General features: G+C 42.3%; 3 protein-coding genes across 7 annotated transcripts; 2 read left to right on the top strand and 1 right to left on the bottom strand.

Moving 5' to 3' along the window:
* Positions 1-2,613: 2,613 nt before the first annotated feature.
* adgra2 (adhesion G protein-coupled receptor A2) lies at positions 2,614-60,326 on the top strand. 3 transcript variants are annotated; one of them, XM_014160104.2, is made up of 20 exons: positions 2,614-2,667; positions 3,346-3,652; positions 25,973-26,044; positions 38,178-38,249; positions 41,154-41,225; positions 41,332-41,403; positions 41,712-41,878; positions 42,397-42,610; positions 42,898-43,062; positions 43,170-43,368; positions 43,551-43,700; positions 43,923-44,084; positions 44,177-44,377; positions 44,733-44,922; positions 45,065-45,276; positions 55,033-55,160; positions 55,275-55,398; positions 55,487-55,635; positions 56,538-56,627; positions 56,792-60,326. In XM_014160104.2, the coding sequence occupies exons 2-20, from the start codon at positions 3,408-3,410 to the stop codon at positions 58,209-58,211; spliced, it is 4,104 nt and encodes a 1,367-aa protein (XP_014015579.2). In that variant the 5' UTR covers positions 2,614-2,667; positions 3,346-3,407; the 3' UTR covers positions 58,212-60,326. The 3 variants fall into 3 exon arrangements, with proteins under 3 accessions (XP_014015579.2, XP_014015578.2, XP_014015577.2); XM_014160103.2 differs by lacking the exon at positions 2,614-2,667 and adding an exon at positions 2,688-3,006; XM_014160102.2 differs by lacking the exon at positions 2,614-2,667 and adding an exon at positions 2,688-3,249.
* Positions 60,327-60,929: 603 nt separating this feature from the next.
* On the top strand, positions 60,930-76,885 carry rab11fip1a (RAB11 family interacting protein 1 (class I) a). 3 transcript variants are annotated; one of them, XM_014160107.2, is made up of 5 exons: positions 60,930-61,897; positions 66,320-66,759; positions 66,876-67,809; positions 74,817-74,922; positions 75,040-76,885. In XM_014160107.2, the coding sequence occupies exons 1-5, from the start codon at positions 61,542-61,544 to the stop codon at positions 75,244-75,246; spliced, it is 2,043 nt and encodes a 680-aa protein (XP_014015582.1). In that variant the 5' UTR covers positions 60,930-61,541; the 3' UTR covers positions 75,247-76,885. The 3 variants fall into 3 exon arrangements, with proteins under 3 accessions (XP_014015582.1, XP_014015581.2, XP_014015580.2); XM_014160106.2 differs by lacking the exons at positions 60,930-61,897; positions 66,320-66,759; positions 66,876-67,809 and adding exons at positions 67,817-69,004; positions 72,251-74,194; XM_014160105.2 differs by lacking the exons at positions 60,930-61,897; positions 66,320-66,759; positions 66,876-67,809 and adding an exon at positions 71,581-74,194.
* Positions 76,886-83,331: 6,446 nt separating this feature from the next.
* On the bottom strand, positions 83,332-84,975 carry LOC106580212 (prolactin-releasing peptide receptor-like). The gene is made up of 2 exons (XM_014161040.2): positions 84,483-84,975; positions 83,332-84,019 (listed from the first exon to the last, which is right to left on the bottom strand). Exons 1-2 carry the CDS (start codon positions 84,947-84,949, stop codon positions 83,332-83,334), a joined length of 1,155 nt encoding a protein of 384 aa, XP_014016515.1. The 5' UTR covers positions 84,950-84,975.
* Positions 84,976-107,561: the final 22,586 nt, after the last annotated feature.

Genomic DNA, 107,561 nt, shown 5'->3' with positions numbered 1-107,561 from the left:
GGGTGGGTCAGAGCACACTGCACCATTGTATGATGGGACATGCTAGCATGACTTGAGGTGCCTGCGTTTTGGATATGTCTGTGAGTACATGTCACCCCCAATTGCACCAAGACCCATTTCAAATACTCTTCTGGTTCACCTTTTCGTATTTCAAAATGCACTCCAGATTTGAAACGCTAAGGTTTCATTCCTCCACTGCCTCTCATATATCAAAAAGTATTTTTAAACAGAAATCTGTAGAGTGCAGCACTATTGGGATTATTTCATAGACGAAGACAGACTTGTTGAAATGGAGGCCTGTACTGTAGGGATTTTACAGTCAAATGTATTTTTTGGAGTGTTCAAAATTGTTTTAGGATACAAAAGTCTTACCAGGCGGTATCTAATTTTATTCTTTCTTTCAGGAAAAACTAACATTTTCGAGTAGGCGGAATTGTAATGACATTGCCATGGAATGTTGATGTCAACACATGAGGATCAATAAGCACCACTGCACAGATTGATAGTCAACCTTGAAAGCAACAGGAAAAAATGTATTATCGGTATTTAGCTGTACTTAACTGTACTTCTTCCACCTGCATCAGAGTGATGCATCTGTCTTTAGATAAGCGATTGCTATAGTTGTGTTTACACTGATTTGGATAATGAGCTAAAGCAGGCACTTTCATTGATAATGGGCACAAGCATTACTTGGGGCTGTAATGTTATGAAAACCGTGCCATGAACTAAATCACAACTACTCACTGAAAGTAAAAGTGTCCATCTATTGCAATGACCAGTGGTGTAGTAAGTATTACTGCTTGTTCGTTGCCTTTCTTTCTTTTTGGTTGTTTACAGCATACAGTGGACAGTGGATAAGGACCCATAATACTGCTTGCTATAGCAACAGGCAATTGGCGGTAGTAGTACAGTCATTAACATGTAGCTTCCTCGTTAAAACTCTCTAAACTCGTTGCTAAACTATTCATTTAGAGGATATGTGAACAACAGTTTGCCATAAAAGCAATGTTCACTCAACAAGTTATTTCAGTTGCAAAAATGCAGTCATGTATAGACCTCTGAATCAAATTAGACAGTGACCCTGGCCCCTGCACTAAACAGGCCAGGGTCCTGGTGCAGCAGTGACCATACTGAGCTGACTTATCTAGACAGGCTGATCTACTCCTCAGGCCCTGACCTCAGCTTCTGACATGATAGCTTCATCATGGTTCTCTCATAACATTATGGCCTCACTACATTCTTCCTAAAGCTGGGAGAAGTTGATTTATGTGAATCTGATCTCTCATGATGGGTAAATAGTTCAGTAAATCCTCTTGTGATGTTAGAAACAAATAATCTGTCAACAAGAAACTCTCAAAGGTTCACTGACTTTCTTTGCTCTCACAACTGATGTGCTCATTGAAGCCAATACCTTTTCCAGTCTATAACCTGCTTGCATGCAAGATCTTTGGTGGATTGAAGTCAACAGCAAACTTGCCAATGTTTTCTAGTTCCCAAAGTGTGGTCAGTGGAAGATATGAATGGTCAACTTCTTCTAACAGCATGTGTTGAAATCCAGCAGCAAGGCAAATCCCTGCATGTTGGCCTCAGTGTGGTCAGTGGAAGATACACTGAGTGTACAAAACATCTTAATATTGAGTTGCACCCCCTTTTGCCCTCAGAACAGCCTCAATTTGTCAGAGCATGGACTCTACAAGGTATCAAAAGCGTTCTACAGGGATACTGGCCCATGTTGACGCCAATGCTTCCAACATTTGTGTGGTTGGCTGGATGTCCTTTGGGTGGTGGACATTCTTCATACACACGGGAAACTGTTGAGTGTGAAAAACCCAGCAGCGTTGCAGTTCTTGACACACTCAAGCCGGTGCGCCTGGCACCTACTACTATACCCCGTTCAAAGGCACTCAAATATTTTGTCTCAATTGTCTCAGGGCTTAAAAATCATTTAACCTGTCTCCTCCCCTTCATCTACATTGATTGAAGTGGATTTAACAAGTTACATCAATAAAGCATCATAGCTTCACCTGGATTCACCAGATCAGTCTATGTCAGGTGTTTCTAATGTTTTGTGCACTCAGTGTAGATATGAGTCCTACTGGCAAGAATATGCCAGCAACAGGGGATCATGCATAATCAAATTCATTTTCATCAAAATGCTCTGGTCAGTCAAAGAGCCACTTGTAAGTTTATGTCATTTGCAAGTTTCTGTTATCGATTCATCCTCTGATGATCTTGATAGACATACCAACACCGTACATTTAAAGACAAAATATTGCATTTAAGCTGTACTTTAGAGTAGGAAACACTGCAGGATATTAATTAGCTATTTGATGTAACCTAAAAGTGATGTGTGAATACTGTATTAATTCAAATGAAAATATAAATTGTAATTGTTAAATAAATAAACAAAGGCTTGTCTATGACTATTGATATCATATTGATATTTCAGTTATCATTTAAATCTTAGGACCTTATTTCTTTACAAATGGCCAGTTTTGGCACCCGAAAATATCCTTCAATTGCAGATCAACTTTCAGACCGACAGCTGGCTGACTGCCTGTTATTCTAAAAATTGATAGCAACCTAGTGAAACTGCCAAAGTCAAAGCTGCGCTAGGACCCCGAGGATCATCGCATAGCCGGCGACGGAATGGCCGCCCTTGGTGTAGTAAGTACATTTGTGTGTGACAGAGTGGCAAGCAAAACCGCTACATTTTGGGAATTACCAAGGAGCCGACCAGGACGCGCTTTATCGTTTTCCAAATTAACTCATTTACTTTCAGATAAAGTTTAATTTAAATTGACACCTGGAGAACTTAAATCTTGAAGATCCCGAATGGCAAACTTTGTTGAATGCCTTGAGAACATCGTGCCAAACGAATTTCTAAATCTATGAATTAAACTAAAGCTGTGGAGGGCAGCAGATTTTATTCAACTGAGTTAAGGATTTGATCAAAACCACTGGAATAACGGAGTTTGGATATAGCCTAGGTTTGCACATATAAAGGTAGGCTAATCAAATTCTAATTGTGACAATCCAACCCAGCGTTGGAGTAATGCATCAGGGAGGTACAAATTTACGGACAATTGGACAAATAGGTAGTTTTTTATCGCGAAACATCAACTTTCAAGTAGAGTTTTAGTTCGGGACAACTCGAATACAGTGAGTTTTACCGTGATTTCTCAAGCCACATCTACAGTAGGACTGTGAATATTGGAAGTGCAAAATACTGGGAATGCCTTTTTACCAGTAAGTTTCGAGCATCTTTTAATAGGAACTAAACGGATATTAGCAACTTGTCACACATTTGTAAAAATAAGTTTGTTCTTCCTGTCATCGCCCCAGGAACCTTCGTGGTGGAGAAATGGGATGACAAGGGGACAGCTGAGGTGAGACTGATAAGGACAATGGTTGTGCCCGGCGTTGGCATCCCGCTCCTGGGGCGTCTGTTGCTGATGCTGGTCCTGTTGTCTGCCTCTGAGTCGAGGCTCACTCAAGCTTGTTCTGGGCTCATCATTAACGGCTGCAGCTGTACAGATGAACGCTCCAAAGCCCACGCCACTACGCCGTACCGGAAAAGAGTCAGCTGCGACAGCGAAGAACTTTCTGAAACTCCAGATCCGGTCCTGCTCCCGAACCGGACCGTTACTTTGTAAGTCATAATTATTATTTTTTACCGATTAAAACTTTAGGTTTAAAATACAGTAGGCCAGTGGGCAATACACATTTAGTTAATCAAAACTGTGACCGAGGAGATAGGGACTGGGCCTCATGATTGTCCAAACACTGTAGACAGATCATGATGAAAATATCAAACAATGTTGATATTCTGCATGTTCATTGAGAAACTATTTTGTTTTTTATTAGATCCCAGAACTGACTAAGAGAAAAACACATAAATGGACACACTTCTCTCAATATGAGGAAATCATTCTAGAGGATGACAGAAGGGTAAAGTGCAAATATTTAAATGGGTTATGGGAAAATCTCTACCTTGGGCGTGGGGTATTGTTTAAATTGTGGCACCCAATACATCTTAACAGTTCTATACACTGACTATAATTGAATATAGGAGGTGGGTAGCCTAGCAGTTAAGAGCATTGGGCCAGTAACCAAAAGGTTGCTGGTTCGAATCCCAGAGGCAACTATGTGGGGAAAAAACTGTTGATGTGCCTTTGAGCAAGGCACTTAACCCTGAATTCCTCCTGTAAGTTGCTCTGGATAAGAATGTCTGCTAAATGACTAACATTTAAATATACACATTGAGAAAATACATTATACCCTTCACATGCTATGGAATTATCCACTGTTAGTAGCTGGACCCTTGACTTGAACACTTTGTGTTGTATGCTGATAAACCCTCCAAAACTGACCTTGTATTCTAGTTTTTCTGGTATTTAATGACTGGTTGAGGTAATGGACATGTTTTTGGCCCAGGAACGCCAGAAGTTTATACACATGCATAGTAACAGACTACTACGTGAGCTGAAAGCTCAAACCCAGAGTCAGATGTGTCTCTGAAAAGCTCAGTACAGGGAGTCTGGACTGGTGTCAATCCTGACGGCAGACTTTGTCAAGTAAAGCTGTCATCTGCCCCTATGACACAACTCTGTCGCTTTAAATCTGATTCTGACCCAAGGAAACACACTGGGTTTCAGTGTCCTCCTCCCTCCTCGCTCCCCACACCCACCCCACAATCCAGCTGACTTTGCCTTGCTAAACTAGGATAAACACAAACACATTTCTACTCTTTTTATCCTCCCTCTCTGTGCTTTAATGGCAGCTTGGCTCCTACCTTTAATACCATAACATTCCAGCAATCTCAGGCAGCCACCTCACTTCTCTTCAGGAAGGAAGGCTGACCGACTGACCGACCGCTGTCCAGCTAATGGTGAGACCTAGCACTGTTGTCTGACACTTCCAACATCCTGTAGCACTGTTAGTCTGATAGACTATTCATGTGTGGCTGACAATCTGAATTCATATGATTGATGTGTTTATTCACCAATAAATCAAGGGAAATATAGTCATGGCTTACACTACCTCACTCCATTCCAGAGAAGAATGGCTCTTAATAGGAGGTAAAGAGATTGTAGTTGCTGTAAGATAAGATACACCTACACAGTCTTCTGAGCTGCTGTATATATGCGCATGTGAAGCTGCTACCAAAAACCCCAGCCCTTCACAGAACACTCAAAGGTTCAAGCTGATTTAACCATTTTCCAGGGTACCCTGATTCTCCACAATCCCACAATGCTCCTCCTCTCTGACCCAGTGGGAGCAGCACTCGCCTGCACATGGGCGCAGTAAAACCCCAAACTGGCCCATCGGCGCAATGCAAAGGAGGCACAGCCCGAGGGAGCCCAAGGCGGCCCGCCGTCCATTTATAGGCCTTGTGTTTCTGCTTAATAAAGGCAGCATAAACATCTGGGGAACACATTTCTCAGAACCAGAAGAGAGGAAAGAATAACAAAAATAGCCTGGGTGGCAGCGGTGGAGGTGATTGAAGATAATCTCACATCCCTGTACCTACCGTACTTATTTCACTTTATTTGTTTTCCTACATATGTTTAGCATACTGTGACACTTTTATGAGGCTGTGTACTAGGAGCAAACAATTCCGTCCCAATCCCCTGTGAAAAACTGTCAAAAGCCATCCTTACCATTTCTGTACTGAAATACGATGTGACTGGTAAGGTCATTTGCCAGAGAGCTTTCAATGAATTGCTCCATACGCTCATACTCTCATCGTCGCTCATGACATTAGCTCCAGATGTGGAATGTGAGAAGTTGTGTTGATGTTCCTGTTATTCCTGGCATTCCGAAGTCTGTACAAACTGTATCCCAGGTACAGTAGGGGGGCTCAACTTCAGCTCAGCTTGCTCTGCATCATCCCCTCCCCAGATCGGGTGCCCTGTCACCCAGTCCTGCTGCCCCACTTACTTACTTACTGACTTACTTTCTTACTTTATTGTCCCCATGGGGAAATTTTGTTGCAGTGTCATGTACACGTTTAAAGTGGGGTTTAAATACAAAACAAATTGACAATACAACTTTCAGAACAGTTACATACCAATAAAACATTTGGGGAAAAAAGACTAGCCTGCTGGCCTTACTGAGTCGATAGGAACATTAGCCCGAGCTATTTAGGAGGGATATCACACCTGGCACAAATGATTGTCTAGTTCTGTTTTTCCTGCTGATGGGTGCCCTATACCTGCGCCCAGAGGGGAGTAGTTCAAAGTCTGGGTACAAGGAGTGGCTTGGGTCTAAAATGATTTTGTGAGCCTTGCAGAGGGCCCTGACCTTAAAGATCTCATCCAGGCCTGTCTTTTTTTTTTTATTGATTTATTTTTTTTACCCATTTTTTCTCCCCAATTTCGTGGTATCCATTTGGTAGTAGTTACAGTTACAGTTATAGTCTCATTTCTGCAACTCCCATATGGACTCGGGAGAGGCGAAGGTCGAGAGCCATGCGTCCTCCCAAACACAACCCAACCAAGCTTCTTGACACAATGCACATCCAACCCGGAAGCCAGCCGCACCAACGTGTCGGAGGAAACACCATACACCTGGTGACTGTCAGCGTGCACTGCGCTCGACCCGCCACAGGAGTCGCTAGTGCGCGATGAGACAAGGATATTCCTGCCGGCCAGACCCTCCCTAACCCGGACGACGCTGGGCCAATTGTGCACCGCCCCATGGGCCTCCCGGTCGCGGCCGGCTGCGACCAGGCCTGTCTCTTTGACTTCAAGTACCTTGCTTGCTGTGGTGATAATCCTTCTCAGCATATTTCTCTGGCTGACAGTGGCATTGCCAAACCAACAAACAATACAAAAAGTTAAAATACTGTCAATGAAAGATTTGTAAAATAGAGTCAGTATAGTACAGTCTACATTAAAAGATCCCAGCTTTTTGAGAAAGTACAGTCTCTGTTTGCTCTTTTTGTAGATCAGGTCTGTACATTTACTCCACTGAAGCTTATTGTCCAAGAGGACACCCAGGTATTTGTATTCCTCTACAATCTCTATATTCTGACCTCTGATAGATGTTGCAGAGGTAGGTGTTGTACACTTCCTGAAGTCTATGCACGTCTCTTTGGTCTTGTTGGTATTGAGGACCAAGTGTGATTCGTCACACCACTCTACAAAGTCATCTAGGACCGGGCCATGATGTTCCTCGTCATCATGCAACAGGCTGATCAAGGCAGTGTCATCAGCGAACTTAACGAGGTGTCTGTCAGGATGGGAACTAGTACAACTATGAGTGTACAAGATGTACAGGAGTGGGGACAAAACACATCCCTGAGGAGAGCCTGTGTTGGTATTGCATATGTCCGACACGTGGGGACCTATTTTTGACTCGCTGTGAGCGTTGGCTCAGGAAGTCCAACAGCCACAAAACCAGCCCCCATCTAAGGAGAAGTCCAGAATGAGTCTCTGTGCCAGAATGTAGGGCTGGATTGTGTTGAAGGCAGAAGAAAAGTCAACAAACAGAACCCTGACATGGGATTTGGCACCCTCTAGATGTCTATAGACCATGTTAAGGAGGGTAATAATGGCATTATCAACTCCTCTGCTAGGCTGATAGGCAAACTGAAATGGGTCAAGAAGCTTCTGGGTGATGCTGAGAATATGACTTTTCACAAGTTTCTCAAGGCATTTCATTGCTAAGGATGTCAAGGCGACATCAGACCCTCCCCTGGGTCAGGTTAGATTCATGTTCTCCTCCATGGCTCCATGCAGCCAGTTGTGGGCAGGGCTATGGGTCTTGGGGACACCAGGCCTGGCTGCTACGTGTAATACACAACAGCTGGCCCCCATGAACATTCCAGCTGAGGCCCCTCAGCCCATGGGAAATCCCAACAGGGGTTTGTTTATTAAAAGTATTAGTTGGATGTTTGTTGTTCCTGTGGACCATAAAGGAACAAACAGTTAGCCTAATACTGCCACCTCTTCCTCTGACTCACCATACCTTGTGGGCTTTGGATTGGTTTAATAATGTGTAGGCAATTGAGACCAATTTGATTAAAGTATATCAGATAGTATTGGATATCCTCCATTATGTTAAAAGATTTTAGAAGGCTGCACTTTGGTAGATGTTTTGGTGACTTTCAACTTGTCAGCAGTGCACAGTTACACAATTCTGTTCGAAGGCTTTCTCCATGAGTTAGTCACCTTTCCCCCTTTTCCCTCATTCTATCTATCTATCCCTCCCTCCACACCCCTCTATCTTGAGTTCATCCACACGCAGTAACTCTCAACATAAATATTTATCTGTATTGATAGGAAACTGCCATGTCTAAAATCCTTCCAGATGTGGGCCTGCGCAGGGCTGTGTTTATGGCTAATTACGCATGGCTGATAGCAGGGTGAGAGAGAGGGAAAGGGAGAGAAGAGGTAGAGCAGAGAGAGAGAGAGAAGAGGTAGGACAAAGGGAGAAAATAGAGGGAGAGGCTGAGTCTACAGGCTTGGCAGGCTGTTCAGAGGGATGTGGCCCAGGAGGCTGACTGCTCCCCAGTCTCTTTTTCTCTCTCTGCCTACCAGACCTCAGGCACTGTGGGAAGAGCCAGGGAAGAGACTGAATCTATAGTATAGTTTTGATACAGTAGCATTTCATTAAAGGTACTTTGATGTTAACCATCCTCCCCTACACTGTAATAATATTTAAATTCTGGTATTTATTTTTTTATTTTGCTAAATAGTAGGACTAAATGTTGAATACATTTTTTTGTGTGTCTGGGCGTGTGTGTGTCTGTGCGTGTGTGTGTATGTGCGTGTGTGTGTGTGTGTGTGTGTGTGTTAGTAATGTTTTGTAGTTTAGTACTTTGTAAAGGATTGTGAGAAGCTGAGGTTACACATCCCATTTCCTTTAGTAAGGTCTGGAGAACCACGAAGCATCTGTCTCTAATGGTTAACAACAATGTAGCACTGAGGTGGGGAAAACACTTCTTCAGTGGGAGGGAGTGTGCTGTCTATAAGTCTGGGTGGTTAGAATTTATGCTTTCATAAAAGTCAAAACCTCTCCCCTCTTTTGCCATTTGTTTTCACTGTTGCCTGTTACTGATGACCTTGGTCCAGCAATTGCCAACCCAAAGGAGTGGGCGCAGATGCGAGGGGTGGCAGGCTGGGCGGCACCAGTGCCTGTCCTTGGCCGTCAGCAGGCACTGAGAGGAATGTGAAGCAGCAGGACAACCCCTCAGACAGCTGCAGAGTGGCTGCTCTCTGCCTGCGTGGGCGCAGTAGGGCCTGGGTCCTGTCCATACACCACTGTCTATATGGATTCTTATGGGAGTGTTAGAGTGTCTCCCATCCATTCATCAGACAAAGGCTCTGTGGCCTCATTAGCAAAAAGCCCTAGCACAAACGGACAGGTGACCAGTTGGTATATCTTGGATGGCATACTCAACCAATCGTCTTGATGGATCACTGAGAACTCAGATGTATAAGTAAATAAATACTGAATGATAAACTATCTAGACAAGAGTTTTGTTTCATTCATCTGGCTATGAAGCGGAGACCTTTATTTGACTTTGTCACAGCAGGCCTATATATAGCAATACGATATGCCTGTCTTTTATAGCTTATAGCCATCTTGTCCTCTCCCACATTGGGATCTTGGGAGAGGGGTGGGCCGTGTGTGGTTATCAAAAGGGCTAACAGATGTGCCATTGGTTTGTGTTGGGTCTGTGAGTCAGTGTGTTGAGATGGGAGTATGTCGATGAAACGTCCCAACAGCCATCTTATCAGCAGTGAGAATTCCAATAACTTGGAGTTGTGGAGCGCTCGGAGCACACAGGCATTCCTGCTGGGAGAGGGTTTATTTATGTGGGGAAGGTGTTGAAAGGAGGGGGAGTGGGCTCTCTTCTGTTCGCAGATGTTAGGTGGGGCACTGGTCAGCAATGAGTAAAAAACAAAAACAAAGGCCTGACACTGGATACCCAGGGCACTATGAACAGCCTCAGCACCTGTCAATGCCACACATACCCAGGACCCCCTGCCTGCCTGGGAGGTCAAGGTAAAAGTCACAGATGAAAAAAATATTATTTGATATCTAATGTGTGTCCATTCAACTTTGGTTTTAGAAGTGGGGGGGGCATAACCTGGCAGGGGGGTCCTCCCTCAGATTTTTTTGGGGCATCTAAGCTCATTTCCTGCATTTCTACTAGGGCTGTTCCCGACTAAAACAAATCTTGGTCCACCAAGAATAGTCTTTTCTTTCGACCAATCAAATTTTAAAATGTGTATTTTTCCATATATAGACCCTATGTGTTTTAATAAAATCAACTATATGTACTGAACTTTTCTGATGCTTTAAGCACCCTGTTTGATTAAATAAATAATGAAGACACACAACGGACTCAAGATTGGGCCTGAGATCAAGATAGCCTAACCAGAAGAAAAAACCAAGTTTCCAACCCTCCTTCTCCCGCTGCTGCTGGCTTTTGCAGATTCTGCCATTATGCTCCTGAAGTTGCCGGTAATAGGCAACACCAGCGGTCGGCCACCTTTTCCATTTGGAGTGCCAATTTGTCTTACCATTTCTACCCTTACAAAAATGTACCATGGTACTACAATGGTACTTTCATTCATACCATGGTGCCACTATGGTACTTTCACTTATACCATGGTACCATGGTATAGTCTGAATCATGGAAATGTACCATGGTTTAGCTTTGAAGTATGATGGTACTACCATGGTACTGCCATTGTACCTAAATATTACCATGGTATTGCATTATTTATACCATGGCATACATCTGAATCATGGACATGTACCATGGTTTTAGCTTTGAAATATGATGGTACTGCCATGCACCTAAATAATACCATGGTATTGCATCATTTATACCATGGTAGATGTGGATCGTGGAAATACCATGGTTTTAACCTGCACTATACATTCTACCATGGTAACGCAAAATTATGATAAATGGTACCAAAAATGATCATATGGTACCATCTTTATTAATTGTGTGTTACCATAGCACAATGGCAGTATAATGATTTAAGTAAATAACCCCCCCTCCCCAAGATGGAGCCTAGGTAGCCTAGTGGTTAGAGTGTTGGGCTAGTAATCAAAAGGTTGCTAGATCAAATCCCTGACCGACAAGGTAAAAAAGAAAGAAGGTAATTCTGCCCCTGTTCCTACACCATCATTGTAAATAAGAATTTGTTCTTAACTGACTTGCCTAATTAGATAAAGTACAAAAAAAAAAGAGGTTGGTTGGTATTATATTTATTAATTTATATACCGGTATGGGCAAGTTTCTGATAAAGTCAGAGGCAGGCTACTATTGTTGGTCCTAGTTTGTCTATGACATCAAAGAAAAAGGGAAATAGTTGCTGTGAAAAATGGGTAATACTTTCTGTATTAATTGTACCGTTGTTTTGCTCATGTTTGGGTTCCCTGTGTTGTCAATCTGAAATGTAGGAGAATGTAAAATATATGGCAGCCTAACCTTTGGAATTTTGTAATCGTTTAGAATATTTATAGTCAATTGGTGTTGCGCTTGTTTTGGCCCCGCAAGGGAGCCGCTCGCTCTATTGGTTGCTTCACTCACTAACCTGCATAGTAAGTGAGTCAGTTGAATGAGAGAGCCAACAGAAGACAGAAGCACCAGATAAACAAAATATTTGTAATGTTATCACGGTGAGTGAGTTATCAAGTATAAGATATGAAACACCAAGTTCAGCGGAGTGTAATGATATAATTGTTGTTATTTTTTATGATGTTTTGATAGTTTGTATGCTTCATAAATTAATTAAACTAACGTCGGCTACAGTCAGCTCCAGTTGTGGTCATGGCGACAGGACCAACTAACATTCACACAGAATATAAACAAAGGGAAACAATGTAACATTCTGTTTTTAGGGATATGTTGAGAATTACATGATGAAAATGTATCTATGAGATAAGATGATAATTAATACCTTTTTACAAATTGATTTTTAATATGTTGGCTACGTCAGTTGAATGAGCGAGAGACAACTAAAAACTGTTTTGAATAGAGAAGCACCAGATAAACTTACTATTTTAAATCTTAAGGTTTCAGAATTCCTTCATTCTTCTCGCCGTAGCCTATCCAGGTCCCAAGGTTTAATAAGGGGGTACACTACACTACTAGACCATGTGTGTTGTGGTTTTTAACTGCTGTATACCCGTAATCTTGTAATAAATCAAATCTAGTGATACATAACTTGACATTTGTGCCATTCATTGTGACATTGTGGGAGGATAACCAACCTTCCAGTTAATGGCAATGCATTTCTTACCCACTATAAATGCTACTGTAGGTTACACAGTTTCTTCTGATAATAGTCTCCAGTATAAACATTTCTAAGCAAACAGGGAGAATCTGTAGAAATGCTGAGTTAAAAGAACATACTCTTTGCCAGAATTCAGCCAGCCTTCACAAGATCATAACATATGCAAATATGTCCCTTTCTTGTTTTACACTTCCAGCAGAGGAATTGCATTTCTGAGTGCATGATATTCAGTTCCACTGGCGTATAGGATGTTCTAAGGATGGTCTTAAACTGCAGTAATTATGTCTGATATTATAGTGTAACGACCCTGGGTTTATAAGCGTGGAGATCAACTCTGCCGCTTGAGCATGCTTTTGGGGCACAGTCGATAGCACGCTGGACTTCGGGCTTGATATCCGCGCTTATAAACCCAGGGTCGTTACACTATGTAAATGACTGGGCATTCAAACACATCTGTATCCATTCATAATCATCAATATTATGTTGTGCACTGACTGTGCACCATGCCAGTGTAGTCTGTAGAGCTGTTTATACCATATCAGTGTGAAAAGTAGGGAATTAGCTAGGGAAACTGAGAGATCAATAACATTACATTGCTGTACTGACTCTAATAAAAACTAACATTGCGGCGTCAAAAAACATCAGAATATCGGTCTTCAATCATTTGGCTACTGGTTTCATAATTTGATTCAGGTCTAGTGTGATTGAGGTAAAAAATTACACCAAAAGTTAGTGAGCTTGCTAGCTAACGTTGATGGTACATCTAATGGTACATCAACTGGCGAAAACTAGTCAATCTACTTCTGTTGAAATGGGACAAAACATTCCCATACACACAAAAGCTGTTAGATACTGCTATCTAACATATAGTAGCTAGAGGCTAGAGCTGGACTGGCTGTGGTAGCTATAGCTAGCTAGTTCATTCTCTTCAGACAGAACTTCAGCGAGAGGGGATGAAACAGCTTACATTACATGTCAGTTACACTACTAGCTCAGCACTGGGAATATATATATTTTTCTGTTAAGTTAAACAACAGTTACCTTGCCAGCTACATCAGTCAAATAAAGAGTAGCCAGTTTCTGCTCTGCTTGCTTTTACAAATCTGAGAAAAAGCGCAACACACAGAGACAGCAGCACCGTGCTGGTCAGAAGCTTTGCCTTCACACAGCCTGTCTGCACGCTCTGTGGTGTCCGTGGTCCTAAATCCAGCTGGCTGAAACCGCCAAACAGCCTACCCGACCACTCTGAGGCGTCCGCATGGTCCTAAAGCACACCGATGCTGCTTTTTTTGTATCACAGTGCAATGATAAAACTGGTGAATACATAGTCCATTTATCATTTTAGATTGTTGCTCAAAAGGCCATGACCTTTAAATTTGGCAAAAGCAGAGAAATATGTTGTCATAGCAACATTATACCCCTGAGTGAATTTTTTCATATTATAGTTTTTCATTTCATACAGCTCCTTCTAATCTTACTCCAAAAGATTCATGACTTTCTGGTTATTCTTCTCCAGATATTCCCCCCACCCCTCTGTCTCTCTTCCCCTTCCCCTCTATCTTCCCCGTGCTGAACCACATAAATGGCCCCCAGAGTTTCTGCTTTGGGAGCAGACTGCAGACCCACAGAGGGCGGCGGTGTGTCTGTGGTGAGAATGCTTTTGGTCAGAAGTTTGTGTGTGTGTCTAATTCTGTGTTTGTGTGATACCGAGTATTGATATCTGAAGATAGATAGTAAGAGTAAATCTACTGTATGTTTAGTGTTGAACATATTTCAGATAGATCTACTTTATCAAATGTCTATAATGTTGCAAAATGGACACTTGGCAGTGCTGATATACTGGTTGAAATTAATCATTGAATTACTGAAGAAAATTATTATTTTGCCTACTTTGTAACTAAAACATAATTATGTTTGATAAATGGGTTAAATGTGTCAAACGGATTTTCGACTATAATTATTCAAACTGAGTTGTCATCACTGTAAAAGCTTGTGGTTCTATCTTAGTTTAAATGTGTCACTCTAAATGAGATGTAATTTACACTAGATAAATCTTTCTGGTGAAGTGTATGAGAACCATTTGCATGGTGTGAAGAAACAATCCCACTGGGCAAAAACTGTTTGAATCAATGTTGTTTCCACGTCATTTCAACCCAAAAAATCCAATGTGATGATGTTGAATCAATGTGGAAAACTGTTTGGATTTACAAAAAGTCATCAACGTATTTTTTCCACAGACATTTTAACCTAAATCCAATGACATGGTTACATTTTATGTTGATTTCACATTGAATTCACGTTAGTTGAAAACTCTAAACTAAATGTTGAACTGACCTCTGTGTCCAATGGGATGGCTTTACATTTGCTAGTTACCCACTAATTGGAGTGGAGTTGTTGATTCGATTCCATTTCACTGAGCATTACAAAGCCACTCAATAACACAACGCACATTTCTACAGTACATACATTTGAAGTAGGACATTTACATACACCTCAGCCAAATACATTTAAACTCAGTTTTTCACAATTCCTGACATTTAATCCTAGTTAAAATTGTCTTAGGTCAGTTAGGATCACCACTTTATTTTAAGAATGTGAAATGTCAGAATAATAGTAGAGAGAATTATTTTTTTCATCTTTAATTTCTTTCATCACATTCCCAGTGGGTCAGAAGTTTACATACACTCAATTAGTATTTGGTAGCATTGCCTTTATATTGTTTAGCTTGGGTCAAACATTTCGGGTAGCCTTCCACAAGCTTCCCACAACAAGTTGGGTGAATTTTGGCCCATTCCTCCTGACAGAGCTGGTGTAACTGAGTCAGGTTTGTAGGCCTCCTTGCTCACACACACTTTTTCAGTTCTGCCCACAAATTGTCTATAGGATTGAGGTCAGGGATTTGTGACGGCCACTCCAATACCTTGACTTTGTTGTCCTTAAGCCATTTTGCCACAACTTTGGAAGTATGCTTGGGGTCATTGTCCATTTGGAAGACCCATTTGCGACCAAGCTTTAACTTCCTGACTGATGTCTTGAGATGTTTCTTCAATATATCCACATAATTTTCCATCCTCATGATGCCATCTATTTTGTGAAGTGCACCAGTCCCTCCTGCAGCAAAGCACCCCCACAACATGATGCTGTCACCCCCGTGCTTCATGGTTGGGATGGTGTTCTTCGGCTTGCAAGCCTCCCCCTTTTTCCTCCAAACATAACGATGGTCATTATGGCCAAACAGTTCTATTTGTGTTTCATCAGACCAGAGGACATTTCTCCAAAAAGTACGATCTTTGTCCCCATGTGCAGTTGCAAACCGTAGTCTGGCTTTTTTATGGTGGTTTTGGAGCAGTGGCTTCTTCCTTGCTGAGCGGCCTTTCAGGTTATGCTGATATAGGACTGGTTTTACTGTGGATATAGATATTTTTGTACCTGTTTCCTCCAGCATCTTCACATTGTCCTTTGCTGTTGTTCTGGGATTGATTTGCACTTTCGCACCAAAGTACGTTCATCTCTAGGAGACAGAACGGGTCTTCTTCCTGAGCGTGGTCCCATGGTGTTTATACTTGCGTACTATTGTTTGTACAGATGAACGTGGTACCTTCAGGCGTTTGGAAATTGCTCCCAAGGATGAACCAGACTTGTGGAGGTCTACAATGTATTTTTCTGAGGTCTTGGCTGATTTCTTTTGATTTTCCCATGATGTCAAGCAAAGATGCACTGAGTTTGAAGGTAGACCTTGATATACATCCACAGGTACACCTCCGATTGACTCAAATGATGTCATTTAGCCAATCAGAAGCTTCTAAAGCCATGACATCATTTTCTGGAATTTTCCAAGCTGTTTAAAGGCACAGTCAACTTAGTGTATGTAAACGTCTGACCCACTGGAATTGTGATACAGTGAATTATAAGTGAAATAATCTGTCTGTGAACAATTGTTGGAAAAAATGACTTGTCATGCACAAAGTATATGTCCTAACCGACTTGCCAAAACTATTGTTTGTTAACAAGAAATTTGTGGAGTGGTTGAAAAACGAGTTTTAATGACTCCAACCTAAGTGTATGTGAACTTCCGACTTCAACTGTATGTATTGCAATAAACTAACAACATCAAACTTTCTACCTAGTCAAACAGCGTTGTTAAAGATTGAGTCCACAGTAGTGGAAACACCGCTACTATCCGCCCCACGGCTGCTGTTATTGTTTTTGTTTTGTTGACAAAGCGGAGGTGAGGAGCATCCTGCAACGTGGTCAAAAAATTCTGCTTTTCTATCACGTGTGCAATGATATCCGAGGGAGATAGTAGTGTTTGTTGTTTTAAGTAACTTCTTTCTTGTTTTAATATCGCAAATGGACGTGGCAGTTTCGCCAATTAAGAATTCCAGCTTTAAGTTATTTGGGTCAGAATGATTTTGTCCCTATCCTTTGTAAAAGCAAACCAATTTCCCAGCAGTCTTTGCATTGGAGCAGAAAACAGAGCTTAGTTATGAGACAGAACAATGAGACAATGTTAGTCAGGCATGGACCACATTCCACTTGATTGAAAAGCCTAGATTCACTAAATTGCCTCATTAAAATAACAAACTTTAGACAGTGATGGAGTTGCTGACTATGTTGGACTGCTGTTTTTAACCTTCTCTTGTGTTGGTTGGTAAGGATGTTGACAGTGAACTATGGGAATCTTAGTTGTACTTTTAACATTTACTTGCCGTGTTTTACTTTGGTTGTTAGGATTCTAGGCAGCCACTTGCTTACATCTTTCATTCTTTGTTGGTTGCCCAGGTTTAGGAAATTGTGTTGCACAACTAAAAGGAAATCCTGAATAAAAGAAAAGTAGAATGAATAACCCACATGTCATGGAAGTTGCTTTCTCATGAATTCAATTGTCCTGAGACCGTTTCCATCTCTGCACACAGGAGTGCTGTGTGTGTGTGTGTGTGTGCACAAATGTGCATGTGCGTGTGTGTGCACACATGTGGGAAGGGCGTGCACGGCCACTGAGCCTAAAATAGGATTCCATCCTCCCCTCTCTAATTAGAGACTGTTTATAAAACCCAGATTTAAATTTTAGACTAAGGAATCACTGAAGGACTGCTTGCCATTTTACACTCAAACATATGCATGTGCTGGTGCATATGGATAAATCTGAATGTCACACACACACACACACGGACACACACACACACGCAACCACAAACCACATAGACTTACTCACTAGCCCAGCCTGGTTACCCAAGCACAATGCAGTATACTCTATAATAAGCAGTTCTATGTATCAGATGCAAGAGCTCACTCCCACATCCATCTTCAGCTTCAGGGCAGGACACATTGCACTCAACTGCCAAATGATAGTTTCAATTTGATATTCATCTTATGTAGTTCTTATTTTGAGTTGACCTTCCTTTAGTTTGGTAAATAAATATTGTCCATAGGATCTTACACTCTTTGGAAGTACACTGTATGACTTTCTGGTTTTCACAGCCTTTAACTGCACAGTAAGAATGACCCCTCACAGCTCTGAGAACAAGCAAACTCGCCAAGGAGATTCTGCTCGCTTTTCGATAATGCTCGAATAACTCAGTGCTTGTGATATGATTTTACAAAACCATTTGATGTGCAATTACATGGATACTCCTTTACATGACGGGAGATAAATAGGACTTGTATTACATGACGGGAGATAAATAGGACTTGTAGTTTGGCACGGCTCCTTATTCCCTGCTGGAAGCACACTGGTGGCTCAGGGACAATGGACACATTCATGTCTCGAGACACATTTACTGCTTAAGTGCTCGTTGTGCTCAAGGGCGTTCAGTGGCCGCTGTATTCACTGTGGTGACCCAAGCCTCTGAGGACAGAGCCAGTGCTCCTGGGCCACACAGAACTGCTGCCTGTCAGCGGTGGCTAACTACCACTGAGTGGCTGTGGAGGCTCCCAGGTCCACCTGATTCCACCTGTTATGGGTCTGGGACGTGACCAGGGCACTGAATGGTGAGTAAAGGCCCCTCAACTGGCCATCAGGACAGAGCCACCAGTCCAGTGCAGAGGCACTGTAAGACCTGCCCTTTATTATAAATCAGGTCTACCATAAACACACATTCTCTCGCTCTTTCTCCCTCTCTCTTTCTCCCTCTTTTTCTGTCTCTCTCTTACCCTCTCTCACACACGCCTGCACGCACGCACGCATGCAAGCACACACACACACACACACACGCATGCTCCTGCTGAGATGGGGCTCCTGTGGCTTGCAGCAGTAATTGGTCTGGGCCTTCATTAGTAGCAGGACTGAGGGCTGTGACATGTCACAATGAAAGTGTGTGTGTGCAAGTGACTAGACTCCCTCCCTCAGTAGCCAGCTAACAAGTGAACACACCCCTTAACCCTATATTAACCAGCTCCATGTGTCTGTGAAGCAGACCTGCTCCTCGTCCATGACTTGTTTACCAGCAGCGATATCACAGGATTGTCAATGAAAACCAGGCGCTAAGCTGGTCAAATGCTCACCAGCATTTCAAAAAGTTACACTCACATCCAAAGGCTTCATCACTGTACCGCCCTGTGATCAAACGTTATGTTGTGTAGTCTGTGAACGGCACCGTACTACTATGGCTGACCCTGTAAAACGACACATTTCACTGCACCTATCCAGTGTATGTGACAATAAAACATATATTTAAAAAAGAATTATACTCACACACACCTTGCAGTAGTTTTTGTTGAAGTAGTGGAGTGGAGCGGACAGCCTTTAGCTAACTGGCTAACTTTTTGGCTGGGGCTAGTCTGTTAGAGGCCAGCTCTAGTCCATTCCATGTGTATGAGGTGAGTGTGAGGAAGGTGCTATGTAATGTGCTGTAGTTTGGAAATTGCTTTTGATGAATTAGACGTGGCACTTCGAAAGACTAAGAGGCCTTGAGAAGCTTGTTAACAGCCAAGTGAAGTAATGGAGCTTTTAATATAACTGTGGGTTCACCCGCAATATTCACAGACCCAATCTGTCTGTCTGTCCTCTTCAGTCCAATTTCCAACCTCGTCATGCCTTTATTGAAAAAGAGTCTGCCATGTCGCTGCAACACAGTAACTGCTCTCCTACGCACTGCCAGGGCACTGAGTTCTAAAGCTGTAAATAAAAATTGCCCAAACTCAAGGAGATTGTTTTGAATAACTTTAAGCTATGTATGGGATTCTAGTGGAAGTATCCAGACTGAGAAGGTATACAAAGGTGCATTTTGTCTGCTTTAGCATTAAGAGACATGAAGTCACTTCTTCCATGTTTAAAAGCCTCATTCAAGTTCCTCTATAAATCACTTTCAATGGGTTATTGGATTTTAATGGCTACATTTTGCTGTGAAATAATCCAATCCTTTCAGTATAAAATCACCGTACAGATTAAACTGGATTGAATTGTGATGCACAAACTCTCCTTGAAAAGCTTTCTTATTGACGGCTCCTATTAGTCTTTTAATCTCTGAGCCAGGGCTTTATGTCGTGTGCTGAGTTTGTGGCACGTTACCAAACTCTTTCAAGGGTTCTTGTCTTTCACCTTGTGTGTGGTCCTATAGCAAAGAGGTCTCTCCAAAGTTAAATGATGTTTACACAGTGGCACATTAGTTGTTTTGACTCTTTATTACATTGAACCTGTACCTCTCTTTGTTTGCTTTGGGGACAGGGCCCATGGTCAGGGCTCATGTTGTTCCATTTGATTGTGTTTCCAGGGTGTTTAGTAGGACGGGCCACAGCCATGGCTGATCTTTGAACCCCAATCCCCTCTCCTCCGTCTCCTGCAGCCTTGGGTGTTTGTTTCTGGACGACTCTGTAGATGATCCGTGTTATGATAGAGAGGGAGATTGTTGTTGATGTTGTTGTAATGAGATGCTCGGTTGCCAGGTTAAAGATGGTTAATGAGCGTGTAGAGCTTAGCCTGCAGAGGGATTCTTATTAAATAGAAATCCCTCCTTAAGACTGTTATCCTGCTTGTGGTCGGCTATAGAAGCCTGGAGCTAAAGTCCCCTCTGCAGTGGAGACAGGGAGACAGAGGCTCCAAGAAGCCAGGGCATTTGGGAAAGCAGCAGAGATCAGGAAAATGGTAACATGGGACTCTTCATTCATACAGTCATCTAACTATCATCTAGTTAGTCTTTATTATGTTTTGTCTGTTTGTTTGTAACAACACTTATTTTCTTTACTTTTGATTTGATTGCAAGTCATAATGATCAAATGTAAGACTGTTAGCACAGGTATTTCATTTATTTATTTATTTTATTTAACATTTATTTAACTAGGCAAGTCAGTTAAGAACAAATTCTTATTTACAATGACGGCCTACCAAAAGGCAAATTAATGAGAGAGAAGGGCTAGAAACAAGGACATGATTATAAAGGGAATGAGACTGTGCTAGAGACATTGTGGAGCAGAATTAAAGTTTATTTTTACAACAATGTTTATTGGGAACAGATATGTGCGATTTGAAAGAGAGGATATCCTGTCTTGTTTGAGAAGAATTTTATAAAGTGGAGATTTGTCCTAAACCTGTTTTTTTCCCCTCAGCTGTCATTTGAATAGCTGTACATACTGTAGCATGCCTTCAGATTACCACCAGAGGAACACATATTCACTAAAAAAGAATACTAGCAGATGATGACCTGAAACCCAGTGTGGCTGTAGGCAAGCATGCACAAACACACAGAGAGGCACACAGAGAGGCACACAGAGAGGCACACAGAGAGGCACACAGAGAGGCACACAGAGAGGCACACAGAGAGGCACACAGAGAGGCACACAGAGGCAAGCACGTACAAACACACAGAGACACACAGAGAGACACAAAGAGAGGCACATAGAGGCAAGCACGTACAAACCCACCGAGAGAGACACCGAGAGAGACACCGAGAGAGACACACCGAGAGAGACACACAGAGTGAGACACACAGAGTGAGACACACGAGTGAGACACACAGAGTGAGACACCGAGAGAGAGACACAGAGTGAGACACACAGAGTGAGACACACCGAGTGAGACACACCGAGTGAGACACACCGAGTGAGACACACCGAGTGAGACACACCGAGTGAGACACACCGAGAGAGACACACCGAGAGAGACACACCGAGAGAGACACACCGAGAGAGACACACCGAGAGAGACACACAGAGTGAGACACACACCGAGAGAGAACACACCGAGAGAGACACACCGAGAGAGACACACCGAGAGAGACACACACCGAGAGAGAGACACACCGAGAGAGAGACACACCGAGAGAGACACACCGAGAGAGACACAAAGAAACACAGATGAACAGAGGCAAGCATGTACATACACACAGAGACACTCACAGACGTAGAGACAGACATAGACACTCCCTCCCACACAGAAACTCCGTCTACCCAATCCTTCACACCTGTGTGTGTGTGGTAACGTTGGAGCTGATCGGAGCGATGATCCACCCAGCTGAGGAGGTTTAGTCTGAGACAAACAGTAGCCTGGAGTCACCATTTCTCCTCTCCTCTTTCCAGAGAGGAAGGAGCAAAAATAAATCAGTGAATGAATACAATTTCGGACATGGTGACATGCCCTCATGTCTCTCTCTCAAAGGCATTGTGGGTTAAGGAAGCAAATTGAGCAAACCAAGAAATTGAGTGGCACGGCCTAGGGTGGGGTTGCTGTGGTTTGTACTACTGGGACAGGGCCCTTTGTCTGGCAGTCAGTGTGCATCTCACTGACTTACTGTCTCAGCCATGCACAAAGAGGGAGGGCTAAGGTATAGCATACCAGCAGTTTCTATAGAAACAGAGCTCAAGGATGGGATGTCTTTCTGTTTTTACAGTATGCTCTCCATCTCTCTGAAGTGACTATATCCGGTTGAGTAATCACATCATGGTACCGTATCCCCATTAGGAGAGACATGAGAGGAGATGAGAGCAGTATGTGTGCCTGTCACCAGGGCTGTGACCTGTACACGCTCAACCTCTAGCAACAACTGTAGACCTACTGCTCCAACAGCTGAATCATCTTGGAAGACCTGTCTCTTATCATTGGCCCTGCTGGTGTTCGATCTTCACTGAATGGCCTTAGATGAAGTGTCTTTATGTGTCCCCCAAGGCTGACCTGCAGCCCAGGGTTTACACACCGATATTAGATATCATTTCTGATCTCTGAAAGGCCGCTGGTCTTTAAGGGCCAAATGAATGAGGCTAATGCAGCTCTGCTGTACCTTAGAGAATGTCTGGATTGAGTTAGTGCACATTTCATATCGCACACCATAGAGCTGCAATTGCATTTGGAGGCAGACTAACTCAATGTGCCATCTGTCAAGGGGGCAGTCAGTGTGAAGACGCAGCAGCCCATTCAAACAACACAGGCCACTCTATCAAGTTCAGGGTGAGCAGCAGTGTTCTCCTCCTCCTCACTTCAGTGATGAATAGTGGATGTGACCCATGCTTTTTCAATCAAGCACAGACCTCGCTCATCGCTAGTGCTTCTAAAAATACTCCAATACTCTATACAGCCTTTGTGTATTTCGATGTAGCAGTGAATGTTTCTCATATTCCTCGCTTGTTCTCTGTTCCGGTCACTCCTGTCTTCCACCTGCTCATGGACAGCGCTCTGCTCTGTGCATCTCCTGGCTGTCCAGGAAGTGCTCTCCTCCTGACCCCTGACCTCTGTCTGCCGCGTCCTGAACAAACAGCTAATTGTCTGGTTTCCTGTTTAGCCTAATGGGAGGGAGCATACAGCCTATTTCAGGCTGTTTACAGAGCTCTGTCTCACCCTCGTTCTTTCTCGGTGTCTTACTCACTATTGTTTGTGTTGATCCTGTGAAAGAACAATGTGCACTCTGCTACAGACATCAGAGATACACGGGTGTACTAGACTAGGAAAATGATGTGCTGAAGTCCTGAATCGCCAGACCCTTTGTTTTCCTGGAAATGTACATCTTATGTTTCCACAATGTGCTTTACGCTACATGTTTGTGTATTTACTTTCAAGTTCTTCTGTGCAATGTAGAAAATACTGTAGGTTTCATTATATTCTGTTGAAATTGATGCGCTTAAGGCTAATAGTCTGAGCCAATCAGCTCAGTGTCTAAAACCATCAGACTAGCTCAGACTAGTGCTTGTCTATCACAAGCACCCACTACACAATCATGCAAAAATATGAACATGAACACACACATGCATGCACACACACGTGCACGCACTCAAGCACACAAACACACATGCACACAGTCCTCAGACTATTCGGCCTCTCTCTGAATAATAAGCTTAGTCAAAAAGGAACTCTCAGTATCTAAACTTCTGTGTTGAATTAAATGGCTTGTTGCTTTGCCAGATGTGACTGTCTGCTCTGCTATCTGTATTGAATTATTCAGGCCGTTCCGGATCTTCTGTCGCTTTCATCTCAGGCCTGCATCGAGTTATATGAGAGATACTGTGCCTAACTGAAGCGTGAGACCATAGGTCTGGAAGTCACAGGTTCAATTTCAGGCTACGCCCTAGGATGACAACGATACACATGAGTCTGCATTTTCTGCACATTTATTTGCATATGGATTTGAATATAATTTGTTTCAGGGAAAAAAAGGAAGGGAAAGCATTAGCCTAGTTGAAGTAGACGGATAGATAGCTACACATTTAGACAATGTCAGTATACCAATGTTATAGTTTATTTCTTCCAGTGCTAATTAAGTGACTAATGAGCAATGTATTCATTATCAACCCCTTAGTTGACAAAGTGACTGGTTGGTGCTGCACAAGGGGCGTGGTGATTAAATCTGTTCATTAAGTGAACAAAAAGGCGAGGAGATGAGGGCTGTGTTTTTATTGATGTGGCAGGAAGTTTGGGGACTGGCTGATTCTGCTGCATCTGTAAATCTCACAGGCTGTTCAGTCAGCTTCCTCTTTTAACACACACACACACACACTCGTGCTCCTCTCTGTTCCTCAGCATCGATTAAAAACACATTTCATCTCACTAACAGCCTATTAAGTGCCCCGGGGAATGAGGAGAGGGCGTAGTGAGTGGGGGGTGGGGGGTGTTAATGATGGCGAGCTGTCGCCTGAGCCAGGCCCCTGCTTTACTCTGCTTCCCTGCTGAGGGTCCAGGATCACAGAGACACGGTGTGGCAGACACACAGCCAACCTGACAGGACCCACGACACACAGCCGACCTGACAGGACCCACGACACACAGCCGACCTGACAGGACCCACGACACACAGCCGACCTGACAGGACCCACGACACACAGCCGACCTGACAGGACCCACGACACACAGCCGACCTGACAGGACCCACGACACACAGCCGACCTGACAGGACCCACGACACACAGCCGACCTGACAGGACCCACGACACACAGCCGACCTGACAGGACCCACGACACACAGCCGACCTGACAGGACCCACGACACACAGCCGACCTGACAGGACCCACGACACATAACCGACCTGACAGGACCCACGACACACAGCCGACCTGACAGGACCCACGACACACAGCCGACCTGACAGGACCCACGACACACAGCCGACCTGACAGGACCCACGACACACAGCCGACCTGACAGGACCCACGACACACAGCCGACCTGACAGGACCCACGACACACAGCCGACCTGATAGGACCCACGACACACAGCCGACCTGACAGGACCCACGACACACAGCCGACCTGACAGGACCCACGACACACAGCCGACCTGACAGGACCCACGACACACAGCCGACCTGACAGGACCCACGACACACAGCCGACCTGACAGGACCCACGACACACAGCCGACCTGACAGGGGCCACGACACACAGCCGACCTGACAGGACCCACGACACCGGGGTTTATAGAGTAGTGGGGGGGTACAGGCTTCAGGACCAGGGGCTGTGTCTCCTGAGCAGTTTACACTGAAAGGGAATGTCACCGCGGACCCTGTGTAGGACCCTGCGGAGGCCTGGCTGTGTCTGAGGCAGGTCAGAGGGTTAGGGCTGGCAGGATTCTGTAATGGTGTGGAATGTAAAGATGGCCTCTCTGTCAGTCTGAGCTGACTTAGACTGCACTGGGTCCCTATGGGCTGGCATGCCTGATTTACTTTAAATACTGTTTCCCATGATGCCCTTTGAGACAAAGTGGATTGCCTGCTCTGATCAGTGTATGCTGGTCCTAGAAAGCGCCTCACCCTCTTTTCTGATAAGGGCCCTATAAGCCAAATGATTTGCCAATAGGGAGAAGGGTAATTGTCATGTCGATCGCAGTCTTTCCTTTGACGTGGACGCTGTTGGCTTCTGATGTAAAAATGAATCCAGGATGATTATCATGATTACAGCTTCCTACCGCCCACTCCCACTCCCACTCCCACCCCCCAATCTCAATTTCCTATTTAGTCTTTTGGATTAATTGGAAACAGCTTAGTGTAATGTCTCTGGCCAGGGTAATCACGTGTGTGACTGCTGCTCGGGAAATCAACATGCAATTTGCTTATCCTCTCATAAAGATTCTGACCCTCTTAGAGGAGTCCTACTTTTATCTGGAACCCATTCTCTGGGCAATTGAGTTGTTGGTCATCTATTTCTCTGCTTTTGCACTTACTCCTTTCATATCCTAATTAGGGGTCTGACAAATAGATCTCGTAGGCTACTGTGTGTGTTTGTGCTTTTCAATATTTTTCATGAAGCAAAACTAATGATATCTTGGTTTTTCATTTTTCTTTACAGAATTTTGAGCAACAATCGGATCAGGGTTCTGAGAAATGGATCCTTTCTTGGACTCTACGTCTTGGAGAAACTGTGAGTACGCTTGTCATTTTCACATCATCTGATTCTGTCCTGGGGTCTCACTCATAGGTTCAACATTGGCAGGTTTAAAGACAACAGGTTAGGTGCTGTGTGCTTGGAGCCCATATGACCCCACAGAGACAGGGGGTCAGGGAGATCTATGCATCTCGCAGCTCGGCTATCCAGTGGGCTGGCTTCAGCAGGGAAGATGAAATACTGAGAGTGGTTATTTATGTGAAAAGATTGCATAATTACACCACCATCCGTCATTATCAGGGAAGCCCTGCTCTACAGGACAAGATAAGGGGATCCATGGGAGGAGCAGGCTGTTGGCGGTGCCTGCGCTGCCTGCAGCTCAGACTGAGGCAGCTGGCTGGCTGGCTTTACGCTCTGGAGGTAGGGTCTCAGTGCCTAGTTAGTTCACTGGCTGTTTATTATCGATCCTTACAGATAGATGACAGTTGAGTCCTCTGAGGATTTGATCTTCATCAGTGGCACAAAATGTCCTTGCTGTTGTCAACATAAGGACACAAATATAAAGGCTGAGTGACACTGATGAAGGGAGTTTTACATTGCGTCAACAAAATGAGTATACAGTGTTGTAGTGTACAGTATGTATGAAATGGGGCCAACAACTGTGCATGTCTAGGAGGGGCGGGGGGAGGAGGTGCTTAAGCAATATTAGTTCCACATGTCACTCTGAGCTGCCACACATGAAGTTAACAAGCTTTTCCAAAATGTTGGAAGGAAGACAAATATGGTAATTCGCTGCAGTTGTTAGCTTGTTAGTACCTACCTACTGGATCTCAACCCAGACATGCAGGTCTGGTAAAAAGAGCTAAATTTGCAGAAACTGCTAGACCCTTTGTTATTGTCTGCCATGTGAGCTACGCAAGGCAAGAAAACCTTCTTCTTAGGCTCTCTATTACCCAGAGGAGAAATCCTAGTTAGAGCCTCACCCATTTCAAGCTTAGTTTGCTCACCTTTATGACCTGTATTGTTAGACCCTTTAGCTGAGATTTGATTAGTGGTATGGGGCTTTGGCAGAACTGTTTGTTTGATGTAAAACGAGATGATATTGCTTGTTTTTGCAAGTGCAGATAAGACCCCCCAGAGTGCCCTGTGTTAGTGGGGTGGGTAACCTGAGCTTGCCCACTAACAGGCCCTTGTACCTGGGACAGTGGTAAAACTAGCAGGGAGTAAGGGACTGAGCAGGCCTGCAGGGCTACAGTACAACTATGATATAGTGAGAGAGACACAGAACCCAGAACAAACACATGCACATCATTACTGAAAAATGTACAATTTTCACATGTGGAAAAACACATGTAAAATCATGTGAAAACTTTTTTTTTTTGGAACACTTCACGTCATCACGTTTTCACATGTATTTTCATGTTTCACATGTGTAGTAACATGTTGTCACGTTATCACATGAAAATATGTAAAATGTATGTGGTTTTTCTGTAAGGGCGCACACACAAACACACACTAAGCAGGAGCTGTGGGCGTCTGCCGCAAAAGATGACATGATGTGAATCACACAGGGCTCGTTTCACTCCTCTGCTCTGACCTCTGACCTTCACCGGCCCTCTGACACACTGCACTGACCTTCACCGGCCCTCTGACACACTGCACTGACCTTCACCGGCCCTCTGACACACTGCAGTGGTGGTCTGCTCACTCATCTTGAGCTTCACAGTCTGTAACTCAGCATTTCATGACTTTCACTTAAAATTGCCTTCATATCAAAATATACCACCTTGACATAATTCAAAATCCAACAGGGCAAAGATGGATAGGAACGGATACATGTGAAGTTAAAAAACAAGACTGCAAAATGTATTTAGCTTATTGTCCACCTACTGTGCTCCTCCCCCTGCGAGCTACTGGGTTGTTTTGTTTTGTCTCTATCTTGGTCACCATTCAGGTCTGCTCATTATTTCCAGCCTGTTGTCTACATGTGCTTGTCATTTGGTCCAGTGGCTAGCAGTTACTCATATACTGTATGTGGTTAGCAGTGTAATCAGAGGCCAGCCCACGAGGGCCGGGTAACACACACCAGGGAATAACACCACAGCAGTCCTTCCCTAAATTCAGGAGGGCAACCAGACAGTCAAATGCACCCAGATTTCAGTGGATCTCAGTCTCAACTTCAGTGTCCGTCTACCTCCTGTGTGTGTATCCTATTATGGGCATCCCGAACTCCTCCATGCATAATTTCCAGAAGTCGATGTCTAAACAGACCTGCTGTCCCTCTCAGCCTACTCAGCCATGTTTGAAACAGAAGTCCAAGCAGAGGCAGAGCTGAGTATAATCAGAGCTGTGCTGTTATGAGTATGAAAGCACAGCTACAGGTCAGTAACCCCTCCTCCAACCAGAGCAGAGCAGGACTTTCCTAAGGCCAAACATACTCAAAGCTGCTATTGCCTTCATGGTCCCCCTGTGGCTCAGTTGGTAGAGCATGCTGTTTGCAATGCCAGGGTTGTGGGTTCGATTCCCACGGGGGGCCAGTACAGAGAAAAAAAAAAAAAAAAAAAATGTATGGAATGTATGCATTCAATACTGTAAGTCGCTCTGGATAAGAGCGTCTGCTAAATGACTAAAATGTAAAAATGTAAAATAAACTTCCAACTTGCCAAGCCACCCAAGTGCAGAGAGCAATTTAGCATTGTTTGTTTTTCCCTTTTACAGGATATCTGTGTGTTGTACTGTAGTTCTTTTTGAAAGGTTTGTATCCCAATATCTATAGTTGTATCTACTGCATACTTCAGAGTTCTAGTGTACAACACAGCTTTCTATTGTGCACACACACACACACACACACACACACACACACACACACACACACACACACACACACACAATCTCACACACCTTTCCTTGTACTCCCACCTCCTCACAGCACACCCTCTCTGATGGGAGCTGACGCAGGCCCTAACGAGGCGGGTCCACTAACGAGCAGGGACCTTTATGAGTTGTGGACAGATCCCAGCGGCCTGTCCTGCACTGATTTGAGGCGAAGTAATGAGAATAATGAGCAGAGAGGGTCTGGCTCCTGTCCAACAGGCCCCCACTGCACCATGGGACACAGGACAGCCAGGGCACAAGGGGCCCTCATTACCAGCCTGCTCACCCTACAGGGAGAGATGGAGCACAAAGGGAGAGGGAGAACAGAGGGGAGAGGTAAAGTGGAGAGGTAGAGAGTAGATAGGTGAAGGAGCAGGAGCACTGTGGTGGACAGGAAAGGAAGAGCTAAGTTAGCTGCATGAGATTGGTCTGCCAAGCAGGATGGAGCCAGTTCACAGCCTTTTCAAAAAAGTCACTGTTTGACGTGATCCTTCCTGACCTATACATTTCCTTCATAGCCAATCACAGCCATTCATAGTTATTCTAACCATGGTTTGTCTGTAAGAAATGTTTGGTTTGCAGTGGGCTGTTTTATCTCTTTTTACCCTCACTTCCTGCCTAGTTGAAGCCACTTCAGCTAAGAACAGGATATACACACTTGTTTGTGATTTATGTAGAAGGCTAAGAATGAGGGGATGTTTGCATTGAAACTACTGGTCATCGTTAGTCAAGAAGGGCATGGGAATTTGTAGATATGGAGAGGAAGACAGTATAGAAGAGGGTTAATGTCCTTGATATGATTGAAATAAGTCTACTGTGTCTCTGAAATACTGTGTCCTATTCATTCATATTTGTCCCGATAACATCAGTTATATAAAGTAGAGGCAGGAGCCTCTCAAGCTGTGCTTGAGCTCTGCTGAAGCAGACCTTGAAATCGTCTCTGCCATTCTGAGAAGTCAGGGTTAGGAACTAGGCCAAGTTAAACAACTTTACCATCCAACGCAGGGGAAGTGGAGACGAAATGGCTAAAGATGGTATGAAGGCTGTTGGTTAAAGAGAGTGAGTGCACCAGCAGTTTCCCTTATATAAAGTCTTGTTGTTTTCTTTGGTGGGGGAGATTAACATTATTTCCACAGAGGCTAAGCAAATTATACCTTGATGAGTGGGAGTAGTGCAGAGGTGGGCACTGCTTTGCCCTGTAAATCCAGTGGTGGCAGTGGCCGTGGCTAGGAGCCCTGCTGTCTAGACCCTCTGGGCACAACAGAGCAGAGCCCAGATCCAGGCTGCAGGAATGCTCTGATTTCAGCCACCCTCCCCAAAACAACCTGAACTCCTGGCTGGAGCAGAGATGGCTGGACACAGGAGTCTCATTTCTCACTAACCAAACAAATGAGCGTTTGTGTTGTACCTTTTCCTGCATACGCTTTTGAATGGCCCCTGTGAGGCAACAGCCACTTAATGAATGTGCGTGACATGAGGAGGTCGAGTGAGGAAGGGGTTAAGCGTGCTAGAGAGTGGAAACAAAAAAAGGGGGGGGTGCTGTTGGAGTTGATAGACTCCAGATGTGTCTGGAAGATAAACTGAAGGAACGGGGAGTGTTTGTATTGTAAGCTTAACTCAATCGTGGCTCTAGGGGTTTATTGAAACGGCGAGCAAGTCCTCTCCTAAGCTCATTACTAAACAGAATTCTTCATATGCCAGTGGTTCTTAAACGCACATGCAGCAAGTTTTATATGATTTCAATGACTTTTTCCTTCATAAGTTCTTGAGGTTTCTCCGTTTCCTTCCCCCCCCACTTCCGTTCTCACTCCTTTTCTGCTTTCCTCTTTGCATCTCCCCCTCTCCCAGTCCTCTCTGTCTCTCACTCTACCGGACGGTTCCACCACCCCTCTCTTTCTCTCACTACTCCTCTACTCGCTGCAGTCCGCCCACTGGATGCATTTTCTCACATCGCCTGTGATTGTGCTCCTTTTCATTGATATTTTGTATGAACGGCATTGTTTACCAGTTCGTTCCCTATGGTAGAGTTGGCCCACTCCTAACTCTGAATGAAGTATTTCCAGACTACTGTCTGCAAGCTCATTGGCAGAGCGGTGGAGGAGGTGGCCTATTTCTGCCTGTGTTTTTGTCTGCTTTTCAAAATTTTTTATGGATTTACTACATTTTCATATTTTCACTGCCTGTTTTATTAGGACCCTTCTGTTCATTTACTGCTGAAAACTGTAGAATATAAGAGCCGGCTGGTTTTCAGGACTAATCTCTGCACTGTTATGATAGTCCTACACAGGGGGACAGTTGTTCATATACAAACAGGGAAAAGTAGCCAACAAGAATGACAAAACATAAATCACCCCGTGCATTATAAATGAATGACCTCTATACTATACTGTCTATACTGTTGACGTAAAGTGAATTGTGGTCAATTCACCCAATTTCGTGGGTGAAGTTGTGTATAACAGGGTTGCTAACAGGACCTCATGCATACTAATGGCAATCAAGAGAAGAGCCAAAGTGGGCATTGCCTCCCTTTTGTCATCTAGCCCTGTTCCTTCCAGAACTCAGAGTTGGAGTCAGTAAGTCCACAGAGTTTTCCTTGGCAGAATAATCTCCTGTACCCCTAGCAGCAGACTAGAAACCTATAATCAACCTAGGAAATGTTACACTTCAAATAAAAGTATACATGGCTATTTCAGTACATCCTTTCCCCAACTAGCGTGCAGTTTGTACCACAGTTTAAATGAATGCCAGTCATGACCAGAGCTGTGGCCAGATTCCTTCAGGACAGTTAACTCTGAAGCTCTGTGACATGGCATGGTTGATATTACCCAGTGTTAGAACAGGCTTCTTTTTAGTTGCACCCAATATCAGATGTAACCACATGTACCTTAAGGTGAAACACTATTTACAGCATGATTTTAAATCACCTGTAGGTTTTTTATGGTATTTCCAACTGAGGGTTGTATGTATGTGCCAGTAGCCTCTTTTGATTGTGTTTTCAAGGGTAATGATGGCGCTTGTTTATTATTTGTTATTAGCAGGTCATTATTGCTATGACAGAAAAGGCTGCATGCGGTGGGGTAGAACTGCAGCTCTGGACTGTAGAACAAACCGACATGGCTAAAGCAACTGGTTTCCATATGAACACGAGCTAATGTAGATTAGGGATCTAATCTGAGGGGAACCAGACAAAGAAAATAAAGAAAATAATCTGTGGAAGGGGCAGGAAAGCAGGAAATTAGTAGAAAAACAAGAGCTCGGCAGATCGTGGTTTCCTGTTTTGGGGGAAGGCAGAAGTAGGTTTGGGGGCTGTGTTACAGAGCCCCCATTGTGAGCAAGTGTGTTGAGGAGTGGGGGGGTCTAGGGGGCCATTACACAGGGCCACCCCACATCCCCACCTGCCCCTCCCTACAGGGGAAAAGCAGCTAGTAAAAAAAATTAGAAATAGGAAACCGTAAAAAATAAACGAGCAAGGGCCTCTGTGCTGGAGACGCCAACGAGACAGGAAATGACACGCGGCACAAAAATGGTCTCCACTGACCTCTGTCGGGACCAAGGTGCCAGTTAACCATTAAGACCCTCTTTCTTTCTCTGTCTCATTATGAACACCCAAACAAACACTTGTTTCATAGCTCGGAAGGTTGATAGTGTGACCTGGTTGTGCATCTGTAGATAGGTACAGTATAGAAAATGGGGAATGAAATACCTTTTCTCTCTACTTATAAAAAACCTATCCCCAATTGAGTGAATTCCAGTCTGGGTGATAATGAATGGCTGTTCCGTGGCTTCAGTCATTCTCCCATTGCTCACCAGGGCTACGGCCTTGTTACGTATGCCTCTTGGAGAGGGAACGCAACAACCTGCTACAACTCAACTCCCCGTGGAGTGAAAGAGGTATGGGATTGTAGGTGTCACTGGAGCATTCCATCCCCTGCCACAGTGGGCCTGATAATGGAGCACTCCATCCCCTGCCACAGTGGGCCTGATAATGGAACACTCCATCCCCTGCCACAGTGGGCCTGATAATGGAACACTCCATCCCCTGCCACAGTGGCCTGATAATGGAGCACTCCATCCCCTGCCACAGTGAGCCTGATAATGGAACACTCCATCCCCTGCCACAGTGAGCCTGATAATGGAACACTCCATCCCCTGCCACAGTGGGCCTGATAATGGAACACTCCATCCCCTGCCACAGTGGGCCTGATAATGGAACACTCCATCCCCTGCCACAGTGTGCCTGATAATGGAACACTCCATCCCCTGCCACAGTGGGCCTGATAATGGAACACTCCCTCCCCTGCCATAGTGGGCCTGATAATGGAACACTCCCTCCCCTGCCACAGTGGGCCTGATAATGGAACACTCCATCCCCTGCCATAGTGGGCCTGATAATGGAACACTCCATCCCCTGCCACAGTGGGCCTGATAATGGAACACTCCCTCCCCTGCCACAGTGGGCCTGATAATGGAACACTCCCTCCCCTGCCATAGTGGGCCTGATAATGGAACACTCATCCCCTGCCACAGTGGGCCTGATAATGGAACACTCCATCCCCTGCCATAGTGGGCCTGATAATGGAACACTCCATCCCCTGCCACAGTGAGCCTGATAATGGAACACTCCACAGCCTGGAGCGCTATACAGCAGTCGTCTTAATTATGACCCTCTTGCTGCCCTGTGAGCACATCCCGTCCCGTCCCAGACAGGAAGGACTCTTCAGAGCAGCAAAGGACCAGCCCCATTGATTGGGAGAAGACGTGGAGAAAAAATACAGTCTTTAATAGCAGCCTCTGGTGTTAGGCCCAGCTGAAGAACACAATGGCTCTTTTTAGACTGGCTGTGGGTTGGATGCTGTCAAAGCCCAATCATATGGGCCACATGTGGTGTAGGGGATAAAGCACTGGGCTTAAAGGGATGTTGGTTACAAATCCATTTTGGAATCAGTTATTTCTCCTTACATTTTTTGGGGGTTGTTGACATTTTGATGCAGATTGTCAAGTTGTCAGTCCTTCGCCTCCATGTCCCATAGTCACAGGCACACAGGAGAGCTTGACCTGTTTTTGCTCTGGCCATGGTACTATTGCCGTAAGTCAGAAGTTTGATTTCATGTTTATTTCAAATATGTTTGTTCTACAACTATAAGGGACGATAAGTGAAAGTGGGAGATGGTGGATAAGAGTCAATATAAGGGAGGGAAAATTACACTTCAACATTTCTTGTTTGTTATTGGGACCCCAATGATAAGAACATACCCAGCATCACATTCCAGATCCACAGAAGACCTACGACTTTTTGTTTCAAGGTGAAATACATTGAGCATTTGCATTTTAAATTTCTTCAGACATTGTATATGCTGCTCCTCTTTGCTGGTGACAGCTGCTGTCATCAGTGTGAGGGCCAGTGAGCTGTGAAGTCGATGTCTGGGAGGGTGCTGCCTCAGAGGGCAGAAGGAAGTCACTGCCTGGGTGTGTGGCCTGCTGGGCCTGCATGGGTCTGCATGGCTCTGTTGACTCTGGTGCTCTCCTCCACATTCCCCAGCTCGGTGATAATAGAGTGTATTGGAGTGCCCGACTGTTGATACTCATAGGCCTAAAGCACACACTTCTCTGACCCTTCTAAGGCTGTGTATGAAAGGGCAGATTGTGGAGAGTATAGATGTATGGGTGCACATGGGACTTGATTTACTATCTGAAGACTGCTGTTGACACATTGGGCATCAGGTTCACCTCCTGTGAAGGAACATGTGCAGGGGGCATAAGAAGACCAGAGTGCCAGTGTGTCTATGTGGTAGAGAGTGTGTGTGTCTCTAGCACAGTAGTGTGTATGTGTATACCCAGCAAACCGGGAACATTCCCATAACATTAGCTAAGATTCCCATTTAAGTTATAAGGGTTGTATCTAACATTTAAATGAAAACATCCCAAAAACACAAATGTTTTTCAAATAAAATATATTCAGAATGTTCTCCTAACATTCACCTTAAATGTGGTGCACAACATCTGTAACAACCACCACAGAACATTCCCCACATGTTCTAATTAGGTTTCCAAGTAATGTAATAACACAATGTAGCAGTAATGTTTTCCCAGCAAACCAAAATTGGTTCTGGAAAGTTCCCAGAACATACATTAGGTCGTAGCAAATGTTCTCATAACACAAAAACTGTAAAAAAACATTCACTTATTAGAAGAATTTTCCCAGAACACATTTAGTCTATTCTTTAAAGGTACCCAGAATGTTTTTTTAGGTTGTGGGAACATTGTGGAGTTATGACAAGATATAGATTCCCAAAACACTAAAACTGCCCTGTTGTGCTGGCATTCAGATAATGTTTGTATCAGGGTGCACAAAACATTCCTTTGATGTTGATAGAATGTTGACAGAACAGCCTTTCTGACTTCTTTAAAGGTTCCCAGAACATTTAATTAAGTTATGGGAGTTGTCTGAGATGTCACAATAATATTCTTGTGATATTCACATAGGTTGTACAAAACCTTCCCACAATATTGCACACTGTTCCACAATTTCCAAATAAGTATAATTTTATGACGTTCATAGCATATTTGTTTTAGGTTTAATATAATATTCCATTGATGTTCACGCTATATACATTTACCTTCTCTTGGAGGTCCTCAGATCATTTCAAGAACATTTAGAACATTTTATATTTAAGTTTTACCTAATATTCCCACAACATTCTCAGCATGCAAATGTTTTGCTCTTTAAAGCATATTGGAATACATCCCCATTGTGTTTCTATCCAGATAAAAATGGCAATTCATATTTGAGGACTGATATAGAACACAAATACCATGTGATATAGAACACATGGTATTTTCCATTTCATTCATAGGACATTTGAACAGCATTTAATCATACAGACTCAACCATATTTTTTACACTTCATATGTTGACAAGCTGAACATGTGGGGTTTGAAACTGCAATGTTTGGTTCCCAAGCCAGGTCTTTTATCCCAAGCCAGCATTCAATCATACATCCTAGACATCCGCACGACTGGACAGTTTTTGTGTTATGAGAACATTTGCCACGACCAAACAAATGTTCTGGGAACTTTCACAGAACCAATTTTGGTTTGCTGGGTATATTCTGTGGTTCTTGGTGTATCTCTATGGCACAATGTAAGTATGTGTGTGTGTCTACGAGGAAAAGTGTAGGCTTTGTCTATGTCACAGGAGGTTGGTGGGATCTTAATTGGGGAGGATGCGCTTGTGGTAATGTCTGTAGCGGAATAAGTGGAATGGTATCAAATACATCAAACACATAGTTTTCATGTGTTTGATGCCATTCCATTCGCACCGTTCAATCCATTATTATGAGCTGTCCTCCCCTCAGCAGCCTCCTGTGGTCTATTGTGCACAGATTGTGTGTGCGGTACAGTAAGTGTGTGTCTGAGACTCAGTAGTCACCATGAGGGAGGAAGTGGTGGGCAGTGCCCCGCCTTTCATCGCGGTGCTAATGAGCCCCGGGATACGCCAGGCTGGAAACAGTAGCATTGTTCTCCCCGCCCTGGTCAACAGCTCTAACGCGACGTCTGACTCTCTCTCACACACACACTCATACACACTTACACACACACACACACACACAAACACACGTATGCACGCACGCACACACACACACACACAAACAGACAAACACATTGTAATTTGCACTCTCACACACTCAAACATTTTGCTCATGCAATTGATTTCTTGCCCTCTCTCTCCCTCTCTCTCTCTCCATAAATGTGGAGACTACGGTTTGCAAGTCAGCATTGAAGCACATACCAAACAGATATGGCAAGTTAGCATAGTTCTGTTAGCACTCTGGTCAGGGTAAACTTTCACCTCTGTAAAAAGCTGTGAAGTTGTTGCGAAGTGTTCTGTCAGGGGGCTGGCATACTGTGCTGAAATATCTGTCTTTGTCCAAGCCTGTCTGACCTACCGCTTTCAGATAGACACATCTGTCTCTGGTCCACATAGTCTCAGCCAGGACAACACTACACTAGACCAGCTCTATCATTTATGTTACTGTATATACTGATATGAGTGATGATGGCCCTGGATAGTTCTGTCCAAAACAGATCTTGACCAATAAAAGCCCTGCCTGTATCTCAAGGTATTGTAGCCATACTTCTCTCTCTCTCTCTCTCTCTCTCTCTCTCTCTCTCTCTCTCTCTCTCTGTCGTATTTACTGGAAACTATTCTCAGAATGAATCTGTTCTGAATTGATAAAAATAGCTCATCTCTTGGACGGAGGACAAGAGTGGGTGAGGAGATGTCTGAGGTTTGGGGGGCTAACATTTTAAATGGTGTGTGTGATGCGATGTGGTTAGGAAAATAGATCTGAGATAATGCATTGTGGGATAGTGGAGCAGAAAGTCCCTGAAGGTTCTGGCTACCACAATGGCATGCTGGGAAGGATTGGAATGGGGGGGGGACTGCTTCCTCCCTAAACGTTGGTGTTGATGTCTGGGAGCTTCTGTAAGGAAATCCTCCTCTGTGACTGTTCCTTTGGGAGCAGGTGTTTTTCATGCTGTAGGAACAAGGATCACATTGCCTTCACATATCAGCCTTGTCCTGCCTACAACCCTTTGTCTGATGACCTCTTCCAACCTTACTATTCCCACCTGGCCAAAGAGCTTCCCTGAGTTTCAGAGGTTAATTCTCCGGCAGGTCTGACTGTGAATGGAGAAGGGTATGTGGTTGAGTTGTTTAACACATGGGCATGGCTGGGCATGGCATGGGAAGAAGGTGGGGTGAAATGTGACGGGTAGTATGAAATTAGATCTTCAAAGGTAGAAATTCATATTTATGGTTTGGCAATAGCCAGAGTAACTTTATCTTGGGAAGAGTCATTTTCAAAAGAGTACCGAAAGAGTAGCACTCCTCCTGGATTCCAGCGATATTTTCTTTGGTCAACTATTGGCATCCTTGCGAGACCCAAGTCCAGGTGGCGGTTGGGGTAAGATTTCCAAACCATCCGAATGCAGAAATATCCTGCTGTGTCCCACTGGTGGGGCCATAGTTGGGGCATATGTATCCACTCCCTGTCATTTTAAAGAAACCTTGCTGATCCAAGCAGAATATTGTATCCAGCTATTCACTGTTCATACTGTATTTACTCAGAAATTAATACCTTTTAATGAACACCTGGTGATTGCCCTCAAGCCTTAGTTTGGAGATGTTATGGGCCAATGTTTCAACTAGTTATGTGCAAGGCCGTAGGTCTCCTCATTGACAGTCTAATGTCTTATGTTATTTTAATTTCTCTTTCTCTCTCTCTCTCCACAGGGACCTCAGGAGCAACCTCATCAGCACCATCATGCCTGGAGCCTTCCAAAGTTTATCTGAACTTCGGAAGCTGTAAGTGCATACAGAATCAGCTCTGTTTTCATTATATCTTGTGCACTGTAAACAGTCATATTGCGTATATAAAGAGTTGGTTTAGTTGCCAGTCTCCCTGCATGTCACAGTATTGAGTATTTTCAAAACCAGCGCATAGTCATAACTTTTTATGACACATAAAACTATATGTAAAAATATATATTCTCAGTTTTAGTGTCCTTCATGAAAACCTGGCTGGCTCAGAGATGTGTTGTGGATGGCTGGGCTAAGTGTATGTGCTGGTCTGTGCTGATGTCAGTGGGGCCTGGGATGACATGTCTGGTGCCCTGCTCTGCCGCCATGGGAAACCTCAGGGCCACGCAGAGGCTCCTCACACGTCATTGGATGTGACAGGGCAGCAGTTTGCGGCCGCTCATAGCTCACTCATTGTGTGTTTGGACAGTCGGCTCCGGTCCTCTGCCCTGCGCTGCGTGACTCTTTTCCCCTCCCTGTACTGCTTGTGTTTTCCCTGCAAGGTCTGGGGCTTTTCAAAACAAACAGGGAGAGATAAAGACACACTCTCGACAGCTCTCTGCTGGGTTGTGTCAGGGGGACAGTGGAAGAAGGCTCACTCTGACACTGTCCTTATACCATGCAGACACAGCATGCAGGGGCTGCAGAGTGCATTTGCTCCTTCTTTGGTGACAAGGCTTTACAAGAGGTTCTATGGTCTATATCGATAAGGAACATTCACAGGTCACGAGAGTGTTGCAAAATTCCAATTCCTTATCCTGCTGTGTTACACGCTGGCTAGTTGTATGAATGGAAATTGTGAAAGATGTGCCTACTGGCCAAGAAAGCCACTTTGGATAAGACTTTGTTATTGTAAACAAATAAAAATAAGAACCGGAAGTCTATTGGCCAATGTACTGGAGGAGCCAGTTGTTCCCAATGAGATCACAAAAACAACATGCAGAGTGTCAAGATTAGGGTTGCAAATGTATCGGTAATTTACCAAAGTTACCGGAATCTTAAGTAATTTTGGTTATTTATGAAAAAAAATATGAATATATAGTATTAATTTATTATACAATACTAGTCCAAAGTTTGGACTCACCTACTCATTCAAGGGTTTTTCTTTATTTTTACTATTTGCTACATCGTAGAATAATAGTGAAGACGTCAAAACTATGAAATAACACACATGGAATAATGTAGTAACCAATAATGTGTTAAAAAAATAAATTGTATATTTGAGATTCTTCAAAGTAGCCACCCTTTGCCTTGATGACCGCTTCGCACACTCTCAATCAGCTTCATGAGGAATGCTTTTCCAACAGTCTTGAAGGAATTCCCACATACACTGAGCACTTGTTGGCTACTTCTTCTTCACTCTGTGGTCCAACTCATCCTAAATCATCTCAATTCGGCTGAGGTTGGGTGATTGTGGGGGCCATGTCATCTGATGCAGCACTCCATCACTCTCCTTCTTGGTCAAATAGCCCTTACACAGCCTGGAGGTGTGTTTTTGGTTATTGACGTGGTAGCCGTGCTGGTTAAGTGTGCCTTGAATTCTAAATAAATCACTGAAAGTGTCACTAGCAAAGCACCATCACACCTCCTCCTCCATACTTCACAGTGGGAACTACACATGCAGAGATCATCCATTCACCTACTCTGCATCTCACAAAGACACGGCTGTTGGAACCAAAAATCAAAAGTTTGGACTCATTAGACCAAAGGACAGATTTCCACCGGTCTGTCGTTTCTCTTTGCTTATTTGAGCTGTTCTTGCCATAATATGGACTTGGTCTTTTACCAAATAGGGCTATCGCCTGTATACCCCCCCGCACACACACAAATTAACTTTTAACAAGGCACACCTGTTCATTGAAATGCATTCCAGGTGACCACCTCATGAAGCTGGTTGAGAGAATGCCAAGTGTGCAAATCTGTCATCAAGTGTCACGTCCTGACCAGTAATAGGGGTTATTTGTTATTGTAGTTTGGTCAGGACGTGACAGGGGGTATTTGTTTTATGTGGTTTGGGGGTTATGTGTATGTAGAGGGGTGTTTTATTTATGTGTTCCAGGGTATGTTCTTGTTTTGGTATTCTAGGTTTTTCTAGTTAATATATTTCTTTGTTGGTCTGTGTGGCTCTCGATCAGAAACAGCTGTACATCGTTGTTCCTGATTGAGAGTCATATATAGGGAGCTTGTTTTCACCTGGTTGATTGTGGGTAGTTGTATTTGCACTGCTGTTGTTTAGCCTGCAAATCTGTTAGCTGTCGGTCTTTGTTTATTGTTTTTCCGTGTTCGCTATAATAAGTATAATTATGAGCACGCAACCCGCTGCGCCTTGGTCTAATCTCTACGACAGTCGTGACATCAAGGCAAAGGGTGGCTACTTTGAAGAATCTCAAATATAAAATATTTAGATTTGTTTAACACTTTATTGGTTACTACATGATTCTATATTTGTTATTTCATAGTTTTGATGTCTTCACTATTATTCTACAATGTAGAAAATAGTACAAATAAAGAAAAACCCTTGAATGAGCAGGTTTGTCCAAACTTTTGACTGGTACTCTGTGTCCATATTGTCCATGAGTTTCTAGTAGATAGACCATATGGTTTAATAGAAAATAGCCTAATTAATGAAAAAAGTACCTAACGTGCAATGCCGTTATTTTCATTTAACTCTGCAATCTTCCAACTATTGACTTTTTTCACAACTGCCATCAGTTTGACAACATATACATATTGACACAGAAAAATTAAATAAAAATATATATATGAAGGATATTTCATGCTGTAACCCTCATTTAAACACCAATGGAATTCATTAAGTTGAGGGTTTTACAGCTTTGTCATTCTATTTTATATTTAAAAAATTACCATTATTCACCGCTGTGCCCTCAATGTCCCTGTTATCTCTCCTAGCGACCTGTCCAACAACCGCATTGGCTGCTTGACTCCAGACATGTTCCAGGGACTCACCGTCCTCACCAAACTGTAAGCAGGCTAAATGACTGACCATAAAGCAACACATTCTAGTGTAGTATTGTGGGTATGTAGTACAGTGATAGTGATTAAACACCTGTCTGTTTTCTCCTGTTAGGAACCTCTCTGGGAACATCTTATCTACCTTGGACCCAGGGGTCTTCCAGGAGCTCCCCTGTCTTAAACTTGTGTGAGTGCTGTTCCCTGCTCCTAACTGTCATCCCCTTTTTCACAGTTTGCTCCAGACAGATGTTTGTATAATCTTCGTAAGCGATATAAATGCAATCTTGGCAATCTGATCACATTTTTCTCCCTATAGGCTTAGTTCAAGCAATGGACAGCCTTTTGTCACATCTGACATGTTGATCCTATAATGGACCACCAGAGAATAGATCTGAACTGTTGGGCAACATGCCGTTGGAGGGAAAGTGCACCCGCTCCTCAGTGTAATCTCCCCTGATGAATGCTGTTGTCAAACTCCCTGCTTTTTCTCACCAGGAACTTTAACTCTGACTTTCTGTCATGTGACTGTGGGCTGCGCTGGGTGCCGGGTTACTTTCGCACCAGGACAGCCCGCCGGCTGGGGGACGAGACCATCTGTGCTTATCCCAGGAACCTCCATGGAAAGCCCCTGCGTGGACTGAGGGAAAGTCAGCTGAGCTGTGGTGAGTGTCTGACAGGAAATTGAATGCATATGAATGTGGTGGTTCACCACTATCACCCCTCAAATAGTATGAAAACTTCACTATATGAATGACAGAGTTATTGTTTTCTCATGCTAATATTGTGAGATGTCCCTAATCTGTCAGGTAGGTGTTTGTGAAAAGTAATAAGCTGTGAGTGAGCAAGTGGAGAAACATAAGAAGTGCAATAAAAACGCAAAATGCCAATGTTTTGCTGTCTCCAATAATCTGTTTTCTATTGTATTTCCTCTTCCACTCAGTAGTCTGTCTTTCCAAGTGCACCAGTTAGCTGTGTTGTGCCTCCTCTGTGGTCGGCCTTTATGATTTGGGGCTGTCTGCATCCAATATTCCTAAAAAAGCAGGGTCATAATGGCTTCATCTGAAATATTTAGCTGAGGTTGTGTGATGAGAGAGCAGCAGAAGTAACCCAGAGTGATTTGTTATGGTCTCATCTGCCTTCCCTTCTCCTGGCTGTGCTGTGTGTTCCTTTCCTCACTCAGATGGGCCTCTGGAGCTGCACACCCTGTCTCTCCTACCCTCCCAGCGCCAGGTGGTCTTCAAGGGGGACCGGCTGCCCTTCCACTGCACCGCCGCCCTGGTGGACAAAATCACTGCGCTGCACTGGCGCCACAACGGCCAGTTGGTGACCTCTGACCCTGAACAGGGCATCACTCTAGAGGCCAGCGTGGTGCATGACTGTACCTTCATCACCAGGTAATGTTACAGTACTGAGGGGTCCGCTGGTATATCTGTCGATCCCAGCACTCTTTTCTTACCTTTCATTGCACTCCTCAATTATGTCTTATTTTCATGTTTTTAACATAAGGTCTAAGTTAAATATGTTTTTTATTTAGTAATGGTTTATGAAGCCAGTGTTTGGTTCTCATGAATTTATGAAAAAAAACACTGTTTGTTTAGTTTCTGCTGATAGGACATGAGGTGTAGTGTGCTGTCTGGGTATGTGTGATGGCAGTGACGGATGTACTGTCTCCTCGGTGCAGTGAGCTCATCCTGTCCAACGTGCATGTTGAGGCCAGTGGAGAGTGGAAGTGTGTGGTGTCCACTGGGCGGGGCAACACCTCCCGCAGCGTGGAAATAGTGGTGCTGGAGAACAGCGCCTCCTTCTGTCCGGAGGAAAGAGTCACTAACAACCGGGGAGAGTTCAAGTAAGGAAGAAAACAATAATTCCCCTCTCCAGAAACTAATTCCACAATAATAACAGTCCTTCTGATTAAAACATGCTGCATCCTCCTCCCTTGGTGTTTTTTTCTAGGTGGCCCAGAACCCTGGCAGGTATCACCTCCTACCAGTACTGTCTGCAGCTGCGCTACCCCTCCCTGTCCATGGGGGGTACTGTGGAGCAGAAGCAGGCATCACGATACTGTGACCGATCAGGGAGCTGGGAGGAGGGAGACTATGACAACTGTCTCTACACCAACGACATCACACGGGTCCTACACACCTTCATCCTGGTCAGTACCAGGGGTTGTGCTTGGGCTGTCCCAAATTAATTTATCCCATTACCTATGAAATCAAAATATGATACATATATTATGGTAGTAATATTTAAATAGTTGTTGCCTGAAAGGTAAATGTGTAAAAGTAACAAAACATTTTAGTTATTTGCTTTAATCATACTTCTCTCTTTTTCCAGATGCCCATCAATACCTCTAATGCGGTCACTCTGGCACATCAGGTGCGCACGTACACCGTGGATGCATCCAGTTTCACTGACACCATGGACGTGATGTACGTGGCCCAGATGATGGAGAAATTCATGGAATATGTCCGACCACTGCGAGAGGTGGGACGATGAGATCTTTAAACCCTCAATTAATGTTTTGGGGGTTTTATTTTGTGTCTGCGTTGTCTTGAATTGGAAAGAGTTGATAGGGACTTTTTGACTTGAATATTCATGATATATTCATTACCTTATGTTCATGATTAAGTTTCTTTCTGCCCCCTGTGTTTATGTGAATGCTTGTTTTTTCATGTCTTTACCTGTGTGTGTGTATGTATGTGTCAGCTGTCAGAGATGCTGGTGGATATGGGCAGTAACCTGATGCAGGTCGATAATCAGATCCTGGCCCATGCTCAGAGAGAGAAGAAAGCCTGCAGCTCCATAGTCCACTCTCTGGAGACTCTGGCCTGGCCCCAGCTCCACAGCCATGCCCAGGACCTCTCCACGGTACAACGACTTGCATTCCAACATGTTTTAAGGTTCTATATTATTTTCATCTAACAGTCCTAAATGTAATCAACGTTGTTTTCCCCCTATAGCTCTCCAGGAACATTGTAATGGAGGCCCATCTTATCCGTCCGGCCCACTTCACTGGCATGAGCTGCACAGCTTACCAACGTCGGGAGACCTTGTTAGGTAACCTGGGCATGGAGGGGGCAGAGCCCACCCACGAACAGCAGCTCCGCTTCCGCTGCACCACAGGCACCCACAACACCTCCATAAACAACTTCCCCATGAAGGTAAGCACTGTCTCTGTCTCCCTCACCCAGACCTGAACCCAACCTTACCCACAAACAGGACTGTGGTTGTGTGTCTGTGGTACAATGGTAGACAGTGCATACGGTTGTCATTAGAGGGAACACACCTCAGGGCTTGACCTACTGGAGACGGCATGGATCCGCATTTAGCACAGTCATTTACAACAGCTGACATGAAAGAGGGAGAAAATCCTGGGGTTTTAGATTTTGTCGTTTGGTGTTTGAAATTTCTGTTTTGTATTCCATTGGGCTAACAGAGTCAAATATAGGTGAAAGTAGGACAGTAAAGAATGAATGGTATGATTCTCTCTCTTTCTATGTTCCTCCCTCCCTCTAGAATGCTGTAGCCCTGGCCTCTGTGGTTCTCCCTGCCTCTCTGTTCCCCCCAGACGCCCCATCAGACTGTAAGCTCCAGTTTGTGGCGTTCCGTACAGGGAGGTTCTTCCCTTTCTCAGGGAACTTCAGTGGTCCTGGAGAGAACACCCGCAGACGCAGTGTCAACAGCCCTGTCATCTACGTAGGCCTAGGTGAGGGAGCAACTATAACACTTTTATTACACAACTCAACAAATTTACAGAGACGGGTCAAACCTGGTTATTTTAAGATAATTACAAAATACAAATGTATGAGCTGGTGATAGTGATGGTCATCTCCTCCTTTGTGTGGCAGACGGGTGCAGTATGTGGAACCACTCGGAGCCCATCTTGGTGTCCCTGCGCCACTCGATCCCGGGAAGTGACCCGGTGGCGGCCCACTGGAGCCTGCAGGCCCTGCAGCAGCAGCATGGGGGATGGAGCCAGGAGGGCTGCCTACTGGCCCACACTGACTCTGCCACCTCCACCCTGCGCTGCTCTGTACTCAGCAACTACGCCGTGCTGCAGGTAGGGTGGGAGCACATCCTAGGATCACTCACTTATTCCCAGAGACACACGGTGGATGTAATGTAATGATGACTCTGCACAACACGCACTGCACAACACGTTACTTCCCATTGAAGGTGAAATGAGGGAAAGCTCAGTTTGTTGTTTTGGAAAGTTTTGAAAGTCTATCGAAAAAGTTTGGTTACTAGCTAGCTACGTTTTGAGTTTGGATCCTGCCACGTAGCTGGCTTCAGTTGCTGGGACCTCTACTATCTGTCCAGTGATCCTGCTGAACAAGGCCAGGTCTGAGGAGCTGCTTGGCGTAGCAGATAGCCTAGCTGTTAGCTAGCTGCCTATAGGGCGAGTGGGGTTTTCTTGAGTGCTTGAGTGCAGCCTGCAATGTGGATAGCCATTGTGGCAGGGACAGCGGATTGTCCCGGGCTTGTGGCTGTCTAGATCCCTGCTGTTTGTTGATGTTGTTTCCAATCCTCCCTGTGACCTGCTCTGTCTGGAACTGCGTGGAGTAACAGCTTAACCTACGTTGCTACCATGACAAAGACCAAAGCCAGTGGGAGTACCATTGAGGACAGTGGTATCTCTATCACAGGGGAAGGATCTTTTAATCGAACGAAAATAGTTCTACAAGCAGTTGTTACAACAACAAGAAAAAAATCTTCAAGTGTTGTGTCCAAATACTGGTGGAGTCAATTAATAAAAGAATGGACGACCTGACCATAGATGTCCAGGACCTGAAGAATAGTTTGCAGTTTTCCCAGGATCAGCTCGATGAGTTAATGAATGGCAAGATGACAAAAATCTCTAAGTCATTGAGAGGGGACATCAGTTCTGTATGTGAGTCCATGATTACAATGACGGAGAAATCAGATTATCTCGAGGGACAATCAAGGCGAAACAACATTGTTGTGGACGGAATTGCAGAATCTCCACATGAGAACTGAACAGAGTCTGAGGACAAAGTGAGGGAAATGAACTCGGAGAAACAGAAGATGGACCACAAGACGATTGAGGTTTGAGCGCGCTCATAGGACTGGAAAACCCACCACCGGCCCAGTTGACAGGCCCAGGCCAATATTGGTCAAGTTCCTGAGGTTCAAGGACAAGGTACCTGTTCTGGAAAGAGCCAAGAACTTGAGAGGAATGTACTTCTTGCTCAAAAAGGACTATCCTGAAGCTGTGCGCCAGAAGAGGAAAGAACTTTTCGCAGTCATGAAAGCTGCCAGAGCGTGTGCGGACTTTACTTACATCTGCTATGACAGGCTCATTGTCCACCCTCCCTCCCAAAAGCCTGGAAGGGATGAGAGACCCAAGCCTATGGGTTCGTATCTTCAACCCTGAAGCACACACACACACTTACACACACCAACTGATTAATGGACTGCTGAATGTATATATTTTTATTTTTTGCTCTTTTCTATATTATGTCTATCTCTGATAAGCTACCCAGGAAAGAGCTGAAAATAGCCCATATTAATATATGTAGCCTTAGAAATAAGGTTCATGAAATCAATAACTTGCTAACATCAGATAACATTCATATATTAGCCATTTCTGAGACTCACTTAGATAATTATTTTGATGACACAGCAGTAGCAATAGAAGGATATAACATCTATAGAAGAGACATGAATGCGTATGGGGGAGGTGTTGCTGTATATATTCAGAGCCATATCACTGTAACGCTTAGAGAAGATATTATCAATCAAATCAAATCAATCAAATTTATTTTTATATAGCCCTTCGTACATCAGCTGATATCTCAAAGTGCTGTACAGAAACCCAGCCTAAAACCCCAAACAGCAAGCAAAGCATGTGAAAGAAGCACGGTGGCTAGGAAAAACTCCCTAGGAAAAACTCCCTAGAAAGGCCAAAAACCTAGGAAGAAACCTAGAGAGGAACCAGGCTATGAGGGGTGGCCAGTCCTCTTCTGGCTGTGCAGGGTGGATATTATAACAGAACATGGTCAAGATGTTAAAATGTTAAAATGTTCATAAATGACCAGCATGGTCAAATAATAATAATCATAGTAGTTGTCGAGGGTGCAACAAGCGCGTCCGGTGAACAGTGTTATTGAAGTGTTGTGGTTGCACCTGGTACATCTAAAGCTATTTCTTTGGGGGTGTTGCTATAGGCCACCAAGTGCTAACAGTCAGTATCTAAATAATATGTGTGAAATGCTTGACAGGGTATGTGATGTAAACAGAGAGGTCTACTTTCATGGGGACCTGAATATTGACTGGTTTTCATCAAGCTGTCCGCTCAAGAGGAAGCTTCTCACTGTAACCAGTTCCTGTAATCTGGTTCAGGTTATTAATCAACCTACAGTATGGTGTTTACAAACACTTCTGGAACAAAATCATCCACATGTATTGATCACATTTTTACTGATGCTGTTGTACTTTGTTCTTTTTTTTCACCTTTATTCACCTTTAACAAAGTAGGCTAGTTGAGAACAAGTTCTCATTTACAACTGTGACCTGGCCAAGATAAAGCAAAGCAGTGCGACACAAACAACAACACAGAGTTACACATGGAATAAACAAGCGTACAGTCAATAACACAATAGAAAAAAAGAACTTCTATATACAGTGTGTGCAAATGGCGTGAGGAGGTAAGGCAATAAATAGGCCATAGTAGCGAAGTAATTACAATTTAGCAAATTAACACTGGAGAGATAGATGTATAGATGATGATGTGCAAGTAGAAATACTGGTGTGCAAAAGAGCAGAAAAGTAAATAAAAACAATATGGGGATGAGGTAAGTAGATTTGATGGGCTATTTACAGATGGGTTATGTACTGCTGCAGCGATCGGTTAGCTGCTCAGATAGCTGATGTTTAAAGTTAGTGAGGGAAATATAAGTCTCCAACTTAACCTGTTGGGTCTAGGGGGCAGCATTTGCACGTCTGGATAAAAAAAATGTACCCGATTTAATCTGGTTACTAATCCTACCCAGTAACTAGAATATGCATATACTTATTATATATGGATAGAAAACACTCTAAAGTTTCCAAAACTGTTTGAATGGTGTCTGTGAGTATAACAGAACTCATTTGGCAGGCAAAACCCTGAGACATTTTCTGACAGGAAGTGGATACCTGATGTGTTGTATTGAGTTTAAACCTATCCCATTGAAAAACACAGGGGTTTAGGAATATTTTGGCACTTCCTATTGCTTCCACTAGATGTCACCAGCCTTTACAAAGTGTTTTGAGTCTTCTGGAGGGAGATCTGACCGAACAAGAGCCATGGAACGGTGATGTCCCATTAGACACCTGGCGCGCTACTTCATGTTGGGTACCCTCGTTCCAATACGTTATAAAAGGCTATGCATTCGTCCACCTTGAATATTATTCATGTTCTGGTTAAAAAAGGCCCTAATGATTTATGCTATACAACGCTTTGACATGTTTGAACGAACGGAAATATTTTTTTCCCCTCGTTCATGACGAGAAGTCCGGCTGGCTTACATCATGTGCTAACGAGACGGAGATTTTTGGACATAAATGATGAGCTTTTTTGAACAAAACTACATTCGTTATGGACCTGTGATACCTGGAAGTGACATCTGATGAAGAGAATCAAAGGTAATGGATTATTTACATAGTATTTTCGATTTTAGATCTCCCCAACATGACGTCTAGTCTGTATCGCAACGCGTATTTTTCTGGGCACAGTGCTCAGATTATTGCAAAGTGTGATTTCCCAGTAAGGTTATTTTTAAATCTGGCAAGTTGATTGCGTTCAAAAGATGTAAATCTATAATTCTTTAAATGACAATATAATATTTTACCAATGTTTTCTAATTTTAATTATTTAATTTGTGACGCTGACTTGACTGCCGGTTATTGGAGGGAAACGATTTCCTCAACATCAATGCCATAGTAAAACGCTGTTTTTGTATATAAATATGAACTTGATAGAACTAAAAATGCATGCATTGTCTAACATAATGTCCTAGGAGTGTCATCTGATGGAGATTGTAAAAGGTTAGTGTATCATTTTAGCTGGTTTTATGGTTTTGGTGACCCTGTCTTTGACTTGACAAAACATTACACACAACTCTTGTAAATGTACTGTCCTAACATACTCTAAATTTATGCTTTCGCCGTAAAACCTTTTTGAAATCGTAAAACGTGGTTAGATTAAGGAGATGTTTATCTTTCAAATGGTGTAACATAGTTGTATTTTTGAAAAATTTGAATTTTGACATTTATTTGGATTCAAATTTGCCGCTCTTGAAATGCACCTGCTGTTGATGGAGTGCACCACGGGTGGCACGCTAGCGTCCCACCTAGCCCCAATTAAGCGATTTTTGCAATTCGTTCCAATCATTGGCAGTGGAGAACTGGAAGGAAAGGTGGCCAAAAATGTATGGTTGAAAGAGATGGGGCATTGAGAAATGATGTGACTAAACTCAACAAAAAGAAGTATGAACTGTATTATGAAGTCAAAATCAATGATATAATTAAAGAATGATGAAAAAACTCCATCTTTCATCGAATCAGATGTTTTATTCATCACAAAACCATTTGATGTTGCCAATTATTTTAGCAGGAAATGCCAACAACGAACAGTGAGTCATCGTACACATTGATAAAAAACGAATAATTAAAGAAAAGCATTGTATGTTTCAATTTTGTAAAGTAGTGTGGGAGAGGTGGAAAAATGATTGTTATCGATCAATAATGGCAAACCTCCTGGCATTGACAACTTAGATGGAAAGCTACTGAGGATGATAGCTGACTCTACAGCCACTCCTATCTGTCATGACTTTAATCTGAGCCTAGAGGAAAGACTTGGTCCTCGGGCCTGGAAGGAAGGAAGCAAAAGTAATTCTGCTACCAAGAGTGGTAAAATGGCCTTTACTGGATCAAACAGCAGACCTATCAGCTTGTTGCCAGCTCTTAGCGAACTGTTGGAATTTTTGGGGGGGACCAAATACAATGCTATTTCTCTGTAAACAAACGAACAACAGACTTTCAGCGTGCTTATAGAGAAGGGCACTCAACATGTACTGCACTGACACAAATGACTGATGATTGGTTGAAAGAAATTGGTAATAAGAAGATTGTGGGATCTATACTGTTAGATTTCAGTGCAGCCTTTGATATTATTGACCAAATCAAACTTTATTTGTCTTATGCACTGAATACAACATGTGTAGACCTTACCGTCAAATGCTTACTTACAGTGGGGCAAAAAAGTATTTAGTCAGCCACCAATTGTGCAAGTTCTCCCACTTAAAAAGATGAGAGAGGCCTGTAATTTTCATCATAGGTACACGTCAACTATGACAGACAAAATTAGAAAAAAAAATCCAGAAAATCACATTGTAGGATCTTTAATGAATTTATTTGCAAATTATGGTGGAAAATAAGTATTTGGTCACCTACAAACAAGCAAGATTTCTGGCTCTCACAGACCTGTAACTTCTTCTTTAAGAGGCTCCTCTGTCCTCCACTCGTTACCTGTATTAATGGCACCTTTTTGAACTTGTTATCAGTATAAAAGACACCTGTCCACAACCTCAAACAGTCACACTCCAAACTCCACTATGGCCAAGACTAAAGAGCTGTCAAAGGACACCAGAAACAAAATTGTAGACCTGCACCAGGCTGGGAAGACTGAATCTGCAATAGGTAAGCAGCTTGGTTTGAAGAAATCAACTGTGGGAGCAATTATTAGGAAATGGAAGGCATACAAGACCACTGATAATCTCCCTCGATCTGGGGCTCCACGCAAGATCTCACCCCGTGGGGTCAAAATGATCACAAGAACGGTGAGCAAAAATCCCAGAAGCACACCTAGTGAATGACCTGCAGAGAGCTGGGACCAAAGTAACAAAGCCTACCATCAGTAACACACTACGCCGCCAGGGACTCAAATCCTGCAGTGCCAGACGTGTCCCCCTGCTTAAGCCAGTACATGTCCAGGCCTGTCTGAAGTTTGCTAGAGAGCATTTGGATGATCCAGAAGAGGATTGGGAGAATGTCATATGGTCAGATGAAACCAAAATATAACTTTTTGGTAAAAACTCAACTCGTCGTGTTTGGAGGACAAAGAATGCTGAGTTGCATCCAAAGAACACCATACCTACTGTGAAGCATGGGGGTGGAAACATCATGCTTTGGGGCTGTTTTTCTGCAAAGGGACCAGGACGACTGATCCGTGTAAAGGAAAGAATGAATGGGGCCATGTATCGTGAGATTTTGAGTGAAAACCTCCTTCCATCAGCAAGGGCATTGAAGATGAAACGTGGCTGGGTCTTTCAGCATGACAATGATCCCAAACACACCGCCCGGGCAACGAAGGAGTGGCTTCGTAAGAAGGATTTCAAGGTCCTGCAGTGGCCTAGCCAGTCTCCAGATCTCAACCCCATAGAAGATCTTTGGAGGGAGTTGAAAGTCCGTGTTGCCCAGCGACAGCCCCAAAACATCACTGCTCTAGAGGAGATCTGCATGGAGGAATGGGCCAAAATACCAGCAACAGTGTGTGAAAACCTTGTGAAGACTTACAGAAAACGTTTGACCTGTGTCATTGCCAACAAAGGGTATATAACAAAGTATTGAGATGAACTTTGGTTATTGACCAAATACTTATTTTCCACCATAACTTGAAAGATAAACATCTCCTTAATCTAACCACGTTTTGCGATTTCAAAAAGGTTTTACGGCGAAAGCATAAATTTAGAGTATGTTAGGACAGTACATTTACAAGAGTTGTGTGTAATGTTTTGTCAATTCAAAGACAGGGTCACCAAAACCATAAAACCAGCTAAAATGATGCACTAACCTTTTACAATCTCCATCAGATGACACTCCTAGGACATTATGTTAGACAATGCATGCATTTTTAGTTCTATCAAGTTCATATTTATATCCAAAAACAGCGTTTTACTATGGCATTGATGTTGAGGAAATCGTTTCCCTCCAATAACCGGCAGTCAAGTCAGCACCACAAATTAAATAATTAAAATTAGAAAACATTGGTAAAATATTATATTGTCATTTAAAGAATTATAGATTTACATCTCTTGAACGCAATCAACTTGCCAGATTTAAAAATAACCTTACTGGGAAATCACACTTTGCAATAATCTGAGCACTGCGCCCAGAAAAATACGCGTTGCGATACAGACTAGAGGTCATGTTGGGGAGATCTAAAATCGAAAATACTATGTAAATAATCCATTACCTTTGATTCTCTTCATCAGATGTCACTTCCAGGTATCACAGGTCCATAACGAATGTAGTTTTGTTCAAAAAAGCTCATCATTTATGTTCAAAAATCTCCGTCTTGTTAGCACATGATCTAAGCCCGCCGGACTTCACTTCATGAACGAGGGGAAAAAAATATTTACGTTCGTTCAAACATGTCAAACGTTGTATAGCATAAATCATTAGGGCCTTTTTTAACCAGAACATGAATAATATTCAAGGTGGACGAATGCATTCTCTTTTATAACGTATTGGAACGAGGGTACCCAACATGAACTCGCGCCAGGTGTCTAATGGGCCATCATCGTTCCATGGCTCTTGTTCGGTCAGATCTCCCTCCAGAAGACTCAAAACACTTTGTAAAGGCTGGTGACATCTAGTGGAAGCAATAGGAAGTGCCAAAATATTCCTCAGCCCCTGTGTTTTTCAATGGCATAGGTTTAAAGGTAATACAACACATCAGGTATCCACTTCCTGTCAGAAAATGTCTCAGGGTTTTGCCTGCCAAATGAGTTCTGTTATACTCACAGACACCATTCAAACAGTTTTAGAAACTTTATGGTGTTTTCTATCCATATATAATAAGTATATGCATATTCTAGTTACTGGGTAGGATTAGTAACCAGATGAAATCGGGTAAAAAAAAAATATCCAGCCGTGCAAATACTGCCCCCTAGCCCTAACAGGTTAAGAAAATATTTACCAAAAAAAAGTAGCACAATAACATAACAATAATGAGGCTATATACAGGGGGTACCGGTTAGTGAGTCAGTGTGTGCCGGTACAGGTTTGAGGTAATTTGTACATGTAGGTAGGGGTGAAGTGACTATGCATAGATAATAAACATTGAGTAGCAACAGTGTACAAAACAAATGGAGGGGGGGTCAATGTAATAGTCCGGTGGCCATTCGATGAATTGTTCAGCAGTCTTATGGCTTGGGGGTAGAAGCTGTTAATGAGCCTTTTGGTCCTAGACTTGGCGCTCTGGTACCGCATGCCGTGTGGTAGCAGAGAAAACAGTCTATGACTTGGGTGACTGGAGTCTGACAGTTTTATGGGCTTTCCTCTGACACTACCTATTATATAGGTCCTGGATTGCAGGAAGCTTGGCCCCAGTGATGTACTGGGCCGTATGCACTACCCTCTGTAGCGCCTTATGGTCAGATGCCGAGCAGTTGCTCGACCATAACCTGTTGTTGAGAAAACGTATGTGATGGCTTTTCAACCTCTACCATATCGTGGATTCAGAGCTATATATCTAATATAACTCAGAGGGTTTTCTTTACTGGAAGCTTCTCTAATGTCAAACATGTAAAGTGTGGTGTACCACAGGGCAGCTCTCAAGGCCCTCTACTCTTTTCTATATTTACCAATGACCTGCCACTGGCATTAAACAAAGCATGTGTGTCGATGTATGCTGATGATTCAACCATATACGCATCAGCAACCACAGCTATAGGAAGTCACTGAAACCCTTAACAAAAAGTTGCAGCCTTTTTTGGAATGGGTGGCCAGTAATAAACTGGTCCTGAACATCTCTAAAACAAAGAGCATTGTATTTAGTGCAAATCATTTCTTTAGGTTATAGACCTCAGCTGAATCTGGTAATGAATGGTGTGGCTCTTGAACAAGTTGAGGAGACAAAATTACTTGGTGTTACCTTAGACTGTAAACTGTCATAGTCAAAACATATATATTCAATGGTTGTAAAGATGGGGAGAGGTCTGTCTGTAATAAAGAGATGCTCTACTTGACACCACACTCCACAAAGCAAGTCCTGCAGGCTGTAGTTTAATCTTATCTTGATTATTGTCCGGTCATATGGTCAAGTGCTGCAAAGAAATACCTAGTTAAGCTGCAGCTGGCCCAGAACAGAGCGGCGGGTCTTGATCTTCATTGTAATCAGAGAGCAAATATTAATACTATGCATGCCAGTCTCTCTTGGCTAAGAGTTGAGGAAAGACTGACTGCGTCAACTTTTTGTTTTTATAAGAAACATTAATGTGTTAGAAATTCCAAATTGTTTGCATAGTCAACTTACACACAGCACTGGTACACACACACACTTACCCCACCAGACATGCCACCAGGGGTCTTTTAACAGTCCCCAGGTCCAGAACAAATTCAAGGAAACATACATTATTATACATAGCCATGAGTGCATGGAATGCCCTTCCATCTTATATAGCGCAAGTGAACAGGAAACCTGGTTTCAAAAAACAAATAAAGCAACACCTCACGACACAACGCCTCTCCCCCATGTGACCTACTTGTTGTGTGTACACACACACTACATGCTAATGTTTTTAAATGTATGTAAATTGTAAAGTGTTTTGTCTGTAATGTCTTTTTCATTATGTAGGACCCTAGGAAGACTAGCTGTAACTATTGGCATCAGCTAATGGGGATCATAATAGATCTAAATAAAAAATCACTTCACTGGATGAACGTTCATGTTCTTTTCTCGAGGTCTGGAGATTTTATATCAAGCCCCACAGTGTGGTCATTGCAAAGATATTAATAGTTCTCTTTTTCCTAGGAGGTTCCTGACTTCCCCCACTCCCCACCCATGTCAGTGAGGGTACTCCACCCTGTGGTCTATAGCTGTACTGCAATCCTCCTCCTCTGCCTCTTCACTATCATCATCACACACATACTACACCACAGGTACCGTGTGTACGTGTGCATGTGCGCGTGTGTGTGCGTGTGTCTGCTATCTTACCTACCCCACAGTGTCTTTATGTCCATCTAATGGTCTGCTTTGTTTTCTTCCTCCTGCAGTTCTATAAACATATCCAGAAAGAGCTGGCACACGTTACTCAATACCTGCTTCCACATTGCTATGACCACAGCTGTCTACGCAGGAGGCATCACCCTGACCAGCTATCCAATGGTGTGCCAGGCAGTAAGTCCCTCTCCTCTCAGACCCAGCTCATGCTCTCTACATGTGGTGTGTGTAGGCTGTGTGTATGACCCTGTGTGATTTGTGTCAGGTGGGCATCACTCTACACTACTCCTCCTTGTCTACTCTGCTGTGGATCGGAGTCAGTGCTAGAGTCCTCTACAAAGAGGCTATCTGGAGGATGCCACGGCAACCAGAGGGAGAGTCTCCTGTTCCAGCTACTCAGCGGCCTATGCTCAGGTAAGTGATGTCATCAGAGTGAGACAGAGTTGACTTTTATATGAGAAGGTTGTGAGTCATTGTCAAACAGGTCAACGGTTGAGTTGTGAGCTCATTGTGGGGCGGTATTTTAAATGACTGTATTCATGTGAACGGACACACAAACTGTGTCATATCAAAGACCACCATTGTGTTTAGAACCAAGGATCTTCTGTTTTAGAAAGCCTTGGAGGGAAAAACAGTAGACTACTGCTAAGGCACAAAAGAGTAGCAGTGACAGATGCAGAGTGCTGAGCCCAGAGCGGGGGAGGAGTGGAATGTACGAGCCAGGGATAACAGAGATTAAGGAGAATGTCGTAAATCTGGCAAGGGTGATAGAGGGGGCGCACTGTCCCCTCATTACTGCCCCCCTCCCCTCTTCCTCCCCCTTTTCCCCCTCTGCCCTGGTGCTCCCTGGCTGTGATCATGCACTGTACTGTTGACCTCTGTGGCTTTCCCAAACCCTTCTGTTGCCCACCGCCGCATGGGGTCAGCCCTCCAATGACGCCTAGCCCTGTGATAAATCACAACCCCCCAGCAGCCTGTTGCCCTTTGTTACACTTTATCAGCTAGCTCAGAGAGGCTGCCCAACTTACAGCTCAGTTCAGCTCAGGAGATCACAGACAGCTAGCCTAGGGATCACTACAGCTGTGAAATGTATGCTTGCTGAGAGAATACAACAAAGGAGACAAGCCCCTAAATCTCATACAGAATAAACAGAAACTAAAATTTGTCATACAGTCCTTGGGTTTAAGTTGTTGTTTCCAATATTGTGGCTGGGACATGATACTTCACATCTAAATGAGTTCACTGTCATTCCCTCTTACTTTCTTTTTCATGTCATTTTCTTTGATCCCTGTAATTTGTGTATTTTCTGAATACAGGTTCTATCTAATAGCTGGTGGTGTTCCTCTCATCATATGTGGCATCACTGCGGCTGTCAATGTCAACAACTATGGGGCCAACAGCCCTTAGTGAGTGCTTCTCATTTTACCGTTGAGCAATTGGCCCTTGACACAGTATCTTTTGGTTTAGTGCTTATTCAAGAGCTGAATTTGCCATTTTTTATGAGATTTTGAATACACAGAGGTATCCTTCTTTGTTATGACCTTACTGACTTTTGTATTGTGTTTTCCAGCTGCTGGTTGGTGTGGCAGCCCAGTTTGGGGGCCTTCTTTGTCCCTGCAGGCTTGGCGGTATTGGTCACCTGGATCTATTTCCTGTGCACTGTGTTTCGCCTGAGGCAGCGGGTGGCCAAAGAGTGCCCAGGATCCTCCCTGTCCTCCCCTGTGCCTGAGAGCCAGCCAGCCCTGGGTGGAAGCATTAGTCTCCTGTCAACAGACTCTGTGGTGGGGACCATGCACGCTGCGTTGACCCCAGAGGACCAGTACTCCCTGAAGGTGCAGTTCCTGGTGCTAGTGGCCACCCACTTCCTGTTCCTGGCCCTGTGGGGCTGTGGAGCCATGGCCATGTGGCTGACAGGGCACAGCAGCCTGTTGTTTAGCTCTCTCTATGGAGTAGCTGCCACCGTGTTGGGAGTGTTCCTGGTGGTGCACCACTGCTTCCGACGCCTGGATGTGCAGGCCTCCTGGCTGGGCTGCTGCCCAGGGTATCGCCACTCCCAGCCTATGCCAGTCTACACGCACACCTGCACCACTGTTAGTGGGATGCAGACCACCTCTGAACAGGGATCCCAGATCTTTGTTGGCTGCCATCCTCCAGAGGATCCCCAGAACTCCTCATCAGCCAGGTCCTCCTCCACCCCCAGTGGGATCAGCAGTGTAGGCCCTGGGCCCTGCAAGCTTACCAACCTGCTGCAGGTGGCACAAGACAATACCAACAATGCCACTCATGCCCCAGCAGGCACCAACACCAGCACCAGTACGGACAATAACAACAAGCAAGCTAACAACCTGCTGCCCACCATAGGCTCTGTAGCCCCTGTCCAACCTCAGAGGAGGAAGGTCAGTGGCAGAACTAAACAAGGGAGCAGCCAGTATCACCCCCGAGGTGAAGGCAGAGGTCACTACCGACTCAAAGCCTTGAGGGCTGGTGGTGGAGGGGGCAGTATGGGAGCACTGGGACCTACAGGTATAGAGCAGCACAACGCTGCCCATCCAGCCCACAAACAGGCCACTAGTGAGAATGGCAGCCTACATCACAGCCACTCTGAGAGCCATGCCAGCCCGCTAACCAACGGTAATGGTAGGAGAATGGGGGAGACAGTTGCTACCAGCCCCTCAGAGGGTAGTGATGGGGGCAGCAGCGGCAGCCGTAAGCCCTTCCCTCTGCTCCCCTCTGTGGCCAGCAGGGTGGCTATGCAAGGTAATAGGCGCAGCGCCAGCCGAGACAATCTGAAACTGGCAGCGGCTGCAGAGCGTGAAGCTAAGCGCTGCTCCTATCCTCTGAACAGCATCACTACCACTGTGCCAGGGGTTGCCCCTAACGGCACCCTCAAGAGCTCTCTGATAGAGCTGGAGTTGGACACAAGTGGCACGGACCATTCTCAGAGCTCTGTGGGCATGAAAAGTATGTGGAAGAGTGAAACTACAGTGTGACACTGGCTCTTTCCCAGCACCTGTCCACAGTGGACCCTGACAAAATTTGATATGATTGGACTGTTGTTATAGTCTCCTACGTCTATACAGATGAATCCTAATATGAGATCTATGTGTGTAACTCAGACTTTCGTGTAAATGACATTGAAAGAATTGAACAATTCTTCTAATTTCACATGTGGATCTCAAGTTGGGAATCAGATCATGATGAGTTTTTTTATTTTTAATGTGTAAAAGAGCTAGATTATGGGGTTGTGTTGCTTGCTACTTTTGTGTCCAGCCATTTAGCTTTCCATTACCATGATGGCATGGGATGTGTATGAAGACAACGATGTCCTGTACTCTCAGCTCTGTCACAGACATAACAACTGTTGGGTTTGTCATGAATTCAAGACCTGTCTTTTGTGTACTTTTGTTTTTCATATTTCAAACGTAAAATACTCATTTATTCTACACGTCACAGGAATTCTTACCAGCTATATCTAAAATCAACATAAGATGTTGATTTTGGATACCTTAAGTAAAGCTTTATTGTTTTGTTTGTATTCTTATTCTATGCATATCGACTATGGCATGAAATGGAATCTAAGATTGTCCATTTCCACAGTACGGCTGTGCATTTCCTCTGTGAAGAATCTTTTTGCTTTTATTATATTTTCTTGTAGTATTGTGGGTATGTGGGCATGTGCGTGTGTATGTGTATGCTGCGTGAATGTGTGTTTGTGTGTGTGATTCTCAATCTAGGATGAGAGAATGCAGTTTGTAAAACTTTTTTTACTAAATCGTATTGACTTCGATTCAAATACGCATCAGCACTGAGCGGGAACTCCTCCCCTAATAAACAGGTTGAACAAGTATCAGTATTTGGACAAATGAACTAAGAGTGACCTTTCTTTGACCCTGGCATGTACTCTGTAATGTCTTTGGTGATTTTTTTTTATATGAACATCCCCGTCCTTCTTAATTTTTCCTTTTCCCTTACTGTGCTCTCTCCCTCTTGGAGTTTCAAATCTCTGGATTTACAGTTATTTGAACATGGATGTAGACTGCCCCCTCCAGGATTTCAAACATCATTGTTCATGCACTGATATAAAGGGATGCATCAGTTTAAACCATGTTGAGTTTGCCATCTGCAGCAGGAGGAATGAGAATATGTTAATGGGTGTTTTATTATGCAGTAAATAGCTCTGGTTTATATCACATGATCCAAGATAAGCGCTTACTGAAATACCCCCCCCTCACATTCACCTCATAATCCAATGGCTTCAAAGCTTGTTACAGTAATCATCAAATACTTCTACACTATTTGTTTATGTTAATGTAAAAAGCTCAGAGTAAAGGCAAAAAAATGAATGACAGAATTCTGGTTCATTTATGCTACTTAGTTTTCTGATGTTGCTTCACACACATTATCATACAATATTGTGTAAAACCATATTATGCAATTTTGATCTTCAGTATTCTTTTAGTGTGTAAGAATGCAACAGCTCAGTTCATCTTAGATACGCTCTGCTAAACAACTCCAATGTATTCAGGGAAATGATTGTGCCAAAGAATTGTATAGACTAGCAGAGCTTACCTCAACGTCAGTGTTTAGCAAATGGGATACAATTCATAGATTGTATCCTTATTCTAGGTCCTGAAATCTCCCTTTAGGTCAATGATAATAACATGAGAAAGAACTCAAACTCACAAAGCTCAGAGTTGTGTTAAGTACAAAGCAGTGGTTGCACTTACCTTCCTCATTATTGTCTGTAGAAAAAACACCATGCTGTAACACTGATTTCCATTAGTTGTAAAATGTCAACAACGTGCAAGAACACAATGGCGCAATGTGTCATCTTTTTCACTAATGGTTACTCAGATTGTTAACATTTCATCCATTTACTAACATTCATCCCATTTGTCCCCAAAATGATTTCCAAGTTTTGTGTCCACACTCATCTCGAAATGAAAAAGGGAGATTTCAAAATGTTTTATGTATATTTATATTTCATTTGTCATAATGACATCAGTATGAAATAACTGTTTTTAATTCAATAATATATTGTTCAAGAAATTCAGACTGTGCCTTGTAAAATAAACTCTGATGCAAAATAAATACAATAAATCCAACTTTAGTATTTTTTCATTTATTCTCATACTGACGGGGCAATAGCGCTTCTCTGATATGAACAGGAAGTGAATGCGAATAAAGGAGTCTGAGAAACTCAGTGACTGGCTGTCTGAGCACCAGCTGCTCCTGAAGCCTCTGTTCATATTAGCTGTTCTTGACGTTGTGGTCTAATTTGTGAAATCTTGCTCTCTATTAAACAACGCCGAAACCTTTGTCACTAAACAGTTTTTATGACAATTAGTTATATTTGTGTAGTTCACAAAATTGGTTAGCATGTTTACAAACATAAGGTCAGCGTGGTCCTGGGCTGGGGGATTCAGGGATGGTAAACTGATCCTAGACCTTCTTTTGTTAAATTACATTTCAAATTACAATACAATAACAAAAAAACTGAAGAAACGTAAAATAACATTAAAGTAAAATAATAAAACCACTACACTTGAATTGAGTTTCAAAAGTTAAAGTACCTAAAATAAAATAAGGTCAGGGGTTACAAATGTACAAACCTGATCCTAGACCAGTGCCACTGTCCAATCACCGTAGGTCGTCAACTTATTGACGCAAATGTTAACCAATCAGATAGGAATGTAGGAGAGTATGGGAAGGAAGAATGGTTGATGAGGAAGTTTATCATCCAGCAAAGAAAAAAGTCAAGAGAGGCAATGAAAAGCAATTATTACAGACAGTCGTTGTGTTAGTGTTTGACATCTTTGTTTAAGAACACAGTGTACAATTTGCTTATAGAAGAAAATGTTATACGATGGTCCTTGTCGAACGTCTGAATTTGGGCAAGTTAAAGTAGCTAGTAAGCTAGCTACTGCAGCTAACGTTAGCGAGTTCTTGATATTTCATCTTTACCTAGACATTAAGTTAGCTAGTAGTAAGGACCAACACCTGGGTTGCATTAGCTAATTGAGACTGATATATAAGGTTAGTTACATTACTCAGACTCCACTTGTCATAGCCACTGCGTCCGTTGTTTTTGTTTTTTTTAGAGTGAAGTGGGAGTGTCAAGTGTGTCGACATCATCATCAGATACCCGGCCCGAAGAGTCGACAATCGTCACTATACATTACCGAGGACAACGACCTATTGGTAGTAACGTTTGGTCTGACAGTCTCTGGAAGTGAAAACAAAGTCTTTAGGGTATCCTAAAACCTGCCAAAGTAGTTTTTTTTTTTGTCAAAGCTTAGCTAGCTAGCTAAAGCTTTGAAATGGCTTTGGCTGACCAAAGGCAAAGCCAGCAGTGGTATCCCACAAGCGTACAGGTAACGGTGTTCCAAGCAAGGAATTTGAGGATCAAAGGCAAGAATGGAACCAACGATGCCTATGCCATCATGCAGGTGGCCAAAGACAAGTTTTCTACCTCGGTTGCCGAAAAATGTGTCGCACCAGTATGGAAGGAAGAGGCAACGTTTGACCTGCCATTGTTCCACCATGGAAATGCTGAACGCTGCACACTGTATATCATAGTAATGCACAGAGCTCTGGTGGGACTGGACAAGCTCCTGGGACAAGCTGTGATCAACCTACTGGATCTACACGATAACAGTGCCCGGAAAAAGACTGAGTAAGTAGCTCATGTTGAATAAAGATAAAGGATCTGTGTATATTTTTTTTATTTATGTATATATATTTTAACTATTTCTCCACTGAGAGAGGGGTTCTTTGTGTAGCCAGAATGGTATTAGTGATGGGAATGTCTGCTCTGTTACGTGTCACCATTGATTTGATGAATTTCACTGACATAGCAGAGCTGAAATTGCGTATCAGGAGGCTGATAAATATCTATTGTACTCTACATCCATCAACTTCTGCACATTTGAACAGTCATGTTTACACACCTAAAGCACAGACAGAGAAGGCTGTTCCAGATCCCTTATCAGTAGCTCAGTGGGAGAACCGAAACCATGGAGCTGGTTGGGAAAACAATCTGATTATGTTGGGTGAGGTCAAGCTTCCTCTGCCTTCTTGTCAGACTGTAGCTTTAGGCTGTGAATACTTGAGCTGATACCCTAACCATGTCTCCCCTTTTAGTTGTTTGAAATTCTCCATCTGAACAGTAGTTGGAGAATTCCAGCTCATTTAGTTTTAGCCTATCTCTGGCCTTCACAGCTGGATGGGGTCATGCTGCATGCCAGGTTGTATCTCATTATGAGGAATGTTGTCCAGTGAATACATTCCTGCCATTTCCCCATGTTTCTTCAAGGTTATTTAACTGGGGGCTAATCAAACCTTCATACTGACATGTGAAATTACATGGGTTGGGACCATGATGTCATTCATAACAATGGTGGGATGGGCTCTATCATGGGTGTAGCAAGCATTATAACAAAACATTAGGCTTGCTGCCTTTCCATGATTTGAGGAAAAATGTACACACCCACATCTTATGTAAAAGTGTTTTTTTAAGACTGTTCGCTGACTTAAACATGGACAGAAGACTGAAGGACATTTAGATTTCAATATTGAAGACTGCAGACTAATCTTTGACTTGTAGGCCATTTGTTGCAATTGAGGGCAGTGAGTGACTGTCATGGTTGTATCCTCCTGTGTACAATACTCTCTGTGTAGGCTGTCCCAAGGGCAGCCTTTGTACAGTGATTAGGCTCATTCACTTGTTTACTGTACACTCATATCTGGAACCTTATCTAGAGTTTACTCAGTTGGGTTTGTACAGCTTTTTATGACTCATCTTGCTCCTTCTCTCTCAAACACAAGGGTATTGGAGGTTGCTCTTTGTTCCCCCTTGCACCGTATAGTGTTAGATTACTGTCCTACTTCAGTTGATGTGTTGGGGTTTGACATTGTCCTCTCCCACTGTAGCAGAATATGTTCTCAGCATGAAACAAAGGGAAATGATATGATGCCAAATAACGCACCATGTTACTGACCATATTCCAGGTATGTCTCTGAACATGCGTCATCACTGTTCACACTTAGGCCTATTAGGTGAAAGGGTAAGTTCCACAACTTGGATATTGAAAAATTGAGGCACTACTGACAACAATATAGGCCTATGTTAAGTATGCTCTTTTGGTATTTCTGTTTTGTCATTAGAAATGGACTTGCCTATAGACCCGTTTCATCTTCATGGTTCTTCTATCAAACAAATTCTTACCGTTTAGTCTGTCATGTTAGGCATTAGCTGGATGTGACATGTTAATCATTATCCTTCAGAGGGAAATTGGGGCCTCTACTACTTTCTCTGAGAGAACTCGTCCAACAGCAGAGCACTCCTGTATCAGGGCCAGGGTTTCATATTTATCTGTAAACACTATCACATGTGCCATGTCAACACACAGTTCCTTTTAACTCATATAAACCCTTCACTGAACCATTGTTCAGAGTCAGACCTGTACTACAGAAAATACATTGAAATATTGTCTTATGTTCTCAATTGTATCCCATTGTTCTGTGCTCTGGTAGTAGTTGCTGTTTTTCTTGGCATGGCCCAGTTTGAGAAGGAGATTAGGAATGCTTGGAGAAGGCATAGCACATCTTTCATTAGCCTACACCTCCTAGGAAGACTCCCTACTGTTCTGCTAGGCTTTATGGAATGTAGACTAGGTTTACTCCCATGCATGTTTCCCCACAGGTTCCCGTCTGGATTTTTGTTTTATTACACCAGTAAGGGCAGGGAAATGATGCACTGAACTTCACATGAACCACATAAAATGTCTGATCACTGCCCAGCAGCGTACAGCGCATTTCAGCTGAAGGCATCCTAAGTATAGACCATCGGCTAACTATCTACAATGAGTTAAAAGTGACCAGTTTTCCCTTTACTGCCTATGGAAGTATGATGTCCTCCGGGAAGAATGTTTGTAGTGCTCAGTAGAGCCCCAGCCTATTGATCAGAACTGACCCCCCTGAATGCTTTCCTTGTCCCAGCTGACCCTGAAACATGGAGGTTCAGTGAAGACACTGAATTTAACCAGGGATTTCTGCCCTCTACTGGCTTCCTTTTGTAGGCCTGTCTAAATGTTATTTATTTATTTTTTTTAAATTTTTTTTAAGCTTCCATGACGATCACTCAAGTGAAGATGCAAAAAGATTAAGAGCATAGGCCTACTGCGAGTGACTGAATATGCAAAAATGGCACACTGCAAGGGGCTTCCACTTAACCTGCTCCAGCATGGGTTGGATGGGTTGTTGCTCTGGTCTTGGGAAGGTGAGAGTTCACCTGGGTGCAGTCTGCGCTGCACTTGGGATTAGCCTACCGGTCTGCTTATTGACGAAATCTAGCAGTGTTCTTATTGTGTGACGTCTCCGCAATCACAGAGGCTGTTATGGAAAGGGCTCTCCAGAACACTTACTTTTCTTTTTGTGCAGAGTGGGCCTAAACTGCAATGAGTTTATAGCCCATTTACGTCAGCACTGGAGGAGCTGGATCTATTCTAGGTCAAAACTAGTGCAAAAGTTCAGTAATAGTTTTATCAAGTCATGTTTGACCCCATTTCCCGTGTGGCTCAGTTGGTAGGGCATGGTGTTTGCAACGCCAGGGTTGTGGGTTCGATTCCCATGGGGGACCAGTACGGAGAAAAAATGTATGAAATGTATGCATTCACTACTGTAAGAGCGTCTGCTAAATTACTAAAATGTAAATGTACATTTTCTGGCATCGTGACGTTGAAAAAGTTTCCATAGCTCATTCGTCACATTTGACCTTCAGTACATTGGTTCTGCGTCATTTGGCCATATGATTTGTTTTTTAATTGAACTGGCACTGAACCAAAATATAAATGCATCATTTGTTGGTTTAATGAGCTGAAAGCCCACAAATTTTCCATATGCACAAAAAGCTTATTTCTCTCAAGGTTTGTGTGCACATTTGTTTACATCCCTGTTAGTGAGCATTTTTCCTTTGCTAAGATAATCAGTTTACCTGACGGGTATGGCATATCAAGGAGCTGATTAAACAGCATGATCATTACACAGGTGCACCTTGTGCTGGGGACAATAAAAGGCCACTCAAGTTTTGATTGAGCATGCATTTGGCATGCTGACTGCAGGAATGTCCACCAGAGCTGTTGCCAGAGAATGTAATATTAATTTCTCTACCATAAGCTGCCTCAAGTCATTTTATAATTTGGCAGTGCAACCGGCCGCACAACCACAGACCACGTCTGAGACCAGCCACCCGGATAGCTGATGAAACTGTGGGTTTGCATAACCAAGTAATTTCTGCCCAAACGGTCAGAAACTGTCTCAGGGAAGCTCATCTGCGTGCTCGTCGTCCTCAGCAGGGTCTTGACCTGACTGTAGTTCGGTGTCGTAACCGAATTCAGTGGGCAAAGGCTCTTCACATAGAAATCCCAGTTTCAACTGTACCGGGAAGATGGCAGAATGCATGTATGGCGTTGTGTGGGCGAGTGGTTTGCTGATGTCAACGTTTTCAACAAAATGCCCCATTGTGGGGTTACGGTATGGGCAGGCATAAGCAATGGACAACGAACGTGGTTACATTTTATTGATGGCAATTTGAATGCAGAGATATACCGTGACGAGATCCTGAGGCCCATTGTCGTGCAATTAATCCGCCTCATCACCTCATGTTTCAGCATGATAATGTCGCAAGGCTCTGTACACAATTCCTGGAAGCTGAAAATGTCCCAGTTCTTCCATTGCCTGAATACTCACCGGACATGTCACCCATTGAGCATGTTTGGGATACTCTGGATCGACGTGTACGACCGCATGTTCCAGTTCCCACCAATATCCAGTAACTTCGCATAGCCATTGAAGAGGAGTGGGACAACAGGCCATAATCAACAGCCTGATCAACTCTCTGTGAAGTCGATGTCGCACCAGATTCTAATTGGTTTTCTGATCCACGCTCCTATTTTTTTTTTTTTTTTAAAGGCATCTGTGACTAACATATCGATCTAATCCATAGATTAGATCCTAATGCGTTAATTTCAATTGACTGATTCCCTTATATGAACTGTAACTCTTTGCAATTGTTGTAATATCTTTCTCTCATTTTCAGTTGGTACAAACTGCTGGATAAGAATGGGAAGGAGGACAAAGTCAAAGGTGAAGTGATGTTGGACATTCAGTTTATGAGAAACAACTTGACAGCCAGCATGTTTGACCTTTCCATGCAAGACAAACCACGCTCCCGCATCGGAAAGCTCAAGGACATAATGCGTGGGAAGAAAAAGGACAGCTTTTCTGACTCGGCCTCTGCAATAGTTCCCTCTGTCAGCCATGTACTGACTGACAGTGAGGGAGAGGGTGACTCCCACTCGGTGTACTCAGAGTTCCCTGAGGCCAAGAAGAAATCCAAGCTGAAGTCCCTCTTTGCCCCTAAATCCAACTTGCAGCGCAACGTCTCCCAGTCCATGTCCACACTGGGTACTCTTCCTGAGAAGAATGCATCCCTCAGTGGCAGTCGCTCTTCTGGACTCAATGTGGATTCTCCTGATGGTGAGCTCCTTTCATTCAGCTTAAACATTTTGACTTCAGTCTGCAGACCTTTTTTTATATTTGAATAATGATGATGATTGGCATATGCAATATTCACTGTCGCTTTCTATCTACAGTTAAAAAGAAGTTCAAGTTCCTGGGCCACAAGCGGACAGGCAGCAATGACAGCAAGGTGTCTACAGGACCTTTTTCTCTTCTGGGCAGATCCAAGCAGAAGGATGACCCAAATGGCACGTGCATCAACGGCAACCATGTGTATGCAGAGGAGGTAGAGCCCAAGTCTGGGTCCACCCTTAGCCTCAACAGCTCTGGTCAGGGCTCAGTGGAGGATGTACGCAGCCGCAGGCAACCATCTGACGTCTCTGTAGAGTCCCTCAAGAGCCTCTCTGTCCCCACCTACAGAATGGAGTCTGCAGATGGGGCTCTGCTGGAGCAACGGCGCCTTCAGGAGGAGGAGAAAAGACCGGCCGAGGAGCAGAGACGGAATGAGGAGAAACACAGAGTGCAGCTCAAGGTACTGCAGGAGGAGGAGGAACGCAAGCAACAGGAGGAGCAGGAGAGGAGGAGAAGGTTCCAGGAGGATGAGGTGAGGAGGAATAAGCAGCGGGAAGAGGAGCTAAAGCACCTAGCGGAAGAAAGGATACAGCTGGAGGCGGAGGAGCTTCAAACGCTGAGGGAGGACCAGAGGCGGCAGGAGGAGACCAAGAGAGCAGAGGAGCAGAAACGACAGGAGGAGGCCTCTGTGGCTGAGAGGCTGTCCTCTCTGTTTGGTATGATCAGGAAGAAGGAGGAGAAAAAGGAAGAGCAGCAGCAGACTAGCACCAAGGAGGAGAGGCCCAACCCAGCTCCCAGACGCTTCACCAAAGATTTGGAGGGCCCTCCACACACCGCCAACCCATTTGAGGAGATCCCCCTCAGTCCAGACCCTCCAACCCTGTTTGAGGAGAGCCCGGTGGACTCCCAGAAGGCTGTTTGCAGCCCCAACACCACGAGCGCTCCGGTCTTCCTCAACTCCAACCGCAATGCCAAGGTGTCTGCAGTCAAGCCTAGGTAGGTGTCAGTCTTGTTCTAATGCACTGACAGCTCTATTATAACTTGAGATCTGCGTAGTTAAGACCAAACTTTGTGCGACTCTCCCATCAATGCATGGTTTTAATAATGCAGTTAGGATTTGTCCTTCTCTCTGCTGTAAGTTTTGTCAGCCTTCTAATATCATGTAGGCCTACCTGATGTTCTGACAAAAGTTACATCTACAATGGTAAGTGGAGCTACTATATACACAATGTACTTCATTGCTGATCAGGTAACACTAACCAATAAACATTTTCGGTCTCAGTATTTTGCTAATGGAGTGCTAGATGGTTTTCATGTTATTTCCAGTTGACTATTTAGAAATGTTTTGCTTTAATAGCATATGCAACACATCACATTGACTGCCTTGGCAGCCTTTCAGCTCTCCTATTTTAAATAAACCACTTTCTCTGACTGCATTCTTAGAACTCTCCTAAAATCCATATTTTCACTGAAATTGCTATATGTTGTCCAGATTGAATAGCTGCGGTGATGAGTGTTTTCCTTGCTTGCTATCCAACTGAACTTAAGTGGTTGAGTTATTCCCAGTTGCTTATGGTGGTTTGGGGATTAGTGATCAGATGGTGGTATGGTTTAACTGATCTGTACACCAGATCATGTCTCCAATCTATACTGGCTGCAATTAGCCTAGTATTCTGAGTTTCATCTTTGTTCCTCTTGATTGTCTTTAAAGATGGAATCCGCAGTAGGAGAAATGGTGCCACTCCGCCTCACAGCCGTAGTTATTATTTTGTTGACGAAGCGGTGAGGCGTAGTTAAAAAAACACTGTACATATTCTGCTGTTCTATTGCGCATGCAATGATGTCTGGGGGGGGGTGTTTGCAGTAACTTATTTGTTGTAATATTGCAAATGGATGTTGCAGTTTCACCATTAAGAATTCCAGCTTTAAGGCTCTTAAAAGCCTTGACAAACATGAGCGTGGATCACCATCGTGAATTCCATCTGGCGCGTGATGGACCTGTTTGGCCACTGTGCTGATTGGTCTGCAGTGTGGAATCTAGGTGTGTCTGAGACTGGGTGATATAGTGCAGAACAGGTTGGGAGGGATGACGTGAGCTAACACTGGGTGACTAAGTACATTGGGACTGTCTGCTGGTGCAAACAAGGCTGTTTTTTTTTCTCACTCATCTACTTCTGGATTTATTTTAATGGTGAGTTGTCCACTCAATATAGTCTGAGTCCTTGTAAAGGAGGAAATACTTTTTTTTAGTTTTGCCATAGCCTGATCTTATTTTACTACTGAATTTCAGACATTCTAAATCTAGATTTGTTTATTAGCCTATGCTTGAGCCTTTTTGCAAGAATGATGATGATAGCTCATTTTAAAGTAAATTTAATGTGTTTTTATAAAAACCCATAAGTGTTAAGAGCAAGGCGATTGTTGTTATTTCCAAATTGTTTAATTCCATCAAGACCTTATCAGGTGTGACGATCTGCTTACAAAAAAATGTTGGCTGTTTTTGCGTTTGGGGTAGAGCATGTTTCAGATGGGACCGGACGTAGGGCTGGGCAGTATGGCCCAAGTATCATATCCCAGTATTGCATTTTGTAAAAAAAATTAAATGCCGGTATTTTATGTTTTTGAATAATGAAAGTTGTACATTTTATTTTGAGTAATGTGACCCTAGGGTGGCAACATGTACATTCTAAGTGATTTCAATGGGTCTTTCTCCATTGTGATTGTTTTATACTGTTCAATTCAACTTTAACCAAAATAAATTTGATCATTTCCATTCTGACACGTAGGGCTGCACGAAATGGGCAAACAATCTTGGCCATATTTTAAACCAAATTTGATTTGACTGAGATTTTTAGAGCAAAACACTTGGGTGAACTGTTGGACTCATGGAAATAGTTTGCGTATAATAGTGGGCACTTTAAATAGTGTTTGACATGACGACAAATTAAAATCTCTGAGTTTTTGTGATGGGGTAGGAAACAAAGTTTTGACAAGTATTTCCTAGGGGACCCTATAATCTTTGGCCACATTGAATGTTTTCTCTTAGCTACTTCATGTAGCTAACATTTTTGTTTTGTATATTCCTCTTTGAAGATACTGTTGCACAAAAAACATGCAATGTGCAAACACCTTAGCTGGTATAATCAGGCTGTATAGCTAGTTAAGTTTGCTTGCTCAGTACATTTATTAGCTAGCAATTAGCATTAATGGCTAACAAGATTTAGGCTCAACTTACTAAGAATAGACAAACTAGCTGTTTGCAGATGTAAGAAGCAAACTTAGTGTAATTACAGAACGCTTAATATTAAGAAGCAAAATGAAAACCGCATTGTCATCAACATTGTATGTGCTGCGTTGACCATACAGAGACTGAACGCAAGTGTCTCATGATCGAGGAACAACAAATGCTCTCCTTGAGTGACAGGGGGCAGGGTAGGTCTGTGTAAAGCTGCATGGAGAAAGCAGAGATGAATAAATATAATACAGTTCAAAAGTTTGGACTTAGCTATGTCCTTGTTTTTGAAAGAAAAGCAATTATTTTTTTTGTCCATTAAAATAACATCAAATTGATCACAAATACAGTGTAGACATTGTTCATGTTGTAAATGACTATTGTAGCTGGAAACGGCTTTATTTTTTAATGGAATATCTGGAGGCCCATGATCGGCAACCATCACTCCTGTGTTCCAATGGCACGTTGTGTTAGCTAATCCAAGTTTATCATTTTAAAAGGCTAATTGATCATTAGAAAACCCTTTTGCAATTATGTTAGCACAGCTGAAAACTATTGTTCTGATTAAAGAAGCAATAAAACTAGTCTTTAGACTAGTTTAGAATCTGTACTCTGGGATGCTGGCCTTCTAGGCAGTTCCAGTGTCGGTTCTTTTGCCCATCTTAATATGTTGTTTTTATTGGCCAGTCTGAGATATGGCTTTTGCTTTGCAACTCTGCCTAGAAGGCCAGCATCCCGGAGTCACCTCTTCACTGTTGACGTTGAGACTGGTGTTTTGCGGGTACTATTTAATGAAGCTGCCAGTTGAGGACTTGAGAGGTGTCAGTGTCTCAAACTAGACACTAATGTACTTGTCCTCTTGCTCAGTTGTGCACTGGGGCCTCCTACTCTTTCTATTCTGGTTAGAGCCAGTTTGCGCTGTTCTGTGAAGGGAGTAGTACACAGTGTTGTACCAGATCTTCAGTTTCTTGGCAATTTCTCACATGGATTAGCCTTCATTTCTCAGAACAAGAATAGACTGACAAGTTTCAAAATACATTTATTTGTTTCTGTCCATTTTGAGCCTGTAATCGAACCCACAAAGGCTGATGCTCCAGATACTCAACTAGTCTGAAGAAGGCCAGTTCCCTTTTTCTTTTTTTAATCAGAACAACAGTTTTCAGCTGTGTTAACATAATTGCAAAAGTGTTTTCGAATGATCAATTAGCCTTTTTTTTAAATGATAAAATTGGATTAGCTAACACAATGTGCCTTTGGAACACAGGAGTGATGATTGCTGATAATGGGGCTCAATACACCTATGTAGATATTCCATAAAAAATCTGTCGTTTCCAGCTACAATAGTCATTTACAACATTAACAATGTCTACACTGTATTTCTGATCAATTTTGTTATTTTAATGGACAAAAAATGTACATTTTAATTAAATACCAAGGACATTTCTAAGTGACCCCAAACTTGTGTGTGTATTTACAATGACGGCCTACACCGGCCGAACCCGGATGACGCTGGGCCAATTGTGCGCCGCCCTGTGTGACTCCCAATCACGGCCGGTTGTGATACAGCCTGGATTCAAACCAGGGTGTCTAGTGACGCTTCAATCACTGAGATGCAGTGTCTTAGACCGCTGCGCCACTCGGGAGCCCAGCGACGACTCAAGTAGCGAAGTAAAGTATAAAAATGGACGTTACATTTTAACAAACCAAACATTCAAAAACTGTTAAAGAAGGTAAAGTAAAAACCCAAACCGGTCGGTGCATCAATACCACATATCGTAAAATACAGAATACCGCCCAGCACAAACCAGACGGCATATACATTACCGGTCAAAAGTTTTGGACACCTACTCATTCAAGTATTTTTATTTTTACTAGAATTATAGTGAAGACATTAAATATCAGACAGAAATATCAGACAGAAAATTCTCTGGGTTCATAAGGTTTATCATTAGGGGTCCAAATGATGAACAAAGAATAGAAAAGAGCAGAGACTGTTGTTGTTGAGCAGACTTGAAAGAGAACTAGTTTCTGACATTTTCTTGTAAGCATTGGGTGCATCATCACATGTGAAGATAAGATCTTGATGGAATGAAGCACCACTGTAAGATGAGGCAAACTCCTGAGTTGTTGGTTATTTCAGCTGTCATGGGCAAGCTCAGCTCAGGTGTGACTGTCCGCCACTGACCTCCAGGTTTTCACTCCTAGGCAGATTAGTGGAGTCTCTGAAGCAGCCTGAAACCCCCGACAGACTCCCATAGGCAGCAAACTCCCTCCCTGCGCTGAATCCTTTCTCTCTAGCGTCCCCTCTGAGTCTCCTGATATGTTCTCCAACCTCCACTCCTCCCTTGCTCCCGCTAAGGTGCGGAGGAGCACCTCCAAGTATCCCTACAGCAGCACTGAGAACCTGGCTGCCATAGGATCTTCCCCCAATGGATCTGATAAGAAGCGGCGAAATCCTCTGTCGCCCAGCCCAATCGTACCGCAAATCGATGGAAACCCCAATGCAGGCTTCAGAATTGGCGATCCTGTGCCAATTAAGGCGGTTGAGAGCAAAATACCTTCTCTACCTCTTCCTGACTACGATAGCCTGTTCCCACAGAAGAGACATGGAGTACAAGGGCAGACTCGATGGGACCATATAATTGCAGAGGTGAATCAGAGACAGCAAGAATATGTGCCTCGGCTCATTGGTAAAGAGATGAGTGTGGATGGCCCAGACCTCGACTCTCCAGGACCTCCACGTAATGATAAATATTCCTACTTGCAGGAGCGGGCAGCAGAGCACTTACACCAGCAACAGACACAAGTTCAATCTACCTCTTTGAGGAGCGTAGGGCCCAGCAGTTTGCCAGCACTCACTCCCCCTTCCAAACCAGTAGCTGCAGTCCCCCTTAGACTAGTGGTAGACTCTAACACAAACCAAGACCAGAGCACTATACAGGCTAATCCATCTGAGAGGCCCAATGCCTTTGTCTCCAAAGTCTTGGTCTCTACAAGACCCATGGTTCAGAGCAGAGACTTACCCTCCGTGACACCTCGGGAGGATGCAAAGAAGGTGATAAACACATCTGTTGCTACAGCCAGTGATGGCAAACCTGTTTTCTCAACAGAAAAACCTAGACCTACATCACAAGTGGTTTCGGTGTCAAGTTCTACAGATGAACCTAAAGGACTGCCAAACACTCCCAAAGAGATCCCCGCAGCCAAACCCAGACAAAGGTTAGTCCGCAAAGAGCCATTGAGACCTGCCGATCATGAGCAGACATCAGCAGGGTCTACCACTGTAGAGCAGGAGAACAGATTGGAGAGGAGAGCCTCAACCCTCGATATCATGAGACGGAGTAGTCCAGTGACTGCAAAGAACACTGAGGTGACTGCTTACAATGAAAAGCAACTCTTGTTTGACTCTGCAGAAAGCGACATTGATAAAAAAACACAGTTGGAACACATGAAAGCGAAGTTTGCTGAACTTGACCCCTTCCCCATTGCTGATATCCTGCCTAAAGACCCATGGGCCCAACCAGAGCCAAGCCACACTGGCAATTACTTGTTCACTGGAGAACCACAGAAAAACCGCAAGCTTAAAGAACAGGCAATGACAACTGATGACTTGGATAAACTTTTCGCACCAAACAATCCAACAGATCCCTTTGCCAGTTTTAATGATGGTGACTCAGATGAACCTCGAGAGCAGGAAAAAACAGAACACAGTCCTGCTTTTCAAAGGGGATTTTCCCAAATTAAAAAGAAACAAGGAGCACCCCAGCCTTCAGCTAATTCAAGTAATAAAGCAGCGATTGGAAAAATTGAGCTAGATAAACAAGATCCTTCACCCAGAGAAGACAAGCTGATCAGCTCAGCCGCTACAACAGGATGTGTAAAACTGGCACCTCAAAATACTAGACAAAGTAAACTCTATGGCAGAGAAGGGGTGGAAACTCAAGACAAGTGGGCAGCAGACCCTTTTACTTCCTCCTCCCCTGTACCTTCTGTCCTGACTTCTCCTGAGCCCCCCCAGTCCGTAGTGGGAGAGCCCACCTCACAGACCGGGGAAAAGACCCTACTACGGGCCTGGGTCTCACCCTCTGAGGTGCAGCCACTCACTGTGCTGAGTAGCAATGGTGGTGGGCCAGCCTCAACTCCATGCAGGTGAGCATAAACCCCTCTAGATATAACCAGCCTTCAATAATTGCATGTATAAACATGAGAATTTTTTTTCACCAGTCAATTGGCCCATATCAAACAGGCAAACAAACACTATGGCCTCAACTATAATTTTGATTATATGGATGGTCAGTCCTTGCATCCATTACTGTCTATGAATTTGAGTCATTACATTTCTCCAGGCTCATCCCTCAGCTTTTGTTTTAAATGAAGAACTCTAGGTTTACGCTTAGTCTCACCTTTTTTTGTTGGTATTTGGCGTTTCAGTTTTATTCAAATTGCTCAAGGAATATTTGGAAATGGCTGGGTAACTCTGATCAAAGGGGTTGTTTTGTTAGTGGTTTTGGTATGAAACGGGGATATGCTGCGGAGTTTCTCTGTTTTGTTCAACTTGGGAAAAGTATTGTATTCTCTGTGCAGCCTTTCTGATTTCATAATTGCTGTGCTTATCTAACAGGTGGAGGATTTTTGGTTGTTTTCTGTACCTACAGCCTAACTGAAATGGACCTCTGTTAATTCAACTAATCGTTTGAGTTCTGTGACATTGTTATGCTCCTCCGTTTTAGTGTTTTTTTGTTTTGTTGTTGTAGTAATTTTCTCTTTCCAGGCCTCACCCAGTGAAGCCCATGAGCTCCATAGAGAGCCAAGCTCCCATTAGCACCCCGGTAGTTGGAGAGATGTTGACTTATGACCGCACCCTGGGGAAGATGAAGGTACTGCATGTTGATATGTTTAATACTAATAAAACCAATACCTTTTTATTTAGCTATTAAAACCAAAAAGTGATGACTGCTAATGTCTGACGTGACACTGTTTTGTACCATCCTCAGGCGCCAGGCATGGTGGAGAGTGGGCCCTACACCCAGCTGACCCAGGAGGAGTTGATTACCCTAGTGGTGAAGCAGCAGACGGAGCTCTCCAAGAAAGACTCAAAGATCGTTGAGCTGGAGGAGTACATAGACAACCTGCTGGTGCGTGTAATCGAGGAGAATCCCAGCATCCTGCTGGGCCTTAACTCTGTCAAGCAGGCCCTGTAAGGTATGAGGAGTGGACCAGAGAACTGTAAGATTGAGGGAGATATTTAGGCTTCCACTCCAACGTCCCCTGTAGTTTGTGTGCGTGTGGTTTTCTATTGCTGTTACTGTGTATTGGATCGAGCAATCTCTTATTTCCTTTGAGCATATGCACTTTTTTGTCTCCATGAGGAGTTGGACTAAGACAATCTCGAGGTTTCTTTTCAGAATGCTGAATAGTTTTTGAAAATTTTTTTTTTTCTAAAACTATCAGTCGACGCTACATCGCATCAAATTATTTTAAAAAGGTTTTGAAAATGAATGGCTTGTTGTAACACTATGGTACTGGAATTTATTTTTATACTCATTTACCATATGCGCACATTTGTCATTGCGTTGGTACTTTATATGCTATATAAACCAGTTGGCCCTTATTAGGCAAAATGGAACTGTAAGCTCTAGGTATGTTGATGTCCATGTCACTGAAATATCTCTGGCTAGGCCTTTGCACAGTGGTTCCATGTTGCCTACAATTTAGTGGATTTTAATTAGGCCATCTAGCTACTTATGCTTTGGTATCTGCTCTTCCCAAAGCCTTAACACACATAATAATATGCTGGTTAGTGTTTGTTTTGTTGCATTCTTAAACCTTGAACTTTCCTTGTTTTTCTAGAGTTATGTTTGATCCTTTTCTTTAAATGATCATGACGTGCCTTGGTGCTACCCCTTCTTGGTGTATTCAATCAAACACAAGTGTTAATCTAATACCAAATTGGATTATTGCGGGGTATGGTACAAGTACGTTAACCTCTCAAAGTAACTGTTGCCTCATAGTGACATTTCAGATACACAATGGTCTTACCTTAGTTAGCCTAGTTTGTTGAAGCATTATTGAACCTGTGATTTAGGCTAGTTCACACAGGGTTTGATTGGAAATGCATATCTGTCAACATTGCTTATTTTAGTTTCTTAGTTACCTTTTTCTTTATTTTAGTTGTTTATGCTGCCATCTCCTTTTTTAAATGTTTAAAATGTGTCTAAATGGGGAAACCATAATTTACAAAACTAGAGAACCAGCAATTTATTCCCTGTTTGAGGTAGTAGTGTGGATTTGGTCATGCTAACTATAGATGGAGAGAGACCTGCTGTTCACTGTTTTCTTTCTTTTATGTCTATATTATCTACTCTTTCTATTTATGCAAAATAATGTAAGTGCACAACATGTCAAATATTTTATGCAAGAGTAATTACTAAGTTCAAATCGATACACTTTCAGAAAGATCTTCCAATATATTTAGGCATTATGAATGTAGTCGTTTCAAAATGAACCTTGTCCTTGTTAGATTTAATGCCTTTTTATTAAGCAGTAGGCTTTGACAATAGCCTTACAAGTTGTGTAAATCTCTACGTCTCTGAATGTAATCTACTCAATGTTTCATCGGCAACTATGCCTTTGTGAAATGTCATAGCAATAAGAAACAATATAAATCATAAACATTTCTGATTGTGCCTTCAGGGATTTTACTCATAAGACTTTGTGATTACTGTAAAATCTGGATTCCTTAAGATGGTTGCACCTTTTTATGTTTGCTGGTGTTAAATTCAGTGTATGTGAACACTATGTGATATTTTCAATTGAAATAAAGTACAGTAAATCATGAAATGTTTTGTGTATGCTATTAGAGGCAGCTTGAAGACTTATACTACTAGCTATAGGCCTATGATACACCTAGAAATTGTTACATTAATTGAAACCACTATCCTACATTAGTTCAATAGATTAACTACAGTTGAAGGAGGAAGTTTACATTTACCGTAGCCAAATACCTTTTAAAGTCTTTTTTTTTCTTTCTCACAATTCCTGACATTTAATTCTAGTAAAAAATGCCCCGTCTTAGGTCAGTTAGATCACCACTTTATTTTAAGAATGTGAAATGTCAGAATAATAGTATATTTATTTCAGTTTTTATTTCTTTCATCACATTCCCAGTGGGTCAGAAGTTTACATGCACTCAATTAGTATTTGGTAGCATTGCTTTTAAATTGTTTAACTTGGATCAAATGTTTCCAGTAGCCTTCCACAAGCTTCCCACTATAACTTGGGTGAATTTTGGCCTATTCCTCCTGACAGAGCTGGTGTAACTGAGTCAGGTTTGTAGGCCTCCTTGCTCGCGCACACTTTCAGTTCTGCCACAAATGTTCTATAGGATTGAGGTCAGGGCTTTGTGATGGCCACTCCAATACCATGACTTTGTTGTCCTTAAGCCATTTTGCCACAACTTTGGAAGTATGCTTGGGGTCATTGTCCATTTGGAAGACCCATTTGCGACCAAGCTTTAACTTCCTGACTGTCTTGATGTTGCTTCAATATATCCACATCATTTTCCTCCTCATGATGCCATCTATTTTGTGAAGTGCACCAGTCCCTCCTGCAGCAGAGCACCCCCACAACATGATGCCACCCCGTGCTTCACGGTTGGGATGGTGTTCCTCGGCTTGCAAGCCTCCCCCTTTTTCCTCCAAACATAACGATGGTCATTATGGCCAAACAGTTCTATTTTTGTTTCATCAGGCCAGAGGATATTTCTCCAAAAAGTACGATCTTTGTCACCATGTGCAGTTGCAAACCGTAGTCTGGCTTTTTTATGGCGGTTTTTGAGCAGTGGCTTCTTCCTTGCTGAACGGCCTTTCAGGTTATGTCGATATGGGACTCGTTTTACTGTGGATATAGATACCTTTGTACCCGTTTCCTCCAGCATCTTCACAAGGTCCTTTTGCTGTTGGTCTAGGATTGATTTGCACTTTTCGCACCAAAGTACGTTCATCTCTAGGAGACAGAACGCGTCTTCTTCCTGAGCGGTATGATGGCTGCGTGGTCCCATGGTGTTTATACTTGCGTACTATTGTTTGTACAGATGAACGTGGTACCTTAAGGCATTTCGAAATTGCTCCCAAGGATGAACTAGACTTGTGGAGGTCTACACATTTTTTTTCTGAGGTCTTGGTTGATTTTCTTTTGATTTTCCCATTATGTCAAGCAAAGAGGCACTAAGTTTGAAGGTAGGCCTTGAAATACATCCACAGGTAAACCTCCAATAGGCTAATTGACATCATTTGAGTTAATCAGGAGCTTCTCAAGCCATGACATCTATTTTGGGAATTTTCCAAGCTGTCAACTTAGTGTATGACTAAATGTGTTTGTGTATATGTATGTATGTGTATATATATGTGTATAAATGTGTATGTATATATATATAGTATGTATATATAAATATGTGTATATATATAAATGTGGGCACCTCTATAAATCAGTGGATTTGATGAGGTCTAGGAGCAACAACGGCTCAGGCACGAAGTGGTAGGGCACACAAGCTCACAGAACGGGACTGCTGAAGCACGTAATGTGTAAAAATCGCCTGTCCTCGGTTGCGACACTTACTACAGAGTTCCAAACTGCCTCTGGAAGCAACATCAGCATAAGAACTGTTTGTCGGGAGTTTCATGAAATGGGTTTCCATGGCCGAGCAGCCGCACACAAGCCTAAGATCACCAATGCCAAGTGTCAGCTGGAGTGGTGTAAATCTCGCCTCAAGTTGGACTCTGCGGCAGTGGAAATGCATTCTTAAAATCTTGACGCTACAGTTTACAATGACATTCTAGACCATTCTGTGCTTCCAACTTTGTGGCAACAGTTTGGGGAAGGCCCTTTCCTGTTTTAGCATGACAATGCCCCATGGCAAAAAAGAAAGGTCCATTCATAAATGGTTTGTCGAGATAGGTGTGGAAGAACTTGCACACAGAGCCCTGACATCAACCCCATCAAACACCTTTCGGATAGAACGACGACTACGAACCAGGCCTAATCAAATTTTATTGGTCACATACATGTGTTTAGCAGATGTTATTGTGGGTGTAGCGAAATACTTGTGCTTCTATCTCCGACAGTGCAGTAATACCAAACAGTTTCACAACATATACCCAATTTACACGTAAATCTAAGTAAGGAATGGATTAAGAAATATATATATATATATATATATATATAATTAGAGATTGACCGATTTAATCGGCATGGCATGGAGCCAAGGTAAGTTGCTAGCTAGCATTAAACTTATCTTAGAAAAAACAATCTTCACATAAACACTACTTAACTACACATGGTTGATGATATTACTGAGTTAACTAGCTTGTCGTGCGTTGCATATAATCAATGCAGTGCCTGTTAATTTGTCATCGAATCACAGCCTACTTTGCCAAACGGGGGATGATTTAACAAAAGTGCATTCCCGAAAAAAGCACAATTGTTGCACGAATGTACCTAAACATAAACATCAATGCCTTTCTTAAAATCAATACACAGAAGTATATATTTTTTAAACCTGCATATTTAGTTAAAAGAAATTCATGTTAGCAGGTAATAATAAGGAGGGAAATTGTGTCACTTCTTGCATTCATTGCACGCAGTGTCAGGGTATATGCAACATTTTGGGCCGCCATAATCATGACATAACATTGAAGGTTGTGCACTGTAACATCAATACTTAGACTTAGGGTTGCCACCCGTTCAATAATATATGGAACGGTTCCGTATTTCACTGAAAGAAGAAACATTTTGTTTTCGAAATGATAGTTTCCGGATTTGACCATATTAATGACCAAAGGCTCGTATTTATGTGTTTATTATGTTATAGTAAAGTCTATGATTTGATATTTGATAAAGCAGTCTGACTGAGCGGTGGTAGGCGGCAGCAGGCATGTTAGCATTCATTCAAACTTTACTGCGTTACCCAGCAGCTCGTAGCAATGCTTGATTCACAGCTCTGTTTATGACTTCAAGCCTATCAACTCCTGAGATTAGTCTGGCAATACTAAAGTGCCTATTAGAACATCCAATAGTCAAAGGTATATGAAATACAAATGGTATAGAGAGAAATAGTCAACGTGTCATAATTCCTGTAATAACTACAGCCTAAAACTTCTTAACTGGGAATATTGAAGAATTGGGAATATTGAGCCACCAGCTTTCATATGTTCTGAGCAAGGAACTTAAACGTTAGCTTTTTTACAAGGCAAATATTGCACTTTTACTTTCTTCTCCAACACTGTTTTTGCATTATTTAAACCAAATTGAGCATGTTTCATTATTTATTTGAGACTAAATACATTTTATTTCTGTATTATATTAAGTTAAAATAAGTGTTCATTGTTCATTAAGTATTGTTGTAATTGTCATTATTACAAATATATTATATTATATGTGTGTGTGTGTGTGTGTGTGTAATAAAAAAAATTACAACATTGAAAAATTGGCCGATTTAATCGGTATCGGCTTTTTTTGGTCCTCCAATAAGCACCAAGCACCATAAATCCAGAGACTGCCAGACTTGGATGACAAAGTTTGATGACAAAATTTGCCCACTAGAAGTACTGCTTCAAGTGGGCACAGCACAACGGTGACTCCAAAAATGTCTTGTAGTCTGCTGCATAAATGGTGTAATATGTCAGGGAGATATGTATACTGTAGACAATGAAAGTAATACTAAGTGTATGTTGTGTAATACGCTGTTAATAGCCCATGTGCTTCACCCTAATAATTTGGTGCACTTGTAGTCTATAGCCTGTTTTAGAGAAATGTCTTCATCGAATATTGTAAGACCTCTCATTGCTATATGCCCCCTTTATTTATCATATGGTTCTGATTTGGTGTACAGGGAGAATACTGTAAGAACAGCCAATTTCTGTTGCTGTACATTTTCAAAAGTGCTAAACAAATAGTTATATTGACTACGTCCATCTTCGCTCGCTCATTGTCTTGATCGAAATTACGCTCATCATTCCCTTATGCCATTGTTTGTATATGTCAATTGTCAGTAGAAGCCACATTTGTTTTAGCAAGTCAGACATATCAGCTATGTTTTTTTTAAAGGCAGTAAATGCGGCTGAATGAACTGTTTCGCTGCTAGACAAGGCTCCGCTGATAGCCAGATGTACCAGTGGTAAGGATTCACTCCATGGTGTTGAAAAGAAAGTTCTTCTGTTGGGACAGCTTTATGTAAGCCCTTACATTTTGTGGGCATCGTTTGTCACAGTTATAGTGCAGTTAATGTATTGTTTAGTGTGGTGTAGTGGCTTTGCTGGCATACATAAAAAATAAATAAAGTGACTTTAACCCACCAAGACGTACATGCTAAAATCGCAACTGCATTATCATTACACAGGCGCACCTTGTGCTCGGGACAATAAAAGGCCACTCTAAAATGTGCAGTTTTGTCACAGAACATAATGCCACGGATGTCTCAAGTTTTAAGGGAGCATGCAATTGGCATGCTGACTGCAGGAATGTCCACCAGAGCTGTTGACAGAGAATTGAATGTTAGTTTCTCTACCATAAGCTGCCTCCAATCATGTTTTAGAGAATATGGCAGTCCAACCGGCCTCAACCGCATTCCATGTGTATGGCGTTGTGTGGGCGAGCAGTTTGCTGATGTCAACGTTGTGGCAGTGGGCTTATGGTATGGGCAGGCATAAGCTACAGACAGTGAACACAATTGCATTTTATTTATGGCAATTTGAATGCACAGAGATACCGTGACGAGATCCTGAGGCCAACTGTCGTGCCATTCATCCGCCGCCATCACCTCATATTTCAGCATGATAATGCACAGCCCCATTTTGCAAGGATCTGTATTTTTTTATATATTTTTTTATATAACCTTTATTTAACCAGACAAGTCAGTTAAGAATACATTCTTATTTACAATGACGGCCTACCCCGGCCAAACCCGGACGATGCTGGGCCAATTGTGCGCCACCCAATGGGACTCCCAATCACGGCCATATGTGATACAGCCTGGATTCGAACCAGGGACTGTAGTGACGCCTCTTGCACTGAGATGCACTTAGACCGCTGCGTCACTCGGGAGCCCCCGATCTGTATATAATTCCTGGAAGCTGAAAATGTCCCAGTTCTTCCATGGCCTGCATACTCATCAGACATGTCACCCATTGAGCATGTTTGGCATGCTCTGGATCAACGTGTACGACAGTGTTCTAGTTCCCGCCAATATCTAGCAACTTCGCACATCCATTGAAGAGGAGTGGGACAACATTCCACAGGCCACAATCAACAGCCTGATCAACTCTATGTGAAGGAGATGTCAGACTACATGAGGCAAATGGTGGTCACACCAGATACTGACTAGTTTTCTGATCCACGCCCCTACTTTTTTTTTAAGGAAACAGATGCATATCTTCATTCCCAGTCATGTGAAATCCATAGATTAGGGCCTAATGAATTTATTTAAATTGACTGATTTCCTTATGTGAACTGTAAAGTTCACAAAAAAGTTCACAGAGTAAAATCTTGGAAATTGTTGCATGTTGCGTTTGTTTTTGTTCAGTATACTTCATTACATTTACAAAGATGTAACATGCATGATGCAACAATTTCTGTCACAGAAAGTAAAACTGTGTTTTAACTTGCAACTTGTCAAAAATGGAAAACAGGTTAAATGGAACCATTTTCAATTTTTTTTGACATGACCAAATGTGTTTAATTTTTGTTAGTTGTTGAGAGACTGAAGCTATCATCTTTGTCACCAAGCCAGGACCCTCTTCTGTGAAGTTGGTAGCTGTGTTCCCATCTAGTAATGCGCATCACCTGTCAGTCACAACCTTGAGGTTGTAGAGGCTTTTGAAATCAAGCAAAAGCCAAACCAAAAGCATCTATTATTAAACCATCACTTTGTGTGCATCATATGGGAATACACTGTACAATAAAGATAATGCTTATATAAACCGCATAATGTACACCGAAGATGTCCATCATGATCAATCAACTTCTGATGTTTCAACATGTCTAAGAACACTGCAAATGCAGTATACTTTTTTGCAGCACTCTTGTTTGTGGCACAGTTTATTGCACTTGTGCAACCACTTAATAATCTTGTGCAGAAATGTACATTACTTTTCACCAAATATGTATTAATTGGGCATGAGAAACAGTGGGAGTGGGGTCAGAAGAATCAACTATTTGAAAAACAAAATAAATAATTTTACCATCTTATCTTTACAGTACAAAAACCCTGACCAAAACTCTTTCAGCTGGTTTCAAGACCATTCTCTGAACACATCCTGTGCGGGTGGGTGGGAGGGTGGGATGAAGGGGTTCACACTGTTCGTGGCACAGTTGTTGGCAGGGATGCCGATGCAGCGGTGGCAGGTGAACATCTTGCGCAGCTCGGCGCGAAATCGGTTATGCAGCCAGGCATACAGGAAAGGGTTACAGCAGGATGAGCTCATGGCACACAAGTGGCACAGCAGCTGGATGAGCAAGAAGTAGCGCTTGTCGATCAGGTCAATGTCAATGTCCCGCAGTACGTTGAACACACTGATGGGCATCCAGCACACGCCGAAAGCTGCCACCACCAGGGTGATCAGACGGAAGGTCTTGCGCTTGCGGGTTCGCTGGGCCTCGGCCTGGCTCTGGGTGCGGTGGCCAGGCACCACACAGTTACGGAGCTTGACAGAGATGCAGAGGTAAGAGATGCAGAGGGCAGACAGAGGCAGGACGTAGGTAATGAAAAGTGTGCTGTATGCGTAGGCCAACCTCTCTCTCTTCTTGCCCATCCAGAACTCCTCACAGATGGTAAAGCCGTCATTCTTGAACTCCACATGGTAGGTGTGGGCCACGGCCGGGGCCACAAGCCCACAGGAGAGCAGCCAGATCCCAGATAGGAGGTAGGTACACGCCAGCACTGAGATCCGCTTCTTCAGAGGGTGAACTGTGGCATAGTACCTGGGGATAGGATCAATTTACCATGTCAAGTGTGGGTATCTTTTTCCTTTTTGATCTGACAATTGCACTGTCGTGCTTGTGTAAAGACATCTCATCATGCTTCTACTCTTGCCTCTCCATAATTTGATGTGAATGTCCCTGCAGATGATTTTATTTCCTGTTATTGACGTAAAGTATGAATCATCTATATGAGTTGAACTTTTAGAAAAGTCTTAAGGGTGCTGAATAGAGCTGTTAAGAATTATTTATGTGACAGTTGAATCTATACCTAATCATCGTTCCGGTCCAGCCACAAATACTGAAACACCATGGAGGAAATCTCATTAAAGGATAAATAATAAAAACTGTGAATGAAATGTAATTACGTAATGTGATAGAGAAGTTTACATAGAAATTTGATAATGTGCTCATTCTACTCCAAGTCTAAAAAAGTGTATTTAATGTAACCTCGACCAAGGCTTACCTGTCAACACCAATAGCAGTGAGAGTGAAGACAGACACGTAGACGGTCACTGGCTGGATGAGGTAAACCAGGTAGCACATGAACCTCCCAAAAACCCAGCCGCGGGGGTTGAAGGCATAGGCCAAGGTGAAGGGGACACAGGTGGCACACATCAGCATGTCGGAGAAGGCCAGGTTTCCAATGAAGAAGTTAGTGATGTTGTGCATCTTACGGGTGTGGCAGATGACGTAGAGCAGCAGGTAGTTGCCGAACACCCCGATCAGCACCACCAGGATGTAGCAGGGGATGATGAGCAGCTTGAAGGACTTCAGCAGCTCCACCCCCACAAACTGAGGGCTACGTTTGGACGAGGAGCTGTTCTGCAGCGCCACCTCAAACACCTGCCCACTGGTGTTCCCCTCCATGCCAGCCACACACGGCCCAGGGGAGGCCAGTTCTACAGTCAATCCACTGCCACTGCCCTCCATCACAGCACTGGAGAAAGGGCAAGAGGTGCCTAGAGAGAAAAAAGAAAGCGGAAGCTTAGCTTATCAGTCCTCTTGTTTCTGATGTGGCCAGGTCAACTTACATTCCTCATAACCAAACAAAATATTTTAACCCAAATGCCTGTTTTTATTATAGCATTGTGGTGATGGTGAACAGATCTCTGAGAGGTCTGTGTTGCCTGTATCCCTTGATTGCAATGATATTAAGTTGTTCTGGATGAGATTAACATCCACTGAATAACTTCATCAAAATGTAATGTATTATATAAACCGTTCAGGAAACTCTTAATTTCGATTTTCAAAACAGTTGGGTTGAACCACAAAAACTATGCCCTTCAGAGTCTAGAGGGAATAAAATGCATTATGTATATTTACACAGCGCATGAATGTCTAGTCACTGAAATTATATTAATAATTGTGATGCAAATTAGCAGCACTCAGACACTGACACATGAGTGGGCCAGAGAGATGCTCTTTATTTCAACAAGCCTCTAAATGTGTAATCATGCTTTCCTTGACAACAAATCGTGACCTAATCAGTCTAGAACAAAATAATTTTGCTGAAATAGTCACAGGAAAATTAGGGTATGACAATAGAATCTATAGATGACTGCATACAGTGCCTTCAGAAAGTATTCACACCCCTTGACTTTTTCCAAATGTATTGTGTTAGATAGAGACTGAATTTAGATTTGTTGTCAGTGGCCTACAAACAATACCCCATAATATCAAAGTGTAATTATGTTTATAGATTGTTTTAACAAATTAATTAATAGCGAAAAGTTGAAATGTTTTGAGTCAAGGAGTATTCAACCCCTTTATTATGGCAAGCCTAAATAAGTTCAGGAGTAAAAATGTGCTTAACATGTCACATAACAAGTTGCATGGACTAATAGTGTTTAACATAATTTTTTAATGACTACCTCATCTCTGTACCCCACAAATGCAATTATCTGTTAGGTCCCTCAGTCCAGCAGTGAATTTCAAACAGATTCAACCACGAAGACCAGGGAGGTCTTCCAATGCCTTCCATAGAAATGCACCTATTGGTAGATTCGTAAAAATAAAAATAAAAAAATAAAAAACACACACATTGAATATCCATTTTAGCATGGTGAAGTTAATAATTACACTTTGGACGGTGTATCAACACAGAGTCATTACAAAGATACAGGCGTCCTCACTAACTCAGTTGCCGGAGAGGAAGGTAACCGGTCAGAGATTTCACCATGAGGCCAATGGTGACTTTAAAACAGTTCCTGAGTTTAATGGCTGTGATAAGAGAAAACTGAGGATGAATCAACAACATTGTAGTTACTCCACAATACTAACCGAAATGAGTGAAAATGAGGCCTGTACAGAATATTCCAAAACATGCATTGTGTTTGCAATAAGGCACTAAAGTTAAACTGCAAAAAATGTAGCAAAGAAATTAACTTTTTCTCCTGAATAATAGAAGTGTTATGTTTGAGGCAAATCCAACAAAACACATCACTGAGTACCATTCTTCATATTTTCATGCATGTTGGTGGCTTCATCATGTTATGGGTATGCTTGTCATCGGCAAAGACTAGGGAGTTTTTTTTTATGTATATAAAGAAAGGAAATAGAGCTAATTCACCTTCTAGCAGAACAATAACTTAAAAAACAACTCCAAATACAGTGCATTCGGAAAGTATTCAGACCCCTTGACTTTTTCAACATTTTGTTATGTTACTGCCTTATTCTAAAATTGAATGAATCATGTTTTTTGCCTCACCGATCTACACACAATACCCCAAATGAAAAAGCAAGTTTTTAGATTTTTTTTTGGCATAATGTCATTTAAAAAAAAATGAAATATCACATTTACATACAGTGGGGGAAAAAGTATTTGATCCCCTGCTGATTTTGTACGTTTTCCCACTTACAAAGAAATAATCAGTCTATAATTTTAATGGTAGGTTTATTTGAACAGTGAGAGACAGAATAACAACAAAATAATCCAGAAAAACGCATGTCAAAAATGTTATAAAATGATTTGCATTTTAATGAGGGAAATAAGTTTTTGACCCCCTCTCAATCAGAAAGATTTCTGGCTCCCAGGTGTCTTTTATACAGGTAACGAGCTGAGATTAAGAGCACACTCTTAAAGGGAGTCTGAATCTCTGCAGTTTGGACTGATCCCACAGCCTTGCTTGACTCAACAACCCTGAAGCAACTATCAGCAGACAAAAAATAGAAATCACCCAAAAATAAATATTAGACACCGTTAAATCTTTCACACTGAGAAAAGCACCAGGTATGGAAGGCTTTCCCATAGAATTGTACTTAACATTCTGGGACAAAGTAGCGTTCGTATTTACTCAAATGACAACACATGTCACTCAGTTCAATGCTTCCTACTTTGGAAACCTTAAACTTTCCAGTTGAAATAATACATTAAATAAAAATATTATATGAATATCCTAAAGCAAAAATATACACAAATAATACATTATTTGCTGAATTTGCTTTAGAAAGGGGCACAGGACAGGGATGCCCTCCCCTCCTGTTTTGGACTGCCAATTGAACCAATTGCAGAAAGAATTAGACAGGACCAAAAGACAGGACCAAAAGAAAGAATTAGACAGGACCAAAACATAACAGGTATCAGTATTGGTGAACATGAGTATAAACTAAACTTATTTGCCGAAGATCTCCTGATAAATATTGAAAAGTGAATGCCCCCTTGTTAAAAATATTTTCAGAACACTGTAAAAAGGATATAATAAATGTGGAAAAAACTGAATGGCAATAGGAAAAATAAAAATAATAACTTGCAATTTACAGCAATCCTTTAAGTGGACCACAAAAAAATATTAAATACTTAAGATGCTTAATAAATGACAAACAACAAATATATAAAGATAACTTTATCCCATTATTCAACAACATGGAAGCAGATCTAATTAAATGGAACAATTTTCCCAGAAATCTTATAGGTAGAATAAACCTTTTTAGAAGGGTATGGCTCCCAAAGTTTTTAGATTTATTTTCGGTAATACCAATTACCCCACTGAAGACATTCTTTAAAAAAGTATACTTGGTCATAGCAGACTTTATATGGGCAAATAAAAAAGTTTTACATTTTCCTAAGTCTCTGAAGGTTACCATAGTAAGAGGTTATTTTCTATGGTAGAGTAGGTCAGGGCGTGACAGGGGGTGTTTTGTGTTTTTCTATGTTTTGTATTTCTATGTTTAAGTTCTAGTTTTTCTATTTCTATGTTGGTTTTTTGGGTTGATCTCCAATTGGAGGCAGCTGGTCCTCGTTGTCTCTAATTGGAGACCATATTTAAGTAGGGGTTTTTCTTCCTGGTTGTTGTGGGTTATTATATATTGAGTAGTGTTTGTTTCTCTCTGTGTCACGGTTTGTTGTTTTGTTAATTCAGTTATTTATGTATTGCAAAGTTTCACGGATTTAATAATATGTGGAACTACAACCACGCTGCACTTTGGTCTGCTCCTTTCGACAGCCGTGACAGAAGGTGGTTTTAACCTTCCGGACTTGGAATTGTGTCAACTTGCCACTGAAGGCTTTTATTTATGACATGTTAAATGCACTAAAGAGGAACAAATGGTAGATATTGAAGATGTGCATGCTCATCCCCAGAATATTTTCACGTGTCTATTTTCAAAGGATAAAGCTAAGAACATTAAGAGGTTAACAACTTCATAGTTAAGAACACTATAACAGCATGGAAGAAAATGAAATGGATATACAAAAACCAATAGCACTCCCTAAAAACACACCTTTATGGAAGCTTGGATAACTTGGAGCTTGGATAACTTTTCAGAATTAATCGATAAATTGGCCCACATGGAAAACTAAAGGCCAAGAAATCATAAATTATGTGGTAATAGGAAATACAATTATTTCCATGACAGAATTAAAAAGCAATTTTGGACTGACCAATGTAGATAGTCATTTTCAAATATATGCAACTTAAAAGTTGTATACCATGAAAGTTTGACCTGAAGGCTTTTGAACATCAGAGCAATGGGAATCCTATTTGAGTCAGAAAAATATACTCATATGATGGGTAAACTATACAAAATCTTTCAGAGAGCCTAACAAACTGACAATCTCTTTGAAAAAAAATATAAATAGACTTCAAAATATTGATATTGGCACACGATACACTGATATTGGCACACGATACACTGATATTGGCACACAATACACTGATATTGGCACACGATACACTGATATTGGCACACGATACACTGATATTGGCACGCGATCAGGGGCGGAAATCCCGGGGGGGACGGGGGGGACACGACCCCCCCATCCTGGGAAAAATATGATTTGTCCCCCCCAATATATCACTGAAACATAACTATGTAATTTAAATAATATTAATAATACGCAATGAAAGCAATTGTGCTGATTATAGACACTTAATAGCGCGTTTTTAAGTTTCAAAAGATTGCTACCCCCCCGCCCTTTGCCTCACAATGGTTTGATCCACTGCCAGTTCCTTAGCTTGCTACGTAACTGCCGTGAGGTTCATCCAGTCAATCGCGCACACACACACTAGCTGTATATGCAGAGCTAGCGCGCAAATATTAACTATTAAGCTAGCTAGTACCTATTCCATTTATGTGGCGTCGTCAAAGATGGAATCAGCATGCAGATGATGTAAGTTAGTGCTTCAAAGTCCCTGTGATAAGGTTAGCGATAAACTGAAGTCCAAACTGAACAGAACTACACTCTCATCTACCATTGTCTTAAATATATTTAATGGTCTCGTTGCAAAAGCTAAATTGTCGCAAGGGAACTTTTATTTATTTATTTTATTTCACCTTTATTTAACCCGGGTAGCAAAGATTATAGCAAACACCACTGAAACTGAATTGGTGCTCGCTAGCTTTGCAAATTCAGCTATTGTTGGAAGCCAGCCAATATGAAACAAACTATTAAAATTACAAAAGGTTGCAGCATATGTTGTGTAAATGGTGAACTCATACAGCTGTCAACTCTTGTCATTTTAATCCGTTTCACATTTGCTAGCTACCTTTTAGATCGAAGCCCATATAGAATGATTGAAGATGATAGAAGCCCATCTCCTACTGTAAATAACCTATACAATGTGTGTGTAGCCAGCCAGGTAGAAAAATGGCAGAAAAATAAAAGACGGACATCAGAGTATTTTTCAATACACCAAAACGCATAGTAAGAACCATAATATCTCAAAGACTAGTTGATAAAATGTTCATAAGAAAGAAATGAAATTCTAATGGAAATGTTTTACAATGATGTCATTAGGCAGAGCAGGCAACAGATGGCACACAGACAGCAGAGTTGGGGACAGATATGCAGGGACAGACTGGCAGAGACAGGGAGTCTCAGGTAAGTTTGTTGAGTCTTTGTTTGGCAACATTATGAAAGGTTCTCAATTTTTTTGACTCGTAAAATAGGAACATAATTGGAAAATGCCATGGATACCCCCACTTTCAACTTAAACTGGTGACTGAACTAAGATTTGTTAAAGGCAATGGTATTGCTGTTGTGATTAGTTGTGTAGTTTTGGGTACCGGTAGTTAGGAGTACGGCAAACACCTTATTTCTTTGGTTCCTCAATATACATTTACCATATTACAATGTAGGCTATGTGTTACAGCACTACTTTTGGTGTCCCCCTCAGGAATTGCTCTTGAGAAAATTTCATGTAATTGTCCCCTCCAAAGTGGATATCAGATTTTCGCCCCTGCACGCGATACACTGATATTGGCACAAACACAACTGATATTGGCACAAGATAGACGGAGTGTTGGAATTTAACGAACAAAATTACAGTTAACGAAAATGCCCGCTCAATCCAGTGTAAACTAATGTATAGAATGTATTATACAACGAACAATATTCACAAATTCTACAGCACAGCGGCAGAGTCATGTCTTAAGTGTAAAACTAACAATGACTCAATAATTCATGCCTTCTATGAGTGTTATAGAGTCCAAAACTTAGGGGCAGAGTTAGAAAGCTGGCTGTCAGAAGTTTTACAGTTTATTTTTAATCCGTCTATCGGCATGCTACAAGACATGCATATGAGGATGTGGTGAGATACCCCAATAGGCTGGACAATATTATTTTGGTCACTTATATTAAAAAAGCTATTGCTTAAATACTGGCAGTCAAATGATACTCCAACATTAAGAGAATATAAGAATCAAATGCTTTATTATTTAAATATTTCAAAAAAATCTGGCTACAGACAGAAACAACATAACACAATCTGAAGTCTTATGGGGCACAGTCTTACAAGCATTAAGAACAATATTGTGTGTTGTTACGGTGGGAACACGTGAGTCTGAGAAAGTGAGATGTCATTCATGTTTGTTCAAATGTATGTAAATGTCAAGTTGTCTATTGTTTTTGTCTATATATGTTTTTTGTTTATTCAAAAAAAATGAATACAAATAAAGTAAAATAAAACAAAATATGACCAGAAAATAGAACAGGTACACAGATGGTGTGGTGGGAAGTCATCAGTATGAGTTTGATCAACTGGTCAGATCGCCTTGTGCATTATAATGCTGAAGGCAATCACGCACTGAGGCATAAACTGTAATCACTCTCTTTCCAATTAATGTTGGCGTGAATGAGGGAGGATATTGTCTCGTCTTTTCAGTCTGCCGTGTTCATGGGAGACACTGTGCCTGTGAGGGAGGGCAAACCACCAGAGCCAAAACGGATCATGTACATAGCTGAATGTCTCTCAAATGTTTGAAACATGGATTCATCAGGAAGCATCCAGTGCAGGTGATGGACAGACATATCATATTTTAGCCCGTATTTGGTGTCTTTCTCTATTTTGTATTCAGCCATATTGTGGAGTAAAATAGGATAATGTACTTGTTGAGGTCCTCCTCAGATTGCATAGTGCTGGCTGTGCACCAACAGAAGAAAATATACTCATGACTCCTGCTGATCAGGTGGAACAGATCTGTGAATGTGACTGTGAATGTTTTATCTTTATGTCTCCTCATCACATCTGAGAACCCACAGGTCGTCTAAACACTCACCCACTCTACTGGGAGACAGACAGGGCTGGAACACTAGACAATCTATATCCCTCAGTCAGGCAATATCTGTTCTGCTAGTCTCATAACTCAACTCAGGACAGAACATATTAACAAAGAGGATATCTGATTCAATATGATACTGTATCTCAATAGCTGAAAAACACAGGATTCAGTACAATAAAGGCACATTGTGCACATGGGTTTCACTCTCTCTGCAATGAGCTGGAACAGGTATTAGCTTGGAACATTTTGGTTTAATAATTTTTTAAGCCTTCTATTTCTAAAGCGAGTGGCAACATGTTAGAATGGTTTTCAATGGCAGCTAATGCAGGTCTTTCTCTTGGTAGTGCTGATGGTTGTCAACCTGTTAAATACCCTGTCTAGGTAGAACCCGGTTATTATTAAAGACAATAGAAATACATTCTACTACGAAGCCTATTTCCATTTCCCGCATAACCCATCCACATCTGATACAGCATGTATAGAAAATGATGTGCTCCTTAAAAGAGATGTCTAAAAGCAAACATTACTTGACTGAGAGCTAATTTGTTTTAATTTGTAAACCTACTGCTATATGCACACTAAACCTATGTGTGCTGACATAATGTCCCTTATTCCATTATTTGGAAAACATTGGAAGGTAAGATTTTCTACCCTAGAAATTGTGATATTGCTAATTCCGTCCTTTGAGAAAAAGGATTGTAACATGATTTCCTATTAAGGCTAGAAAACAGGAACATTCATAGTTTAAAGCTTACCTATTCGTCGAGAGGAGCAGGTGTCGAAATTTCAATTCCTACAATATCAGCGGAGACTGTCACAGTGAATCTGTCTGTGACTGTCAACTTTACCACACTTGGAGACAGCGAAGTGCGCGATTCAACGGTCTCCACCGTTGTTTCCCGCTCCACTTAAGAGGAACAAAGTGAAATAAATACCTTTCGAACTCCCCCAAATATATTATTCTTCTGTTTTACATCATAGATTTGATAAGTTTCCCATCACAAATTTCATAACGGTACTTTGTGAAAATGTGCACCAAAGCTTCTGTGTGCTGCAGAGCGCACAACTGCTTCCGAAAACCAACCGGATTGCTAGTAGCTTGTAAGCAACAGGTATTCGACAGCGTCTGTTGCAGGCTTGAAGACTATTTGACCAATACAGTTGGCTGTTTGTGATGATGTTATCAAATAGGTAGACAGCAGTATCATAGGCTACATTTTCTATACACTCACCATAGCTAAAATGGTTTTCTTTTTAGAAGTGGCTATTGGACTGACAGAACAACCTGGACTCAGGGGTAGACGTAACATAATACATGTAATCTTAGCCACTCCAAATACTGTTATATGAGACACTCTGATTAGTATTATGTAGTATTATACATTTTGTATGGTAGGCTATGTATTAATTTGTGGATGCCCATCATCTATTTTGTATGATATGTTATGAATTACAATGTCTGATATGTTACAAATTGCAATTTGTGAAATATGTTATGAATTTAAATTCATACAATACGTTAAGAATTTGCAAAATGTATAATATGTTTCGAATTCCAATTTGTTGAGACTCACATTATCTAGGTGGCTACGTGTTTAATGCTAACATTACCTAGGTGGCTAACGTTAGCTAGGTTAGGGTTAAGGGAAGGGTTAGCTAACATGTTAAGTAGTTGCAAAGTAGCTAATTAGATAAGATGCAAAAGTTGTCCATGCTGAGATTCAAACACGCAACCTTTGTGTTGCTAGATGTTCACATTATACACCTAACCATCCATTCCGACCAACCACACTACTTTCGTTTTTTCCTTAAGTAATCTTCTGTCATGAGTAACCATACCAAACATAACATATCATACTAATTTGAGTGCCCTCGATTTACATTTACTATGTTATGTCTAGTCTATGAGACCAGGCTGGGCAGAAAGGTTAAGGTAAAACATAGAGATCAAACCTAGTAAAGGTTATAGTAGTGTTGTAGTACGGTCTCGTGTCCGGATTTGAGACCACATATTTAGTGTCTTGGTGTTGTCTCTGTGTCAGACAGATTTTTACTCGGTCTTGACCTGGTCTCGGACAGTGAAGACTCCAAATTTTTCCCGAGACCAGCGAGTGAAAAACTCGGGAATTATCAGCTTCTATTCAGAGGAAATTGTTGGAAAGTTGCACACTCAGTAATAGTAAGGGGAGACCGGGGGAAATTATAACAGTTTTATATCTATTATAGACATGTTTGTGCAGTGGTGAACCTATTGTACCACGACTAGGCTTTACGTGTGTGACAGGCTCATGATGATGAAGGACAGCAACCGTAATACAAACGCAATGATGTAGGAGTGCACGTTTTGTAAAACACAAAAGGGACTGTGGTGTGGTGGAGGCTATACGTATAATGTGAATGTCTAGCAACCCAATGGTTGCGAGATCAGTTCTTATAAGCAATGACAACGTTAGCATTTTAGCTAATTAGCACTTTTCAACTACTTACCACTTTTTAGCTACTTGGCAACTCCTTGGCATGCAGGGTTGGGGAGTAACGGATTTACATGTAATCCGTAACATGTAAGGGTTTACAGCAAAAACTGTAACTGTAATCCATTACATTACCAGCAAAAATATTGTAATCAGATTACATATACTTTTGAAAAAGTAAATGATTACTTGGAGCATTACTTTTAAATTCAGAAAGGATGTTTGCGAAAAAAAATCGGTCACTTCTCTGTTTTCTCAATGACATTGAAATCATAATTGAAAAAGGCGCAAGTTTAAATGTGTTCAACGTGAGCGAGTCTGACCATAAATCAGAGACCACTATGATGACACACTAAATGTGTTTGATGGATCGCAGGAAAAGAGCAAGAATAGGCTTTTGTAGGCTACAGTCAAAGCTATGTCTTCCAATGGTGCGACTGCTGTCGGCATCCAAAGATTATCAATTTCAATAAACGTTTGGAGGTAAGGATGACAGCAGTGGTGTAGTCAACGGCGATACAGATATCACGTATCTACATAGCGCATTGATGTGAATCACACTTTTGCTCTCTCGTTTTTTTTGCGCCTTACGGATTGTGTTTTTGTGGATTGCTGTTCACAAATCTAAATGTGTATTTGAACCAAATAATGGTTGAATTGAAGAAGGTTAAGTTCCCTATCAGTCATTGTTTTATAAACAGTAATTGTTTTAATCATAGGGTAGCCTGTGAAAAATGCGCTCTTGTAACAGCTGCGTAGTGCGGATCCCAGCCTATGGAATAAAAGTGCGGCTTTTATTGCTCAATCTAATTCATGCTGATAAAATAAATAAATGAATATGCCTAATGGACAAATTCTCAAACTCGCACACGTTTGAGAGACTTAAAGGAGCAATCTGTAGTTGCTACATCATTTTTTTGGACTTATAAATTATGTATATATATCCATTGATTATTGAAGAATATAAGTTATAAATGCCTCATGAGTTTAGTTCAACTATCACCCTCCTTGAGAACCCAAAATATAAGTTGTTTTTGTCCAATGTTTTGTAAACATTGTAAATGTAAACAAACACTATAGCCTCACAACATGATTCATTAAAACAATAATTTTGATATCATGGATGACCAGTCCTTGCATCCATAGATCTGTCTTTTAATCTGAGAGTGGTTACATTTCTCCAGGCCCATCGCTCAGGTTTTTACCAAAACAGAAGTGGGCAGCCGTTTTGTTATTCTTTCATTTGTGGATTTGCCCTTTAAACAGCTGCATATTATCAAGATATCAAAAATTCACCAACAAAAACGTAAACAATAGGCCTATAGAAAATGCAGCATATGGCATTCGTTTTTCACATGTAAATAGCACTTTTCAGTAGTGCTCAAAGCATGCCATTCCATGAGTGGAGCATTTATTTTTCAACTCGAACCAATTAGCCCAATCAGTTCTCCATGACAACAAAATCATAAACAACAGAGTAGGGCTGCTCAGGTAACTATTTAGCTAATCTATTCTTCCATTTTTCCAAGTCCTATTCTTGAAGATCAAGGGGTATAACATTTATTGGAATGACTGGAATTCTGATAGACTTTGGTTTTTAATATAAAGATAGAATTTAATCATATTATTATATGTAGTAGAAAGAAAGCGATAGCTTAGAAGCAGCCTACATAACCAACCCATAAAGTAAAATTTAACATCCATATATGGCTAGCTATGTAAACTTTAACATTGATTTATTCTGCAATAGATGTCCTTCAATTGGTAACATACATTTTTGTCTTCTTCTAATGCCTCTTAAGGGGAAAGTAATCTAAAAGTAACTCCATGTAATCAGAAGACGTTACTGAGTTTGGGTAATCCAAAAGTTACGTTACTCATTACAATTTTGGACAGGTAACTGTAACGGATTACATTTACAAAGTAACCTACCCAATCCTGTTAGCATGTTAGCTAACCCTTCCCCTAACCATAACCTTAACCCTTTTAGCTAAACCTTCCCCTAACCTTAACCCTTTTAGCTAACCCTTCAATTAAACTGAACCTTAACCCTAACCCCTAGCGTAGCTAACGTTTGCCAGATAGCTAACGTCAGCCAGATAGCTAACATGCAACATGCAGCAATTTAAACGATTTTACTGAGTTCAGTTCATATATAAGAAATCAGTCAATTTAGATAAATTCAATAGGCCCTAATTTATGTATTTCACATGACTGGGAATACAAATATGCATCTGTTGGTTACAGATACCTTAAACCAGAAAACCAGTCAGTATCTGGGGTGACCACCATTTGCCTCATGCAGCACGAAACATCTCCTTCACATAGAGTTGATCAGGCTGTTGATTGTGTCCTGTGGAATGTTGTCCTACTCCTCTTCAATAGCTGTGCAAAGTTGCTGGATATTGTCGGGAACTGGAACATGCTGTCGTACACGCCGATCCAGAGCATCCCAAACGTGCTCAATGGGTGACATGTCTGATGAGTATGCTGGCCATGGATGAACTGGGACATTTTCAGCTTTCAGGAATTGTGTACAGATCCTTGCGACATGGGGCCGTGCATTATCATGCTGAAACATGAGATGATGGCGGCGGATGAATGGCACGACAATGGACCTCAGGATCTCGTCAAGGTATTTCTGTACATTCAAATTGCCATCGATAAAATGCAATTGTGTTCATTGTCCGTAGCTTATGCCTGCCCATACCATAACATTACATTTGTCATTTAAAAGATGCTGTTATCCAGAGCGACTATACATTTTTTTTTCTCCCCGTACTGGTCCCCCATGGGAATCGAAACCACAACACTGGCATTGTAAGCGCCATGCTCCACCAACTGAGCCAACTAACCCAATCGCCACCATGGGGCACTCTGTTCACAATGTTGACACCAGCAAACCGCTTGCCCACATGACGCTATACATGCTGTCTGCCATCTGCCCTGTACAGTTGAAACTGGGATTTAAAAAGTGAGCATTTGCCCACTGAAAACAGTTACAATGCCGAACTGCAGTCAGGTCAAGACCCTGGTAAGGATGACGAGCAAGCAGATGGGCTTCCCTGAGATGGTTTCTGACAGTTTGTGCAGAAATTATTAGGTTACACAAACACACTGTTTCATCATCTGTCCGGGTGGCACGTCTCAGACCATCCCGCATGTGAAGAAGCCGGATGTGGAGGTCCTGGGCTGGTGTGGTTACACGTAGTCTGTGATTGAGAGGCCGATTGGACATACTGCCAAATTCTCTAAAACGACTTTGGAGGTGGCTTATGGTAGAGAAATGAACATTCCGGTCACTGGTAACAACTCTGGTGAACATTCCTGCAGTCACCATGCCAATTGCACGCTCCTTCAAAACTTGAGACATCTGTGGCATTGTGTTGTGTGACAAAACTGCACAATTTAGAGTGGCCTTTTATTGTCCCAAACACAATGTGCACCTGTGTTATGATCATGCTGTTTAATCAGCTTCTTGATATGCCACACCTGTCAGGTGGATGGATTTTTTGGCAAAGGAGAAATGCTCACAAACAGGGATGTAAACAAAAGCTTTTTCTGTGTATGGAACATTTCTGAGATCTTTTATTTCAGCTCATGGGACCAACACTTTACATGTTGTGTTTATATTTTTGTACAGTATAAATGGAGTGGCTCGAATTTACATACAGAATAATATGAAATGCTTTAAGACCAGGCTGCAGCTTCAGTGGAAAATCATCTGCAAGCAGCAAGAGCACACCGCTCTCAACTGGTTGTTGCATGGAGCAGCTCACAGAAGAACATCAGTAGCCGTTAGGGTAGGGAGGAAAGACATTTCAATATATGATATCTACCAGTAAATGCTAACCAAAGCAACAATGGGTATCCAAACCCGGTATTGAAAAAGTTTCCCCCTAAGTAGTTAGTTCAAATCAAATCAAACTGACTAGTCTCCCAGTCCCTGCCGTTGAAAATCATACCCCACAGTATGATGCTGTCACCACCATGCTTTACCGTAGGGATGGTGACAGGTTTCCTCCAAATGTGACGCTTGGCATTCAGGCCAAAGTGTTCAATCTTGGTTTCACCAGAGACCAATCTTGTTTCTCATGGTCTGAGAGTCCTCTAGGTGCCTTTTAGGAAACTCCAAGCGGACTGTCATGTGCCTTTTACTGAGGAGTGGCTTCCGTCTGGCCACTCTAACATAAAGGCTTGATTGGTGGAGTGTTGCAGAGATATCTGTCCTACTGGAAGGTTCTCCCATCTCCACAGAGGAACTTTGGAGCTCTGTCAGAGAGATCATCGGGTTCTGGTCACCTCCCTGACCAAGGCCCTTCTCCTCCGATTGCTCAGTTTGGCCGGGCGGCCAGCTCTAGGAAGAGTCTTGGTGGTTCCAAACTTCTTCTATTTAAGAATGAGGGAGGCCACTGTGTTCTTGGCGACCTTCAATGCTGCAGAAATGTTTTGGTACACTTCCCCAGATCTGTGCTTCGACACAATCCTGTCTCGGAGCTCTACGGACAATTCCTTCGACCTCATGGCTTGGTTCTTGCTGACATGAACTGTCAATTGTAGGACCTTATATAGACAGGTGTGTGCCTTTCCAAATCATGTCCAATCAAATTGAATTTACCACAGGTGGACTCCAATCAAGTTGTAAAAACATCTCAAGAATGATCAATGGAAACAGGATGCACCTGAGCTAAATTTCAAGTCTCATAGCAAAGGGTCTGAATACTTATGTAAATAAGGTTTCTGTTTTTTATTTTTAATACTTTTTCAAAAAATTCTAAAAACATGTTTTAATTTTGTCATTATGGAGCATTGTGTGGAGATTGATGAGGAAAAACATTTATTTAATCAATTTTAGAATAAGGCTGTAACGTACCAAAATGTGGAAAAACGTAAGGGGTCTGAATACTTTCCGAATGCACTGTATACCCATTTATCCAGGCACCACTTCACCACTACATCACTGCTTAGGGTTGATGGAAAGTCAGCAGTCACACACAGCTTGATGTTAAGGATAAATAGTCCATTCACTGGGACATAATAAGCCAGTAGGTAAAACACAACCATTAGGCTAAACATTTCCCAATTTAATTGTACAACTGTTACTTCCATTGCAAAAAACATTTCACAATTAGCACACAAAGTAACCGGTGATCTAAAGTTTAAATGCAACAATTTTTCACACACAAGTTATTTTCGAAGAGATGATTCCACTGTCACTCAAATTCTTTGCCCTAATACAGTTGAATGGCAGATGCTTTGGCTGACATAGCTACAGTAGCTAGATTTATATCCCCAAAGAAAATTCTAAGAAAAATCCTGATTGGATCTTTTTTTTCTGTTCAGTGTTAATCTTTTCCTTTCTAACAAAAACTGAAGAGATTAAATCAGAATGGTTAGGCATAGTGTTAATGAAATTGTACATACATTTTTAGCAGTATCATGTACAACATTGTGGATAAGCTACTGTAACTATTCAATTATATCTCCTCAAGGCTGTGATTGATGCTTCATTTATTATTGATTAGTTAAACAATCAGTCAGGGTTGATTACATTATCTTTGTTAGATACTTCAATATATAGCCTGTAGTTCTATCAAGCGTGGTTGTATTCATGGCCCATTTAGGTAGAGAAAAGCCTTCCTCTTAAGGTATCTCTCTAGGTTTTTGTTGAAAAACTCAGCAGAAACGAATTAATGGCTGTCCATGTTTTAAGGAATGACTATTGATTCTAAATCATTGGCCGACTGTGATTTAAGAAGACCATAGTTACAAGCCAGGCCTTGTGTGACCAGGAGTGGCATTCTGGTGTAGCATTCATTATATGTAAGAAGCATGGGGCTGTTCATTCTGTACCATCCTGTTGTGAGATCAATATAGGTTTATTCTTCCCTCACCTACGGGTACTAAACACTGCTCCTGGCTGTGTCAGCCACCTGGGAAGTGAGCCATAGTGACAGTGTTATTGGCCGACTGTGGTGTGAAAGCAGTCCTTAGGCAGTAGTCAGAGGTCTAGGCAGTGCTACAGTATGCACAATATATCCGGTAGCAGCTTTGACAGCTACAATTGCATATTTATGACTTACTGTGAATTGTGGGTGCTCAACATCAACAAGAAAAATGTTTTTGTTGGTCCTGTTTGGTCTGGCACTCTTGAATTTAGAAAACATTTTACAGAGGGGAGCTAACCATCGCCATCCACATACATTCCCGTTGTTCTGGCTGTGATGCCTCAGACATGTAATAGCCATATACATGAAACCTAATGAACACTGCAGGCACAGCAAGTAGGCTCAGGTGGGAGAAGAATCATTTGCAAGCACATAGCCACGAGTGGAGAAGACAACACAGTAGGGGAGAATAACAGCATGGATTCATGATTATTTCTGTCTTCTTATACTCTATAAGACAAGAAGATACATACACTGAGAGTACCAAACATTAGTTGCACCCCCTGTTGCCCTCAGAACAGCCTCAATTCATCGGGGCATGGACTCTACAAGGTGTCGAAAGTGTTCCACAGAGATGCTGGCCCATATTGACTCTAATATTTCCCACCGTTGTGTCAAGTTGGCTGGTAGTGGATCTCTATTCCGAAAAGTTTGTTCCATCTCAACCCACAGATACTCAATTGGATTCAGATTTGGTGACTGGGTAGGCCACTGCAGTAAGCTGAATTTACTATCACGTTTGTGGAACCATTCCTTGACAATCCTAGCCTTGTGGCATGGGGCATTATCTTGGTGTGATGAATCACACTTCACCATCTGGATTTGGCAAATCTGAATTTGGAGGATGACAGGAGAACGCTACCAGCCCCAATGAATAGTGCCAACTGTAAAGTTTGGTGGCTGATTTTCATGGTTTGGGCTAGGCGCCGTAGTTCCAGTGAAGGGAAATCTTAATGCTACAGCATACAATGACATTTTAGATGATTCTGTGCTTCCAACTTTGTGGCAACAGTTTGGGGAAGGCCCTTTCCTGTTTCAACATGACAATGCCCCAGTGCACTAAGCGAGGTCCATACAGAGATCGTTGTGGAAGAGCTTGACTGGCCTGCACAGAGCCCTGACCTCAATCCCATCAAACACCTTTGGGATGAATTGGAACGCCAACTGCAAGCCAGGCCTATTCGCCCAACATCAGTGCTCAACCTCACTAATGTTCTTGTGGCTGAATAGAAGCAAGTCCACCTAGCAGTGTTCCAACATCTAGTGGAAAGCCTCACAAGAAGAGTGGAGGCTGTTATAGCAGCAAAGGGCGGACCAACTTCATATTAATCCCCATGATTTTGGAACGAGATGTTCAGGTGTCCACATACTTTTGGTCATGTGGTCTACCAGAGATACCAGACATCAGAAGGTGAATGTCATAGTACACAATGCATTTTCGCATTGTCAGTAGAACCTATCTCTCTCCTGATTTCGAAAAAAGCCATGGAACATCTTTTCTCTTTTTCAGTCAACTGAGAGGAGATAATAGGGTCTGCTTGATGATTCCAGAATCCAGTGCATTATGTATTCAACCTCAATTTGATTAAGGTCTTCTTAATATTTTAGTATCTATCTTACTGAATAGAGGACTACCTCATTATTGGCTTTTTCCATGCCATCGTAGATGTGCGTGTTGTGATTTATAAATGTCAGAAAGATACCTTTTATTCATCTTAATAACCAGGTGTACTGTACAGTATTGTATGTTTTCCATTACCGTATGCTGCAGAAGAGCTTTTTGAGAAGGACTGATAATTTAGGTTTATGATTTCAATAGAGGATTACTCTGCTTACTAGTAGTTGCTAGTTATTGTTTAATATGATTTTACTACAATACCATAATATTATTGCTAATTTGATTAATCTGTAAAATAATATATGTACCCTGTCAAACCTGCTTTTGTATTATTCATTGTGTAACCTTCAGCTTGAGCTTTAGAGTTTATGCTATGCTTTACAGGGCCATCAGAAAGTATTCACATCCCTTGACTTTTTCCACATTTTGTTGTGTTAAAACCTGAATTTTAAATCTATTAAATGTAGATTTTGTGCCACTGGCCTACACACAATAGCCCATAGTGTCAAAGTGGAATTATGTTTGTAGAAATGTTTACTAATTAATAAAAAATGAAAAGCTGAAATGTCTTGAGTCAATAAGTGTTCATGTAAGGAGTGATGCCGGACAGGAGAAGCAGGTACGGGGAGTCAAACATTTAATAGGGAACAGACATAGAACACGACAGGAACAGCGTCAGCACACGGGTAAAAAAGAACATATGACAAACAATCCCGAAGCAGGGAACAGAGCTTGGGAACAGACAGATATAGGGAAGGTAATGACGCAAGTAATTGAGTCCACGTGAGTCCAATGATCGCTGATGCGCGTGACGGGAGAAAGCAGGTGTGCGTACTGATGGTGGCTTGAATGCTGGGGAGTCTGGCGCCCTCGAGCCCCAGAGGGAGGAAGAGCGGGAGCAGGTGTGACAGTACCCCCCCCCTCTCTATGGGCGCCACCCGGCGTCCCACCTGGGCGAACCGGCCGAGACATAGGCGTTGGGCAAGCCGGCTGGGGGAAGGGAAGGAAGAGCGGGAGCAGACGTGACAGTTCAATCCCTTTGTTATGGCAAGCCTAAACACGTTTAGGAGTAAAAATGTGCTTAACAAGTCACATAATAAGTTGCATGGACTATAATAGTGTTTAACATGATTTCTGAATGACTACCTCATCTCTGTACCCCACACATACAATTATCTGTAAGGTAGCTCCTTCAAGCAGTGAATTTCAAACACAAATTCAACCACAAATACCAGGGAGGTTTTCCAATGCCTCGCAAAGAAGGGCATGTATTGGTAGATGGATTTTTAAAAAAGCAGACATTGAATATTCCTTTGAGTAAAGTTATTAATTACACTTTGGACGGTGTATCAATATACCCAGTCACTACAAAGATACAGGCCTCCTTCCTAACTCAGTTGCCGGAGAGGAAGGACACCGCTCAGGAACTTCACCATGAGGCCAATGGTGACTTTAAAACAGTTGCAGAGTTTAATGACTGTGATAGGAGAAAACTGAGGATGGATCAACAACATTGTCGTTACTCCACAATACTAACCGAAATGACAGTGAAAAGAAGGAAGCTTGTACAGAATACAAATATTCCAAGACATACATCCTGTTTGCAATAAGGCACTAAAGTAAAACTGACAAAGAAATTAACTTTATGCCCTGAATACAAAGCGTTATGTTTTGGGCAAAACAACACATCATTGAGTACCACTCTTCATATTTTAAAGCATGGTGGTGGCTCCATCATGTTATGAGTATGCTTGTCATCGACAAGGACTAGGGAGTTTTCTAGGATAAAAAATAAATGGAATAGAGCTAAGCACAGGCAAAATCCTAGAGGAAACACTGATTCAGTCTGCTTTCCAATAGACACTGGGTGACAAATTCACCTTTCAGCAGGACAATAACCTAAAACACAAGGCCAAATATATACTGGATTTGCTTACCAAGATGCCGTTGAATGTTCCTGAGTGGCCAAGTTACAGTTTTGACTTAAATCGGCTTGATTATCTATGGCAAGACCTGAACATGGGTGTCTAGAAATGATCAACTACCAACTTAAGAGTTTGAAGAATTTTCAACAGAATGATGTGCAAATATTGGGCATTCCAGATGTGCAAAGCTCTTATAGACTTACCCAGAAAGACTCACAGCTGTAATCGCTGCCAAAGGTGATTGTAAGTATTGACTCAGGGGTGTGAATACTTAGGTAAATTATATATTTCTGTATTTCATTTTTTTATGAATTTGCAAACATTTCTAAAAACATGTTTTCACTTTGTCAGTTTGGGGTATTGTATGTAGATGATGTTTATATTTAATACATTTTGAATTCAGGTTGTAAGACAACAAAATGTGGACTAAGTCAAAGGGTATGAATACTTTCTGAAGGCACTGTATGTTCAAAGGGAATCAAGGCTGGTAGTGCTCATTTGAGAACCGGGAACTGATAACATACTTCAAACAGATGACAAAGGGAAGATCCAGCATTGCCACTTCTATCCTTATTGAAGAAGCTGTAGGCAAGGCTTTAGGATTGGAGGATGGGATGTGGGGCTTAGACCAACAGTGTTCCATATGTATTCTGGGTGCACTGCTGCTGATTGCTGCTTGTTCATTGACACTTTCATCTTTACCACTGCAACAACCAGATCAAAGTTGTTCCCTGTCCCCTCAGCACCCTGCCCCCACCAGCACCCCTGCCAGTAGAGTGAGAGCTTGTTTGGGGTTACTTCGCTCAGAAATGGATCTGATCGCATGGGTATACACACTTCAGTTCAAGCTCAATATGAAGTGTACCCTCAGTTGTGGTTCTGTGGATCATCATGGGTGTGAACACCAAGCCCTCAAATGTCTCACAAACAACCAATGTAAAAAACATATATATGTGATGCTTATGTGAACATATGATATGTTGTGCTTATTACAGTTTCTACAGTTACAGTTGTTGTACTTAAATTACTTATATCATTTTTTTGTTAGCTGTGTGTCTTTCTCCAGACAAGACCCCAGAGGTCTCCCAGGGGAAGTTACCATATCTTGGATGATGTCCATCATCAAAGAAAGCTTGTAGATTCCTTTAATTTCTCTCACTGCATGACCCCACTCCAAATCTTTTCAAACACAGCATTCTAGTTTCTGATCCATTTACTGGACTGAGAGAATCTAATACTCTCTAGAGGTCAATCATATCAAAAGAATATATGATAAGTTCAGTTCCCTCTGATTCTTTCAAAGAGACTGTGCAGAGCATACAGCTACAGAATGAAGAACAGAAAAGAAGAATTGGCAGCCCCATTTATCTTATTACATTTTGACAGGGTTCTGTTGCTCTATAGAGATCTGGAGATAAGATAAATAAATGAACTATGAATGACTTGACCACATGTTTTTACTAGACCACAAAATTTAAATTAAACTGTTATTGATATAGCCTAGATAGGGGGGAATCTACAGTATGTGGGAGGGAGGTAGTCTACTTTCTGTGTTTGTCCTCATAGAGTATAGGGCCAGTAGTTTTGAATAACTTTTTGAGGCACTGTTCCCCCAAAACTGCCCCAAAATGCCTGGCCTTAGTATGATGACTACTAGTTATTGGTCTCTGCATCATTGTCGATACTGAGCATTCCCACTGCTGAGACCTGGGCTTGATGAAAGATCAATGAAACAATTTACCACAGTGGTTAGTGACCACAGGCTGTCACACTGCTCTGCGTGTACACTGAATAGTAAGTGATGTAAGCAGACTTCCTGGTTAGCTGTCTTGCTGTGTTAATTAAGGGAAGTGTTTTGATCTTGCTCAGTTCCATGAACAATCAGCTTGTCTACCTTGTTCCTTGAAGAGAGTGGTTAAGTCCCACCACTGCTGCTGAGATGGAGATGAGAGTTGGACAAGATGTCTGGTTTACTGAATTACTTGACTGGCATGGATAGAACCAGACGCCTGTCTCTACATGACTCTCTGCCAGCCAGGCCAAATCTCAATGCTCAACCATTTTATTAAAATATGAACTTTGCCTGAACCCACTCACCCTGGTTCCCTCTCACTATCCATGAAATACAGTTCAGGGGTGCTGCAACAGATGAGAACAGATTACATTTTTTCCTGTATGTGTTTTGAGAGAGAGATGTGAAAATCAAAGGGCTGTTTGACAGATTGCTAATGGCCATGCATTATGGTACTGTAGATGTTGATAATGGTCATTGTCTACCCTAAGTGCAATGGGAAGAGTGGGCCGATTGTCCATTACGTACCCTCCTAGTAATTTTTTCCCCCGGATGTTTTTGAGGTTACAGCACTGCATTTGGGCTCTGTCATTATGAATCTGGTGAAAGGGAATTTAACGCCAGACATGTTAACAGATTGTCTTTAATCTGCATGCGTTTCATTTTGAGTCGCCATGGTTTTCATTTTCTCACACTGGATTCAGTTTAACTTTTCTTATTGCATTATGAGCAAAGTATCAATCATTACATTTGAAACAGAAGAAGTTGTGAAAAAACTCAAGAGAAACATCCTACATTGTAAGAGCTGTAACATTTGATTTTCATAACCCATGGCTGCCAGTTAACATCTGCTTACACATCAAATCAGTATTGTATAGACAATGTAGGCAATGTAAAATGACCTAGATAGAAATATATAAGGCTCTTTTAATAGATCTGCCTGTATGTGAGTATTATCAGTGTCAGGAAGCATCAACAGGTATGACGATGTTCCTGCGTAGGTAATTTACTCAGTAAACCTTGTTTCTTGTAATTGGGTGCTGTGATCTGCTATGTACACAGAGTCTTTTGTCCTGGACATACAGTATATCTTGGTTTAATATACGTGGGTGATATTAATGGCAGCAGCGAGATTGTCATGGCTGGAGAGCATCTTTGCGCGTTTCAGTAAAACATTGATGTATGCTTGCCTGTGGCTTATCAGCTCCAATTGTTTTCCTCAGGTTGTTTTTCTCCTGTTGATTTAACATATGATAAATTGTGTTTTGCAAGTCCCCGTGTCTAGAGGCACAGACTGATTTTTCTGCAGGCACACAAATTACATGGCAAAGCATAGGACATTTCGAATAGACTGTCTTATCTGTGATGTTAGGGATTTTGTATTAATATTACGACATCAGCTGTCTTCACAGAAAACATTCACATTTTGGATTATGAGTTATGCTCTGACATCTGTGATTGCATCTCTTATTCATACATTCATAATGTGGCTGTGTCACATTTATGATATGCTTATCCTTATAGAGGTGTAATGTATGCTTGATGAGCATACTGTAGGGCCTTACAGCTAATGCAAATCATTACCCACTCATTACCCACCAACCCAAATTTATATACAAAATACACACCAACTTGCCTGGGAAAATTGGCACGGTGTAGGACTGGGGGTTGGATTGATCTACACTGGGCTGAAACTATGTGTTATGTGAGGTGTAGGACTGGGGGTTGGATTGATCTAAACTGGGCTGAAACTATGTTGTTATGTGAGGTGTAGGACTGGGGGTTGGATT

The sequence above is a fragment of the Salmo salar genome, chromosome ssa20 (genome assembly GCF_905237065.1).
Source record: "Salmo salar chromosome ssa20, Ssal_v3.1, whole genome shotgun sequence".
In the NCBI taxonomy this organism is placed as follows: Eukaryota; Metazoa; Chordata; class Actinopteri; order Salmoniformes; family Salmonidae; genus Salmo; species Salmo salar.
The sequence above is the reverse complement of the archived record's forward strand: the minus strand, read 5'-3'. Positions and strand labels throughout refer to the sequence as shown.

Excerpts from the sequence above, each read along its gene's own strand:
- adgra2 (XM_014160104.2), top strand. The coding sequence starts at position 3,408 with ATGGTTGTGCCCGGCGTTGGCATCCCGCTCCTGGGGCGTCTGTTGCTG. Across the intron at positions 41,404-41,711 it reads CTCCCCTGTCTTAAACTTGT|GAACTTTAACTCTGACTTTC; the intron begins GTGAGTGCTGTT and ends TTTTCTCACCAG. Across the intron at positions 44,085-44,176 it reads ATGCCCAGGACCTCTCCACG|CTCTCCAGGAACATTGTAAT; the intron begins GTACAACGACTT and ends TTCCCCCTATAG.
- rab11fip1a (XM_014160106.2), top strand. The coding sequence starts at position 72,366 with ATGTTCTCCAACCTCCACTCCTCCCTTGCTCCCGCTAAGGTGCGGAGG. Across the intron at positions 74,195-74,816 it reads CCAGCCTCAACTCCATGCAG|GCCTCACCCAGTGAAGCCCA; the intron begins GTGAGCATAAAC and ends TTCTCTTTCCAG. Across the intron at positions 74,923-75,039 it reads GCACCCTGGGGAAGATGAAG|GCGCCAGGCATGGTGGAGAG; the intron begins GTACTGCATGTT and ends TACCATCCTCAG.
- LOC106580212 (XM_014161040.2), bottom strand. The coding sequence starts at position 84,949 with ATGGAGGGCAGTGGCAGTGGATTGACTGTAGAACTGGCCTCCCCTGGG. Across the intron at positions 84,020-84,482 it reads ACTGCTATTGGTGTTGACAG|GTACTATGCCACAGTTCACC; the intron begins GTAAGCCTTGGT and ends TCCTATCCCCAG.